We start from the raw sequence: 144,179 nt of genomic DNA, 5'->3' as shown, positions 1-144,179 counted from the left end.
CCAGTATCAATGGTTTTTATCTTAGTCCCGTTTGGCATGCCATCCCAATGCAGGAAATTTGGGAACATGGAAGCAGTGGCGATGGAACCGTCCCAGTCCTTGAATCTTGATTCGTAAGCGGAGCCGTCTGATTTTATCTGTAATAGCGTTGATTCCTCGTTTAAACTTCTTGGATTTTGAGAATCTCAGCCATTTCTTGTTCTGCTTTCTACCTATTTTATTTGAAAGGCCAAAAACATTTGTTAGGAAATTGAATAATGTCATTGCACCTGTCAGGTTTCATACTGTTGTTGGCTTGTTGCTTACTTGCTCGGTACCGAAATTTTTATTTATACCATATTCAAAAAAATAAAAAAATAAAAAAACCAAAAAATCATACTTTGAGGGAATTTTGCATACTACCAGGGCCGTCAAACTAATCTGCGGCTCCATTCTTGAGGGGTCGCAGATTAGCTTGGCAGCCCCCCAAAAACTCAAAAATGCACTATAATATTAAATATATTTAGGTTTTTGAGGGGCCTTCAAATCAATGTGCAGCTCTCTAAGAATGGAGCCGCAGGTTGACTTAGAAGCCCTGATATTTTTTGGAGTCCCCATAATTTGAGGTGTTTTTTTTTAATATGGTATAAATAAAAATTTCGGTGCTTAGTAAGACAAAACAGGGAGCAAAACAGAAGGATTAATTTGTAAATAGAGGCTAACAGAGGGAATTTTTGTAAGAAAATGCTGAATTAACTGGGACTAGCTTGCATTATTATTAATTTGTCACATGACTTGTTATTAAAGTTTGGTTGGGGAAAATTTTATATATACTCCTCATAAATCTCGAAATTAAGTATTTCCTCTCTAAAATTCATATATATGCTTCTAAATTTCAAAAACTTAAAATTTACCCAATTTATGAAATTTTCATTAAAACTCATTTCAAGTTTATAAAGTACACATTACCGAGAACCAGCCTTTGATCTAGTGGCAAAGGCACATGATCTCCATGTGAGAGGTCATGGATTCGAAATCCGAATGGAGAAAATCCTTTCTTGTAATAACAAGAGTATTAAATAGTTGGGTGGCTTGATCTCCAACCTTTACTCAAAAAAAGTACACATTATCTTTATGAAAAAATAAAAATATGCAACCTGTTTAAGAAAAATGTTCGGTCTTTTTTCGATGACAAATTAAATGGTTAATTTCATTAGTTATAACGCATACACAAGCATATGCCTAAATGTCACTGTATATTCGTCACACGAAAATGAATCATTTACTCTCAAAACTGACCAATTAGAAGACTAAATATTTCTCTTAAACAGACTACATATTTTTTTAACAAAGAATAAATTTGTACTTTACCAATTTGGTGTGAGTTCTAATTAGAAAATTCGGTAAGTTTGTGAGTTTTTAAAATTTAGAAGGGTAAATATGATATTATGATTTTCCCCCTAATTAGTTTATTACATCAATTTGATATTCTTGAAATTATTCTTCAAGCCCTAGTTGTGAAAATTAAAATAATAAAATCATAGAAGGTCTCTTCATTGTCAGAAAGTTTGCATTTGTGCCATATGTATTACAACATATTAGAATAATTTACATGAATTATTTACCTTCTTCTCTGCTTTTGGTTTCTCCTCCTATTCTTGCTCGCTCAATTGCCTGAAATTTGAATCATTTCAACAACACAAAGCATATTAGTCAACAACAATTATAAATCTTATCATGACAGAACATTTAATCTCAGATTGGTTACCTCTGACAAGACCTCTAGGCGGTGCCTCATTCTTCTTTGTATAGAACCTCTGGTACACTGTTTATAATAGTTATAAATCAGTTACAATTAGGGGTGTACAAAAAGCTCGTAGTTCGTGATTCGGTTGAGATCGATTCGAAACAAATTAAACCAGCTCGGTTCTGAAACAAATCAAACCCAGCTCGGTTCGAAATTGGTTCAAATCGAACTCGAACTTAGTCTGACTCGGTTTGAAACTCTTCTTTTTAGTTCTAAACCCTACTTCAGTTTCGAACCAGTTCAGTTCGAAACTGATTCGAATCGCACCGAATCAAACTCGAACTCTTCTTTTCAGTTCGAAACCCTACTTCAATTTGGAACCAATTCAGTTTGAATTGGTTCGAACTCGAACTGGGTTAAGTTCGATTCGGTTCAATTCGTTTGTAACTCTAGTTACATTGTCTTATTACTCCAATCAAAATATATATATATATAGAGAGAGAGAGAGAGAGAGAGAGATAGAGAGAGGCTAATGTGCTTCCATAAGCACTTGGCCCGAAGTGCTGCCACCCCATTTTTGATTTTTCAAAATTCAAAAAGTCGATCCGAACCGTTCATCTTGTTCTCCATATTAATATCTGCTTGGAGACCAAATTTTACATTTTTTGGAATTTTTTTGCTATTTATTAAGCCACTTTGAAAATCGCTGATCCAACGGTGGCTTGCCAAACAGTAAAATCAGGGGTTCACCGTTGGATCAGCGATTTTCAAAGTGGCTTAATAAATAGCAAAAAAATTCCAAAAAATGTAAAATTTGGTTTCCAAGCAGATATTAATATGGAGAACAAGATAAACGGTTCGGATCGACTGTTTGGATTTTGAAAAATCGAAAATGGAGTGGCAGCACTTCGGGCCAAGTGCTTATGGAAGCACATTAGCCTATCTATATATATATATATACACACACACACACACAATGTCTTATTACCAGTACTTAAACTAAGAATTTTACTTCAACTTACTTTTACATGATATCTGACATATTGCTGGAAGTTTAGAAGGATCCATGCAGTTTTATCAGCTTTTTTTCCTTTTACATGTCGTCTTAATATGTCTGCATAAGTGCATTTCATCTTAGACTTCAAAACCAAGTCTCTGTTTTTATTGCACATTTGCCTTTAGAGTTGAAGTTTTGTACAAGAATATATATGGATTAGAACTAGAGTGTTCGTAAGCTTACCAAGTTCTTTGGTGAGCTTAACTTTAAAACTTATCGGATTAACTTCAAACAATGAATTCAACCCGTTGAAAACGATTTACTTCATGAGTGATGTGTTTACAATTCAAATTTTATAATTTTTCGAATTAATTTAGTCAAGGTGGGAACTAGAAAATCTTAATAGGGAGCTAGAATTTAAAATGAACAATATGTGTTAAGTGAGATTTGAACTCAAGTCCTTACACCAACAAAATAAAGCTCTAACCACTGAACTATAAGTAAATAATTAATATTTTATGAGAGAGGGCTAGACTATATAAAAAATTTTAAAAAAAATGCAACTAAATTTCAATATACATAACTAAAATTTTGAAAGCATACTGGGTGGCTAAGCTTTAGATCTGCCCATGAATTTAGTCTAAAGTTAAGAGATCAAAAAATGATGAAAAATGAACATATTAAAATTAACTAATAAACCTTATTCTTTTTTACTTGACTTCATATTAAATTAATTTGAAAATTATAAATTTGACATGTAAACGCATCACTCGCGCGTGAAGTAGATCGGTTTCAACTATTTGGATATTATTTGAAGTCATTCCGATAAATTTTGAAGCCAAATATTTGGTGAGCTTAAGAATACCTTAGTTATACTCGTATATATATATATGATCATTATCCACATACCAAAGGAGACAAAACCTCCATTAGTAGATAAATGCTCGAAAGGTTCTCCTCTCAACTCCTGAGGTGGAATTGGGGACCACTCGCAGCGTGGTGCCTTCGGAAATTTACTGCCTAGATCGGCCAACTCCTGTAACAGAGTTGGTCTAATTTGTGAATGGATTAATTTCTCCTAAAAAATAAACATTTAATGCAGGTTTGCACTAATCAACATGTATAAGACCAGAAACAATTAAGTGCATGATTAAGGTATAAAATTAATTAGCTAAATCATTAATTAATACATAACTGATGAAATCTACCTGGATAAATGAAGTTGCAATAGTGACATCAGAGTCATCTTTGAACCGCATCGGAAAGATAACAGTTACTTTCTTTGGCTGAACAAATAAAAAACTGCTATAAAGCACCAAAAGAAATTACAATGGAAACTTTTTTTTTCTGAAATTCTTGCATAATTTGATGCATCCCAAAAATGTACCGTAAGAACCAGATTGCGCATTTTGTTTTGTTTGTTTGTGCATGGTATAATCAAGGCAATATGAGGCTCAAACATCATGCCAAAGGAGTACACCATGAAACCTAATAATAAATAGAGCATACGTGTGTGTATACCGCACGGAAAATGAAGAACGGCTCTTGTTTGTAATTCACCAATTTAAGTGGCACAGTGCTCCCTTGAATTATGTCTCCCATCCAAAGATTTTTCAATGTATCTTTCAGTTGTGAATTCAGAATCATCACTTGCAGTGAAGAAACCATGTTGATAGCTTTGGTATATTCTAATAAGAAATTCAAAATTCATTAAAATTTCAGCTTACTTGAACCATTACCAGTCATTAATTGTTTGTCAGAAACTGGTGGCAGGTCTTTGCTGGTAAAGTTATGATTGAGAAATAGTACTCCAGGATACTTATGTTACCCTGGTAATGAAAATAATTAGGAATTTGACTTTCAAATATTCAAATTTAGCTACCAAATTCTTAATTGATTTAAATCATACAAAAACCCACATAATTCTACCTTTGGTACGAGTGAGTCTGCTGAAGTTTAGTTTCAAAGTAAGTGTATATCCTTCTTTGGGAGGTTCAATAATGTCAGCAAAATTTGAGTAGTTTGTTCTGATATCTTGTAATATGCAATGATCCAACCCATTTGGATTTGGTTCTTCTTGAGAAAGAACTGGAGTTGATATGGAGAAAAATATATTTTCCTGATCAGATACTGAGGCCTAAAATGTGAAGAACATATAGCATTAGTACAGTGTTTTTTACTTTGCCATCAATTGTCATATGACTATTTGGTCAGATTAAGTACATAGATTTCAGTTTAATTGAATTTCACCTGGATATGATAACGAATTGATCCCAGCTCACAGAAACTGTGATCAACAGGAAGTACTGGTTTTTCGGCACTGCACAATCATTACCAGAAACTTGCTTGTTACAGGTGAATCAATGTAAACATAATATAAACAATAAAGGCTTGGGAATTATGTAAACATAATATAAACAATAAAGGCTTGGGAATTATGTAAACAAATTCAAACTTAACAAAGAACTCTTACCTGCGTAACTTACTAAGAATATTGACAACTGCTTGAGACCCCCCACTGAAATACGCCATCGATCCTTCGTCAGGGTTTAATGCACACCAGGAGAGGTAGATAAAAGGTTTAGAGGAGAACTGTCAATTTTTCTTCTTTTCAACCTTTTGATTTTTTATATTTGGAAAGAGACAAGACCTTGGAATCCTTTTATATTCTTAATTTTTAAGCCAACTCTTTAGCTCTCTTTCCATCATATGTTGCTTTGTTTTGAATTCACTCCACAATGATTTCTCCTATTTATATTATTATTATTGTTTGCTCCTAGGTACTAAATAGGTAAATATCTTTGTTAGAGTTCTATTTGGCCCCCTGTTGAAATTGATATATGTGATTGAGACAAAAGGTTGATAGGTGAGATTTGACAAGATAACAAACACATTTTATTGCCTATCATCTATAAAATATTGTTTGAACGCAAGTGATCTCTACGAGTCCAACTTAAGAGAGAGTGTTGAAGATTAACAAACAAAACAATCAAATTGATGATGATATGTTGAGTACACCAAGCATAACTCAAAAAGTAAAATTTTACAAAAATACCCTATAACTTTTTCCTTTTCCCCTTCTTCCAAAATTTGCCATTTATGAATGTTTTTTCCCACAGCTATTGGCTATTTTGCGTTGTACACTCAACTTTCTATTTGTATTTCTTCACCGTAACGGCTACAGGTCCTTGTATCGTTATATATAGGCTGATAAGCTCTTGCAAGAAGGAAGAACTATCAATTAATAATTTCCTCGTCAAATTCTATCTCAACATGCGTCTCAAATTCTAATATTTTTTTCTTCTACTTTTTTTTAGTTCTCCCCTCATGAATCTCTTGCACTGGTATCATACAATACATGAAAAGGTTGTAAAATATAATAGCATCTTCTTACCTCCTGGAATTCAAATGATACGTTTCAAAAACAGTGAGAAATGGTAAGATTTTAATTATGAGTCATGGTCTCAGACCAGTTAAGCAAGATATGGACCGTTTGTCAAGAAAAACTAGAAACAACTCAGAAACAGAACAGCTTTCCTTTCTTTGTGATAATCCATTTTGCCATCAAAAAAAGGCGCTTTTCTTCAATTCAAATAAAGCTTACCGTGATACCTTTTTTCCCTCTGATAGGACCAGCTGTGAGACATCATCTTCCCTTTGAAGTCAATAAATTAAAACTCCATGTTTATAAAAATCTCCGTTTTACAAATGAAGAGATAAATTAATAATTACATAGCTACACCTCTCCAGTCCAGTATAAGTCATACGGCCAATCACATCAACTCAAATGCCAAAGGTTCACTAGAGATACAATAACACCCAAACATAGTTTTATTTCTCTGATGAAAAATTAATAAAGGGACCCTTGAGCAACTCTTCCTCCTTTTATCTCATTATTTCTCCACAATGTTTTATTTCCAAAGTTTAACGGTTCTGTCATGACTTGCAGAGGCAACAAGGCCAGTAACAGGTGACTGTGCTAAAGCCGCAATCTGTCCCTCATGAGCTTGCACAGTCATTCTTTGGTTGTCGGTGACACTCCATAGCTCCATCGACTATATGTAAGAAGTTAAGTTCCCAAATTAAACAACTTATCTCATCATGAAGAAATTATGTCAAAACAACACAGTAAAATATTTACGTATATGGTCCATGTCCTGTGGACCAAAATGTCATAATACTTGCTACCTTAATGCAGTCAAGATACCAGAAATAAGGGCCTGAGCAAATAAAAACCAAAAGATTCTAAAGCTGAATTGAATAAAGTAAAAGTTCAGGGTCCTTGTTGAAGAAAATAACAATCTGAAATATGCATGTTTCTGCAAAGATCTAAGCGGAAAAAAACAGCAATTGACTATTCCATCATTTTGTCAGTATACTTTTGAAAGCATGAAATATAGCCTTATTGAAAGTTCACGCAAGTTCAGCACTCTATCTTATGAGCAAAATAACAAATTACCTGGTAACCACAACAACAAAGCCTCAAGTCCCAAACAATTTGGGGTAGGCTAGAAATGAAACCCAACCAGAGTCACATTACCGAGGTAGATAGCAACAAAAATAATAATAATAATAATATAATTACCTGGTAACCACCCACGATTAAAATCTTCGGGTACCTCGGATGGAATACACAAGAATTAAACTTGTTACCATTAGAGCTTAGCTCATGAACACACTCCATCGAGGCCATTGACCACACTTTCACTGTATCTTGGCTCACAGACGCCAAGAAATCACCGTTCTCATCCCAGCACACTGACTGCACCTCAGTGTTATGTCCCTGCATTTACCAGAGTAAAGCATAAGTAGGAAAAAATAAAAATAATAATTTTGACCAAATAATGAATATTAATGAATTTAATAAAATTGAACCTTCAGATGGCGCATCTGTGTATCCGCATCTATGTCAATGATGTTAACTGTGTTCTCGGCTGCAGCAGCAAGGAGGCGTCCAACTCGTGGCTGGAACCTCACCTTTCCAGTACCCCCCTGATTTCATAACAAATGGATCGTATTTAAGCCATATCACATGTGATAGGAATAAAAAGGCAATTCAGGAAAGGTTTCTGAGTCAAACCCTAGAAACACGAGAAGGTGCATTTTGACCGACAAGCCAGAAGCGGATCTCGCCGTTGTCATCACTCGAGCAAAGCAACTCAGTTCTCTTGGGGTGGAAATCCAATGAGGTGACTTGAGAGCCGTGACCTACAAAAGTTTGTATACAGCCACCCCTCTACAAATTCAAAACAAATAAATGAATGAATAACTAAAATAATCAGTTGATTACTGGTAAAGAGCACAGAACACCATTTGGTATTTGCTGTTGGCCTTTTGGTTTTTCTTTAATTTTTTCTTTACTATTGTTGTAATGGAGTTGGTCAAGTCTCATCTTTCAAAAAGGATAAACCCTAAAGAAAAGATCATTACCTCGGCAGCATTCCAAAGCCGAACAGTTCCATCAGAAGAGGAGGTGGCGAGCTGGGCAGCACCCACTCTAAAACGAATGTCAGTGATGAAATTATTATGCTCTTCGGCCCTGTGTTCAATCTGTTGAGTCTCCATGTTCCACAAATTTACCTGAAATTTATTTAATTTTAGGTGCTATATCCAACCACAAATTTACCTTTTGAAGAGTACAGTTTTGCACAATGCAGATTTTTTTGGCAACCTTAAAGAAATAGCATAAGTAAAAGGCTAAAAGAAAGCTATGGTATGAAAACAAATTGCAGTGTCAAATACCCTCTTATCATGTCCAGCACTAGCTAGAAATTTCCCGTCTGAAGAGAAGTGACAGCAAACAACTTTGCCTGTGCTGCTACGGTTAACTCCAGCCTCAGTAAATGCAAAACCTATGCAAAAAATTTGAAAATATAAGTGATAAGATAAAAAACTACTTAACAGTTGTACTTCAATGGTCATAATAATAGGTTCACTGTTTCTCTAGTCTTCAAAAAAAATCATAGAAAATTGAGAAATTAAACGTTTGCAGGCACTGGAAAACACCTTTTTTTTTTCTCTAGCACCTATAACACTTGTACCTTTAAGGGAATCTGAATTGTCAGCAGGGCTTCTTTTTAGAGCAGCAAAAATTTCTCGTGGGTCTGTGTCATCATTTGAAAGAAATGACTCCACATTATCATCAAAAAAACCAATATCTCCACAATGATCAAGAATATCCTGTTATCAGGAAAAAAAAAATAGATTCTCTTATCAAGTATGCAGGCGATTCCATTTTAACTAACATGGTCAAAGTTGCACATTTCAAATGGCAGGTCCTCATAAGTTTACTTGCTACCCTCTATGCCCAGTGTTTTTTTTTTAATTCCATAGAATATTTAGGAAAATGAGCAAGGGTATTATACTATTATTACACAGAGAGGTAGAGAGATGTGAGGAAAGAAATTAGTTGCCAATAGGAGCACTCTGGTCCTTAAAAGACCAATACACAGATATAACTCATTTCTACTTAGCTTTAAATGTCTTAAACTTCATTGAATTCACATCTATTCATTCCTCGTTTGAGAAGGAACTAGGTCAGATTACAAGCCCGGCTGCTTTACCAAAGGTCAAATACGTCAAATAAAAAATAAATGGCTTCAAAAGGGAAGAACCATACCATCTGGTTAGAAGAGGAAGCGAAGCCACCCATGGTTTCAGAGCTGTACATCATGGGGTTCTTTTGCATCACCCCCATCTGCTGTTGCAAATTTCCAGCCCCACCAGCAGTTGCCATAGCTACACCAGCATCACCCGGAGTGTGGGTTGATGGGGTTGATGGTGGAGATGGACCTGCATGGTTCCCAGTGCCAGTGCTGTTTGCCGGGCCTGATGAGGTTGGCTTTCTCTTCCTGTTGTTCTGCTATAAATAAAATTTCACATCACATGTTTAGTCACGATTTGAATATTTAGTAAGCTTACCAGCTCATATTGTCAATACCATCTCATGACATTTCATTGTTGTTAAATTGAATGCTAGCAAGTACTGTACTAGAGCTGATATTGGCTATCATTATGCTCCTTTTTTATTTTTCCAATAATCTCGTTTTATATTTCTTTCTTGTTTAATGATCATTTCGAGTTTACGAATTAGAAGGACTTATTGGAAACTCAAAATTAAAAAGTAAATGAAGGTGGCTTCTTCCAATAAGATTACTTCATATACATATAAATGGGACGGCACTGCAAAGAACCAATAAGGTTATCAACCTCTAATTAGTGGATAATAAGCTAACAAGTTAGAAAACTAATATGATACACATTTTAAACTAGGCGAACAAATTATTCTCATTGATTCGGCAGTACCTGTTGCATCTGTTGATGTTGTTGCATTTCCTGTGGCTGTTGGGTAGATGACTGCTGCATCTGCGCCACATTCATCTAAAGTTATTGTTAGTATCTAAGCCAATATGCAACTAAGATTATAACATCACTTAAAGCATGACTCACTGAAACATCTAAATATTTCCTGCTTATTCTATAACTCACAAGCACCATGAGAATGTGCAAGTGAAATCATAACGACAGTGAGGAGCATTAGCAGGTGAAGAAACATGATATATTCATATTAAAAAAGCTTGAACATCCAAATGAAAAGTTTTGAATTAACTTCCAAATGTTGTCTTCAAGTTCATTTGTAATTTACTAATTTAGGATACAGAAAATACTTTTGCGGCATATCTTCCATATTTAGCCACTAAAATTTACAACTAAAAGCATATCACACGGTTTAATAGGCCATAAACAAGGTCTCCATACTTCTAGCCATATTGGATTTCAAATAGCTTTATTTCTACTTTTGGATTTCAAATGGCTTTTCTGGTCAATTTTCCTTGCCAGTGATCTTTCCTTAAAACTCGGTCTTCATAAGCCCCAAAATCTTGAGGAGACAAAAAGTTATGTACTTTGCTTTTTCAGTAAACACCAATATTGGACACCTTTTTTCTTATTTTCAAGGAAAATCTGTATATCAACGCCTCACCTTAGATGAGCTTGATTGGACAGGTGAGCCAATTGACCCGTCATTTCCATTGGGTTGGGCATCTTTACCGGTGAATCCACCCCCAGGTAATGCCCTAAATCCTTGTGGACCCATTTCTCCAGAGTTTGTCAGACCCTGTGCCTGAGCCTGAGCAAGGAATTGCTGTCGTGGCGACATGAGCTGAACCTGACTCTGAGAGGTGACAAACTGCTTCTGCATGCCTAGGTTAGGGCGCAGCTGATCAATTCCCTGAATAAAATTATAACAAGTTGTAAATGCAAAAACCAAGAATTGCATAGAAGTAGGAAGAAAAAGGCTGCAAAAATAAACTATTTGGTAGATGTACTTACTGTCAGAGGCCAGCCTTTCAATGGTAAGCCACTCACGCCTTGGTTCAGGCCTAGAAAGTTGGCACAGGAAGTATGCAAATCATATATCCAGAATGTAAATATTAACAAAACTAAAATGGGGTGCCTTTTCACAGCTTTATTGGAGAATTTGGTTCTGTACTTTGAGACAAGAAAAATATTCTTCACAAGTAGTTCTTCAAGTACAGAACAAGAACCAACACCATTTACAATTGACGATTTTGAGTTTGAAAATGGATAGCAACCAAACCATTTTGAAACAAGTTAATACTTCTCATAGTGAACAACAAGGAATATGCACGATACCATACACTATTGAATTCCTTCGACCCAATTTGAACATGAGCTTTTTAAAAAGATGGTAATATAATGCCATCCATAAATTATTGATTTTCTTCAGGAAATGATGCTTACCAACACCACTCAGCCCCGGCTTTGCTTGCATTATATTCTGGCCATATAAAGAAGGATCAACCGGTAAAGACCTTTGAAGTATGCTAAGATCGCCTTTCATGTCCTAAGTAATTTTCCATAAAGATATCATCAGAATTTTATACGTTATCAATTTATATTCAAAAGAAAATTGAAGGGATAGAAAAATAATTACATTCTGCTGGTTCCGAGCCTGCATCTGCTGCATCTGCTGAATTGTCGAAACATTCACTGAATTGCCCTGGACTAGTTGTCTGTCATAATAAATGCAACTAGAAAATTATAAAAATTCAAAGGGCGGAAAAAAAAAAATTTCTTTCACATGTAAGTTGAGTTTACAAAGCAGAACGGATCTAAATTTTCATAGTTACCTTGTATTAAAAAATAGGAAAATATTTAATTATTTGGATAGGAAACTCAAAACTAGTACACAGCAAATCTGATGTGATCAATTAGCAACTTACCCAGAGCGATTAGCCACACCAGATTTAAGAAGTGCCATACGGCTCTCAAGCAGCTGAGGCGACGGCTCAGATCCCATTGAATTTGGATTCTTCATCCGTTCCTCTATTATCTTTGCGGCCAACACTGTGGCCGAAGGACCCAAAACCGGATCTGAGTTCATAGTGTTCATTGTCCCGTTAAATGCCGATGCACCCGGATGGCCTGGGTCCCGCAGTGGCTGCTGCATCACATGTTGCCGCTGCATTAATTGCAGTTGTTGCATCTGTTGCTGTTGCTGCTGCTCCCTTGCCTTCATTTGTTGAGTCTGGAAAATTTAATGCAATACAGTAGAGAAGGCAAACATCAGAGCATGATAAATTTGAAGTGATGAAGATTTTGCGATCATTGGTACATTAACAGTGTATAGAAATAGGGTATCATGAATCTAATCTGAACCGAACTGATTTCTCTTATGGATTCTTTCTCCCATTAATGTCTATCAATGCACATGCTCCAATCAGGGATTATTAAGAGTATTATGTAAAACAAATAACCTTTATGAATTTATCTTATTTTCTAGAGAATAAAAGAGGGCCAGACTGGATACTTTCTTGAAAGGCCAGTTGATATATAAAATGATTTTGATTAGCAAGTTTAACCAACATAGTTTCAGTATTTCATTACTCTTACCTCGATGAATTGAGCAGCAACGTCAGAATGTTTCGGGTTTGTTCTCGCAATAAATATATCCCAAAACACTGACCACCATTCAAAGAGAAACCCTCCAGGAGCATCAATTGCTGAAAAATCAAAACTGTAGTCAAATTCTGTCTTTAATGTCATGTATATTATTGGTTATCTGATTCTTTTTAAAAGTCGCCAAGAACAATTTGAATTAAGTCCACCTGCGTCAACAGATTCTGTGGTTACCCTTCAGACAAGAGTATATTGAACAATAAATTTGTCTTTACTGCCATAAATACTACTGGTTATTTAATTCTTTTTAACGCTGAATTGTAACTTCATCATCTGTACAGTGTTACTTTAGATCTAAAAGTAAAGAGTATGTTGTTTACAGAAAGTCCAAGATAAGTTATTACCTACTGGATCTGTTGCAACATTCCCTTCAGACAAGAAAGCTTTAGCCGTTGCTTGAAGATTTCTCTTCATAAGGTAATCATATATGTACACATCAAGCCTATTATAATGAGAAATATTAGAGGTCAGAAAAAAGAAAAAAAAAACTTAGTACTGTAATTTTCGTGAAGAAATACACCACTTCTTTCCATAAATAAGAACTATCCAATTATGCCAAAAGAATGTACTTTTTTTTTGTTATTTCATGATTATGCATGTGTTTCCTGAATCCAGTTCCAGAAACCACAGCAGAATCTGTAACACCGTGAAAAATTAAGCAGCCAGACGAAATTTTCTCGGAGAAAGGAAAATTAACTAAATACTTACATCTTATCCGCTTCCCATTTACTCTGTGCCATGCTCGCTTTATTCAATCGTCACAATTATTCGCTGAATAACTTATTTTAGTTCTCTTTACCAGCCAATACAAAGTGAATCTCTGAAATAAAACAAAAATTAATTAAATCAGATTCCAAATTCAGTACTTCAAAATTAATTTATACACCGAATTGCACGAAAGCTAGTAATTAAGCAGCGGATCTAACAAAAGAGAAGATAAAAGTGAGGATCAATCAGTACCTTCAGGTTTCAACGCTCAGTGTAGTAAATTAAACTTTTTCCAGAATTAGAGATCGATCAGTGTTCTCGGCTAAACGTTTCGATGGTAGTAAAAGTAAGAAGTTGTGAAGAAGAAGAAGGAAAGAGCGAGAGTTAGGGTTTGAAATTGAGGAGCTAACGAGGAGAGCGAAAGAGAGACTTGCTCGCATCCTCTGCAATCCATCCTCTCAAATTTTGGCAGAGTTGAATTGGTCTGGGCGCAACTAGGATGAGCCTGCATTAACTCAAAAGAGCATCTTTTGAGTTAACGCATCTTGTCCGTCTGATTTTAAACGGATCCAATCCGACCACAGTCTATAATTCAGAGACTTTTAATATTTGTGTGGATCTCGTCAGTACGGATATTAAAGCATATCGGATGGTCCATATTCATTAATTCAAAAGATTCCTTTTTGAGTTAATGCAGAGGATACGAATTCGCGCTAGGATAGGGCGGTTGGGTAATAAATTTAACAGAGTAATTATGACTTCATGCAGCGCACGAACCATAAGCAGTGCTGTTCTGATTCTATAGTCCGTGCGCTGCATGAAGCCAAAACTACTCTGTTAAAATATTTACCCGAGTGGTTCACTGTCAATGGGATTGTATGATAATTTTATTGTAGAGTAAATTAATTGTGTCCTGTCATCTATAGCACTAAATTTATTTTATAATCAAAATACTATATTTTTAATAAATACTTGTATTAATGCTTAAAAATAAAGCAAGTAAAATTGACGTGGTTGGTTTCAATTATTCATTGCTGAATAAATATATATTAAAATTATTTATAGTAATTAATCGTTATTTCTGTGTTTAATGCAGGTGGTTGGGTACTTTGTACGGATAAGCTGACCTATTTGGAATTTGCCAATTTCCAAAAAAAATAAAGCTCCATTATTTATGTGTTGGCTTAGAGAATATCAGGAATATTTTATAATTTATTTGTTTATAATATTGAATTTTTTTTCAAATAAAGACTTGTTTAAGAAGTTCAATTTTATAAAAAATATAGTGTGCATTTGGATGGAGCAAGAATAGCACTAATCCAAAAATAGCACTACTTTTTTGGATACGTTTGAATGAGAGCTAGAATATCTAAATTTAAAAATAGTAAATGAGAATAGAGGAAAAATAGTAATTTTCATATTAATGTAAAAATAGTGTTATTCATATTAGTAAAAATATTGTTTGGATTGTACATATAGAATAATGAATAGATGTAACAAATAAAAAATAGTGTTAATAAAATACTAATTAAGAAGAAAGATAGAAGAATAGGATCTCAAATGAATTGTCACAACATAAAAATAAAAGAAGTGATGTCAAATTTATATTACATGAGCATTATATCTTTTATTATCTTTATAAATTTATTAATTCATCGTAGAATCGTAGCCACAAAGATATCTCCCTCCAGTCAATTAACAAGCTGTATTTTATCTATTGCAGTTTAAATGATTGAAGAGAATAAAAAAAATAACATGGGACCGTGGACAGATAAAGGGTGCGTTTCTATAAACAAATTATGAGATGCGCTTGGATTACGAGACCGTTATCCTCTCTGGTGTGCTTTTATTGACTCTTTGACCGGGCTGTAAATGAGGCAAGTTTGAGCGAGTTATTTTCAACTCGTGCTCAGCTCATTTAATAAATAAGCGAGTCAACTCGAATTGAAATGTCAATAACAAGCTGTAAAGCTAACTTGAACAAAACAATTCAAAAATAATTTAGTAAGAATTTATCTAAATACAAACAATTTACAAATAATTAACAAGATAACTAACAAAAACAAAAAATCAAAACAACAGCTTTGTAGTCATTTAAAATGACTAGTTAAGTGTCTGTGTGTTGCAATGGAAATTGAAATATTGTTATGATTGTTTTATTTAGATGTGGTTAATTTTTTTTTTCATTATGCATTAGTCAATAATGAAAGAAAACAATAGCTTTAGAGTTGATAATATTATTTGCCTTCATTGTCAGCAATTAATTTTAGTGAAAATAATTAATTGTAAATAACTCTAAAATAAATATCAAATCTCTCTTACTGCATTGATGATGTATTAGTTAACAGTGAAAGCAAACAAGAAGTGTTTGGTTCTAAAAATATGTAAAAATAATTGATTACACATTTTTAAACTAATTATGATAATTTTTGTAGTAGTAGAAAGAGTATTGAAATTAATTACAAAACACAAAAAATTGCTGAAAATGGAGGCAACTAATTCACTCAGCAAATGGAGAAGAAATGGACAGCCCATAATATAAAAAGAGGCCGAGGAAGAAATCAAGACGCGCAGAAAAAGAGGAGTCTCAAATGAAACAATTTCTATGTAGATCTTTATGTGGCGAGTATATGGTAACTAAATTTCGATTTCTACACAATTGACAACATGAAACCAATGCATACAATCGAAATTACAATTAATGGCTCAGATTGAGATACACTTTTGATGAGGGGTTGAGATTTATTAAACGAATGTCTGATATTTTGTTTGGGTGAATAAAGCTTTGATCATAAATTTTTCAACGTGCTATTTAGTAGTGAGAATATGAGATAAACTGTGATGAATTTTGTGTGACTCGAGTTGTTAATAAGCGGTGTGCTCAGACTCTTCTCATTTATTAAACGAGTCAGCCAACTCGAATTGTAAATGAGCAAGTTAAAGCAAGAAGTTAGCAAGTGAGTTATGAGTTTGAGCGATTTTATATAGCCCTACTCTTTAGTGTGCTTTTATTGAGTACGTGTATTTACCAAATCGGCTTGATCATTGTAAAACACACAGCATGTGACCAACAAAGTGTAAACTGATGCCAATGCCACCGTTTATTTTAAACAATAATCTAAATTTCGAACCATATATAAATATATATTTGTATGAGGAGGGTTCAAATGCCTTCATTTTTTGTGCCTCCATCATGCCTCCATTTTTAAAAACTTAAATAACTCAAAATTTAAAACTTAAACGTCAAAATAAAACCGTTAGATGTGATCTATGTTATTTTCTCTATGTGCCCATAAAAAATTATCACATTTTGATTTTGCTTTTATATGAATCAATAAGTTGAAAAATCAACGTCTATAAATTATCCACATTTGTATACATTTTTACAAGCTCAAGATGACAATCAAAACAAAGTTGAAATGCCATAATTTTTTACATGTGCATAGATAAAATGATATAGTTCATATCCAACGGTTTTATTTTGAATTTTAAGATTTAAATTTTAAGTTATTAAAGTTTTTAAAAATGGAGGCATGATGGAGGCACAAAAAATGGAGGCATTTGAACCCTCCTCTATTTGTATAATTTATTTCTTTTAATATTTCGTTTCTTTATATTTTGATCATTTAATGTGGTTTTGTGTTGGGATGTAATGTGACTGCTTTTATTTTGGATATTGCTGTGTAGACGTTGTAAGACTGGTACGTAAATTTTGATCATTTATAACAATTTCATATCTACAATATTTTTTTCTTCATTAAACATTAAAAAAAATATGACTAAACCTGACCAATTATAATCAAACATAACCAATTTATTATGTCTGGTCACAATCTGACTAATGTACGGTTACCACTTACCACTCTTCGCAATTTTAATAATGGGAAAGTCATAGTTAATATATTCCTCGCTCCGGAAAAGTTATACATTGGAGTATGCATCGCTGGGTGAACCAGGAGCACGCATGTTATAGTTGAAACTGAGCTGGAGCTGGGGGATTTTATTTTATTTCAGGATCAACAGTTTCAGACCAGAATAGCGAGCGTTACTGTTTATGGATGAATATGTGAAGTTAAGTGGGCTTATTATCTAAGCCGAAAACTAACAGGCCGGGCTAAAATGAAATTGGGCCTCCTTATAAGTTCATTGTATTTTTTTTAAAGCCCAAAGAGGTATCATGCACTTAAACATAGGCTTCCATATTTCTTGGTAGAACATCAATGACAATCAATTTTTTTTAATAGTATTAGGATTGTATTTCCTGCTCTGTTCTGAAATAGAAATAAGTACTGAACAAACTTGTAATTAAACAACCTATTATTAAGTTTTATAGATGATTTTATTCTTGTTATTTTATATTGGTGACATAGGTTGTCCAACAGAGTTAAAATGTTCAATTATTTCCGTGTTCTTATCACGCCTCACATATTTTTGTTTTTTGTTTATAAAGTTCAAACGATCCATTCGAATTGCTCAACATAATCTTCTTTTTAAAGATGTTCCTCAGGACCAAATTTTATGTTTGTTGGAAATTGTTTTTCAATTTTTTATATGTACAAAATCATTATATTTGAATGATCTAAAATATTCATGGTAGAAAAATTGGCATAGTATAAAAATGTTGGTGCAATTTTTCTGTGTTGTGAGGGGCGATTGGAATTTGCAGAGAAGAGGATATAATTCGTTCTGTTTACTGTCAGGTAATACCATGTGTTTCCAGTTAAAACATGAGGATTTATCTGTAAAATCTGAAAAATAGAGGTACAATATTATCCTGACAAATTTTCATTGCTTATTAACCCTTAACTGTTTTGATGTACATCTGCTAAGACTATTATTGGATACCCAGGCACTGTTGCTCCTATTATTTTAATATATTCTTTATTGATTGTTCCTTGTATAAATCTGTTTATAAAAATTACCTAAATTTAAAAAAAAAATCTGCTAAAAAAATAATAAACCAAAAGACTATTAAAAACTGGAAATTTCATATTTAGCACGCCTGTTATTTGAAATTACGAACAAACAAAAAATTTAAAATTCCTATTTAAACAGCTAAAATGAATTTATTTGTTTACTAATTTTCAAAAATAGAAAACACAGCTTATAATTTGAATATGTTAGAAGGAACATCAAACAAAATAGATAAAGTGTCTTATAATTTAGATATAATAGAAGCACTATGAAACATTATTCAGGTAAGATTTTTTATGGTTGTAAAAAAAAAATTATTTGTTGGTGTCTTATTGGAAAAAATTAAAAACGTTTTGGATCGGAGTAATTGATCTCAGTTCAAGAACCACTTATGGGTATATCAAAAAAGTATTGTCCTTTTCTAATTCATTAAATTCTAAAGTACTTCATTTATTTCCCTAAAAGAAATTTTAGAAATATATTAAAATACAAATCAGGGCCTACAAAATACTAAAACCAACACATCGATTTATAGATCCAGAGGGCCTACAAAATACTTTTTAAATGGAAAAGAGGGTGTAATTTATTTATATTTTTTTTTTCATTTATTTGAATTTTCTAGCTTTTGCTTTCTGGCTTTGATTCCGGGGTCCAGCTTAAAATCCCCATACGGATAAACCAATCAAACGGAGTCGTTGTCAGCAAATAGGAGATTGCACAAAAAATTGAAAAGGCACAATTTGGAAAAAAAAAAAAAAAAAAAGCAAAAGTTAGAACATCCAAATAAAGAAGAGGACGGTTTAAATGCCTCCGTTTTTTGTCTCCACCATATTTCCGGTTTTTAAAACTTTAATAACTCAAAAATTTAAAATTTAAAAGTCAAAATAAAACTGTTAGATGTGATCTATGTTATTTTCTTCATGAGCTTATAAAAAATCATCACATTACAATTTTGTTTTTACGTGAATCAATAGGTTCAAAAATCAATGTCTATAAATTATTCACATTAGTGCGTTTTTTACAAGCTCTTGATGACAATCAAAATAAAATTAATATGTCATAATTTTTTACACGTATATAGATAAAATGATGTAGATCATATCCAATGGTTTTATTTCGACTTTTAAGTTTTAAATTTTAAATTATTAAAGTTTAAAAAAATAAAGACATAATAAAAACACCAAAAATGAGATACTTGAACCCTTCACAATAAAGAAAATATAATCCAAACCCTAATTTATGATCAATATTCCGCATGGGGATTTGTGCAATAGGTAAAGACATTTTACCTGGCCGAGCACGGGGATCCAATGTTTTATAGTTTATAACGTTTTTGAATTTAATTCTTCTACGGCAAAGACGTTGGTTGTAAACTGTGTAGCGGGTTGTGAACTGTTATAGTATGTAGCATAGTCACACAACTCGCGTTTAATTCCCGAACTATTTGTGTCTTATTCATTTTTTTGACGTTTTCGAACCGAACTCGAAATTAAACGCAAAAAACGTATAATACATTTTATTCGCGAATAAAACGCCAGTCATGAATTATTCGCGAGAAAAACGTGAAAAATAAATAAATTTTTTTAAAAAGTTTTCTTTTTGAGTTTTTTTTTGGGATTTTTGGTTTTTTTTTTTTTTTGCTTCTCTATTGTACGAATCATTCTCAAATTATATCCGAATCACAAATTTTTGATCCCGCCGAACCGACCTTGAACTATTCGTTTGTCACTATGTTATGTAGTATGTACTGACTATACAAACCAAAAATATAATTCTACCGGTGATTACAAAAAGTATGCCATGAATTACAATTCTAAATATAACTTGTCATTTAATATAAAAAAAAAATTGTCATAAATATCAGTATATCACTGTGTAACATCAAAGTCATCATATCATATTTTATTTTAAATATAATAATAATGTATTTTATTTCTTTACTATTCATCTATCATCTTGTGCATATTTTTGTTATATATATATAAATTAAAAAAAAAAAAAATTTAAATTGGGAAAGTAGATTGAAAAGGAGATGCGGAACTCTAATTCTCCCTGGTACCGTCAAAGAGAATCTTTTAGAATTAGTAGATCATGACTCTTCTTTTAACTTTGCTACGATAGTAATATAGAAACTATTTTTCACACATGAATAGACAAAACATGATAGAAGTATATTTAGTTCACATACTTCATGAAGAATATTACAGATATGTACTCAGATTGTAGATCGAAATATATACACAGATAGCTCTTTAGGTGAACAGAGGTTTTTTTTTTTAGCAAGACTAAAGTTTAATTTACAAAAATAAATTTAGCATGCATGTTCCATGATATTTACTGGGTTATATCTAAAAATCTCTATAGTGTATATTAACTGTTAAGTCACAAAATTATATGTGATCCCATATGGCTAGTTTGTTTGATCGTTGTGTTAAATAAGTGGTGCTAGATTATCATGAGTGGCTATAATAGTTTTATTGCTTTTAAGTCTAAACATAATTTTTATTTTATTTAGTTACACGTTACTAGCAGGGGTGATAAAAAATCTCGTGGTTCGATCGTGACTCGCTTGCTAATAGCTCATTCTTTACTGGACTGAGCTGTTAACGAGCCAGCTTGCCACTAGCTCGGTCTAGAACTAACGAGTTTAAGATAAGGCTTAACTTGCTCGTCAGCTAGTGAGCTAGCTTGGTTAGGCATTAATTTGTGAATTTGTATGAATGTGTGTATTTTACACTGCCCAGCTCAGTCTAGCTTGGTTCAGTTCGGTCCAAAAAATTTGTATAATTTATTTTCTTCGTAAAATAAGATCCAGCCAGACCTGCGAGCCAGCTCAATCCAATTCGTGAAGATTTCAAATTGAGATTTCAGTTCGGACCTCTATAATCAGCTCGGTCGTGATGAGTTCAAGCTGAACGCAGCTCGTTGCCATCCCTAATTACTAGCCGTAACTAAATATTTTTTCAAGACGCAACGACTCGTTACAGGGATTGAAGCGTGAAGAAATCAAATGAACAGAAATATAATTGATTTAGCGTGATATACTTTTGTGAGTGTGTATTTAGCATGATTAGCAACATGGAGATCGTCCTCAGAACTCAGGAAATGCACGTACGGGGGAGACAGCTACCCCAGAAATCGAGGCTCCTTTTCGCCATATTTAGGGTTTCTGGAAATTCGTGCCCAACTGCTTGTTTTAAAGTCATTCCTTTTTAATTTTTCTCTCTTTCTTTTTGTATTTTGTTTTTTATGCGCAAGCAACTTATGACTTTATTTATCATAATTAGCTCTAATAGAGTGCTAACTTTTTACAAAAAAAGTGTTTTGTTTGACATTGGAGGACGGATAAATAGCGCTCTGTAATTTTAGTCGATAAGAACTAATAGTACAACTTTGTACAATAAAATATAGAATTTTCAAGGAATAAAATTTATAATTCATATTTTATAGCAGGGTAAAAGGCCCCCTGTAATTTATAATTTTCAAAGGATAAAAAGTGCTCTGTAATTTTATTTGATAAGAACTACGTTTTTGAAGAATTTCAAAAATATCCGGGTCGCCAATTCAATCTGCGGTCCAATTTTTTGAGAGCTGCAGATTGAATTGGAGACCCCCCCCGCCGCCCCCAAAAAAAAAATCCAAAAATGCACTGTAATATACTGATATTTAGGTTTTTGAGGACCTCCAGTTCAATCTGCAGCCCTCCAGGAATGGATTCGCAGATTTAATTGGCAACCCTGGTATTTTTGGAATTCTCCAATTTCAAGAGTGTTTTGGTTTATTTTTTAAAATGGTAATAATAAAAATTTCGGTCATGTAGCGTGTATTTAAAAATTCTAAGGTTTTGATAAATTTTCATTGCAAAATGTTTTTGGTATTACAGTAATGCTAATATATTAGATTGGATTCACTTGCAAACTAACAATAAATAATAATAAGTATCAAATCATGAATTTAAATTATAAATATGTCATTTGTTGTTTATATAGACTGTGCATTAAATTTAGTGTAATTTAAAAAATATTTTTCTCAATAATCAAATGCAACCAAAATCGAACCGTTAATTATTCATCATAAGATATTGGCGGGAAATTGCACAGGAGTTGGATATAGAGCGGGCAATTAGCGCGGGAAATCACGCGCGAAAGCCTGTTAGCACATCTTATTAAGATATTGGCGGGAAGAGAACATCCAGTGCGCCGGATTCTTTCCTTTTTATAGTTAACAAATTTGGTTTCGGCCCATACCGGGTATCAGGTATTTTGCCCGAATATTATAATTAGATCCGAATCGACCTTACACCGAAGGCAATAAGGCATTGTACATCAAATCTGCATCCCTCATGTTGCTTGAGGATAGAATTATTAAATTCAGATTGTTATTTAAAATCGCATAAATTTTAAAGCGGATCATCTATCATATCATTATAATAATCAATAAACACTTGTTTTTTCTTCGGCCCAACTCGATTTGAATCGGGAATTCGTATCCTCTGCATTAACTCAAAATTGAATCTTTTGAGTTACTATTACTGGATAGGAAACCAGTTAAGCAGTCTGATTTTAAAAAATCTGACACGCACAGGTATAGATATGCTTGAGAAACCAATAGAATCAACGGTAACATGAATTTGTGAAAGGAACAGAAATGCAATACAAGACATAGATAATAACAAAATAAAAAGTATGGTCCTTAAAAGTATCATTTTAGTCCCACTTGGGCCAGCAAAACTTTCTCAATTTCCATTTTAGTCCTTATAAGTTTTCAATTTGTATCAAATTGGTGTTACCACAATCAGTGGTCAAAACAACAAGACTAAAATCCACACTGGAATCCATGTATTTAGGATATTTATATGGTAAAATGAATGTAACAATATTTATATGGTAAAACGAGAAAGTTTGTAACTTAAGGCAAAGAAGTGGAGGGACGGGAAGGCAAGACAGTGGAGAGGCGAAGAAGTGGCAGGACGGAGGTGCGGCAGCGAGACGGAGGAGAGGCGGCGGCGGTGCGTGAGAGACAGAGGGTGGCAAGGTGAGAGAGGGCTCAGAGGGGAAGAGATCGCTAAGTTTCTTTGAACCGTAAGCAATCGATCTGATCCATTGGACAAACATGAGCTTTTCAACGAACCGTCCAGGTTTGTCCAAACTCAGCTCATTTCAAAAATATCAACTGATCTGAACCGAATTTTGGACCGTGTTCAGATATAAATTCGTTCATTATTTGTTCAGTTTTTGTCCAATCCGTTTGTCCATGGACAAAGCTGCTCAATTAGCAGCCATACATGGTGACAAATAAATAGTTCGGGTTCTGTTCGACGGGGTCAAATATTCGTGATTCTGAATTAATTTGGGTATTAAATCGGCAATGATTCGATACTATAAGGAAGCAAAAAAATACCAAAAAATCCTAATTTTTTTTTTAAAAAAAATCGCATATCGCATTTTTTTCGTGAATAATTTGTGATTTGCATTTTGTACGCATTTTATTCGCGAATAAAACATGTTATACGTTTTTTTTTTTAAGTTTTATTCGATGTTCGGTTCAAAAATATCGAATTAAACGTGAAAAATACGTTACTATGCTCAAAACAATACATGTCATACTTCAACCATTTCACGCATGCGCATATAGCATATATGTCGCATATTTGTGTTTATTGTACTGTTTAAAAAAGCTTGAGAAGCTGTATACATGTAGACAACAAGACTAAGAACATAACATGTGTCGTTTATGACATGTGGGGACGTTCTGGAATATCATTTATTATCTATGATATGGATCTCTTGAAAGGTTGAAATTTTAAAAAATATATATCATACCTTGAGAGGAATTCGCATCCTCTGAGATATCTCATATTTGGATTTTTTTTTTTTAAATAGAACCAAATTTAAATATTTCAATGAAACAAACAAGTTAAATTTGATTTTTATGAAAAACAACTCCATTCATTCTATGGATCAGTAGCGGCAGTTTACTATGCTTACTTTGTATGCAGTGGAGCAAAAATATTTTTTTGTCTCCACCGATCGGTGGAGCTGTTTTTCATAAAAACAAAATTCAGCATGTTTGTTTCGTTGAAATATTTAAATTTGGTTCTATTTAAAAAAAAAATTCATATTTTGAGTGATTTTTGGAATATCTCAACCGTTCAAATATATTCTGCACGAATTTTAAAGCTAAAATAATACTGCCCCTAAGCTATTTCCGAAGAGGAGGGTTCAAATGCCTCCATGTTTTTGTGCCTCCATCTTTCTCCATCATTTTCAAAGTTCAAACAGTCGATCTGAACCGCTCAACCTAACCTCCATAGTAAACTATGTTTGGAGACCAAATTTTATATTTTTAGAAATTTTTTTACTATTTTTTTAGATAGGTACAAAAATACTGTTTTTAGATGGTTCAGATTTACTGATTTTGTACCTATCTAAAAAAATAGTAAAAAAATTCCTAAAAATATAAAATTTGGTCTCCAAACATATTTTAGTATGGAGGTTAGATTGAGCGGTTCAGATCGACTGTTTGAACTTTGAAAATGATGGAGAGAGATGGAGGCATGATGGAGGCACAAAAAAATGGAGGCATTTGAACCCTCCTCATTTCCGAATAGTTTAAGCATCGGACATGTCGGTCACGCAAAATATGAGATATCTCAGAGGATACGCACTCCTAAGAGAGCAGCAGGAGAGGCACTTTAAGGTTGCGTTTGGATGAGGCAAAGAATAGTGCTAACCCGGGTTAGCTACTATTTCGAACTACTGTTTTATGTTTGGATGTGTTTGGGTTAGCAAAAAGGAACTATTATTTGTTTGTTTTTAGTAGGTTAGCATGTTATTCTACTAACTCAACTAAAAATTGAGTTAGCTCACTATTCTTACTAACTCAAGCCTTCATCCAAACACATCAGAGAATAACTTCTTATAAAACATTTTTGTAAGACGAAATTTTTAAAAACACTTTTCCTTTCATATTAGTTTATTTTTCACAACATGAAAAAATTAGTAAAATTACGAATTAAGAAGACATAAAAGTCTTAAAAAAAAACTGAAATAAAATATTTACGCATGTTTCAAACGTGCCATGTGCATGTTTCAAAGGTATCGTATCCTTCTGGGTTGGCCTAAAATGAGGAACAAAGACAAACTTTCAAATGATGAGGTCAAATATATCATATATGAATTGACAAATAAATAATTACTGCTCAAAACCACAGTGACAAATAAATAATTCGGATTTGTTTTGATGGAGTCAAAAATTCGTGATACTAGAATAATTCGGGTATAATTCGGAAATGTTTCGGTAACACAAGGAAGCAAAAAAAAAACCCTAAAAAAATATTAAAAAAATCATTTTTTTGTGAATAATTCGTGATTTGCATTTTGTACGCATTTTATTCGCAAATAAAACATATCATACGTTTTTTTTGCATTTTATTCGATGTTCGGTTCGAAAATACCGAAAAAACGAATTAAATGTGAATAATTCGCGAATTAATTAAGTATCTAGTTACTGTGCTCAAAACAAATACATGTCATACTTCAACGATTTCATGCATGCGCATATAGCATACGTTACATATTTGTGTTTACTGTACTCAGTGGCGGAACTAGGTACAAGCAAAGGCAGGCTAGGCACCCTCCAACTTATCGGAAATTGCTTACCGGGGTGGTTATTTTCATATATTTTTTTACAGATGCATACCGATTGACACCCTCCATGCGGTTGTTCTCTCGTCTTTCAGCGGCCCCCCCCCAAATTCAAATACTGGTTCCGCCCCTGATTGTACTGTTTAAAAAAACTTGAGAAGCTGTATATATGTAGACAACATGACTAACAACATATATAACATGTGGCCATGTCAGAAATATCATTTATTATCTATGATATAGATCTCTTAAAAGGTTGAAATTAAAAAATAAAAAATTCGAAGAGAGGAATTCGCATCCTCTGAGATATCTCATATCTTGCAATTTTTTCTTTCAAAATAGAATCAGATTTAAATATTTCAACGAAACAAACAAGTTAAACTTAGTTTTTATAAAAAATAGCTCCACTGATCATGTGGATCGGTGAAGACAGTTTACTATGCTTACTTTGTATGCAGTGGAGCTCTTTTTCATAAGAACAAAATTCAACGTCTTTGTTTCATTGAAATATTTAAATTTTGTTCTATTTAAAACAAATCCATATTTTGCGTGATTTTTTGGAATATCTCAACCGTTCAAATATATTATGCACGAATTTTAAAGCTAAAATAATACTGCCCCTAAGCTATTACCGAATTGGCACCGAACACGTCGATCACGCAAATATAAGATATCTCAGAGGATACGCACTCCTAAGAGAGAGCAGGAGAAACACTTCAAAAGAATAACTTCTTATAAAACATCTTTGTAAGATGAAATCTTTAAAGATACTTTTTCTTCCATATTATTTTATTTTTCACAGCATGAAAAAATTAGTAAAATTACGAATTAAGAGGACATAAAACTCTAAAAAAGCTGAAATAAAAATTTTACGCATGTTTCGAACGTGCCATGTGCATGTTTCAAAGGTATCATGTCGTTCTAAGTCGGCTTAAAATCAGAAACAACGACAAACTTTCAAATTATGAGATCAGGACCATCAGGTACATGAATTGAATGTCAATCATATAAAATTTTCACTAAAAATAAGAAAATAAAATTTATATGATCCATAACATTTTACTATAAACCAGTGATGTAGTTAGAATTTGATTCAGTGAACAAAATATTATCAAATATATTAAAGTGCAAATTCGAAAACTACAAATTTCATTCATATTTTAAAGTGCAAATTTCACCAATATTTTAAAGTGCAAATTCAAAAACTACAAATTTCATCCAAAAAACAATAAATCAAATATTATAAATTTTCAAAATTAGAGACTACATTACAAACATATTGTTAATTTCTAAAGTAGTCTACATTACTAATATATTGGTAATTACTAATTAATTAATTAAATACTAAATTACTAATAGACAACTTCGAATTAAATTTAGCATTATGATTAATAACTTTATAATTCATATATATTAAGTCATACAAATCTTGATGTGAACAAGACAACTTCGATCCGACATCAAACCAAATTTGATCCAATTATATCCATGGCTAGGGGTGTTCAAACGGTCGGTTTAGTTAAAATCGAACTAAAATTACCAAACCAAACCGATTAAATTTATGAACCAATTAAGAACCGAATTGAACCGAACAAACTATAGTAAATTTCAATTTACTCGGTTCAAACTAAAATAAATCTATTAATGAAAATTACATATGTAGATATTTTAAAATATTTAAACTAAAATAAAAAAGGAAGCACTGATTGAACCAAACGTAATATAAACCATACTTAAACAATATAGTTCGGTCGGTTTGATTTAATCGGTTTTAAAATGTTTTAACTGAACTGATCCATTTAAACCAAAATAATTCAATAATTCAAACGAATCGATCCATTTGAACCGAAAAAATCGAACCATTTAAACCGAAATTTTTGGTTCAATTGAAAAACGAACAAACCGAACTATTTGAACACCCCTATCCTCTACATTAACTCAAAAGGGAATCTTCTGAGTTAATGAATCTTGACCATCCAATCTATTTAAAATTAGTGCAGACTAGATACACACTAATATTAAAGGGCCCCTGTATCATAAGGAGTGGTCGAATTAACTCCGTTTAATTTGAAACGGTTGAGATCCATTAACTCAAAAGATTCCTTTTTGAGTTGGATACGCATTCCCTATCCATGCCCCCCTCTCGTCGCAGTTGGCCTCCGGTGGGTTATTTACAAACGGACACAAAGTCAACTAAGATACAGTTTGACTGAAACCTTGCTCCGTATAGAAAACTTGCACAGAGTAGGCGTAACAAAAGCTTTTTCTTACTTTTTGTGTATCTGCAATAAAAGTAAGAATGTAAAAAATAAACAGGAGTATAGAACCCTGAGTTATGGGCAGTAATGATGACGTTACAGGACAGAATCTACAGTGAACCGTGACTAGTGAGGAAATATGAAAAATTTTGAAAATCAAAACCTATCAGAGCATCAGGTACCAGTTATCCCTGGCAACCTGAACCTGTACCTGGCATTGGATTCCTTGATTCCTTGGATACCAGCACTGTGTAACAGGGTTGAAACATCGCAGTAAAAGTTAATTAAAACGACGGAAACGGTTAATGTTTCATTGGGAAACGCAGATAATCTTTTCTCTCCATTTGAGGGGAACTGGAGACACCTTTTGCTCTGTTGTATGTGTTATATTGGAGGCAAAAAGTGTTCAGTGAATGGAGAGAATCTGGCAAGGGCTGTTAAAACTGTGTCAAAGCGGTCTTAATGGCGGTTTTAATGTTATTAAGTTGCGTAATAAATGATGCGCACGGTTCCTGATGTTCATTTTCGTTCTAGTCCTCGATAAATACCGATATTATTATCATTTTTAAGTCTACAAAATTACATACCCTTCTAGGTCCTTTTTAACTTTTTTTTTTTAGTTGAAGAAATTGATAAAAAGCGCAATCAATTTGGGACACGGGAGTACGGGACTTTCAGCCATGATGTTTAGAACCGAAATGAATATTTCATGCAAATGCCAACTTAAAATGTGATTGTTGACAAAATTTTATATTTTTTGAAATTTTTTTTACTATTTATTGAGCCGCTTTGAAAATCGTTGATCCAATGGTGGCTTAACAAAACAGTAAAACTAAACTGGACCATTAGATAACGATTTTCAATATGACTTAATAAATAGTAAACAAATTAAAAAATATAAAATTTTATATTCAAGCACATTTTAATATGAAAATCACATCTAGCTGTTTAGATCGACTTCTTGGTATTTGAAAATTAAAAAATGACTTACTTACACGAGACCTGAGGACCAATCGATTTGATATTAGCCAACCTCTATATATATAGAGAGAGAGAAGAGAGATCAAGTTACAACAATTTTTGAGTTACAACAAGTTACCACAACCATTTTCTACATTTTCAAAGTCCAAATTGTCGATCCAAACCGTTAGATGCGATCTCTACAATAAAATGTGCTTGGAGACCTAATTTTACATTTTTAGGAATTTTTTTACTATTTATTAAAATGGGTACAAAATTCAATGGTCTGAATTTGACTAGTTTTTGTACCCATCTTAATAAATAGCAAAAAAATTTTAAAAAATGTAAAATTTGGTCTCCAAGCACATTTTATTGTAGAGATCACTTCTAACGGTTTGGATCGACGATTTGGATTTTGTAAATTTAGAAAATGATTGTGGTAACTTGTTGTAACTCAAAAATTGTTGTAACTCAGTCCCTCATATATATATATATATCTCCATTTTATTATTAAGCATGTTGGGTGTCCGATCCGCCAACTGCTATGATTGAAAGATGAAACTTCGGATTTGATCTTAGACCTCCAATTACATAATTTGTATTTTTTTGATTAAATGCATCTGTTTTATGTATAGAAGTCTAAATTTAGTTAAAAACATACTCACCACATGTGCTCTCACACGATATATTTTCATATTTATCCTCTTCAATTGAGAAGACTCCACTTTCCACTTTCTTATTTCTTTGTTTCCTTACTTCTTATTTGTTTCTATACGAATCACAATGGAAATCAATTTTTATTTTATTTTCTTATTTCTCTTTCTTTGTTTCTATACATATTGTTGTGAGCAATTTAAAATATATTTCCAATATATAATATATCAATGTGTGTGTGTATATATTATAAATTGGAAACAAAGAAGAAGAATAATATAAATTGAAAACAAAGAAGAATATAAATTGGAACGCGTGGGAATATATATTTCTCTTACAATATGTGTGTGTGTATCATATACATACACACGATAACACTTTTTATTTATGTTATTTGATATCATATTATATGTCGATATTGCAATTGTTGTACGATATTTGATATTAGATTCGAATCAAGCTATTATTTGATATCATTGGTACTTAAAAATAAAGAATCATCACATCATCAAATTGTTATCAAAGATCACGATTAAAGTTAATTAAAAATACAGAATCATATAAATTTTCTATTAACATGTGTCTTAATTTTTGGATAATTATTATTTTCATTGATATATTTTTTTCTTATAATATGTCCCCATTGCAACGAACGGGTATGATACTAGTATATTCATATTGACGATAAAAAGGATAAAAACGCAAAAATTATTGTAAATGCAACGGACATTCGAATATTCCAAGGATCAAAATGAAAAATACAAATATTGAAGAAGCCTTATGCGTAATATACAACGTATCATTTTTTTTATAAAAAAATGTCATAAAGCGGAGGCATCTCTAGATTTGGGATCACAAGCCCCGAAATAATAAAAATTAAGAAATAGGCAGTGGTGTACAGGCAAAATTCCAAAGAAGAATTAGTTCAGATTTGAAAAAGAGACCGATGGTATCTCGTCTAATTTCTTATCCAGTAACCTGTAAAAAGGTCAAAGTGTAAGTGTGAAACCGGTTCTTATCCAGTAACCAGTTATCCGACCAAAAGACACCATTTTAAGTGAGTATATGGTACTATATATATCACGGGTTGTTACCGTGCTACGGCTCTATATTCGAGTTTTCCAATCTTAACGATCGATCCGAACCGTTCATTTTGTTCTCCATATTAATATGTGTTTGGAGACCAGATTTTACATTTTTTGAAAGTTTTTTACTATTTTTTTAGATATTTAGAAAATCAATTGATCTGAAAATTCTGGACCATCCAAAAACAGTGATTTTTAATAAATCTAAAAAAATAGTAAATTTTTTTCAAAAAATGTAAAATTTGGTCTCCAAATATATATTAATACGGAGAACAAGATGAACGGTTCGGATCGACCATTAGGATTTGAAAACTCGAATATAGAGCCGTAGCACGGTGCCAGATCGTAATATGCATAGTACCATAGACTCACTCCACAACTTTTCTCTCCTTTATTTCAATACTAGTTCGTAATAATTGAACTCATGTTTTAATTGAGATTTGAGAATGGGTATATGACCATATTGGATCTGATATTCGGTTAAAACTTTTTGATTTTTTTTTTTATATGGACAGTTTTGTATTTCGTGCGAATTAAGTGCACACAGATTGTAAGGTAAATCAACGATTCTGATTGGACATCGAATTCAATTCTGATTGTAAAAGATTATAAGAGAATCTTTTACAATTACTAGATCTGGACCGTTCTTTTTAACTTGGCGTGAATCTCAAAGCCCAATAATAATGTCCCCTACGATGACCCAAATCCCAAACCAATTGAATCATATAGAATCAATTCAGTCTAATGTGATTTACATTAAAATTTGTGTCAAAATAGAAATTATAAACTCGTTGTGAATTTAAATTGGTTTGCAAAATGTCGACACCAATCAAACGGATACAATGTAAAATGGATACCAGTACTAAGAGATTTTTTTGTTTTGTTTAGAACAAAACAAAATGAATCAGACGAAAGAATCATTGTGTGGTGTGAATTTAGAAAAATGAATTCGAAGATGAAAGACGCAAATTTTAAAAATTGAAATATATTTGAAAGTTTTTTTTTTTTGCTTCAAGTATATTTGAAAGTTTGATGGCACGGGATCGGGGTGTCAGGTACGATATAAATCGGGAAAAGACATTCGTACATGTCCTCTACATATTTTATTATTGTCAGATAAGTTCAATGAGTAATGAATAGCCAACGAATAATTATCCAGCAAAATGTGAATTTCAAGTCCAGTAAATATAAAAAACACAGCACTTCAAACACAATATGTGCATAAATTTATAAGATAACAAATATACAAACATTCGTTCCTTGCTTGTCAAAGCGGTTTGTGAGCGGTAAAATTTTAAAGAAGGAACAAACTTTAATTCAATTAGCTCATTTAAGCTAAATCTATATGATCATTAACATGATAATCTGTAATAAATGGTGGTAACACAGTTGGTTAGAAAAAAAATATATAACCCGTTGTTTGTTTAAAGGTTGAGAGTTCGATTCTCTTTTACGATTCTGTAGTCTCTGTGAAAATTTTCTAGAAGAAAAAAAAACACATGATAATTTGTATACACAAGTATAATATTACAGCATTAATGCAATATCTACTAATAATTTTGGTTCATTTTTTTTTAAATTATCAAAATTGAACTGTTGTGACTATTTAATCAAATCAAATAAACCAAACAAACCGAACCATGTCGATTTAAAAGCTATTTCAATATATAAGAGCTGATCACAGGAATTACCGAAATTTTTAAAAATACCATATTAAAAAAAATAACCACAAAATCCTGAAAATTCGAAAAATACCCTGGCCGCATCCCCTAAATGCAGCCGTGTCAAAATTCGAATTTTTTAGAAAAAGTGGTTATTTGGTTTATTTTTTATTTTTTGGAGTATGTGTATATCGTAGTAATCTTAAGTCCACGCTAGTTTATACCAATTATATAAATAAATATACTATAATATTTAATAGAATTATTTTTTTTCGTTATTAAACACTGTGTAAGTAAATAAATAATTAAAAATCATCGAGTATAACTAGGGTGTTCTTAAGTCACTTTGTGAATTCAAGTCTAAAATCCATCGAATCAGTTTCAAATAATGAATTCGAACCGTTGAAATTCGTCTACCTTGTGAGTGATGCGTCTACATGTGAAAATTTTAAACTTTCGAACTAATTTAGTATAAAGTCAAGCGGTCCAAAAAATCAAAAAATGAATGTATTAAAATTAATTTATTAACCTTCTAATTTTGACTACTTGACTTTATGCTAAATTAATTCGAAAATTCAAAATTTTCACATGTAGATGCATCACTCGTAAGGTAGGCAGGTTCCAACGGTTCAGATTCATCATTTGAAGCTAATTTAATGGGATTTAAACTTGAGTTCACCAAAGAGTAGGGGAGTCAATGACACCCGTTTACCCGTTTACCCTATCCGCATCGTATTCGATAAGACGAGTACGAGTAAGATTTTTTTTTTCGTTAACTTATTGGTATGGGTATGGGCATGGGTAAGAATTTTTTGTTCGTTAGATAAACGGGTACGGGTAAAGGTTATTTTGTACCCTTTGAGTAACGGGTAATTATATAAAATAAATTATATCATAAGAAGAATATTTTGTTAAACATTTTACTTTTTTATTCGAATGTTAATTTATTATTTAGTTAAGGAATCGAATTTGTTAGAAGAGATATTTGTGATTTTATTTTTTTTGCTTAATAAAAAACTATTACTTAGATTAATTGCATATTTATATTTGAGGAGGGATCGGATGACACCCTTTTTTGGTGACATCGAATAACATCGTGCATTTTCAAAGTTTTCAAAGTCCAAATAGTCGATCCAAACCGTTCAACATAATGGATATGTTAAAATGTGCTTGCAGATCAAATTTTATATTTTTTGGAATTTTTTTACTATTTATTAAGTATTTAACAAAATCGCTATATTCAGTCCGTTAAATTTTTGTACCCATCTTAATAAATAGTAAAAAAATTCAGAAAAATGCAAAATTTAATCTGCAAGCACATTTTAACATATCCATTAAGTTGAATGGTTTGGATCGATTGTTTAGACTTTGAAAATGCATGGTGTCATCCGATGTCACCAAAAAAAGGTGTCATCCAATCCCTCCTCTTTATATTTTAACTTTATATTATTAATTTTGATTGCATATGCATGACATAATAAATTTTAATGATTTATTTATAAAAATAATAAACTATTATATTTGCATTATTCGTTATTCGCCCACTACCATTTTGTTACCCGCTAATTTTAACGGATATGGATAGAGTAGAGTAGAATAAGAAAAATTATTAACAGGATATGAGTAGGATATAAATAAAATTAATTTTTAGTGAATATGAGTAGAGGTTTGCTAAACCCCTAACGGGTTGAGCCCGTTTTGCCCGACCCGTACCCGTTACCCGTGGTACCCGTACCCGTTGCCCGGGTACAGACGGGTAGACGGGTAGACGGGTACGGGTAATAAACGGACCGGACACCCCTATTTTGAAAAAAACCCATTGTACCCGTACCCGTCTACCCGCCAACCCGTACCCGCCTACCCGTACCCCTATACCCGCCTACCCGTACCCGTCTACCCGTACCCGTTACAAAATTTGAATTTCAAAATTTTTTTGGCGGCACCCCTATAGAATTCAGATCCAGTGCAATACCTGACTTAGTAGAATGAGATCTGAGGCATCAATTTTAATTTGGCATGAATCTCAAAACGGACCCCTATATCTAAACTCCATCCATCCATGTCCTTTAACTTGGCACGAATCTCAAAGCATAAAAATTCAGAAAAAAACAGAAAAGAAAAAAAAAAAAAAAAAAAAACCCGCCCGTACCCGGGGTACCCGTACCCGTCAACCCGCAACGGGTACGGGTAATAAACGGGTAGGGTAGAGGTTTTGGGAAAACTACCCGTTGCGGGTTGTACCCGTACCCGTCCTACCCGTCTACCCGCCCTACCCGTTACCCCTAACGGGTTACCCGGAACGGGTCACGGGTAACCCGTTAGCAAACCACTAAATATGAGTATGAAAATCGTTACACTGTACTTGTATCGTATCCATTAATACTCCTACCAAAGAGCTTTAAAAACACCTCAGTTCTGCTAAAAAATCATCATATATGATTTAACCAGTGTGCGGTAGATTCTTCCTCTTTCCTTGCTGTTGTCCATATATACTGACAAACAACAGGAAAGAAATATAATTTTATTTGCCTTTCTGAAATACGTACGAACTAGATAACTAGATAAATGATTTCCATTCACATCCTGACAGAACATCATTGGCGTTATTGTTTTTTCTATGTTGTATTTCTCAATAATAAAAAAAACAATATTTTGAAAAACCAAGATAATTTTTTTTTTCATAAAAATTCTCGACCATCAAATCTACTGTTGTAGATGCATTATGGCAATTCATCCACTTCTAATTTACTCAAAATTCCACAAATAATCTTGTAGTGACACTTGATTTTGAACGTTCGGTTTTTGATACAGAAGACCAGGGACGGATTCACTCACATTCAGAGGAGAGCAGCTGTTTTTCTCTGGATTTTGAAATTAAGTGCAAAAATATGAATTCAGTATCAGTGTATCACTTTGCCATTTTTTGGAAATTGTTTCTATAGAAATTTACGAATTCATACCAACTTTGTTGTTTTTTAATATGTAAAATAATTTTATCTTGTTGTTTTTTTATTATGCAAGAGTATATTATTTTTATTGTTTCTTATTATGTTGATTGTTTTTTTATCTAGTATTTCATTAGTTAATGAGTTTGAATTCGATAAGTTATTTTAATTTGATTCCAGCCCCTCCTTGACAGAAATTATGTGTCCGCCCTTGCAAAATACCATGTTGTAGTGTGTACACACACTTATCCATGATTAAGTCGGTCAAAATATAAATAACCTGTATTTTTTGAGTACTTTTTTACGAGTCCTTCATAATTTGTGTACCTTTTTAATTATCTTTAAAAATTTAAATTTATTTTTATTTACCTTTCAACTCTTACAACTTTTTCTTATTTACCTCTCGTATAATTAATTTCATGTTAACTCTAATTAAATTATTTAAAAGACCTTAGTATATCTCTAATTAATAATTTGAAGGTTAAACTACTCTTGACTTTGAACTGAAAATTATGATCATCAGTTCCTTGTCGAATGAAAATCTAATATTTTAAATGTCAATATTTATAAAGGACTTTTTTAAGGAAATAATATTATATATATAGCAAGGCTACCGTACATTGCAATGCATAAGCATTTTTGTGCATTGGACTATAATCACCGGATTCAAAGTCGAAATAACCGATCCAAACCGTTCATCTTGTTCTCCATATTAATATGTGCTTCGAGACCAAATTTTATATTTTTTGGAATTTTGTTACTATTTATTAAGCCACTTTGAAAATCGTTGATCCAACGGTGCCTTTTGATTTTATTGTTACCGTTGGATCAGCGATTTTCAAAGTGTCTTAATAAATAGTAACAAAATTCCAAAAAATATAAAATTTGGTCTCAAAGCACATATTAATATGGAAAACAAGATGAACGGTTTGGATCGGTTATTTCGACTTTGAATCCAGTGATTATAGTCCAATGCACAAAAATGCTTATGCATTGCAATGTACGGTAGCCTTACTCTCTCTCTCTATATATATATATTCTCTCTCTCTCTATATATATATATATTTGGGTTAGGCTAAGGTGCTATGGGTTGCATAGCAACCTACGGTGCTACGGCTCAATATTCGAGTTTTCAAAATCCAAACGGTCGATCCGAACCATTAATCTTGTTCTCCATATTAATATGTGATTGGAGACCAAATTTTACATTTTTTGGAAATTTTTTACTATTTTTTTAGATAGGTAGAAAATCAAATATCTGAATGGTGCAGAATTTTTTAGATCAACTGATATTTTACCTATCTAAAAAAATAGTAAAATTTGTTCAAAAAATATAAAATTTGGTATCCAAACACATATTAATATGAATAACAGGATAAACGATTCGGATCGACTGTTTGAATTTTAAAAACTCGAATATTGAGCCGTAGCACCGTAGGTCTCTATGCAACCCATAGCACCTTAGCCTTACCCTGTATATTTATATACACATATACATATCCAAAATCCAATAAAGTGTTTAAGAACGATCAGAATTCAGAGATGCATGCACCAATGCAATGGTAATCATTAAGCGTCAAAATTATGACCCGAAGAGTTCAGTACTTTAATCATTTCAACTAGGTCCTTGTACTTCTTTTAATTCAATCACAAGCTTAAATTAATTGTCACATGAGTTTAATACTTTAAAGGGATGTAGTTTCTGTTGTATATATATAAATTTAGAGCAGGGTTAAAATGCACCATTGGTTTTGTGTCCCAACCATACTCCATATCTCTAATTTTGTTTACAAAATTCAAACAGTCGATCCGAACCGTTAATCTTGTTCTACATATTAAAATATACTTAGAGACCAAATTTTATATTTTTTTGGAATTTTTTTACTATATTTTTAGATAGGTACAAAATCACTGTTTTTAGATGGCCCAGATGCAGTGATTTTGTACCTATCTAAAAAAATAGTAAAAAATTTCCAAAAAAATATAAAATTTCATCTCTGTGCACATTTTAATATGTAAAACAAGATGAACGGTTCGGATCGATTGTTTGAACTTTGTAAGCAGAGATAAAGACGTGAGGTATGGTTGGAGCACAAAATCAATGGTGCATTTTAACCCTACTCATAAATTTAATAAAGTCACATATTCACGATAATTAGTCATAATTTACAATATAGACTCTTGTACTCATGCATGTCTCATTTAAATCTATCTATTAGGGCTCCAAATGAATCGAACCAAATTGAATTTACTCCGGTTTGAGTTGGGTTTGAATTAATTTCGAATCGAATTTTTTACAAACTCAATTTCGAATATTTTACGAATTTTTTTTATGACAAGGAAGAGATCATAGTCGCCGAAAGCGAGAGGTGAAAGTCGTCTTGGATTTTAGAACTGAGAGCAAGGGTTACGACTTACAAGTTACGACCTATAATTGGGCGGCCTTATGTTTTAACTTTTAAGTCATCAGTGAAATCGACGGTTCATGTTACTTTGAGATTCGAACTAAAGTAGTTTGCGAACCTATTTCGAACGAATGAGGTTCAGTTTGAATTTGGTTTGAATTAATTTCGAACTATTTAGAATCAAATTTTTTACAAACTTTTTCGAATCAAACTCGAATCGAATCACGAAGTACGAATTTTTTGTGCAGCCCTAATCTATAGTATCAAGTGAAAATATTACTATGCAATGTAAATACCAATCATATGCAATTTTTCTCAAACTAATTAGTCATTTTCAATGTATGTGGTCATGCATTAGCTATGTTTAAACTTTAAAGCATCAATGAACCATTTTTTATCCATCGTAAATTATATTAATATATCTGTCATATGACAATACAACTATGACTATAAAAGATAATTTTTTTTTCTCAGTGGAGACGTATGAAAATAGAAAGAGTATATCATTTTCAATAAATATAGAGAGATCTGATTTATTGAGTTCAATTCAAATATTATATCAAACTCAATAATTCAGATCCATGTTTTTTTTCTTTTTCTTTTAGTTTGAATCTGTTCCGTTCAATTAGAGAAGAATCAAATTTGGGTCCACAGATAATTTCAGAAAAATATAATATTTGAATCTAGACTCAATTAGTCACATTTTTATGTATTTTTGAAAAGAGGTATTCTTTCTATTTCTTTATTTTTTAATTTAATAATTTTTATGGATAAAAAAATTCCGTATTAAAGTTGTAAGTATATAAGAATGACATTTTAACTGTTCATTGGATTTGACACGCACGCACGCGCAGACACGTGACTCGTCTATTGCTATGAATAATTAGCCGTCATGCTTATCAAATCATTCATCATTTATAAACAAACCTTCAATAATTGGATACGCCAGAAAATTGAATACAACATTATTGTCAGGTCTAGGTCTACAATAATCTTTCCTTAAATGCAGAAGTCGCATAGATTCAGTTGACATTTTGTTTTATAATCCAACACAAATGGAAGAACACACAGGTTTAATGGAAATATAATTAACCTAACCATACAACTTTTTTTTATTAATAAGAGAATTGTTCTGGCAGTGCCAACAATATCACCAATCTAGCTACCACAAGTAGGGGTGTTTATTGGGTCCGGTTTAGTCTGTTTTGATCTAAACCAAATTAGTTTGGATCAATCTGTTCGGTTTTTTCAGTTTAATGGTTCGGTTCGGTTTGGAAAATTTCAAAACCGAATGAACCGAATTGACTAAATTTTTATATATTATGAATTTGGTCATGACCGCCCAAGTTTATTTTTTAATCAATTGCTTTAAATACTTTGGTTTATTTCTTAATAGAGGAGGGATCCAATTACACCTTTTATTGTTGACACTGGATTACACCCTGTGTTTTCAAAGTCCAAACAGTCGATCCAAACCGTTCAACATGATGGATATGTTAAAGTGTGCTTGCAGATCAAATTTTAAATTTTTCTGAATTTTTTTGCTATTTATTCAGATGGGTACAAAAATTCAATGGTCTGAATATAGCGATTTTGTTAAATACTTAATAAATAGTAAAAAAATTCCAAAAAATGTAGAATTTGATCTGTAAGCACATTTTAACATATCCATTACGTTGAACGGTTTGGATCGACTGTTTAAAATTTAAAAACTTTGAAAATGGAGAGTGTAATTTGGTGTCACCAAAAAAGGGTGTAATTCTTAATATCCCAGTTTATTTTTTAATACCCGGTTTAATTCTTAATATGATTCGGTTTATCATAAACCAATTGCTTTAAATAAAAAAATAATATATTTTAATTTGAACCGAACAAACTAAACAAACTGAATAAAACTTTAGTTCGATTCAGTTCGATTGCAAATTTGCAATACTAAATCAATTTTATTTTTAAAACCAAATTATAACTTTAATTTACCTAATTCGATTCGGTTTAAACCGAACCGTACCGATACACCCATAGGTGAACCCGTATCACCCCAGATACCTGAGGTGCAAGTTGAAAATCAAGTCCGTTCATTTCACTTGAAACGAATCTTAAAGCAGCCCTCTACAGTCACAATAGCTACCGAATTAAGTTTGATTTAAATAGAATTAATCTGGACCATTGCTTCTTTTAAATTGCACCTCAGTTACCTGAGCGGATACGCACTCCCATAGGTCCACACTTAGGTTCATTCCATTTAGATTTATTGTTTCTAAATTCATTCCAATTGAATTTATATTGTACATGTCCGGAAATTTGACCCTGTTTAATACAAATTCATTATTCATATAATTTGTACTGCATCCAATGACCTGTCCACCAGTTCAGCTACCAACTAATTTTAAATATAAAAAATTGAAGGGCATGGATATAAAAGTAGCCTTTTTGCGTTGCGGGGCTTCAACCCTAAAAACCCGATTCGCTTTCTACAAATACAAACCCTCTTCAAAGCCGCGCCGTTTCCCTCTCTCTCTTTAAACCTCTCCAAAGCCTCTGTTCCCTCTCCTTCTTCTTCATTTTCCTTTTCACACCAAAACCCTAAAAATTTGCAAAATTCGAGAGCTTTTCTTCTAAATGGGGAGGTACATGCGCAAGGGAAAGCTTTCTGGCGAGGTGGCAGTAATGGAGATCTCTCTTCACACACCTCTTGGCGTGCAAACAAGGTCTCGAACCCTAGCTTTGCAAAAGCAAAACCCTAAGTCGACCTCTATTTCGAATGCCTCTCCTCCCTCTCCCGTTGGTTACTTAGAGCTGAGGAGCCGTCGACTGGAGAAGCACCTTCCATTGGTCAAGGGCAAGGGGAATTTGTGCCGCGAAGAGGGCTCGGTTACACCTGAGAAGAGCTCAGCTGCCAATTCTTGCTCTATTGGGTCGTTCTCACCTAGAGAGAAGAGTGGAAGGTGAGATTAATAATAAAAATTTCGACTTCTATTATATTTATATACTAGATTTTCCCTATTCCAAATTGGTTGGGGGGGGGGGGGGGGGGGGGCTCAATTGATTTTCTAATATTTGATGGAATATTTCTGTTATAGAGGATCAAATTGCATTAGAGGTTACAAAGAGCTAAAAAGCTGCTATCTTTTCAATACAAATTAAAATTACTATCTGCAAAGCTCTGGAAGTTGCTCAAACAAGTTCATCTTTTCTTGCACAAACCTCTTTTAGATATGTCATTTCAAAACTAATAAGCCATTAAGTTCCCAGAATCCAATCACAAATACTTTTGCACTAAAAAAGAATAAATCTTTCATAATGCCCTATAGATTCCATTTATTTACAAAATGACATTCTCAACTTTTTTCAAAATGTCCTTTTGATCCGTTGGCTTTCCAGTCTAATTTTTCTATTGGTGCAAAGTAGCAAAGCAATAGAGAGAAGGTAATCCTCATAGAAACCAGTTCCCTTCAACTTTCAAAAGATTGTGGTTACAGTAAATTTCACCTCAGATATTCTGCCATTATTCTCTCGAGTGGGGTCAATAAGCAGTGATTTCAATTAGTATATTTGGTGGGGCTACTCATGCTACTTGCTACAGAGGTTCTGAACTAATTGCTTGTTGGGTCTTTTATAAAAGGATGTCACAACTAAAAAAGTTAGAAAAGGGAAAGCTAAATGCTTTGATTCATGGTACAAGCGAACTGCTTTATCTCTGTATCATGCTTTCCCCATTAAACAACTTGTATGAAAAGAGTTCTCTGGTTTCATGTTGTGGTTTTGGTGGTTTTGTCATGCAACTTGCATGTTTACCCACAAAAAAATATTGGTTTTTTACTAATTTCTTGTCTCCACTTTAGCAAATTATGACTATTTTATTTTTGAGAAATAAAATAACAAACTCCTGCACAGAGTTATTTGAAAGTAAAATAATATGAAAGGGAACAAGATTGCCCACAAAAGAATGATCATATGTAGTCCTATTTAGATAATCTTACAATACTGGTACATGAAATTACTTGGGATTTACCAGGTTGTTAGTAGGGTTAAAAGTTCTTGTGACAACATGCTTTCTCCTCTAATGAATCAAGTATCTTTTATGTTAAAAGAACTGCTAATGGAAACAATTTGTTTCCTAAACGGTAAAAATAGCATATCTGCTTCTGAGGTAAAGAAATCTATGTAGTTGCTTGGCCTGATGATTAGCAACAAACTCAAATAAATCATGCTGCATCGGTAGAACTCTGAACTTCTATAAAATGCATACGCCACAAGAATGTGCATTGTCTAAAACAAATCTAAACATTTTGCTTATGCAGGAATACAAGGGAGAGTACACCTTGCAGCTGGACCCGAGACGGAGAATCATTCGGGACACCCTGTTCAACCACCCGTTCTCAGTCAGGCTTCAGAGTGGAGAGTTCTGGGCATGGAGTCGATGTTCCTTCTCCCTATGAGGTGGAAGAGTTTTTTGCTCGAGTCGAGCAATACCAATGCCAATCTTTCATGGACAAGTATTAAATTCTTTTTCCCACATCCATTTTTATCCAAGGTTTAAATAGCTTTCATCGTGTCATAGGGAAATGCCTGGCTCTATATCCATATTGCGCTGCTATAACGCTAATAGCGCCATTAACTTTTATGTTTCGAAAATGCTATAAGGTGCTATTTAGAACTTTGATTATTACTATTGCTAAAATTGGTTATAGAGTACTGTAACCATGCTAGTAAAACTGGCTTATTGGTACTGGTACACATAACTTATAAATTAATTTAATATTTTTTAGGTATAACTTTGATCCGGTGAACGAAGCTCCACTGGCTGGGCGCTATGAGTGGGTGAAAGTGGACTCCTAAAAATATTTGCATTTAATGAAAACAGAGAGAGGACTTGTATTGTGCACTGTAAAAAAAAATATGTGGAAGACTGGAAGTTCTCAGCTTATTCTCTCTCAGTACAGTAACTAGTCTAGTTTATCTAACCTCCGTCAACTAATTCTCATTCGTCAGAATCAGAAATAGGCTTTCATTTCAGTATTGCGTTGCCAATCACTAATCAGCTTCCAGTCTTTCCTTCCATTTCAAATTTTATTGGTTATGTTATGGTGCTTGTTGTGGTTGGTGTTCGCTCAATTTTATACTCCCTTGTTGAATCATTGGAGAGAAAATTATAATTTTTAAGAAAAAATACAGTACACTGTCTACAACCCTTTGAAAATTTAATAATTTAGAAAAGTTGCGTTGACGGGACATTACTGCTGCACCTGAATTCAGTGCTTTGTCTCTTTATACAGTGCGTATCTGACAAGTGGGAGCGACACTTGTTGGAGCCTTGGATGGTTTAAAATTGACCCATTTCGGTGCGTCTCGTCTCATCTCTCTAATCTCTACTATCTAGGCTCTGTTTGTCTGTGCTTGCCATAATTACCAAGGAAGAGATTTTAGATTTTGACCGTTCCCTCGTGTCGGTGGGATTCCCTTGTGCAGCATCTCATTGGACTGAAAGGTTTTGTTTCGCTCATATCGTTTTTACTTTTAATCTTTTTACTGCGTTCTCAGTTCCTGTCTTCCTGATGTTACTTTTCAAAGTTTCCTGCGCTACACTAAACTGAAAAGAAATTTCTGTAGAAATTAATAAAAAAAAAAACGGAAGGATTACATTAAATTGTTTATAGATATGAAAGATGGTAATTTCTACCAATTTTAAAAATAAAAATGTTTGGATCGGTAGACTTAGTTATATATTTTTTTACTTTGATGATTAGATGGAGGGAATTTTCTATTAGATGTTTAGTAAAACATAAAAAGTTTTTCAAAAATAGATATAATGTTTTTATTATATCTAAATTTTAAGATAATTTGTCCATTTTTGTAAAATCATTGTACATTTTACTAGAGAAAATTAAAAGAAAAAAAAAGACTGGTTTGGATTGTCAGAATTCCTATCTATTCAAATATTTACATTTTTAAAATCGTTAAAAATCCTACTGATTTTTCTATCAATAAAAAAAATATGATATACTCTTTCTTTTTATTAATTTCTACAGAAAAAGTTCTCCACTAATTTTTTTCTACTAAACTCACTTTCTGAATATTCTGCTTAGTTATATAATTTATATTTATTTAATTGTAATATAAATTTGATTATTTTATAATCAAAGTTATATATTCGCGCACTAATTATATGAGTCACCGTAGAATGTACTCTTAATTATTTTAAAATATTGTAGCTTCTCCAAAGGTTTACAAAAATACACACACATATTTTAAAATGTCAGCTTAGCTACTACTGAATATATTTTTAGAAGGGTTTCAACCGGGCTCTAGGGATTTATATTGCACTACCTTAAAGTTTGTAGTTTTGTCACTTTGTCATTTTCGTTAATTTTAGGTTTCATTTTTATTAAAGAATTTCGGTACTCTACAACATCTTTTAAATAATTCTTAAATTTTTTTTTTTTTAAGAAAATTCTTAAAAAATTAAACATGTTTTTTTCTATAGAGATATAAGAGCTCGTACCCAGCACAAAATTTGCAATTTTATTAATTCTAGATTTTCAAAGAATGTTCTCTTTAGAGCATATTATCTACTCTTCTTTGCAACGGTTACCGTTTTCAAAGTATATCCGTTTTAGTTAAAAAGAATTCCAGAGGTATTCAACTATTCGTAGCAACCTCCGGTCTAAATAAATAAAAGAGATAGAGCTGACCAACTGAGCTGTAAATTTGCAATTGGTTTTTGTGTTAGTCTCGTTTATTCGTTTCGGTGATTTAACAGTTCAAGATTTAGGTTTTAGCGTTATAGGTCTGACAATCTATCCTTCTATAATTGTTTAATCTCTAAAAACTTCCAGCCTATATTTCAAGCATTTTGGGTCTTCGTCAAAGCATTTTGCATCAAATGTCGTTCCGTGGACAGAAAATTTCTACCTCGTCACTGATATGTAAATCTAGGTGTATTTTGATATTTAAATATTGAATATAGTTTTGTCTCAAAATTCACTCTGAATCTATCTGTCAATTACTTTAGAAGTAGGAATTTTTTGTCCACAGAGAAAAAGAAGATTCGGTTCTCTAATGCGAAGATAGCATGGAGACAAAAACAAAAAGGATAGGAATCAAGAAAATTTTCATAGAGAGAAAAAATTGCATAATTATTTTACGCACAATCATATTTGTATAACTTGTTCCTATTGTCGATATGTTGTTTAATTTCTCAAAAATTTGCATAATCTAAAACTTTTAATGGTCATAAATTTACTTTCAGTTCCAAGTATATATATAAATAGATCAATATTGAAACCATGCAACAAATACAATAAAAAGAACTTCTATTGCTACGTGATAATGATATATATATTGATGTACAATTCAAATGGAGAACAGGAAATAAAGAAATTATGAAATTCAAAAAAATGCATTCCAGTTCCATAGACTGAACATTGCATTTCATTAGATCAAATAGAAAACATACACACTTGTAAACATTGCAATGAATGGTAGAATTTTCAGCCATTGCATACCTATTAGAATCGATCTATTCTATATAGTTTCTATAATTATATTATGTATAAGAAAGTATTTCTAATTTTACATGCAACAATTACTGAATAATAACATCAGAATTGAAGATTACGTAGCCAAAGATGTAGATATGTTACAGATCTCTGAAGCAAAATAGTCTGACGATAGATTGCAAAAACAGTACCATTTTTATCGTTGGTATGACTGTGACACAACTGAATAGGAAAATTAAGAGCGCCAAAAAGGGGTAGCTAGACGAGTCTCACGAATATTATTTTTCGAGTGTATTGTATGAAGGGTTATGCGGTGGGTAAGAGCACATATCGCAAATGCCAACTGCAAATGAAATGTCTTTTTAATACTGTACAGAGTTTGTACATTTTGAAACCCCTTTGGATCCTATTCGATCATTCGCTGTTTTTGTGGGAAAAGAAAAATTTACTCAGAGTGATTTTTTTTTTCCAGATGCATAGTGTTTCACCTATTCAAATTGGACCCGTTCCCATTCCCGCCTAGTAGCCGAACATGATCTTAGTTTTTGTGATAGGTACAATGCAAGGGCAGTAAACCGCAAACAAGAAAGTTTCATCAAATTCTGAATATATTGCTGCCTTAAATAAATTTAAATAAAGCTCCTGGAGCTCTTTCGGTTAGAATGTGCCGATTAAATAAGTTGAATAAAACTTAGCGTGTTTTATGCTCATTAAGACAGGTAAGTGAGTGTAATTTTAAAATTTATCGAATTGATTTTAAATAGTAATTTTAAATCTTTTAAACCGATATATTTCGCGAGAAATACATGTACATGTATTGAAAATTTTAAACTTATTTAGTATAAAATCAAGATGTAAAAATAAAAATAAATAAAGTTGAGTGCATTCAATTTTTATTATTATTTGATGTCTGATTTTGTCCTAAATTAGTTTAAAAATTATAAATTTAGCATGTCCATGCATCATATGCATCACTCGTGATCAAATTGGTTTTAATATTTTGACTTCATCATTTAAACAAATCTGATAGATTTTGGAGTTATATTCACCAAATTCTCTTAGTGAGCTTAGCACACACTAATTATGCTCTTAAGTTACACTAAGAAAATCTTGTTCGACAATAAATTTGAAGAGTAATTTTCTTTAAAAGGACTTTAAATTGGACAAAATATCGAACTATATTCGAGCAAGGTTAAGATAAACAGGCAAAAAAATAAGAAGCTAAGAAAGTAGTCTTAGCTTTATAAAGAAATATTTGTTTGATAAATTTAAGAATTCTTAGGCTACTAAGAGCCCTAGATATGGGTGTAAACGGATTAGATATTATCTGATTTTGTCCGAATTCGAATTTAGAAAATTACTTCATTTATCCAGTCCGTATTCGTATTAGAAATTACCTGTATCTGTATCTGAAAATTTATAACGTATAAAAATACATTAAGATTATTAACTATCTACAACTATTCGTATCCGACTATTTACACCCTTAAACCACAATAAAAATACTCAATATTTTTAAATTAATTTATTTAACTGCATATACATACTAATGATTTATTAAACTAGATATGCATATATATTCTGATGAACAATATAACACTATAACATTATTAGTGACTAATATTTTGATAATACGATATATGTTTTATAACCAACAAACATATTATGAAAAATATTATATCTAATTTATGAATGAAAAAATTATATTTAGATGTTATTCTTTACTAAAATGTAAATTAGTAATTTATTTTTAGTTATTCAAATCATTTTCATATCCGTATTAATATTGGTCTTATATCAGTCTGATATCTGATTTGTATCCATATCCGTTTAATATCAAATTATAACAGATAAGGATACGGTTTGATCACTATCTGATCTGTATCCGACCGTTTACACTCTAGCCCAAGAGGCTTAAAATCCAAAATTGCGAACAGCACCAGGGCGAGGTCACGTGTCAGGCAAGCGGAGAAAGCTTTGTATCATCCATGGGCTAAAGAGGAGAGGCGGTGAAAGGTTGGGCTTATTCTGATTCAGCCTTCTTATAGTTGACTAATCCTTTTCATTATTTATTGGGCTTGATTGTGGGCCTCTATATACTATGGGCATGCCGCACGTGACCTACCCCAGTTGCGTTCCTATGGTGGATTAATCATTTCAATATTTATTGGGCTTGATTGTGGGCCTTTATATATTATGGGCACGTGACCTATCCCTAGTCAATACAAGTGGCACGTGCACGGATGAGGAATTCATCGTGTGACCACACGCGTGAAAATTTGGAAGCTCCCGCGCTACAAGTACGATTTGGCGCGTCTCCATTTCGCAAGCAGCCCAATATTAACTGGCGCCATTATTGTTTCAATGAATCGACTAAAATTTTCGTGTCAATCCCGCCGCTTCCCGCGCAGGTGAGCATATATCATTTTGCAATAAAGCCGTCCAAAGAAGCTGCCATTTTGTAAAGAGAGATAGAGAGAGGTTTCAAAGAGAAAGAGCAAGAGGGAGAGAAAACGGAAGACATGGAGAACTTGAGAAGGTCGCTGAATCCTCTGGTGCTCAATCTACAGAAAATGGAGCTTGAGCTCACTTGCCCCATGTGGTACTTTTCTATTTTCTCTGCGTGCGCTAGTTCTTTAGTTTGGTTGTTTTAGTTTCCTGGATAAATTGCTCGTATCTAAGCTCTAATTGCTTTTTGTCAGTCATACCAGATGTAACCTATATGTAGAGCAATTTGTTTACAGGTTATCTGAAATCGATCCGAGCAAATTTTCCCTAAATTTGAGTCTGAATGCAGTTGGATTTAATCAATTATCATTTCTTTTCTCCTCTTTGGCTCAAAATATTCTACGGTGTTGCTTGAATATGAAGTGTTTGATGATATGAATGTCTCCTTAGACTTGTACTTGGATCGTCTTGTCTAGTGCCAACGATTTGTAAAAGATGACAAGATGTAATGATCTAGTAAAGTTTTGTTTAGATTGATTATAGTTTGTTGATTCCGTAAATACAGCTGCTTGTAAGTTTCATTTAGTGGTAGAACTGTAAAATTTGGGAACTTTTAGTTTTTTGCACTAATATCTCAGCTCTCCAATTAATTGCATCACTAAACATTTTCCTTCCTGCAGCTTAAAGCTTCTGAGCCTCCCCACCTTCTTGCCATGCAATCATGTATCATGCAGGTGATTTGCTTAAACTGACATAAAGACCTGTTTATCCATTATCTCTTGTTACAGAATTTCTTCCTGATTTCGATTCTGGTTTTTGAATTTTAACTGCAGTCATTGTGCTGCGGCTTCAGTTAATGGTTATGGTTGTCCGCTTTGTAAAGTTACATTCCGGTATCAAGGTAATTCTGTCTACGTAACTACACTGGGTGCATTAATATTGCTCCAGCAACTTTACTTGATAAAGAACTCGGCCAATTAAAAAGTTATTGGGGAATTTTTTGCAGATCTTAAACCGGCCACTCAGATCGAGGCAGTGGTTACTATCTACAGAAGTCTTAGTTCTACTGTCAGCAGTATTCTCATACCAAGAGAGCAGCAAGTGGACATTTCTGGTATGTAAACATACATATAAGGTGGCATGAACAACATTTATCCACTTATGTTATAATTATAATGTTTATTTTATAATTCAGATACAAAGACACCTTCAGGTGGAAGTGGAAGCCCAGACACATTGGGAAATGAAAATAAGATGGATAATTTTGAATGTGAGCAGCAGCGATTATATAGCATAACTGGGTCAAAGTTAGGGTTTCGAGATGCACGTGCCAATGCAATTGTATCAAATAAGTTTGATAAATCCAACCTAGATGCAGAGGTTTGCAAGAAGGGAGCCTCCAGGGCTGATATGACTACATGTGTTGAGCAGAAGGGGCATTGTGGGCCCCCATTATCAGATGACGCAAGGAACATTGATAGTGACAGCTATGATGTGCATAGCGCACCAGTAAGTCTGATTCTAACTAGTAAAACAATTGCGGGAATTAATTTTTATAATTTGAAGCATCTTTTGGTGAGGAAATACCTTCCATAAGATCAATCCTGATAAGAATAGGTCCATCATACTAGATGGTACATATCTGTATATTGGAAACACAAGGATATAATGATTGGTACTGCTGTACATGAATACATAATACAAACACTGTTTACTGCTCTGATGATGCCAACAAAAGTTACATTTCCCAAAAATAATATGCTTTGAATACTGCAATCTCGTTTGTATTGTTGTTGAATGACTTCTCTTATCAATCTGTTATTGTAATCAATTAGGTACTGAAAGGATCAACAAAGAGAGATGCAAAAACTGGAGCAGTCCAAAATAACGATAATAGTATCAGAGAGCCAAAGAAACTAAAGATGACTGAGAATCCCTACAATGAAAAAAGTAATGGTAATGTGCTATTATATACTCTATTTGCATTCTATTCACAAAAACAATATACTGGTTATAGTTCATAAGATTTATTGATTTAAATCAATTGGATGCAGGCAATCAAGTCAACCCTAGTATTGCTGCATGTGGATTTTGCCATTCATTCAAGTCTAGCGAGGTACAATACTCCATTAAAGCACTTTTCTTTTTATTTGGATTATTATGTTTAAAACGTATAGATATTTACCATAATGGAATATGTCAGGTTACTGGCCCAGTATCACATTATCTTGATGGAGCGCCAGTAAATGATAACAGAGCCTTGCTTCCTAGTACCCTCCATGCTCATGATAAATGCATTGAATGGTAAGCTATCTTATATAGTACATGCAAATTATACTTCTAGCTATTGTGTAATTTTTATTAAAGGCAAGCTTTTTCCTAAAACAGGGCTCCTCAAGCGTATTTTGAGGGTGATAATGCAATGAATGTAGAGGAGGAGATGATGCGAGCTTCCAAAATTAAATGTATTAAATGCGGGTTGAAAGGTGCTGCACTTGGCTGCTACTCCCAGAGTTGTAGAAGGAGCTATCATTTCCTGTGTGCCCATGAAACACCTGGCTGCCGCTGGGACATGGTACAATTAAGTTTTGTTATTGTTGTTTTGTATTGATGGAATCTAGCTCCGGAATTTCTTAAGCTGATGTCACTATTTTTTTTTGTCCTTTTTTCAAGGTAAACTTTCTTCTACTTTGCCCCGTGCATTCCTCTAAGAAGCTGCCATGTGATAGATCCAAGTCAAAAGCCAAAAAGGCAAAGCATGCTGGGTGTGTTTCTTGCAACCTAAAGCATTTGAGCTGTGCCTGTTTAATGTATTATTTATTGATAATGTCTTAATTTATCAGATCTCCCAGTTCTTTGACCGGTGACTTAACATCATCCGTGATGAATCAAAGAGGTGAGCGCTGGATAACCTCACATGCTGTGACAAGAGAATGGTTGTTCTGCGGGTCTGCTCTCTCCGACAAACAGAAGGTAGTTTATATTGCAATATCATATCAACCTCAGTTCACATTATTCAGATTAGTTAAGTTTTGGTCTTTTGTTCACAGGAAATATTAGAGGAGTTCGGTAATATTACTGGTGTGGAGGTGACAAACAACTGGAAATCAAATGTGACACATGTAATTTCTGCTACGGATGAGCAGGGTGGGTGTGGAAGATCACTTAAGGTGCTCATGGCAATTTTGGGTGGGAAGTGGATAGTTGGTGTGGATTGTAAGTGCCATTTCCTAGTGCCTTTTGCAATAGTTTGTTGAATTTATTTTGATTCGTTGTTTTATAAATTGAAGGGCTGAAAGCGTGTGTGGAGGCTGGGCATCCTGTTTCTGAAGAGCCTTTTGAGATCAGCCATGATGTCTATGGAGCCTTTGATGGGCCTAAGACCGGTAGACTTAGAGCCATGCAAAAGGTCTGTCTCTCTTTCTCTCTTTGCCAGATAAAAAATAAAGAAAACATGGACCGATAAATGTTTTGTGCCATTGAGAAATAACAAGCAGAAAATACTTTTTTCTTATTTAAAAGAAAACCTGTTTTAGGCTTCTAGCTCAATTGGTTAGTTAATCTCGAAAACATTGATTGCGAAAGCAATTCTGAAAAAGAAAAGATTTAGAGTCCATCTGATTTGATTCGTTTTCAATAGCCACTAGATGGTCATGAGATGGATTTTCTGTTCAAAAGATTTCATTGAAATTTCCATGTATAAGAGTGGAATTGTGAAACTATATTTGTAGCCAGTGGTTGAATTATGAATTAGCTTTGCTTTTGGAAAGTTTCAGTGTCATGCATAACCCTGAATATGTAATCATGGAGTGCCTGTTTGGGTGTGTGCCGAGACCACTTAATGGCATCAGGGTTTTCTATTATAGGGTAGCTTTTTAATTTCTTTTTGTAAATAACTTCTCTTTTATTCAATAGAAGGGCTTGTGTCTATTTTTCAAAAAAAAAAATCATGGAGTGCCTGTTAAAAGAAACAATTTTCCATACTCAACAAAACAAAGGAAGCACCTCATTTGTCACACACAATGAAAAGAAAAAAAATACATTTATACCTTACTATATTATTGCTATGCTCGAATATTCTATAACTGGCCCTTATTATTTCATCTGGATTTAAATAGGCAGAAAGAGGGGTATTTTGGGTATCTTAAAAGAAATCAGCACTAACAGAACTGGCATATGCAACTTTCCATGTTTTAGAGTCGCATTGAATATTGTACCCTTTCTAGGATGTATTTCAAAGCTGGAAAGTTATTCATTTTATTTTTTAACTATGCAACAGGCACCGAAGCTGTTTGCAGAGTTATCTTTCCATTTCAGTGGACGCTTCTTGCCATATTACAAAGGCTACCTAGAAGACCTGATTGTAGCTGCTGGTGGTACCATCATTGATAAATCAAACCTCTCAAGCTCATCTTTTGTCGTCTATAGCACCGAGCCTCCACAGGGAAGCAACCGAGAAGACCTGAATGAAGCAATTAATAAGAGAAAGATTGAGGCTGAAGAATTAGCAGTTGCCACCGGTTCAAGAGCTGTAGCCCATACTTGGCTTCTTGATTCAATTGCAGCTTGCAGTTTGCAACAGGCTGCTTGAGTTTTTTTTTTTCTTTTCCAATTTTTATTGAGATTTAAATTTGGTTGTTTATTAGTACAATTTTCTGCTGTGTGATTGTAACATTAATATAGTTTAATTAATTGCGTGGAATATCTTCTGATGTGCATCATATATTGGCTGTGGCATTGCTGGCAAGATGCTGCAATCCTATTTTGTCAGACTTAATTGTTTGCAATTGTAGAATTGGATGGATAATCTTAAGATACTAATTTTTTAGATGGGTAGAAAATTACTGTTCTGATTTTCTACCGATCTAAAAAAATAATAAATAGTTTCCAAAAAAAAATATAAAATTTAGTTTACAATTACATATTTTTATGGAAATTATGTTGAACGGTTTGAATTGATTGTGATGACTTTTTTTTTTTGAAAAATAGTGGTATTTTACCACTGATTTCATTGAAATCAAGAATCATAGCATATTTGACCTAGTACTTAAAAGTAGTACCAATATCAAATATGTCAAGTCTTTACAACTGTTCAAAACATAAGCAAAAATAATAGAAAAAAACCAAACATAAGCAAAAATAATAAAATTTGAGTCCATAGCGTATAAAAATAGTAAGCTAACCCAACCCTTGGTTAGATGAGTGAAATAGCATGGTAACCTATAAAAAACAAAGTATAGTCCCTTTTTTCTAACTTAACACATCCAAACATAAAATAATAGTTTGAAATAGTCAACTTGGATTAGCACTATTTTTTGCTTCATCCAAACGTACCATAACACCTTGTTTGGAGGGAAAGTAGAGAAAGGGATGGAATGGAAAGAAAAGAATTGATTTCACTCCCGATTTGAGGTGCAACGGATAGAAAAAAATTATTGCAAATATTTTCAAAGAAAACACCACAAACGTCCAATCCTATATTTTACCTATAAAATTTTCATAAATTTTCATTAAAATTTATTTGTCACAAACCTATAGCAGCTACCGAATTTTTCATCAACCTCATAAATTAAATTAACCAAATTAAAAATAAGACAAAAATAAAAATTAAATTTATTTTTTCTCATTAATCATCAAACACAAAGAGATGAAATATATTAGTCTTTCTACCTATTCCATTATATTCTCTTCTATTCTTCACCTCCTCTCCCTTATACTCTCCATCCAAACAAGTGTAAAAAAATATAATGGCTCAAAGTGAGGCTAATCAAAATTTGAGTTGCGAACTAAAATCGGCTTGGACCTTCGTAAAGATTCCAATCTCGGCCGAAAATTGACATCAACTAGTTTTTATCTCTCAAATTTAAGAGTGATAAAAAAACTCATAACTCGTGGTTCAATCGTAACTCGCACCTAACTCATTCGTTAACAACTCGTAACAAAAAAGGACAAGGAAACAAGTTTCTTTAAAAAGTTCCCAAATTTTACAGTTCTACTACTAAATAAAACTTACAAACAGCTGTATTTACGGAATCAACAAACTATAATTAGTCTAAATGAAACTTTCCTAGATCATTACATCTTGTCATCTTTTACAGATCGTCGGTACTAGACAAAATGGATAAGTACAATCTAAGGAGACATCCATATCATCAAACACATTATATTCAAGCAACACCGTAGAATATTTTGAGCCAAAGAGGAGAAAAGAAATGATAATTGATTAAATCCAACTGCATTCAAACTCAAATTTAGGAAAAAAATGAGTTAATTTGTGTGTATTTTATACTGTCTAATTCGGTTCAACTCGGTTAAGTCCAGTTCAAAAAGTCTGTAAATTTTATTTTATTTTCTTAAAAAAAAAAATTTCAATTAGACTCAGCGGACCAGCTCGTGATGACCTTGAACTGAGATTTCAGCTCGATTATCTAAAGTCAGTTCACTTGTGACTCGGATGAGTCAGCTCGTTGCCACCACTGCTCGAACTGGAGGCCTCCCATTAGTTACGACTCTAGAGACCAGAGGTCACGCGATCAATGCATTGATCCGGTCTTTCGGGCACATTCTATTGACCGTCTGATGGTAGCATTTGACTAGATCTCTAACTGCCACATCATATCAGCGCCATGGAGATCGACATTGGTTGAATCCTGTGTCGTGGAAGAGATCCATCCAGTAATAGCATTCCTATTTCTATTCTTCTCCACAATATTTATTGATCGCAACAAAGCGTATCAGAGTCGTCAAATTAAGCTTATCATGATTGATCTCAGGTGTTGTTGCCTGTTCCTTTTCTTTTTTGGCTGAATTTACATCCCTGAGATATCTCAAAAATTTAAGTTGATTTCTGAAAAATTCAAATCGTTCAGATTTTTAAAGCACGAATTAATTATAAAGTCACACATTTTGTATTAATATTATCCCGTAAATCTAAAATTTAGACAACGTAAAATATAGTGACATCGATTTTGAGATAAACTAATTTTTTTTTGACTAAATAAACTAAAAGATTTAGTTATCAGAATACACACTCCAATGCCAAAGCACTTTAGATAATATATGCAAGGTCATCAGGGCGGACTCAAAATTTTAGTTAGGGGACAAAAAAAATATCAAATTGGGATTAAATAACTAATCGCGTTTAAACTCATTAACTAATTAAGTACTCGATAAAAAAAACAAACAATGCTTTAACTTATGCTTTCTGATACTCTGACTTGCAATTTCTGATTCTCTAACCTATAATTCTAGTTACGAATCATAATTGAAGAAATTTATTTTAATTTTAACTCTATATTTAACTAATTACAAATCAAACACTCAGAGAATGACAAAATTATTTTAAAGGGGGCAAATTGATCGGAACGTTCTGACATCCACTAAAATTCAAAATTCAGAAAAAAATAGTTGCCCTATATGGGTCCGCCTCCGAAGATCTTTGCGTTCTTTTGGAGAAAATAATTCAAATGAATTGGCGAAGGTGCTTTCGTCCTTTTATTTTATTTTTTCTTTTCTTTAAATTACAATTTTTGTGTCTGTTTAGATATTTTTATAGGTAATTTTATACTGATACAAATGTTTTGATAGGTATTGCGACGTAACCCTCCTAATTTTTAAATTAATAATAATAGAAAAAAGAATAGAGTAAAGATGTTGTTCCCCTTAAGTCTGTTCTCTAAATATCTCTCTAACTAACTGATGCATAAAGTACGATGGGGACAACTAATTACATGGGAGAGGCTACTAACTACTTAGGGGACCACTTATATTTGAAAAAATTTACAACTGGTGCGCGCATGTATGGATACTTATACGCGCAAGTATTACCATATAATATATTAAATATTCATATCTAAGACATTAAGTATTAAAAAAAAACTGGACATCAACTTTCTTTTACAAATCCATCTTTTATACGTTTTTAGAAGTAAGTTTTTTTTTTCCGTTTAATCTCGTCAATATTTCTAATAATCTGTGAGCAATTTTGCGAATCTAAAACCACAAACATCTTTTATGTAATTTGCTCTTTCAAATGAGATTCATGAAGAAGTACTTTCGGGTTCTTCGTCGTTCAAGTATTAATATCTCAGTGTGCAAATATTCATATTTTTTTTTTTTGTCCCTCCCCCCTCCCCCCTCCCCCGATCCAACGAAAATCCTAGATACGCCCCTGAATCTAGATACTAGTTAATACAATTATTGGACTCAAATAGATATTATAATTATATATATACTAATAACAACTCATGTTCATAAAAAGTATCTATCATGAAAATAAAGATATTTATGTATATACGAAGATGTATTAGTGTCACAAAACAAATTGTTAAAAGAAATCCGAATAATTAAATGTCACTCGGAACATAGTTTGCATGATTAAGATTAAAAATTTAATGCCTGCTAAGAAATTTGCAATCTTAAGAACCACACTACCATAATTAGATAAGAAATTATCTTTTTCCAGGTTCATTTGAGAATTTAGAGTTTATGTAAAGATCCAGTGTCTTAATTTGCATAGTCGGATTAATTAAGTAATTTAATCACAATTATACTAATCATATAGTTACAGTAACGATATTCTTATGTTAACTAATCAAAATATATTTAACTTAAAGATTATAATATAATCACAAATATAAATATACTATGTAGTGATACAAATAAAATTAATTAAATAGTAAGAGAATGTACCTCAACCAATAAAAAATTAGATATACGTAGATTCATTATTTAGCAGCAATTAATTGAAAATAATAACAAGAAACATAAGTGGACAAGAGCACCACGTCTAATATTATTTGCCATGGTAATGAATTGTATAGATTTGAAATCTAACACCAGAAGAAAATAATGAAAGTAAAGGAAAAAAAACAGAGAGAGAGAGAGAATTAACTAATTAAGCCTCCTTGGTTAAGGAGGCCATAGTAGTTAATTTATGAGGTATGGATTAACACAGATGGTTAAGTGTCTTGTTATGTCCTAAGATATGCACATTTGGCAGATTTAAGATAAATTACACAATATTTAATTAAGATGATTTGTGTCGTCGGACAGTTCGAGTAGCTAAAGGACTCTTTTTCGGATTCGTATTACCTCCGTTTCTCTCGTTTACATGAGGTGCAATATATATAAACAGATGACCCAGATTCAGGGGCGGATCTAGAATTTTAGATAATGGGGCCAAAAACATAAAAAAAAAATCAATCGCATAATTTTTTTTTAGTAAAGTAAATATTAATAATTTCAACTTTTACATCTTTGAAGTATAAAAGTTTTGATAGTCCAAACATGTTCCATCTCCAACAGAAGAATAATACAGTAACTATTGATAAACAACAAAAAGGGACCTAATACGTTTTCACATTCATTATCACTCAATTGTATTCTTTGAGTTCTCATTTTCTAAAAACGAATTAAGATGACACTATCACTAACCTTCTCAAACAATCATTTCTCAACATATGTTATTAAGCAATCATTCATCCGTTGATGACACATTTTATTTCGCAAATTGTCTTTAATGAATTTCATTGCGGAAAATATTCTATATACAAACGACAACAATACTTTAGTTGCAGGTGTTGTGGAAAAATTGCGGTCAATTTCGGGACACAAGTGTTAAATTTCATTGGACGTTAAAAATCAATTTTAGAATTTTTTTTCAATAAGTAAAGTTATTTGGAGAGGTGCTGAAAAATTTCGGTTATGAACCGGTACTTCTTGACTTGGTACAATGTGTAGAAGCAATATGTTGATTTTTAGAAATTCTTACTATGATGTGAAATTTCAATTAGAATCTTAACCACTTTAAAGAAAGTTCAAGTTGAAAAATGGAGAAAATACCTCTCTTTCGGTGCCCTTCAGAGACGAGAGTTTGCTTCCTAAAAAAATTCATTAAAGCAAGAGAATTGAACTTAGACATTTTGATTTTGGAGGTAATATTCGATGGGAGACTGGGACTCGAAGAGTGTTGGGTTGGGGAGAGAGTATGAGAGAGACATGCAAAGCTTCTCATCTTTTGAAAAAAAAAAATACATATAAAATGCTACAAGTCCTCAAGTTGTATACATTTTAATAATCTATTTTTTCTTAAAAAATGAATTGGAGTCAACTATATAAAATTTTCAAAAAATTTATGGGAGTCATTTTTTAAGGTATCCTTAACATTTAACTGTAAAATATACAAAAGTAGGATATATAATAATTAGTTTTTGAAAATGAATGGGTCAATTAACCCCCATTTGATGTAAATGAATTCGCCTCCAAAATTCCAAATTCATCAGCTAAGATAATAGAATATTTATGTTTGAATTTGGACCGTTCAATCAGAATCTACACGACTGTTAAAGTGGCTCCATACATTCCACTTTGAATTAGATTGGTCCGGATTCTAATTAGACATCTGTAATCCAAACTGAAATATTTTGTTACCACAGAGAATATGGATTTCTCTTTTTCGGGTATGAAGATGCCTATTTTACATGACATCATATGATGCATTATTTTTAATTTAAACTTTGTAAAAGCATGAATATTGATGTCGTATCAGGCACGAATATGCAAACCACCATGATTTGCTATTCCCATCCCATCTCAAATCACGTAACAGAATATTTCTGTTCAGATCTGATGATTTACGAATTCATATCACCTCAAATTACCGAATATTTATGTTCAGATTCGGACAGTCCGATCAAAATATGTATGAATATTAAAGGAGCCGAAATTTTTTTTATATCATAATACAAAAAAAACCAAAACACTTTGATTTTGAGCGATTTTCAAAACTATTCAGGCTGCCAAGTCAATATGCAGCCTCAAAAATAGAGGACCGCTAAGTGAAACAGTAGACTCAGACAAAATAAATTAACACACAAACTTTGATTGATTCAGTCGGATTTTATAATAACTTTTAATAATTTTTAAAATTAGAAATAACACAATAATTTCTATATTTACTAGAAGTTATTTTTGAACCAGAATCAATAATTCAGATACAAAGTATTTTTATTTTTTCTTTAGTAAGACATCGAGAAATAGTTTAATTTTTTTATAACTGGACAAAATCGTGTCTGAAAAATGTTTCGGAGTTCTTTTAGTACATCTAAATTATAAAATATTTTATCTATTTTATTTAAATTTTTTCTAACAGATTTAAATTATTAATTATTCTTTCTACTTTTGAAAATTATTAAACAATTATTATAAAATCCTGTCGAATCAATCAAAGTTTGTTGTGTTAATTTGTTTTGTCTGGATGCGTTGTTTTATTTGACTTGGAGCTGCAAATTGGCTTAACGGTCTGAGTATTTTTGAAATTTTTTTTAAAATCATGATTATTTTGATTTATTTTTCTTGAAATATATATGGTATAAGTAACAATTTCGGAGAAAAAAGTAACATACCTTTCATGTCCAACTGAATTAATATGAATTCTGATCGGACGGTCCGGATCTAAATTCTGTTACATCAGGTGATATATGGACTCGTGATTTATTATCCGACTAGAAAGTCAAGATTCTCATTGCTCTGTGTGGTGCGCTCTTTGCCTCTTTCTTGTTGTGACGCGCACTTTTTATCTACGACTATATATAAGATGGATACGAATAAGCATCTCCAACTATACATGTGTAACACAAAAGAACTAGCAGGCGTCACATTTCATAGTTTTATTCTTTTGGGATCGACTAACAATCTCTTTACTTAGTCTCCTAAACATCTTTCTAACTAACTAATGCATAAAGTATGATAGAGATCACTAACTACTTAAGGAACTACTTATATTTGAAAAAATTTACAATTAGAGCGCGCATATATGAATACTTATACGCACAAGTATTATCATATAATATATTAAGTATTCATATCTAAGACAATAAGTATTAAAAAAAAAAATAGACATCAACTTTATTTTACACACTCATCTTTTATACGTTTTTAGAAGTAGATTTTTTTTGTCCATTTAATCTCGTCAATATTTCTTACAATCTGTGAAATTTTTTGCAAATTTAAAACTACAAACATCTTCAACGTAATTTTCTCTTTCAAATGAGATCCATGATGAAATACTTTCGGGTTCTTCGTAGTTCAAGTATTCATACCTTATCAAGTATTCTTCTCTAAAATGTCGAGTATTAATATTTACTCAGTAAAGTATTAATATTTATATTGTAAAATATTTTTGAGAAATCCACAGACGTGTCTTTGGCATTAACTACCTAGGGGATGACTACCGATTTTGGGGGCCGCAAACGTCACTTGAAAGCGACTATGATAGGGACCACACGCAGAAAATCAAGGACAAGCAGATGTGTAATGACCATCTCAAGTGTCAGCGTTGTAATTGTTGTAAACGTTCATTTTTAAAGTATCAAGTATTAATACTTACACATTAAAGTGTGAATTTTTATACTATAAAATATTTCTGAAAAATTTCTAAGAATATCGTTACTGTAACTATATGATTAGTATAATTGTGATTAAATTACTTAATTAATCCGACTATGCAAATTAAGACACCGGATCTTTATATAAACTCTAAATTCTCAAATGAACCCGGAAAAAGATAATTTCTTATCTAATTATGGTAGTGTGGTTCTTAAGATTGCAAATTTCTTAGCAGACATTAAATTTTTAATCTTAATCATGCAAACTATGTTCCGAGTGCCATTTAATTATTCGGATTTCTTTTAACAATTTGTTTTGTGACACTAATACATCTTCGTATATACATAAATATCTTTATTTTCATGATAGATACTTTTTATGAACATGAGTTGTTATTAGTATATATATAATTATAATATCTATCTGAGTCCAAAAAAAAAGCAAATTGGACTTAAATAACTAACTGGTTCAAACTCATTAGCTAATTAGATATTAAATAAAAAACAATACTCTGACTTCTAATTTCTAATGTTCTAACTTTTAATTCTCATTATCAATCAGAATTCAAAAAAATATTATAATTTTAACTCTAAATTTAATTCAAATTATAAATTATAAATTCAGAGTAAGGCAAATAAAAAGACATTAGTCCGAGTCTTTAAATCTGTACAGAATTTAAAAATTCAGAGAAAACAATTATCCCCGGCTCTTATTGAATCCGCTCTCCGTCTAGATCAACGTGAATAGGTTGAGTACTCTCATTTACTTGTGTGAAATCTGACTGAACGACTTTTGCAGCGCATGACAGCCAATTTCATATTAGACTTATCGTACAGTAAGGCCTCAATTAATGAGTATAATAACTTCTTTAGGCTGAGAGTTGCTGTCTAAGCAGGAAGGATGGGGATGGCCTTTTGGCTCAGATGTTGAGAGTTCTATATCAACGTCTCACATATTTTAATGCGCCTAAGGGCATTTAGATGGAAAAAAAAAAGTGCCGTTCCGTGCCATGTTGTGACTAATATGGTGTGACTTTGGTTTCGTACCGTGCCATGTTATGACTAAGTTAATTTTTCATGTGCCGTGATATGCTATGATCAAAATATCAAGATAGTCACGGTACATAAATAGTCATGTTACTTGAGTCACGCTGTGTCTAAACGTGACATGCGTGACTCACATGACTATTTAATCATCATTTAGGTTAGTTTATTCAAGATTCAATATTTGTTCAAGATCTAACGGTCCTAATTACACGTAACTTGTGTTATCACTTGTCGTGCTGTGCTATGATAGATATTTTGCGTGATGTGCCGTGCTGTATCAAAATTTCAAAAGATATTCATGGTACGCGAATAATTATGACATGGTTACGCGAGTTACGATACATAACTGATATGCATATCGTGCCACTTAGTATTGTAACTGTGTCAAACTGTGACAGAGCCGATTTCGCCGTGGCATCTTTTCCACCGGACATTAGAAAAGAAAATATTAACTATTTTTGCAATTTTTATTAAAAAGCTACCTTTTGCAGAAAATATATGCAGCTGGAACTATGTGACAATCTATGCAAAGAGTTATAAGGAAAGGCCAATGGGAGAAGTGAACCAGAGAAGACAACTTCAAAATTTGCGCACAAGAACCGCAAAGAATCAGGCTAAACTATGGTAGACCGCACGTGTTGGGGCCCACACACACCACTCACCTCATCATCACGTGGCAAGGAACTAGATGATATGGCGAAATCTCACTTATTGATTTCATGTGGTCTTAGTGTGACAACTGACAAAGCCAGATGTATGATGATAAGCTCATAATTGAAGATGCCATGCCCGACACAATTGCTAGCTCGTCATTCGAATTCTCATAGCAGGATTTGATCACTGGTAAAATTGTTGTGCGCAAGTCACGCCACAGCTACGATTGGGAGGAGATCCAGGATCCGTATCCTCCCAGGTACCTGACTCAACACAATTGAAACGGACGGCTCAGATTTACTCTCAGCCGGTTGGGATTCGGGATGACAGAGGGGGCAGGATTATTTGTGTTTTGAGATTCGCACGTGCCAATCCATTTTAGGACCGTCCGATTCAATTCTACTCAATCAGGTAACCTGAGGGGATACGAATTCAGAGATCCATTGATGGGCAACGCCTTAGAGCCAGAGAAGCTGTGCAGTGCAGGTGTTATCATAGAAATGTCAACAAGTAGCGTTGTTATGTCTACTGTTAAGCGTATCTGATTAAAAGATCATCTCAGTCAGGTAAGGAAGTTGATTAAGCTGATAATTTGATGATTTTGAGAAAGATTTACTTGATTTTCTATTTTATAGTGGGACAAGGACTAAATGGCAAAAGAGGCAGCTGCTTAATTACCATGGATCTGTGATCTTCTCATTGATTTTGCTTGTGTTTGCTGATTTTAAGATCTTGTCAGTAAACTGGCCTGGCTTGGATATTTAAAAAAATAAATAAACTAATAAAAACTACAGAAAATTGTTTAGATGCATATATGTACAATTTGGGGCTGTTACTAGTATCTATTTAGTGATATACTGTCAATCAGTGCTCTTTGCAAACATATTGGTCATATTAGAAATATGTTAGCATTGGAGCAAATAAGTCCGATGTTTGATTGAATTCGTCCGATCCGTATTAAGATTTGTGCGCACTAGATCTGTATAATCTTAGAATTCTCTATGCAAATCGTGATACAGATTGGGCTATTATGATTTGCCTTGAGACTGAATTTAGTCTGATGCCCTCGCCACAAAGACAAACATCGTCTGAAAGAGAATAAGAAATTTTGTAGGTTTTTTTTATTAGAATAAGATGTTATGTTTTGTTAAACGTGTTTTGTGGAATTTATGGTATAATTTACTTGCTAAATAGATATCACGTAAATAGTGTGGTTGCATGTGTGGAGAAAAATCTTACTTATAAAATCAATTGTCCATCCATTCATGATTTGGATGGTCATAATTTAAGTATGAATTATATTTTTTTAAATCTAATACAATCTCTATTTAAATAACAACCGTTCAGATTATAGAGGAATGAACAAATTGATTATACTGGTAAATTTTTTCTGTCCGCATGTGAGAAGGAGATTCGGTTCTAATACCTATTTACAATATATTAATGAGAAATAAAAACATAGTGTTCTTAACTTTCTTGTAAGTATTAATGTAGAGAGTGGTTATATTTTTTGAAGCATTCATACTTGGCACAGGTTGACATCTTTATGATACACATCTACATAACAAATTTATTAAAAGCCACTCTTTATGAACTTTATGTTGTATTTATTTGAATGATATATTACCAACCGTTTGTTTCCATGATAATAATAATGGTAGCAACGAATGAATTACATTCAATGACAAAGATATATTTTATGTGTGTGATGGGTCGTATGATTAAACAATCAGATGGATTGTTTCCAACCTGTTCTGAAAAATACGAGCCACTGAACATTCCCTTTTTGATATCGTGAGCTTAGTTATCTACGCACTAGGCAATTAGATCTGAAATTTTTATTTATACCTTGTAAAAAAGAAAAAAACACTCAAATTATGAGAAATTTTACGTCTACCAGGTCCCTCAAACTAATATGTGGCTTCATTCTTGAAAGGTTGCAGATTAGTTTGGAGGCTCCTCAAAACCTAAATATATTTAATATTATAATGCATTTTTTGTTTTTAGGAGCTGTCAAGCCAATCTATACCCCCTCTTCCTCAATAATCTGACTGTAAATTAGCTTGGTGGTTGGGGTAGATGTAGAATTCTCTCAAAATCAAAGTGTTTTGGTTTATTTTTTTATTTTAGTACAAGTAAAAATTTCGATAATTAGATACATGCTAACTAACAAATCAATGTGACCCCTCTTTGGAGAAAAACTAGTGTGTTATTTTCAACTATATATCTATTAATAGTAACAAAGTTGCCGTAGTGCGTGAATTCTCAAGTAATGTAAGAAAATATGAAAGGGAAGAGATTAATTAATGTTATCTTTCTTTTTAGATAACCGTCCAAGTTTCCATCTGATAAGGCCTTTAACTGTTGATGATTAAATAGGGTTGCAAGGTGATATCATATGTCCAATCTAAGCAGAAAACAAAAAAAAATCCCTCCTTTTTATTTTATTTTAACAAATATATACAATTTTTTTAAGAGGAGAGTTCAAATGTCTTTTTTTTTTTTTATCTCCATTATGTCTCCATTTTTAAAAACATTAATAAATTAAAATTTAAATCATAAACGTTAAAAAAAAAACAGTTAGATGTGATCTATGTTATCCCTCTCTGTGCTTATAAAAAATATTACATTTCAATTTTTTTTTCCTGTTAATCAATCATTTGAAAAATCAACGTCTAGAAATTATCCACATAATTACGTTTTTACAAACTCTTGATGATAACTAAAATAAAGTTAAAATGTCACAATTTTTTACATGTGCAAAGATAAAATAATATATATCATATCCAACAGTTTTAGCTTGACTTTTAATTTAAATTTTGAATTATTAAAGTTTTTAAAAATAAAAGCATGATGGAGACACAAACAATTAAAGACATTTAAATCCTCCCCTTTTTCTAAACACTATGGGCTTAGACGACGAATGTTCAACTATCATGAATGACATCTAAAAGATACTAGAATGTATTGAGCCTTTTAATTGAAAAATAAAAATAATAAGCATACAGTTCTTTTGAATTTGGTTGCTATTCTAACATAGGTTTTAAACTATTTATTTGAAATGCATCTTTTATGTCACGTCCTACTAAATTGATAAAAAAAAAATCGAGATCTTAATGTTTGGTGTATTTAATGGAGACATGATTTGAATTTGTGTCGATCAAGATCGATTTTGGATGAAAATTGATTAAAACTTTAAAATCAACAAGTAAAGCAACACAGATTTCTACATGAAACGTGCTTCAGAAAACCAGATCAGGGAAGAGTACATGCACAAAAAACGTTCCTCCTCCTTAGCAGACTCCCGTCATCGAACGGCTGATAATTCGACACGTGGAGATGTCATCGGCGTTAACTCTGCTAGATCACAATAAGATACAGCATTCCGCTACAGTTTCGGTCATTTGTTTTGAGTGCTTATCCTCTGAGATATCTCAACTTTTGCGGGACCGACGTGTCCGGTGCCTATTCGGGAGTGATGTAGGGGGTCAGTATTATGTGTGCTCTGAGATTCGTGCAGTAAGTATTTAAACAGTTGGGATTTTCCATAAAGTCACGCAAAGTTTGAGATATCTCAGACGATACATATTCATTTAGTTTTGCTCCCCCAGACACGCATCAAGCAAAGTTACCATTTCGCCCCTGGGATTTTATCGATTTTGAATCCTCAATTCACATGTCTACAGGAATTATTACCGCTCTTTGTCCCGGTTGATGACGAAACTACCCCCGGCTCTTGAAGGGTATTTAATTAATTAATATTAATATTTAAAAAATATTGTAACTGTATCTTAATTTAGTTAATACAGCGATTCTGTCCTTATTATTGAAAAAAATAGATTTAAACAATGTAATTAACAAGGTTTCGATTAGTTTGCGTGATACGAATTTAATTCATAATTATCTATAACTTATTCTTTTTAGTTAAATAAAGTTGCATATCCCGTGGGCCCGAGATGGAAAATAGACGATTGGGTCATTTGAAAGTCTCCTCTGATGGCAGTCTCGTTATTTCGGTATAAAATAAGGGCATACTTGGTCAGGCTAGGTGTATATAAACAACCCATATCTTTTAGTATTTCTTCGCCTTTAAATTCCGCAAATCTCACAATTCCTTTCGCCCCTCCCCTTCTCTCTCCGATTTTTATCTCTTTCGTCTCCTCTCTTCTGAAATTTCCGGTCTGAGTTCGACGGTGTCGTCTCCGATCACCACCACTTTCTAATTTAGGCTCTCGTCTATTCTTTTTAGGAAATTTCTATTTCCCCCCTGAAATTTTTTTATTTACCACTGTAGTCCATATATTTTTTTTATTTTCTTCTCGAAGAAAGAGTCTTTCTTTATAAAAATAATTATTCGCTTTTCCTTCTTTCGGCGTTTTTCTATTTCTCGCCAACGCCTCAGTGGAGCCCACCGTCAGGAGCGGTTGAGATGTCTTCGATCTACACGCGACCAGATGGGACACGTGGTGCGATCAGGAAGCGTAAAGAGCCACCACAGCCGTGGGATCCTCCTCTCAACCAGATCCCAATTAAACCCGGCTCGGTTAAGTTGGCTCAGCCGGCTCATTCGGCTCAAGTGGCTAAACCAACTAAACCGGTTGAACCGAACAACAAGCTGCTAGCTGGCTACTTGGCTCACGAGTTCCTCACCAATGGAACTCTCCTGGGGAAGCGGTTCGAGCAGGGAAAAATGGATGTAGACCCGGCTCATGCCGGCCCGTCTAAGCCGGGAAATCTATACAAGGAGGTCTCGTATTTGCTGAAGGCTGATGGGGTCCACTTAGCAGGTATAGTTAATCCGACCCAGCTAAGGAGTTGGCTCCAAAAGTAGAATGCCACGTGGCATGTGATGTGGATGTGGATCTTGACTGTTTTAGATGTTTTCTTTGGTCAGAAAGAAAGGATCTTTCATCTTTCTCTCTTCTCTTCTCTTCTCGGCAAGCTTTGATTATCAAGGTGGCGAATTTTTATTTCTCGTAAAGAGTAGAACAATCATTCTAGCTTTGTATGTTTTGCATTTTCCCTAGCTTAGATTGTAGAGTCTGATTTAATTAGCATATTATATACGCTTGGTGTGTACGGACACAGTGCCATTAACTGTTCTTGCTGTTGCTGATATCAGATGCTTAATTGTTTTTCTCTATCAATCATAGCATGCATGCTCTCTTTTTTGCTTTTTACAAAGCTTTTTTGTTTCATTAAGTATGTCTAATTGTTTTCTGCTTGCTCACTTTTAAAAGTGGTAATTAGAAAGTTATGCTGCTGTTTATTTGCTTAAAAGTAATTAATACTACATTTTAGAAAGATTATGGTATTTTTAGATTTTTAGCATTGTTTTCTTATGAAATATGGCCTCTGAAATGTGCCAAAGCATGGTGGTGGTTAACAATCAGGGGAAATTATGGGAAATAAAAAAAGAAGAAGAAAAACAATAGAAATATATACCAGTTAGATGACTCCTTAGTTGGAACTGAAACCATCTTATTATTCTATAAATATCGGGTTAATTAAGAAAAAAAAGCCGATTTCTTTATGATATATATCTTGTTGCTCTGTGTCATGAATTGATATTATAATTCTTTTGACTTTAATGTCCTTTTTGAAACTGGTATAAAGCTCTTTGAGTTTGGCGTAGCACAATTTCATTTCACAGGTTGAAGTGAACTTACTATCGGGTTCGCTTTGATTATAAGATTATGAATTCGCTTTGATTATAAGATTATGCACATATAAAACCTGTCTGCAGTAAGATTTTCTATGTTCTCGAATTTTAAATAATTCATGCGAGCTCGAGTATATAGTGCTGAAAATACATGTTTTTTGTGTTATTTGTCAGTTCCATTTAATATGTTAGTTCTGCGGAGGTCAAATAGTAGATTATATAGGTTTTTTATTTTTGGTGTTCAATTGTCCCATGCAAGATGCAACTATATCAAATAAGTAACAGCCTGTCAGTATATTTGAACTGTACTGTGATATACTGTCATTTCTCAGAATTATTTGTGATGTTAGTAGTACTGTTACTGTAATCATATTCTGTTCTAGATTTGTAATTAGTATGTTTGCATGCTACTCTGTTTAAAACATAACTGGAGCCAAACCTACTCTGTTTTAAAATAAAATTAAGTTCCTTAATTTAGTTCCATATTTGCTACAAAATTAAACAGTTACAGATCACTCGAGTTTACAGGTGTGTTCTTCAAACGGCATGTTAAACGAATCGATGTCATTTTTCAAGTGACACAAGCTCTGTAGAACTAGAACCAATGTTGGATAAATGTTAATAAGTTTGATCTTAGCGTAAATAATTCTCCTCTGTACTGTAATGCAGTTAAGGTTGTATGTATTTTCTTTCTATATGAAAATGAAATGAAACTTTGGTTTCAGCTTAATTAGGAGCCCTTTAGTTGGTATTTATCACAAACCATCGATCTACTTCAAAGTGATATGTTTGCATATCAAATTTATAAAATTTTGAATTAATTTAGTATGAATTCAAGCGATAAAAAAATTATGAAATATGAACACATTAAAATTAATGAGGACGGGCTAGTATGACATTGGTTTCATATGACACTAATTCCAAAATTTATTGAATAGATTTCAAATGATAAATCTAAACCGTTCAAACCAATTTACTATATAAATGATGTGTTTACATGCCAATTTTATATAATTTCGAGTTATTTTAGTATCAAATCAAGCAGTAAAAAATGTTCAAAAATGAATGCGTTAAAATTAGCTTAAAAACTCTCACATTTGACTGCTTGACTTGATACTAAATAAACTCCAAACATTATAAATTTTGCATGTAAATGCACAACTAATGAAGTAGGTCGGTTTGAACAGTTTGAATTTTCGTTTGAAGTTGATTTAATAGGTTTTAGAGTTAGTGTTATATAGACTGAAATAACATTACTAGCTAGACTCAAAATTAATTCATATTATTTTTATCATTTGAATTTATAAAGTAAATTTTTTTATAAATTTGACATGTAATCTCATTACTGGTGAAGTAGATTGGTTAGATTGGTTTCTACTTTTTTGAATTAGTCATTTGAAGTTAATTTAATAGGTTTTGGAGCAAATTAATCTCATAGCACCCTAATTTTTACTCTATTCATCGTTTTGACATTTTCTTTATCATAAGCTTTGCGCTTCTTTCGGAGAAATTGGTGAAGTCCTGATTAGTTCGTTACACGCATTAATCATGCTTCGTTTTTTTTATATAGTTACAACTACTTTTCTGTACAGAAATATTGTTTTCAACTGTTCGTTAGTCGTTACACGCATTAATCAACTTTAATGTACTATTGAAAGATCTCCAATTTATTATCACCACCATATTGTAAGACCGGGTTTTTTTCTAATTAAATTAAAGCCACTGAATTAATTAAATTGATCTAAAAGCTTTGACCTATATACACCGCACCACTAAGTACACGATAGTGATATATACACTAAAGTGAAAAGATAATTTCTAATATTTTTATGGATTTCATCAAAAGATAAAAAGTTACAAACCGTTGACCTATGCGCCACTTATTAGTTAGTTATTACTTATTAATGCATGCACGACAGTAATATTAAGTTAAAAATTTAAGGTAGCTAGCTCCTAATTAACAGAACAGCAAATCTTTTGGTTGAATCATAAAGTGGAAGTAACATTAACTCAAAACTTAAGTTAAAGATGCAACTAACTTTAAGGCCACAGCAGCCTTTTTTGCTCATAACCAAAACAAATGAACAACTCTTTCTTTCTTATAACCAAAACAAATGGACCTAGTTACTGGTTATGCTAGCTGCTTTTGACCCCCCCAAAAAAAAAATCAACAACATCAACAAAAAGAAGAAGAATAAAAGGTTCCACGCTGATGACATATATGGTTTCCGAATCTGCTCCCATCCTTTTCTCAAGAATAGGAGCAGATTTGAATCCACATATATGGATCTGAATCTGCTCCCATCCTTCATATGTGAACAGTACTTTGAAATTCTTACTTTATCAAATACTGTTATCAAATTGTTTCGAGATGTGTGCATAGAAAAATCAATTGTTTTGAGATATGTGCATATAAAAAGTTGGACGGTTGGATTTAGAAAAACAGAAATTTCAGAGTTATTGTTCCCGAACTTCAGATTATAGCAGATTTATTTTCAGATATATGAAGTGTACTCTCAGGTTTCTGATAGACTAGCTACATGGATGATAAATAGGCAGGATCCGCAGTGGCATAGCCAGGATTTGAGTTAAGGGTGGGCAAAAATCAAATTTGGGTATTTTTTCTGAACGGATTCGGATTCGAATCGCCTCGATAATTCTCTTCCCGTCTCCGCCTGCCTACCAAATTACATCTCTGCCTATCGAATCGGTTGTAATTTTTAATAAATTACTAATTGATACCAAAACTACTAAAACAACTAAGATTTAAAATTACATTTCTTTTCTAATTAGATTAAACGAGTCACAAACCATCTCTGAAATCTGAACTGACAATCGCTATTCCAAATTGAATTCAGAGGTAAGCAAGACCCATTGAAAAATCTAGTTAAAAGAAGAAGAAAAAATTCCAGAAGTAGGCAGCTTGGAGCACTGTGGCTCCGTCACTGAGGATCCGTATCCTCCCAAGTACCTGATTGAAACTGATCGAAACGGACAGTCCATATATTCTCTTAGCCGGTGATTACTCGGGATGACGTAGGGGGCAGTATTATTTATGCTTTGAGATTCGTGCCAATTTAAAAATTTGAACTGAAAACAAATCTGGACTGTCCGTTTCGGTTAGGTTCAATCAGGTACCTGGGAGGATGTGAATTCAAATAGGCAGAAAGTTTTTGACAGTTTGCTAAATGACAGGGTGCGAGCCGGTTAATTAATTCGCTATTTCGCTTAATTATATTTTTAGCTTTTCCTGATAAGTTAAAAGCAGGGAATTAATAAAGTTGTAATTCATTCAAGATTACTATAGCCTAGTCCAACGGCTTTTAAACGTGTTGTGTTCAGAATTCGTACGATTTATTATATAATACAGTACGACGTGACATAAAATTGGAAGCTATCAGTACGTACTACGTAGCAGCTCTATCTTAGTTTAGAAAATTTGTCCTGTTGTCAATTTCATCACGACATATTACTGTAGCAGTAGATAGCAGCTCTAGCTTAAGAAAATTTGTCTTGTTATCAATTTTATCACGACATATTACTGTGTGCCCATACGATACTTCACATCAGCTATTTTAAACGGACGACTCAGGATCTCATTCTACACATTCAGCTATTTTACTGATCATCTGAATTCAAAAAAATCAAGACAAGGAGAGCACTGTTAGGCCTGACGGCCCAAGCAAGGGTTTTCAAGTCCAACATCAATTATATACATGACAGACTCATGAAAGGCTCTGATGTGTGATGTAGGCGTGGGACAAGATGGAGGAGGCTTCTTGTTCTTGTCCCGACCTTGGTGGCTTTTCTTCGAGACATTTATTGGGAGGGGCATGGTCCGCATGGACGCATGGTGTCTATTTTATTGAAAAAGCACTTTGCAATTTACTGGGAGGGGCAGACTCTTGTCCCCGTATCTGGAATGGACACGTCCGGAGTATCTTTCAATTTTTCTCCGATTTTGGAACATCTGCATTCACAAATTACAGACTGAAATTAATTTTAAAATATTGTGCTCATGTAATTTAATTTGATTGTTTGTCGCGTTGAAAATTTTAAAAATAAATTCTCATACACCTTCATTTTTGAGATGAACAAGCAAATATAAATTAATAATTTTGTTAACATGTTATTCTATAAGTAATTTTATTAAGGGAAAATTTCTAGTGTACTCATACAAATTTCTAAAATAGCCAATATCTCCATCAGAACATCATAATATCCCATATCCCATAAAAACTTAATAAAATTTCTTCTATACCCTTTTACTCATTTAACTTTTATTTTTAGAGTGAGAATGGGTCTAAATTACCTAAATGGAATATGTAGTTGCTAAGTAGAATGAAACTGAACTACTTACGTCATGCTTTGTTCCCCGCCATTGAATTTTGCCAATAGCCGCTAAGTAGAATGAAATTGTATCATTTACTAGTTACCATGAGTTCTCTTACACAATTCATTTCTTTGTTAAAATTATTGTTTCACACCTTGAGCTAACAACCTTCTTTTCGGGTTTCATTTTGCTCCTGCTCGCAACAAATTGGGCTAAAATTTTACCCTTCTTTCATTAATTTTTTTGCCGTAGTACCACCATTTTGATTGAGAGGAAAACGACGCTGATCAACTGCTCGGATTAGTTTCCTCTTCCATAACAGTTTCTCTCTCGCTCTCTATCTAGCTAATCATTGTCTCCCCTCTTCTTTGAGGTTTTGCTACAGGTAGACCTCTCTCTCTCTCTCTCTCTCTCTCTGGACAAGGCAATTTTCCTCATCCCTTTTCTTCATTGAATAAGCAATTTTCAACATTTTGTTTTGACAGCTAAAATACCTTTAGTGGTTTCTCTTTGCTCTTTTTCACGTGGTTCTTTACTCTGTTTTTTATTCCTTAATATTAATTCAATCCTTCTCAATTCCAGAACATGGTGATCAATCATGTGATTATTGATTTTCTAAGCTGGGTGCAGATTGCATCCGATTTTCTCTAGCCGGAAGTGAGGTTTCAATTTCGTTTACAGAGCTAAAAATTAACGATGCAATAGAGGTTTAAAAAGTACCATTAACTAATAGTTCACTTGTCAAGCTCGGTGTAAAAATTTAAGGGACATCTCCATTCAAACTAAAGGATATATTTGTCAGTTTAAATTTTAAAATAATTATATAAAAACTTAAATAAATAAATGGGTATAGAAGATTTTTTTTAAAGTTTTTATGGGATATAGAATATTATGATGTTTTGATGAGATATTGGCTATTTTAGAAGTTTGTATAGTACACTATAAATTTTCTCTTTTATTAATAATTTTTTTACATTTATAAATTCACAAGTTCCTAAAATTACATGGTAAATTATTTGAAAATTTGAAATAATTAATGTAGATGCACATTTCGAGGAATTCGCATCCCTTGAGGTATATCAAATTTTGAGTTGATACGTGGAAAATCTGGATCATCCAAATTCTTTTGCACGAATCTCAAAGCACACTAATATTGTCTCTTTTCAAAATCACCCCAGCGTAAGTCACTTTTCAAAATCATCCTTTTCTTATTCGTTTCTTTTTACAGTTTAACCCCTTTCATTTTTCATATTTTTTAAGAAAAACTTGAGTGATGCTTTGTGGTTTTTGAGGGGCCAAGAAAGTGACGGTAGTTGTGGATTTATGCAGTGGCGGGATAAGGTAGAGAACACCATCATTTCTCCTCTTCCTCCTACTCCTCTTGGACCGAGTCCACTCAAAATTCGCAAAATTCTCCTCAGAAGATGTGCCCCTGCGGTGCGGGTCCCTTCATTGTTGACGCTGACAGAGATGGCCAAAAATTCTACTCTTGCTTGGTACATCTCATTCTTCTTCGTTTTTGTAGTTTGTCATTGCAGACACTGTAATTTTATGGTCAGGAATTACGTAGTTGTAATCGTTCTCGTAGATGATTTGATTAGTATGTAGCAGATATAAGTTCAAAAAATAAATCTAGATATTTAAATTCTAATGTTAAAAACCTTTTTGAACTTTTTATTTTTTGTTACTAAATCAGAAACTGATTCATCCATGATAATAACTAACCAGGAGTTATCAAATTACTTGCTACAATATAGTCTTGTTCTTTTTAGTCAACAAATAATTAGAAGGTTAGCTTTGGTTAAAGAGGAAACATAAAGTTCCTGACACGAGCCGTAAAGTAATGTTTTCCAAATCAATTCTCGTTAAATCTATTATTTTTTCACGAAAATTCATTGGAGCTAAAATTTTTCTTCAAATCTTCTCAAACGAAATCAATCCTCTTTTTGCCGTGTGAGTTTTCATGTTTTTTTTTTCTTTAAAAAAATATTAGCATATATTGAAAAATTGAGCAATTCTATTTCAAAAAAGAAGGAAACACGGATAAATTCTTATATTGATGTACAATATTGATAGGAAATTATTTTGTTTATATTGATTAATAAGTAAACTTTTTTTATTAAAACACTATTTTGATCTGAAGTGCCTACTTTATTCAATTACATTACAATTTAAGTGTTATTTGATATTTTGTTAAATATCGTTGAATACATTGTAAATTTCAACTCATTCGACAAAAAGTACCAAAATTTACATTAAAGTATAAATTAAGTGGAAATGCCGGATTAAAAAATTATAAGTTATTTCTAACGGTTGTTGAAGTTATCAATTATTGTTAATGAATTCTCACTCTTCGTGTAATATGTTATTAGTTACTTTTTATCGGTTTAAAATTTCAATTACTGAAAATTTCGCCTACCTTCACCAAAAACAGCGACTCCGCATCGTCTGCATTAACACAATAGAGCATCCTTTGATTTGAGTTAATACATATTGACCGTCCAATTGTAAACGGATTCCATTCGTCTTTGCCTAAAACATGAGGCTAAAATGTTAGATTGAATCTAGTTCGCACGAATCTTTAAGCAGATCGGACGGTAGATAATGATTAACTCAAAAGATTCTTTTTGAGTTAATGCAGAGGATACGAGCTTAAAAAGAGCGTGCCTTATTTCGCGATTTGAGAATTCTCTACATCAGAAACTCCAAAGTCCGAGATGTTGTCATAAAAGAAAAGCTGAAATGCATCCCCAAGCAACCCGCAACACTAAATGGAATGCTTCCCGCCTCTACAGCCCACAGAATAACAAGTCAACCAAGAAGTCTCCCTTGCTATCTCGATATCTCTTTTTGCTCCATTACTCAGTTCCCACTTTCCACTCGATCTCGCACACTCTCCTCCCTCAACAATCTCTCACTTCTCCTTCCCCGATTATTCTACGCCATGGTTGATAAAGAAGCAGTCCTGAAAACTCTGAGGCAAGCCTTGGTTTCCTTCCGAGTTACGGGCAAGAGGCTGATCGCTCCCCTCAGCTCGCAATTCGGGCATGGCTCCCAGCCCTCTTCTGTCAAAGAAGAAGATTTGGAAAAACTCAGATGTAAGCTCGATCGAGTCAGATCTGCTCTCAAATCAGCCGACGACCTACCCATCTTTGATGCGTTCGACCAGCACTGGATGGGAGAACTCAGAGACCTACAGCGTCGTGCTGAGGATGTACTGGAGGAGATCGAGTTTGCCTCCTTCAGAGCGAGCCAACTTGAGGACTTCAGTTTTGAACTAACGGGATCTAAAGATGGCAAGAGGAAGCGCCAAGAGGTTTGCCTTCTGTTCTCCTCTTTTCCATCAGAGTGTTTCGATTTAAAAATTGAGAGGATGATGGAGAGGTATGATGAGATTGCTGCTGACCGGAGGGACCTACGGTTGAGTGAGGAGGATGGGCCGCGGCGTCGCTGTTCTGGAAAGCTGGTTGCGTCCACCTCTCTTAATACGGGAGAAGAACCCTATGGCAGACAGGGGGATTTGAAGGATGTTCGTGAGTGGTTGCTACGTGACGATTCTAGCAACCGGTCTATTGGTTCTATCTGTATTGTCGGTATGCCTGGAGTCGGGAAAACGGCTCTGGTACAGCATTTGTACAATGATAAGACAGTTCAAAACCATTTTAACAATCGTTCTTGGATATGTGCTTCTCAGGATTTTGATGCTGAGAATATAACACGGACAATTATTCAGGGTTTTGTTGAAGATACTCGTGATCTGAGAGAATTTCATTTGCTACAGGACATGCTCGTAAGGCTTCTAACAGGGAAGCGAGTTTTGCTTGTCCTTGATGATGTCTGGGTGAGTGATGAAAATCGGGATTGGGTTAAATCAAATTGGGAAAGCCTGGAGGCATCTCTTAATCACTCTGCCAAAGGGAGCAAAGTAATTTTTACAACCCAGAATATGAACGTGAGTACCATTGTTAAATCTACTCATGTTCATGATCTAATTTGCCTGCCTGATGAGGATTGCTGGTCGATCAGCAAGAGAAGGGCATTTGAAGGCCGTAATACCAGTATTTGTTCCTCTTTGGAACAAATAGGTCGAGAGATTGTGAAGAAGAGTAAAGGTTTACCTTTAGCAGCAAAAGTAATTGGGGATTTTCTTCACTCAGCTGTTGATAAAGAGAAGTGGCTTCATGTTTTGGATAGCGAATTGGGCAGTAATGACGAGCTTGTAAGTGAGATTTTTTCACATTTACAAGTTGCTTATAATCGTCTTCCGCCTTATTTAAAACGCTGTTATGCTTATTGCTCTCTGTTTCCAAAGGGATATGTGTTTGAGAAAGAGCAATTAATCCGGGTATGGATTGGACAAGAATTTGTTGAGGCACATAGACATCTGCAGCGTGAAGAGGTTGGAGGAAAATACTTCGATGAGTTGGTATCGAGATGTTTCTTCCAAATGGATGGTGCTGGTGTCGAGAGGTATGTGATGCATGATCTGTTTCATGAGTTGATACATTCTGTTGCGCACGAGTGTTACAGAATAGAAGGTCACAAACTGTGTGATTATGATGAAAAGGCTAGGCACTTATCACTGGTTCCTCTGTGCTTGCATTTGAAGAACACTATAGAATTCCAACTCCAAAACGAGAAAGACCTTCAAAGCCTTTTGCTTATCAGTAGGACTGAGTGCAAGTCTAGTAGGACTGAGTGCAAGTCTGAACGTGAAAGCTTCAGAATTAATGTGTCCACTGACATGTTTTCCTTTGTTAAATGCTTGAGAGCACTTGATTTAAGTCACACTAACATTGAGGAACTACCTAGGTCAGTCAACCACTTAATACACTTGCGCTATCTTGTGCTCAAGAAAACCAAACTACAAAGGTTGCCAGAGTCCATCTGTGGTCTCTTCAAGTTGCAAACATTAGATCTGAAGGATTGTGACTCTCTAAATGAGCTTCCCTGGGGTATAAAGCATCTTTTCAATTTGCGGCATCTAGAATTACCTGTGCCGAAGTGTTCCAGTGTCTGCATCCCGCCTGGCATTGGGAAGTTATTTAATCTTGTAGAGTTGCCAATATTTTTCGTGACAAGTGACTCACAGAGTTGCAGAATTGGAGAATTAAATAATTTGGTAAATTTGGAAAGTGAATTGCAGATCTTGGGGTTGCAAAATATATGTGATAAAGAAGAAGCCGAGAAGGCTGACCTTGTTAATAAGAAAAAGCTAAAAGGATTGACTCTGCAATGGTCAGGTTCTCCTTGTAGTTCAGAAATGGTACCTTTAAAATCCTCTTATATGGTACTCGAAGGGCTCCAGCCTAATGAGAACCTACAACATTTGACAATAAGAGGTTTTTATGGTTCTAAACTCCCCAAATGGGTAGGGGACCGGTGCTTCACGAAATTAGTTAGAATAACTCTGGAAGATTGCCAGAATTGTGATGAACTGCCGCCCCTTGGCCAGCTCCAGGTTCTTAAGCACCTTCTGATACAAAACCTGCCCAAACTGAAAAATGTGGGCCCCGAGTTTTGTGGAGGTACTGAGCAAGAACTTGATCATACTTTTCCAGTCTTGGAGACTTTAGGGTTCAAAATGATGGTAGCTTTGGAGAAATGGGATGGGGTCAAGGAGGATGATCTGCCTCGTTTACATACACTTACTATCATGCAATGTAACAAACTGAAAACTTTACCACAACTAAGGTCAGTAAGAAAAGTGCATGTAAAGCACAGTCCACAGCTACATGAACTTCCACTCTTACCATCACTTCAACACATGCACATTTGTTCTGGCTGCCCTTTGCTTTTTCGGAGTTGCCAGCTCCACTGCTTCAACAAGGAGAAGAGTTGTGAAAAGGTATGGGTACTATACTATTCCTTCAAATCAGTTAGGCCCAAGTTGAACCTGGAATGTAACCAGAGATTCTGATCTCAGATCTTGGTATCTCTGATCTCAGGTCATATTAAGTTTTTTGTTTGTTATATTTTGGTTATTTGAAAAATAAATCATGTTCTGTGATTGTTGTGTATGTTTTAGATTTGTTATCACCTTAAATGTTTAATTTATTTGAATTAATTATGGCTCTAAAACTAAATTTTGCCGGTAAGGGCAGTCAAAGCCACATAGAAGGCCATTCCTTTTTAATAAGCAATACCAAATGCCATACAGTACTGGATGAACCAGCAGCTATTGTAATATCTGGAAGTAATATATCTTCTTTTTCAAACCTATTGCAATAATAAGTTAAAGCGAAGTAGTTGACTGAGCAATACTACCTGTTCAGTTTTTCCACAAACCTTGCTGTCAAGAAACTTATGGTACTACATAAAGCATCATATTATTTTGCTAATGGAAGGCATCTTCATATGCCTATGTTTTCTCAAATACTTACCTTTATTATCATTTCTAGTCCTCTCAAAAAATTAGTGATGTCAGACTTTTCAGGTTAGCATATCTGATGCATTTTTGTCTCTCTTATAGGAATGCCTGAACTTGGTCAAGAGGAACCAAATCACTTTTGAACTTCAACGTCCCTTGCTGGTTTCTAGTGATCTCAATTCCACACGCAGAGAAAAGGGACTATTATGCGAGTTAACAAATGATGGGTCTTCTCTACTCACTTAAGGTATGTGCTTCTTTTTCCTTTCATGAAACTGTGATGCATTTATGACTAGTAGTCGTATACAAGAATCATATAGTGAATCGAACAAGAATCTAGCTTTAGGAACTTGTAGAAATCATGTGGAGGGTTGGAACAGGTCCAATTGGAAGGGGGTGAGTTGGAAAGGCCTCTTTAGATAGCAATAATTTGGACAAATGAATAAGTTATGAAAAAGCCTCTTTAGATAGGAATAATCAGGCTTATCTTCATATCTTAGTGACCGATAATAAATATATTGCATGGATTTTATACTTCCACTGATAACAGTAAAAAACTTAGACGAAAGGTATTCTTTGGACATTAGATGCCAAATACAAGAATTTATTTTGGTTTTATCTAAATTTGTATAATGTTGACTTGCATATTTGTAATCTCATTTGCATATCAGATAAAGTATGGATTATAATTTGCAAAATATCCCAAATAATACTAAAATATTATAATAAAGAGTGAGGCTACGGTACTATGCATAGCACATATTTGTCTGTACTATGGATCAATATCTCGATTTTCAAAGTCCAAACAATCGATCTGAACCGTTCAACGTGATTTCCATATGAAAATGTACTTGTAGATCAAATTTTACATTTTTTATCATATGACAAAGGGCAATTTAGGAAATTTCTGAGTATGCATGCTTATTCTTTATGTGACTCATCTGGTTTCTGACATGAGGCCTTTTGGAGTTTTAGTATACTAGTAACACATGCATATGAGCAATGTTTAACCAATGTTTCCAGGCATCTGTATTTATGTTCCTTGTGGACGCATTCCAGCATCTGAATTTGTTTACCTAATTATCCAAGAAGTCGTAGCCAGATGAGTCACTAGGTCACTAGGAGCAGGTAGCACCTGAAACATTTACAAGTTAGAAGTTACTACAAATCTGAGTAAAGGAATAATTCGTAGTATCATAGTCTGGTTGAAGGAAAAATTCAACCATATATGTTTTCTGTTATTCATTTTTAAGCCACAATCTCTCCTCAAATCTGAGCTCATGATGAAAGAATGTTTTTTTTTAGACTTAAATTCAGATAATCAAGTATTACTGTTGATTGTCACTTAAATTTGACAATAAGTCCATATATGGTTTTTATTCGGAGTAAAAAGTTTTTACTTAAAAAGAGGTATTACTATTACTGTTGAATATCAAGTTAGAAGTCAGTGGAAATCAGGTACTAACATGCACAAAAAGGACGAACCACAATTCTTTAATAAAAAAAAAGAATTATATAAATTTTTATGGCAAGGACGAAAGAGGGATTTTTTTTAATTTTTTTATAAGCCGTATCGAAAACACAAAGGTCTCCGAGAACATTCAAATTTTTGATGGCGTCTATCTAGCGGCTTCTCTCCACTGTGATCTTTCTTTTTTGTATTACTTAATTCTTGAGCATTTGCATCTAGATTAAATTATCTTTGGCTCAGATATTTTTAAATCTCACCTGCCTTACCTGTTGATTAGAGAACCTTTCTGAGTTGGGGTTGATAAACGTAATCAGTATAGCAAGTGATTATTTCCTGTATAATTCCTTTTGCAAGTGGTAATTGGATAAGGTCTGTTTGCTTATTTATATGATTGATAGGTCTTCTCCATTCGCTTCTGGCATGGAGGAATATTTTGTCAATATTAGTTGTACTGTTTCTGGTAAATAAGTGTTGAACTCTGATCCTTAACGAACTTGCATGTAATTTTCATGCTTGTTCTGATTCCAATTTTTCCATTACATGACTTGCATCACTTGATATATGACTTGACAGACCAATTCTCTATGCTGTGATTTTTGTAGGTCGTGTCTATTAGCTATTATGCTATCTTCTAATTAGAAATTTAAATTCATGGCAGAAATTTTCTATATTTTTAATAAATTTCATTGTCACTGATTTTGTCTCTGAGTATACTGCACTTAAAGCGGTAGTTTCCTCTCCACCTAGAAATTGATTTAGCAACTGTCAGTCTGAGGATTCATAATTCCAGTGTAGACATATTAATTTAATTTTCCTTAACTTGTACAGACCCATTCCAAGAAGGGGTGCAAGATGGAAGGGCAACATCTTAATGATATTGTTTTTGTTCATTTTCAATGTGTGCAAAAGAAGAAGAGCAAGATGACCCATGTGAGGGATTGGACAGGGGGCAAGCCTTAGATTGGTTTAGCTTCAAGTTCAACTTCTTCGTCTACACTGATGGCAGGATATACAGACGAGATGGGCATTGATTTAGATTGGTTTAGCTTCAAGTTCAACTTCTTCCTCTACATTGATGGCAGGATATACAGACGAGATGAGCATTGATGACATAGGCGGCAATGATGATGAAGAACCTAATCTATATGTATCAGTGGAGGAAGAAGGGTAATCTTGCACTTTTAACTTATGTTTCATTTATGGAGAAGGATATTGTAGTACTTTTAACTTATGTTTCATTTATGTTTATTTGTACTGTTGGCTTGTTGTCATCAACTTTGTATGAATTTTTTTATATTTATGTCATGGAGTTTATAGTACATTGGTGAATTTGTTTGTACTTGATTAATTTAATAATTTGGTTGTGTTTTAATTATAATTCATGTTTGAATTTATCTGGAAATTTATATGGGAATTTCTTGAATGGGTGTTGTTTGTATGATACAAGTGTAGTCGACGTTTATGCCGATTCTTTACTGAATACTTCAGAGTTGCCAACTGCCAAGTTGTGATAAAATTAGTGATCATGCCTATTTTCAAAAGTTTCACAAAAGTATTAAATTTTTTTTTCAAAAAATGTAAATTTAGTTTCCAAGTACATTTTAATATGAAGATTTTATTGGAAGGTTTGAATCAACTATTTGAACTATAAAAATGAAGATATAAGCGGGAAGTAAAACATCTTTAATTCTCAAAGCAAGTTAGTCCATCTCTCTTTATATGCAGGGTCCGTTCGATAAGAATGGAATAGAGCAATATAGTAGAAAAAAAAAGGGTTCTATTTCTGTTGAACAAGAGAAGTTAGTAGAATTGAGTTTGAACTTTTGTAATTAAATTCTTATTTTTGTATATTTGGATTTCTTCTCTATTCCTCCATGAGTCAATTTTTTATTTCATATAAAAAATGAAATAGAAGAATTTGCATTCTTTAAGAAATTAATTTGACTTATTTACCTACACTTTTTCACTATTCTACTCTTCCATCATCAACCGAATGTTCAAACACAACCAAAATAGTAAAAAATTAAAGCCTATTCCAAATTCCAAATTCCACTTTTCCTCACTTTTTTTTATCTATTTCTAATGGTTTTCCTCACTTTCTCCCCTTTACTATGATATTGCTGCTCAAAGTTCGGTGAATTTTGATTCGTTGAAGAAAAAGCTTGGTTTTGAATTTGTACCAAATTATATGAGCTGAAATAGTTAAGTCAAACATACAATCAAGGGCAAAGTTGTTCTTTAATATATTTTATCAATATTTTTACTTTTTATTGATTAAATTAAAAAATGAGTATATTAATAAAATGAGTAAGATTAGATGGTAAATTAATTAATTTTGAAGTTTTGACGAAAAAATATCTAAATTAAGAAGTTATAATGGGAATATATCTAAATTTCTCAATACCAAATGCCTTTTCTACCTGACATTTTTATTAATATCCAACTTTAAATATAAATTATCAAATTTGATCCTCTTTTCTAGCTTTTATTAAAAGGGAGCATCTAGCTATCCCAGTAACAATCCCCCATTTCATCACCAGTCATTAATTACTTCAATAACTACTAACTATCTAGGGGGACCACATAATATTTGAAAGATTTTACACCTGGCGCGCGCAAATATTCATCTATAATGCATCAAGTATTTATCTATAACACATCAAGTATTCATACTTAATATATCAAGTATTTTTAAAAAAAAACTGGACACGTTTTCAGAGGTGTGATTTTTTTTTCTTCGTTCAATCTAATCAATATTTCTGATGATCGGTGAGGAATTTTGCAAATCTAAAACCACGAATGTTTTTGACATAATTTTATCTTTAAAATGAGATCAATGATGATATAGTTTCGAGTTGTCCGTTGTACAAGTATTCATCCTTATCGAGAAAGTATTCATCCTCGTCGTGCAAGTGCAAATATAGAAACTTGACACATCACTCATCCATCTTTTACACGTTTTTAGATGTGGTTTTTTTTCTCCGTTCAATATAACCAATATTTCTGACAATCTATGAGGAATTTTGCAAATCTAAAACCACGAACGTTTTCTACACAATTTTATCTTTCAAATGAGATCCATGATGACATATTTTCGAGTTGTCCGTTGCACAAGTATTCATCTCTTATCGAGAAAGTATTAATCCTCATCGTGTAAGTGTAAATATAAAAACTGGACACATCACTCATCCATTTTTTACATGTTTTTAGAGGTGAGTTTTTTTTTCTCCGTTCAATTTAACCAATATTTCTGACGATCTGGGAAGAATTTTGCAAATCTAAAACCACGAACGTTTTCTACACAATTTTATCTTTCAAATGAGATCCATGATGACATACTTTCGAGTTGTCCGTTGCACAAGTATTAATATCTTGTCACTCAAGTATTCATACATAAGATATTAAGTATTCATTTATACACATTGAAGTATTCATATCTAAGACATCAAGTATTCATTCATATATCTCTATTTTTTTTCAAAATTTTTTTTTATGTCATTTATTTAATACGCAGCGGCCTAATTCACCATTAATAAAGCTTTGTTCTTTGCAAAACTCGCTACTTCATGACGAAAGGGAACATAAACATGAAAAAGATTAATTGCATATACATATACAAAATTATTTTGATACGATCGACAGTGACGGATCTGACCCGGTAGAGACGTGCTCTAGTATTCATTCAAACACATTGAAGTATTCATTCATACACATTGAAGTATTCATTCATACACATTGAAGTATTCATTCCTAGCAGAGGCGTGCTTGATTGGGATGGAGTGACGGATGATCTCCGGCAAAACGTTCGCTAGAGTAGGAGCAGCAGGCATAGAGGGAAAAAACCGAGGCGAAAGTGTAAGAGGGAGGGAGCTTATTGTATTTATCATTTCGAGGTGGGAGAGGGAGGGGAGCTTATCAATGTAAAAATGGAGGTGGAGGAGGAGGTGGGATGTGGAGGTGGGAGAGGGAGGTAGAGGCGGAGGTGAGGTGAGGTGAAGGTGAGAGAGGGAGGTGGGAGACGGAGGTGGGAGAGGGAGGCGGAGGCGGAGGTGAGAGACGGAGATGGAGGTGAAAGAGAAAAATAGAGGTGGAAGAGAAAGGGAGAAAGAGGAAAGAAATAAAGGTTGTTAGAAATAGTAGTTATAGTTATAGTTAAATAGAAAGTTAGTTGGGGGATGAAATTGGGGATGGATAGGTGGGGGATATTATAATTATCCTTATTAAAAATACCCAAACCGGCTACTAAGTGACCGGTTTGGGATTTAAAAAAAAAAATTAGTCAGATAGTGTGATTAAATAATATACTTTATAATTATTTTGAACAAAAATACGACTAAATGATGTTAGAGTTTGATTTACTATTTTTGTTGGAAAAATAATTAGTATATAAACAGAGGGATAATTTTATAGGACCCCCTGTAATTTTTCTTGTATTTGTTTTTGGTACTTAAAAGTACGATTCGTTAGTTTCTAATTACCAAATTTTAATATTATTCACATCGGTTTCTAATTACCAAAATTTCGAAAAGCATGCATCGGTGCGTCATTGATGTTTTATTCTCCTTAGTATCGGCAATAAAACCCCTAATATGGTAATGTCAATAAAGAAAGCATGGGTGCATCATCGATGTTTTTAGAATGAAACATCGATGCATTTATGCCGTCGTTAAGCCGGACATAAAGCATCGGTACGTTATCAATGTTTTTACATTGAAGCATTGCTATTTTTTTAAAAATTTTAAACGGCCATAACATTGGTTAGGAAAGTCAGATTTGCTCGTACAACCCCAATTTGAAAAAAGGTGGGGATGAGACGGTGCTTAAGGGATCATTTCCAGAGAGCCAACGAAATTAGAATTGCAAAAAAAAAACATCGTTTAGTGCTTCAAAAATTCAGTTTAAATTTTTTATTATCGGTAGACATACAACAACTCATATACAGCTAGTCATAGTGTCCTACGCAGCATAATAAAAGTCACCTTAATCACATTAAAACAACTGGATCAATTAGTACCTCAAAGAAAATATCATTTCGTGTCTCAAAAATCCAGTTCAATTTTTTTTTTATCATCGATAATATTTTTCTTTTTATTTAAACATTAGCGACCCATCTGAGAGAATTTAATCCGACAATAACCCGCATCCTAAAATTGAGTATTTGTCATTTTGCATGTTCAAAAAAGAATTTTGCATGTTGAAACTTTTCTTACTTTTAACTTTTAAAGTTCTCTTCTTAATTCAACTTTCAACTTTACATGGAAAATTTAAATATTATTTATTTTTGACTAGATCTCTATTTTTTTTTTCTAAATTTTTTTTTGGAAAATAATTATTTGTCTCAAACTACATGATTTTAGAATCTTGTTCTAAATAAAAAAAAAAAAATTCTCAAACTGGCTACTAGGTGAGCCGGTTTGGATATTTTTCATAAAAACCATAAAAGAGAGTCAGATTTAGGGGTGTAAACGGTTGGATACGGATTGGATAGTGGTCTTACCGTATCAGTATATGTTATAATTTTTCGGATACGAATACGGATAGTCTCGGATATGAATACGGATCGGATATTAGACAGATATGAATATTTTTCATAATTAGCTTGTTGGTTACAAAACATCTATTATATTATTAAAATATTAGTCACTAATTATGTCATAGTATTATATTGTTCATTAAAATATATATCTATATGCAATTTAATAAATTATTGGTACAATATGCAATTTAATAAATTAATTTGAGAACATATAACCAATGGCGTAGCCAGGATTTTCATTAGGGGTAGGCAACATAAATTATTATTATTTTATTTAAATAATTAAATTATAAAATATTATAAAATAATTTTCATTGGAAGCGGAATCGGTAATTAACAATGAATTAAAATCGAGAAAATGAGTAAAAATTCACCGAATTAGATCGAAAACTCGATTTTTTTGAAAGTTTACTTTGAAGCATAGTTCACAAGACTCTTCTATTAAAATTCAGCTCATTTTGAATAGTTAAACATAATAAAAATATTTTAATGCATTATATTAAATTTCAATATATTACTTTATAAAACATTTTAGTTTATTCATTTCACAAAAAATAACAAATTTATTGTGGTCTCACTATCATACCATTCTTATTAACCTTTTTCTTGTCAGAATATTTCAAAATAGATTGATGAAAGACTATCAAAATTGTAATGACTCGGCCAATTTTACTAATCGAGAGTTTTGACTCAGTCAGGAGTAGGCAACACTCAAATCTAGAGGTAGACAAAACCAAAATCCAAACCAACTATATACGAACTTAGTACCGTATTTCAAAATCTAGGTGGCTCCCCCACTGCATATAACACATTTGTTGTGATTTAAAAGTGTAAACGGTCGGATACAGATAGTTAAAAAGTCTCGTATACGGATACATATACGAATACAGATACGAATACGGATACGAATAGTCTCGTATACGGATACAGATACAGATACAGATACAGATACAGATACAGATACAGATACAGATACAGATTGAATAATATATGTAATTTTCCGAATACGGATCCAGATAAAATCGGATAATATTTGATTCATTTACACCCCTAGTCAGATTTAATAATTTATATTGAAAGTTGAATATTAAAAAAAATGTCAGCTTTTCTAGGGTCCGGATCCCTAAATAACTCAATCTTTGAGTTTTGGATCGGGACCATCCGATTCGAATCCTTTGTTCAGAATTGCTTCGAGATTTGAACTTACCAGAGCCGTTGACTCTATTAACTCAATCTTCGAGATTCGAGATTGGATCTCGACTCGCTTTTCTACGTACTGCTTTTGACTCGACCCTCTTTCTCATCAGAGCTATTGCATTGCTCCTGGTTCACTATGGACCAAATGCTTTTCTATTTATCTAGTGTGATGGATCACTACACCATGTCTATTATAAGAAGTATTTCTTTGTCAACCCTTCTCCACAGATCGCTTCCTTCTCTTTTTCCCCTCACAATCGTCAGAGTCGGACTGATTCGAAAAAAAAAAAAAATCGGTCAAATCGGTCTAGTCACCCGATTTTGTTGTGAAAAATCGCATCAATGGCATACACAAAATTCTAAATTGAAAACACATCTTGCAATGAGATGAGCTTCCCTTCAAGATCCTTTCCGGTACCCCCAAAAAAGTACTCGGTCGTCCCCTCTCCTTCTTCCTCATCACCTGCCTCTGGCTTACCAGCTACAGATGCAATTTTTGTTGAAAAAGAGCACATGTTTGATAAAGTTGTCACACAGAGCGATGTAGGCAAGCCCAGTCGCCTTCTCATACCGAAGCAACACGCAGAGAAGTACTTCCCCCTTGACATGACTGCGAAGGAAAAAGGGCTTCTGTTGAGCTTCGAGGACCGTACTGGAAAGCCATGGGAGTTTCGGTACTCATACTGGAATACAACCCAAACCTATGTCATCACCAAGGGTTGGAGCTGCTTTGTCAAGGAGAAGCGGCTTGTTGCTGGTGACACGGTATCCTTCTGCCGTGGAGTTGGTGAGGCTGGAAGGGGCCGATTATTCATCGATTGGCGACGTTGTCCCGACCCACCTCTCCAACAGCAGCCACCTCTCCAACAGCACCTACCTCTCCAACAGTACCCACCTCTCATGTTTACTCATCATAATATGAGCACTAATAAGTCCAAGGCCAAGCAGCTAGAGAGATACTTTGATACTCTTGAGAATGAGGCTCTAGTTGCTCACAACAAGAAGCTCCAATCTGAGGTAATTATATATATTTTTTCTTCCTTTCTGTTGCTTTTCTCGCCTTTGATATAAGCAACAACAAAAAGTCATTTTTCCATATAAATAGTTGATTCTTTGTGTTAGAACACAGGAATATCTGCAGTACCAGCATTAGTGATTTTGAGCTGTTTTTCTTTTTGTGTGTTTTCTTCTGACAATCACTGTTACTCTACTTATACTTATTTTTTTCTCCTTTTAAGCTTGTTGAAACAATAGAGTCATCCCAAAGGAGTTCCCGTGTTGGTGATTCACCAGTTTACGGCAGAGAGAATGAAAAGAACTCGATCATTGAATTCCTATTGGCAGATGATTTCAACAGAAACAATCTCACTGTAGTTTGCATAGTTGGTGAAAGCGGTATTGGCAAGACCAGTATAGTTCAACTTATTTACAGCGAAGAAAGAGTATTAGATTCCTTTGATGCTCGTATGTTAATTACCATGCCTGAGAAGTCTGATGAAACAAGACTAATAAAGAAACTCATTGAGTCTGTTACGAGCTCTCCTTATCCCATGACAGAGGCAGATTTACTTGAGGAATTGTTGATAGATGAATTGTCAGGTACAAAAGTTTTTGTTGTATTGGATGATGCTGACAATAAAAACCCATGTTTTTGGAATAAAATAGTAACCATATTAAACCATAGTACCAGAGGAAGCGTACTGCTGGTCACTACTAAGAGCAAGGATGTAGCTGAGGTCATTGGTGCAATGCAAACTTTTAATTTGGATCCTTTATCTGATAATTACTGCTGGAAAATTTTCTGGCAACATATATTCACTGGTCTTAATACAAATGCCAATACTGAGTTAGTAGAGACAGGCAAGCAACTTGTTTCAAAGTGCCAGCACAACCCCCTCTGTATAAAGGTTCTCGCTGGACTCCTTGTGTGTTTAAAAAATGAAAAATCTTGGGTTGAAATTTTGAAAACTGATCTGTGGAATATGGATGGGTTTGATGGGGATACATTGCCAACTCTAAGAGTGGGTTATGAACTAATGCCAAACGACCTAAAGAAGTGTCTTCATTATTGTTCCTTGTTTCCAAAGGATTATTCCTTTGCGAAACAGCAGATTGTTCGTATGTGGATGTCACAAGGTTTCATAATCTCCATGGAAGGAAGACAACCTGAAGATGTTGGTCTTCAGTATTTTGATGAGTTGCTGTTGAGAGGGTTCTTTCAACACTCACCTATCCATGATGTAGAAGAAGATAAATTTATCATGCATGATCTTATTCGTGCTTTGGCAACTAACTTATCCCGAAAAAAAGGCCCTCCAGATGAAGATGCTCTAGAGAGGATATTTGAGAATTGCTTTCATTTCTTCCTCAACCCCTCAAAGATCCAAATGGACGAAATGAAGCCTCTGATAAACTCAGATTTGCAATCTTTCTTGGCCCTCACTAGATTTTCTTTACAAACAAGGACAAACATGTCTATTCTGGATATTACTAGCTTAAGTGATCTATTCACAAAATGCATAAACATAAGAACCTTGGATTTAAGTTGTACTGATATTGTGGAGTTGCCGAGCTCAGTTGGGATCTTAAAACAACTGAGGTACTTGGGTGTCAATAACACAAAAATCAGGAGCATACCAAGAGAATTATGTAGCTTGGTTAGTCTCCAGACTCTAGAGGCCAAAGATTGCCAACACTTGGTTGAATTACCTGAAAGTATGATGGAACTAACGAACCTTCGCCACCTTGATGTGAGCAAAAAATCAGGTTGTGTGAAAATGATGATTGGTATTGGGCTGCTGACAAATCTCCAGTCATTAGCAGTCTTTTGTGTAGGTTGTGAAATGCCATATTGCAGCATCCGAGAGTTAAAGGATTTGAACTGTCTTAGTAGTTGTCTTCAGATTGCAGGGCTTGAGAATATTAGACATGGTTTAGATGCTAAAGAGGCTGCTTTGCACAAGAAAGTGCATCTTAATACCTTGTGGCTGCACTGGAATGATAATACAACATGTATAGAATCTGCAGAAAGTGTTACAATTTCTGAAGAAGTTTTGAAAAATCTGAAACCAAATCCAAACATTGGGGAGCTGATTATTAGGAACTACAGAGGCAATTTGTTTCCAACTTGGATGGGAGATCCTTCATTTTCAAAATTAGTCTCGATTATTCTGGATAAATGCCTCAACTGTAGCCAGTTTCCGGCACTTGGTGGCTTGTCATCTCTAAGGCATCTCAGTGTGCAAAAGTTATACCATCTGGTAAGGTTGGAGAACACAGATAGCCAATTTGTTTCGAAGAATACTCCCAAGTTTCCATCCTTGGAAACACTGAATCTGTGGGAGATGTACGATTTGGAAGAACTATTTGAGACAAGTGATTGTGATTTTCCCTGCCTTCGCACTCTTTCAATAAGTAGGTGCCCCATGTTGAAGAGCATACCTTGTTTTTCTTACCTTCTGAATTTGTCTCTTTATTGCTGTGTGAAACTACCTTACCTCCCGGATTTTCCTTCACTCAAGTCATTTAGGATTGATGGCTTTAAAAAAATAAAGTCACTCGAGTTGCCAAAAGATCTTCCTGCATTAAAGGAACTGGATATTAGACACTGTAACGAGCTTCTTTTAGTGGAGGGGTTACCAAAACTTCCTTCTCTTGAGAAGCTGAATGTTGTTCATTGCCCAAAATTGGATCCTTTCAAAAGCTGGAAACCGTGTCATTCAAAATCAATAAGCACTACCAGGTATCTACTTTGTAGACTTAACAAGAACTTTTAACTTTTTTCTTTTCTCCTTTCCTATCTTTGGCAAATAATTTTAAATAATTTTTGTAGTGATGCATCATGATCTTAAGCTCTGAGAACGCTTTGTTGGTTCTACTATCATATTTTATTTTTTTAATCCTGTGCTAGCAACTTGGAGCTACCTGCTTACATGATTTGCTGCTAACAAATATAGCAGCTTATTTATCTTTATAATGATTGTGGACTTGTTATTTTGAGCAGGTGGTTTTTTCCAAAAGAGGAGCCAACAACCCAGGTGGAAAATGAAGAGACTTTAAATCTTGCAGAGGTATTAGTAAAATTGTTTCTTTTAATTTCTCTTTTCAGATCTTATTTGATATCATTGAAAGACTATGCCCAAAAATTTCGATTGGCTTTTCATAATTATACTTTGATTGATAATTGCACCCCCTTAAATTATTTATACCTTGCATTACTAAAAAGCTTCAAATTTGTATATTTAGTTATTCAGAAAAAGTGTCTAACTTACATTTTCTTAATAATCATTTAGAAAAAGAAAAATGGTGAACACTTTTCACAGCAGGTATATAAATACATGTAAACAACTTGCATGCTTGGTATAAACATTTTTAGGATATAGATCAAGGGTGCAAGAATTATTTTCTACAGTTTTTTGTGTCTGATATGTATGCTTTGCCATGTAGATGCAAATCGCTGACGATACATACAAAGGGATTGAGACACATGTATGCCTTCCAAATAGGAACAACCCTGATTATTTATTTGCTCCTGAAGTGATCGACTCATCGAGAACGAGTTGTTTGTCTGATTTATCTAGAACGGATGAGAGTATGTTGGGTCATTCTGTTTCTAAAAGAGAGAGAGAACCTAGTGATGAAGACACAAATGATAAGCGACCAAAGGTGGATAAAGTAGATTTCTTCACGAAAAGGTGGTTATATCTTCTCAGTTCTTTGTGTGATATGTTTATAAAGCTTAAAGAACTTGTCAGCACTGTAGTTGAGCTGCAATATGGCATTTTCTTTGTTACCATTTACTTTCCTTCAGTTAAAAGGAACAGATCTCTACGTAATGTCTGCTGTAGTTACTTTTAGGCAATTCCGGTAGGGTTTATAGGATTACAATTTAGTTCAGTTCCTATCCGAACTAGGATCCATGTGTAAAATTAAATCCAAGATAGAAGTTACCACTATAAGCATAGTAGGAAATATCGGCCGATACCGATACAGATTGGCCGATATGTATCAGTATTAGCCTACCCCGATCCGATTCTGAGCCGATCCTCACGTAGCAAATTATAAAGAAAAAGAAAAAAAAACCCCGATCTTGAGCCGATCCCGATCTGATACCCCGATCCCGTATCGGTATCGGCCGGGATCGATCCCGATTCCGATACTGATAATTCCTACCATGACTATAAGTGCATCGGAAGCTCTTCAAATTCAAGCTGTAATCTTCCTCCTCACTTGCTTGTCAGATGTGAGCAACAATAGTAACCACGCCTCTATTGGTATCCACACGAACAAGTTGGAAAACAACCGTTAGTCAGTGTGCTAGCATCGAACAAACAACCCCTTTTTGTCACTTTCTCTCTGTTTGTGGGAATATGTGTTTATATTCTTTTTCTTGTAAATAATGTTTGGCACCCTGTTTCATTGTTGCTATGGAACTGATAGTTTTTTGTGCACCCCAGCCCTCCATCAGCCTACATAACTGCCATACATCATAACATCGTTTTGAAACACAAAAAACTGTCTTTTGGAGCCAATAGACTAACTATATAAACAAGCAATAGTCATGAGAAAATGCTACTTAAGTTCTAAAGTAACTATCAAGCCCTTCATTGTCTTCTCCATCTTCTTCATCTGCCCCAGTGAACAACATCACTTGTGAATTTCTAGGGTCGCACACCCTCAAAGGGTTTGCTTCAATTACCTCTGGCATCCAGTCTGTTGTAGAGTCTTTGGTCCTCATTTTTTGTATTTCCTATCCAAAAAGTCACCGAGGAGATAATTAGTAAATGTGGTAGTTGTAAAAGATTTTTTCAGTGCAGCTTGGAAGCATATCTCATTTCTCATTTTCCAGATTGTCCAATAGATAGAACTGAAAACAATCAAGAAAGCTTTGTCTTGTTCTCATTTTGGAGCCTTATACTCCCTCTCTCTCTTTCTCTTTTTCTCTCTTGTTTTATTTTAAGTTATTCTTTATTACCATACCACATCACTTGCTAAAGCGGCAGAGAAACAAATACTTAGGCTTGGAATATGTTACAGGATGTTGAGATTTATGTATGTTTATTGCATTAATAGGAACTATAGGGTTATATTGGTAAGAAAAGAATTATAGAGAATTGTAGGGTTACGGATGTAATTTGTAACGCTTATATAGGCCCAAAGTGAACAAGGAATAAACAATTCATTTTGAACCACTTTTTCTATTTGGTATCAGAACTAAACAAAACTCTAGCAGCAACTCCTCTCTTTTTTTTCTGTTTTTTACTGTAGCGCTACAGTACTCGGCTAAGGCAGAAGCTGCTCCTCCCCAGCACCAGTATAGTCGCCCCGCGTCGTTGAATCCTGATTTGACCTCCACCTGGCCTGCTGACCTCCGCCCTGACAGCTGCAGCTCAGCTTTGATCGGCCAACCGCCAAGGAGAGGACACGGGGATGACCTAAGTCGCCGCCCAGATCTACTCTGCCTAGCACCAGCTCTGCTCCGCCCTCCTTTTGCCTAGTAGCCAGCATCCTTGGTCTGATCAGCAGTCGCCTTGGTCCGATCAACCACCGCCTTGGTCCGACCAGCAGCCGCCTCTTCCTTTCTTTGGCCGAGCTTCTCTCTAGACCGGCCAAGCTGCTAGATAAGGGTTGGGTGTTGATTTGGCCTGCGTGGGGGGCCTCTACCCCACGATACCTGAGAAGCGAATTTGGATCGGGTTGTCGATCAGGATTGATCGGGTTTGAGCTTGAATCTTGATGCGATAGATCAAGATCGGGTCAAGAAGAAGAAGAAGAGGGGGAGATGATCTAGATCCGTCTTGAGGGTGTAAGATCTTTACGAGAGCAATTCAGATTTGGATCAATACGTGAGACGTAGATCTGAGTCGGATCAATGTCAGAGGAGGAGATTGGGAATGCGTTCACGAAGGCTTGCGCGAAGCTGACCCCTGATGAGATGGCTGTCATGGTGCGATGAGCGTTGGCCGTGTGTCAAGCTCCTGTTAAGAGAAAGCCGAAGGTGTAGAAGGTTGAGATGCCACCTATCGACATGAGACTTGAAGGGCCAGCTACGTACTTGACTCGAAGGGCAGCAGGACTTCCAGGAGTGAAGTCAGCACTAGCGGTCTTCAATTCAGATCACATAGGTAACACATGGTTCAGAGGTGAGCCTCGACGGTGTTACATATGCGGTGAGATAGGTCACCTGAAACATACTTGTCTTAAGTCACCTAAGAAGCGAGATACAGGTGAGAGAGGGCAATCTGGAGGCCGTAGTTGTGGCTGGGGTGGTATGAGAGGTGGAAGATGAGACTACCAGGCAAATCTGATGGTAGCAGAGGGCGAGAGTGAGGAGATACTGAAGAGGAAGCAGAAAGTAGCAGGTAATGGAAAGAGTGTGGTAGAGGATGCATCTACCTCATCTTTACCCAAGGGTAACTTTGCTTGTTTTGCTCAATCAGCCACAGGTGCTTGTGATGCACTTGCTCTTCACTCTATACCCACTACTAGATCATCAGATTAGATAGTCGACTTTGGTGCATCTCACCATATGACTGGTGTTGCTGGGAAGTTTTCTTCTTATACTCACCTAGCAGTCCTAAAGAGCATTCAGACAGCAGATGGTACGACCCAGCCCGTGGTTGGTAAGGACACAATGAAATGTACCAACACTTTGATTCAAATAACTAAAATATGTAGTTTTGTTTGATATTCCCAAAGTGATCTTCCAAGAGAAGGGGACATGCAGGTTACTTAGGACGGGTACATGGTACAACGGCTTGTGGTACATAGATAGGAAGGGTATGGATTTTGCCCTTTCATCAATTATAGAGGGAGCTGGAGGAGTGGAGAGGAGTGTGGAGGACTTGTTGCTGCTCCATCATAGGCGCTTGGGTCATCCTTCCTTTCCGGTATTGAGTATGCTATATCTGCATCTGTTTGAAAAGGTGAACAAGGAAAAACTGGTGTGTGATGCGTGTGAGTTAGGCAAGCATACCAGAAGCTCTTATGCTAGTTCTGGTGGTATGAGTCATGGGAGCTTTGATTTGGTTCATTCAGACGTATGAGGGCCTTGTTCTACAACTACTGTGAATGGGTTCATATATTTTGTCTCCTTCATCGATTATTTTTCTTGTGTGACTTGGATTTATCTAATGAAGAACAAGAGTGATGTGTTTGCTTGCTTCAAAGACTTTCACAAAGGGGTTCAGACTCAATACAGTACAGTTGTGAAGGTATTGAGATCTGACAATAGAACAGAGTACACAAACATAGCGTTTGGAGAGTACTTGTCATCCCAGGGAATACATCATCAAATCACGTGTCCGTACACACCAGAGCAGAATGGAAGTACATGTATCTCCTTGAGTTAACTCGGAGTATGATGATTTCGATGAAAGTCTCAAAGTACTTATGGGGGCAAGCAGTTCTGACAGCAGCCTACTTGATCAATAGGGTGCCCTTGTAGGTGCTGGATTGGAAGTCCCCGATGGAGATGCTGAAAGGTAAGAATGGAGATATTCTTCCTCTCAAAATCTTTGGCTGTGTGTGCTTCGTGCAGGACAACAGATCAAATGTGAGAAAATTGGATCCAAGGGCTGTGAAGTGTATCTTTGTTGGATACTCGGGTACTCAAAAGGGGTATGTGTGCCGGAGCCTGAAAGAGAGGAGATTGTTTGTAAGTATGGATGTTACATTCTGAGAGCTCGAACCATACTATTCCTTAGATGTGACGTCACCCTTTGGAGACTCGCTCGATACAGGGGGTATGAGGCAAGAGGGAGAGAGTAGTAGTGATGGTGAGAGGATGATGGTGAGTGTGGGTGGTATTCCTTGCCCAATGGTGAATTCGGCTAGGGTTGAGCCGAAAAAGGAGGATTCGGCTGTAGTTGAGCCATGAATGGAGGATTTAATTGTGGTTGAGTCGAAAGTTGAGAGAAATGGGCCCGAAGGTGGTAGAACTCAGCGCAAGGGGAGTCGAGATACCGTGAGGTGTATATGAGAATAAATAAGCAGAGTGAGGGAGCTGTGCCTTTAGTACCACCTGTGCCGAGTCGACTGTCCCTGCCTACTTCCACTCTTGAGACACTTACACCATCCACCTCAGATTCAGAATACATAGGTGCTATGATTTCTCTTGCTACTCCTCCCACTCCCCTACCGGTAAGGATTCCTTGCGAAAATGCGGGCATTCCTCCCGACCGGTATTGTTTTCCATATGAGATTTGCCTAGTTTGTCTCTTACTCACACATATCACCTGTGCATAGAGCGTTCATTGCATCATTAGACTGTCTCTATCCCTAAGTACTGGCAAGTTGCTAAGGGAGATCCGAAATGGAAAGCAGCCATGCTAGAAGAGCTTAGGGCCCTTGAAAAGAACAAAACCTGGGAGCTTGTGTCACTACTACCACGCAAGAAGGCTGTTGGATGCAAGTGGGTCTTCACAGTGAAGCATAATTCAGAGAGGGTTTAATTGAGCGCTACTAGGCTCGGTTGGTAGCGAAGGGGTATAGTCAGATTTATGGCATTGACTATGATGAGACCTTTGCACCCGTGGTAAAGATGAGCACAGTGAGGACACTAGTTTCCATGGCAGCGAATGAGGGATGAAAGTTACACCAACACGATGTGAAGAATGCCTCTCTTCATGGTGATTTGTTGGAGGAGTTGTATATGGAGGTTCCACTAGGGTTTGGCACAAACCAGACGGTGGGTAAGGTGTGCAGGCTCAATAAGTCACTTTATGGGTTGAAACAGTCTCCTCGAGCCTGGTTTGATAGATTCAGGAAGGCTATGGTAGGCATGGGCTATCAGCAGATCAATGCTGACCACACGGTGTTCTTTTGACAACATGGTGGTTACATTACTATGTTGGCGGTATATGTCAATGATATGATCATTATCGGGGATGATTAGGGGGAGATTGCACAGTTGAAGGCAAGATTGGGGAAGGAATTCGAGGTAAAGGATCTGGGACAACTTAGGTACTTCCTTGGAATTGAGGTGGCTCGTGGAACAGAGGGGATTTTTCTATCCCAAAGGAAGTATGTCCTAGACTTGCTCACTGAGATAGGCATGTTGAGGTGCAAGCTTGCAGTTTCTCCAATTGTTGTGAAGGCCAAGATGAGTGCAGAGGCAGGAGAACTGGTTGATTGTGAGAGGTACCAGAGACTGGTAGACAGATTGATCTATTTAGTCATACACGTTCCGATATCTCATTTGCAGTGAGCGTGGTGAGCCGCTACATGCATGACCCTAGGAAGGGCCATATGGACGTAGTGTATCACATTCTGAAGTACCTGAAGAGTGCATCAGGGAAGGGCTTGATTTTCAGGCAGAATGAACACATGAACATTGAGGGCTATTGTGACTCTGACTGGGCCAGTTGCCAAGATGTCAGGAGGTCCACAACTGGCTACTGCATGTTTGTAGGGGGCAACTTGGTCTCTTGGAAGAGCAAGAAGCAGCCGGTGGTTTCAAAATCGATGGCAGAAGCTGAGTACAGGGTTATGGCATTAGGAGTTGCTGGGATGCTGTGGCTGAAGAGGTTATTGGAAGAGCTCAATGTGAATTACGGAGCTCAAATAAAGTTGTAGTGCGATAGCAAGTCAGCGATCAGCATTGCCAATAATCCTGTACAGCATGACAAAACCAAGCATATGGAGATCGATAGGTTCTTCATAAAGGAAAAACTGGAAAGTGAGCTATTGGAGCTGAGTAATGTAGCTATTGGAGATCAAGTAGTTGACTGCCTCACCAAAGGACTTAGCTCAATGGATCTAGTTAGGTTATGTGACGAGATGGATTTGATGAATATCTTTTGCCCATCTTGAGGGGGAGTGTTGAGATTTATGTATGTTTATTGTATTAATAGGAACTATAGGGTTATATTGGTAAGAAATGAATTATAGAGAATTGTAGGGTTACAGATATAATTTGTAACTCCTACATAGACGCAAAGTGAACAAGGAATAAACAATTCATTTTGAACCACTTTTTCTATTAAAACTAATGCTCACTAACTGCTCGTAGTTATTCAATATTACAATAGTTTTACTGTTTGGTTTGAAAAAAAAAAAATGGAAAGCCAACATGCAGTATTTTTGGTAAAATTTGAGCTTTGTTTGGCCTGGGGTGGCTAGGGGTAAATTTGACAATCATAACTCTTCCCTTCCACTAACTTGATGGTGGGTCCAAACTGGCATCTAGATGTCTAAGAGTTTGGGCCTTTATTAAGTCTTTACTCTTTAATCAATTTGATCCTGAACTGATGGTAGGTCCAAATTTGCATTTATATGTCTAAGAGTTATGGCCTTTAGTTAATCTTTAGTCTATAATCAACTTGATCCTAAACAAGTGTAATAGAAGGGGAAACTGTTGAAACTGTAGCAGATGCATGCTATGTACCACCAAGTTCAAAATTCTGTAGAGCAGGCAATATTTGATCGTTACACTGCTTTAGCCTATTGTGTTCAAGTCCATATCTCATTAAATTATATACATCCAGAATTTGTGCTGGGTGTAAAACCTCAATCGGGACTGGCCGGTTCCTAAGTTGCATGGATTCAGTGTGGCACCCGGATTGCTTCTGTTGTGATGCCTGTGACAAACCAATATCTGACTTCGAGGTAAAGTAAAAATAAGAAAGACATTATATTACCCTTGATGTTATTTCTCAAATGAATAGAGTCTAACTATCATGCACAGTTTTCAATGCATGGAGACCATCCTTACCACAAGAATTGCTACCGGGAGCTCTACTGCCCAAAATGTGAAGTGTGCAAGGACTTTGTATGTAATCTCTGTTAACTTTATGTTTGTTCTCTTATTTATCGTATATGATAGCTGTTATAAATTTTCATACAAGTACCATATGGGCATCACAAAATAGTCCCAAAATGGTTTTGTACCATTCTTTTGGTACTGGGATATGACCAGAATGGTAACATAATTGACGACCATATTAACAGTTGCAACATGGATATTGCTACATAAAATTGACTTCTCGGCAACAGAAAAACGGTACATAATGAATGTAACGTGAAAACAGTAGTGATTTATGACCACTTTATCAATATGCAAGGATATTAGTTGTGATAGATACTTCTTGTCATGCAGATACCAACAAATAAAAATGGGTTTATAGAATACCGTGCACACACATTTTGGATGCAGAAATACTGTCCATCTCATGAGGATGATGATACTCCCAGGTGTTGTAGCTGTGAGCGACTGGAGGTTGACTTCTTTAATTATTCTTTTTATAGGGAGAGTGTTTGTGTTTGTGTCTTCAAGATAAAAGAAATCTTTTTAAATGCTTCTCCTTTTCTAATTTCTTCTATAAAAGTCCAGATGATTCCTTCCCTCGTTTTAGGGTATCTTGGGATAAGTGAACGCCAGGGATAAGCAAGGGTTTAGGAGATATTTTTCATAATATTTTTGGGATAGATGCTAATTTTCATATGTTTCTGGGTAATGCATGGTAAGATATTGCAAAATCATATCAACAGTACTTACTAGTATCTGAGATCCTCCATTTGTGTCAAATTGGTACTAGCCACCTCTTGCATTGTTTTTTTTCTGTAGTGCTTCTGACATCTAATTGTAACATTTGACAAGGATCAGAACATTAGTTGGCACCAAGACATCCCGACATTTGTATGCCATTATAGCAGGGACCAGACTGGTCTAGGGATGACAATGGGCTAGGTTGGGTTGTATTTGAGTGATGCCCGGGCTGGGCTGGACTACGGCAAGCCTAGGGTTAACTGCTGTCCCTAGATCATATTGGTCTCATTAAGCCCCTCTCTGGCCATAAAATCCACATAAGCCAATAACAGTACAAAATGCAGAACTTGTTATATTTCCTGACTCCTTGTTTTTTCTTATGTATAACAAAAAAAATGAAATATAAACAAAATAGCCAAAGGATGTAAAGTATATAACATTGGATGATGAGAGGAAGCTTTGTCTAGAATGCCTTAACTCTGCAATTATAGACAATAGTGAATGCCAGACACTATACATAGACATTCAGGGGTTCTACGAGGGATTGAATATGGAGGTCGAGCAGCAAGTGCCCTTGCTTCTTGTAGAGAGACAAGCCCTTAATGAAGCCATAAAAGGAGAAAAAATGGTAGTACTCTATTTATTCATTTATTCTTTTGTTATATTTCTCAATATATATATACTGTACTTTCTGTTGATCCCTTTGGTTGTTTGTTCAGTTTATTAAATACAATTGGGCAAACAGAAATTCAATAGACCACCTTTTGTACATAATCAGTATAGAGTGTGGCTATGGTACTATGCATAGCGCACTTTGGTCCGTACTGCAGATCCATATCTCCATTCTCAAGTCCAAATTTTACATTTTTTTACTAGGTACAAAATCGCTTGATCTAAAGATTCTAGACCATTCAAAAGTAGTGAATTTCTACTTATCTAAAAACATAATTCAATTTTTTTTTTAAATGTAAAATTTGGTACATTTTCATAAGAAGATCGTGATGTACAGTTTGAATCGAGTATTCAGACTTTGAAATATAGTATATAGATCCATAGCACGGATCAAAGTGCAGTATGCATAGACCATAGTACCGTAGCCTCACTCATCAGTCTATATCATCTTTTTTTGCCGCTATAGTTCTATTGTTATATTTAGTTTAAATTAGTTTTGCTTATGTATTTAAGTTTTTGTATAAAGCTTCTAATGAAACCTGTCATGATCACACAACATAGTTGCAAGATGGAAGGACTTAGAGCTAAATCATATAGTAGAAAGTTTAATTTCTCATATAAGCTCGTAATCAAATGATGCACTTTTATGAACTTCATTACTGAAGAAAAAGTTTGAGCAATAAATTTTGTATGGGAAAAAAGAGCGTCGGTATTGTTAAATTGGATTTTATCTGATTCTTGGCCTATTACAATGACCTTCTTCTGGAGGAATGATACCATGGAAATCTTTTCGTAATGAAATTTTTTTACTTTGAAGAATATATAATATTATTAACTTTAATTTCAGGGGCATCACCACCTTCCTAAGACAAGAGGTCTTTGCCTCTCCGAAGAGCAAATTGTTCGAACGGTAAGTTCACTTTTTACCCCTTGTGGAATATTTGTTTAAATTTGAAAGTACATCTAAAATAGTTATATCAATACAATGTTCAGATTTTGCGGAGACCAGTTATTGGGCCTGGAAATAAAATCATAGATATGGTGACAGGCAATCACAGACTTGTGCGTCGTTGTGAAGTTACTGCTATCCTGATACTCTTTGGGCTACCAAGGTAAATTTTACAGCTTTAGTTGCAATCTATTGCACCTGATGTTACCAACTACCACTAAATAGCACTACAGAATTGTAGTTCCAGGTGTACTAGTTGCCCTACTTGTTTGACCATATTTGTTTGTATTTGGTATTATCACCTTTTCCATTTATTTGGCATATTTATTAGGAATAGGAGGTTATAAATCAAATCAGGTTGAGTTGAGGCTATATGAATCTAAATCCGTGATCACCCAACCGGTAGCAGTATGTGATCATGATATTGTATTCATGTTATTGGCATATATATATTTATTGTTTTAATATTGTAGATTACTGACTGGTTCAATATTGGCTCATGAAATGATGCATGCATGGCTCCGTCTTAAGGGTGATTTGTCTTTTTAACATTATTGTTTCTGTTTTATTTACCTTCCATTATTCCATTTACAATGAAGTAATTAAAGCTGTTATCTTTTGTGCTAAAGTTGCATTGGACGATCACCCACAAATCTCCTATGCCTATCAGATACCATAATTCTGTATTATATGGATACCATTTTATATTAAATTAGACAACCCGAGTAGTACTATATTTTGAGTACATAACTTCATACTTTATGCAATTAATCATTTTTTGGTATACTGTATAAAACCATTGCTCTATGCCCAATAATTGGATGATTGTTATTGGATCTCAAAGCTTGCAGGGAATAAACACTGTTTTCTTTTTTTCCTATCTATCCAGGTTTTAGATCTCTTAATCCCGAGGTCGAAGAAGGCATTTGCCAAGTTCTGGCCCACATGTGGCTTGAGTCGGAAATTACATCAGGTTCAAGCTCAACCACCATTACACACACTGAATCGACATCAGCATCAGCATCAGCATCAGCATCAGCATTGACTTCTTCATCGTCAACATCTTCAAAGAAAGGGCCCAAATCTGATTTCGAAAAGAAACTCGGTGAATTTTTCAAGAATAAGATCGAAACTGATACTTTTGCTGCTTATGGGGAAGGTTTTCGGGTTGGTAATAAGGCAGTTACGAAATATGGTCTTCGGACCACCCTTGAACATATTAAGTTCTCTGGTTCTTTTCCTTATTAGAAGGACCAAATATTCATATATATCCCTGCAAATGCATATAAGAGGATGGATTTGGAAAATATCACCAAGCCATATCTCTCTCTCTTTCCAAAAGGTTACTGAAATTGCCCTCTTCTTGACTCTTTTTGAAGAAAAAAGGCGGAAAAGGGGGCTGTAAGCAATTTTCAGGTGTTTGTGGTATTGGATTTATTGTTAACTTCATTGGATTTAATGCCAATATTAAGTATATATGTAATTTAATTATGAATTGTTTACTGTCATATATGGTTATCAATTAAAGTGATCAAATAAGATAATAGACAATTAATATATTCATTAGAATGTGGTTTATAAATGTGTAGAACAATTTAGGCAAAGATCAAATCATTGATGGACTGATTTAGAAATTTGCAATTAAGAAATTTGCCTTTATGGAGGGTTGTGCTGTCCACACGGATATCGATGCAGTCGCACAGCTTTTAATGCACCAGCACGGTTTTTGATGCACAAGTTAATTGTCTAAATTTGGCAGATAACCAAAAAAAATTTGTCCAAAAGGTTATTGTACCTTTTTCAATTTGGCAGATAACCAAAAAAATTATTATATATAAGAATTGGTCTCCAAAGCACAATGTAACAAAAAAAACACAGAAACTGAACATACATTTTTCTCTTAAGAAAAATATATTTCTGTGTGCCTTCTCTTCTTCTTTCACCATCAAAGAATAGAGAGAGAAATCCATTAGGAAATATGGAGATGATTTCTCAATGGCCACACCTTACTGTATTGGAAGACTTATTCCTCGTCCTAATGACAAAAGACGATAATAACTTCTTGCCATTGAAGATTTATCTCGTACTCACGGAGACGGCTTGCTCTACTATGGCTTTGGTTATTCCATGACAAACGATATGTAATCAAGTATTATGTTCCGCATTTATAATTTATGTTTTGGGTCTCTTTGGCATATGACGATCCTTAGGTTAAGGTGGGGAATTGTTTCTCCTTTCCCGGGGTGTAAGTGTTTGACCCTTAGATGAGATATAATTGTTTGATCTCTAGATAAGGCGTAATTGTTTGGCCTTTATGACTTCCCAACAAGTGGTATAAGAGCCGTCCTATGCCGAATGATTAAGTCTTTTCGGATCTAGAGAGAATAAGAAATTTTTGATGAATTTTTTAGTGGTTTTGTTGAAGTTTTCTTGATTATTTTAGAGATGAAAATTTTGGTTTGAAGAGCACAAAACTTGTAAAAATTTGCTGCCAAAATTGCCTATTTTTCAGTTATTAAATTGGTTAAAATTTGCTTGGAGATTTACATTTGCAATTGCAAAATTGTAATCAAATTCGAGCCTGACAAAATTTTGTACAACCCTTCGTGTGGATGCACAGAGGCTACACAAAATTCCGCATAGCCATTATTGGCAATTTTTTTTAATAGGCAGTCATGGAACTTTGGATTTTGGTGAAATTTATTTTTGATAAATTTCATAAAACAAAATATACAGATTTGGAATTAAATTTCTAAATTTGAAAGATTACTTAAGGTGCTTCCAAAATTATGAAATCTCTCTAGATCATGGGTCAATTTCAACATAATAAATGCAGTTTTATAGCTATTAAGAAAACAGATTCGGCAGCACAGATTTTGATGCAACAACACGGTTTTTGATGCAAATACACAAAATACTTTTTTCAAATTGGCAGATCGCACTAAAATTCGTGAGGGCCATAGAACTCTCTGGAAAATTATAGTATATTTTCTGAAATTAAAATTGCAGTTATTATGATGCAATTATATCTATTTATTTACTTGCACTTTTGTTTTATGGCTAAAGTATAAATTATAATTCTTATAAAGGCATTAAAGTTGTATGTATCTTGAATTGAATTAATTGAGTCCTAATTTTACCCAAAGGTACATCTTTTGACAAGTTTAATTTAAATTTATTTTACAAAAGAAAGTTAAGGTGTAATAAATGAATGTAATCATTATCAGCCCAAAGGAAGGTAATGGTTACAAAAATTATTTGTGCAAGTGAGCTATAATAAAGTATAGTGATGACAAAATTTTTTACACATATGTCAACGTTGTCGACCCAAAAGAAGGCATGTTATTTGGTATGTTCTAGGCTATTAGTACTTAATTTTACACCAAAGTATCATAAGAAATTGACCCGTTACCTAAAGGTAGTCGCTTAATGGAAACTGATACTTTGGTTTTAAGATGGTTTTTTAAGTCTCATAAAATGTGATGATTTATTAAGATAAGTTACGATACTATGAATGTAACAATATCGAGGAAAGTTCTGTCTAGGCAAGTCGGAATTCAAAGTATATCCTTAGGGATTCCTGACTTACTGAAAACTTACCTGGTTGTGAAATTTGTGTGTATAGTAACAAAATGGAAAATCATCTCATATATTTTGAGCAAGTTGGGTCTTTATTTAAATGTAATTTATAAATTCAGATTTTTTATTTGTGTTGTTCTTTGTGATTTTTTGTTCGCGATTTTTCAGTTAGCATTGTTAAAGGCCTAAACAACATTTTTTTTTATGTTGAATGAAATCAAGTTCAAATTTTGACATGAGAACATAGTAATAGTTCTCGGTGTCATGGATCTGGATCTTGTGTTTAGAGAAACTTGTCTCATTATTACGAATACAAGTATTTCTGATCAAAAAAAGAAAAAAAAGAAAAATTGAATAGGTCTAATCGCATGTGTCTTATGATAATGAAAAAATTCATGAAGAGGCATTAAGGGGCACGATTTCAGATTTAATTATTACCATTAAGGAATTTTTGGAGGACATTGAGAAGAAATTCGTTGAAAATGAAAACAAATTTCAGACAAAAATGACCCATGTTGGTACAACCTCTAAAATTAAGGTTTTAAAAAGAGGAAACAATCGAATAACATAAGGGATAATAAAGAAGCTGCAGCGTACACTCAAAAGAAACTGGAAAAAGGGTAAGATAATTGCCATGTCGGATGATACCGATTATTTATTTTGTTGTGGAGTTGGACACATGAAAGAACATAGCCATAATTTCATGTTTGGTGTGTTGAGAATGGTATGTCTTTTCTTTTAGTTTGTAAGGAGATAAATCAACTTCTATATCTGTATACAATTGGTGGATAGATTGAAACTATTCACATAAGTGTATTTTTTTGCAAAGCTGCATAAACCATCAAAGCCAAGTGATGATGAAAGACTCATCTTTGTGGGCAATCGTAATAAAATTAAGGTGAGAGCTATTGACAATTATATAGATTATTTTTGGGAAAACTAGATTTTTAATTGAATTTATATGAAATATTTATGATATTGTCTTTTAGACAATAAAATTTATTTTTTAAACAAATATGAACTTATGATAAATTAGTTTATGTAATTTTATTTACAAAAATTTGGTTTATTTCAAAATTCAAAACAAGTTAATTCTGGTTTTCATTTGGATTATAATAATATATATTTTTTGGATATAATAACTCTTATTTAGAAGCCTTGCATATAGATAAAAAAGAAGTATTTGGTAAAATTGACAAATGAGAATTCGGTCACATTATGACACAAGACATTAAGTAATTCTAGACGTAGAATTGAACATCTTGTATCTAATGAAATTCTGATAAGCCAAAATTATATATGTTGAAACCTAGGGTTGGGTATGAAAAATAAACCAAGTTTTGATTAGATTAGGTTTAATTAGGTTAGAAATGTCCAAAAGTTCAAGTTACTGCCCTAGTTATGTTTGTTCTACAGGTAATCAAGTTTATGGAGCTTAACGACTCAAAACGGGTGAGTTAGCACAAAGAATGGAGCTTCTGCCACACCCATTGCGGCCCGCAACCAGGCAAGCCAGAACCAAGAACACCAGACGATTTCAGCACATGCATTGCGGCCCGTAATGGGATGGTTGCGGCCCGCAATAGCCTTCAGAATTCTGCGCAGTCTGATTAAAAACCTCCATGCTCTGCGGCCCGCAATGAGTCTATTGCGGCCCGCAATTAAGTCGGTTCAGAGTCCTAATTAGTTATTTTTGATTGGTTATTTCTGGATTTTTGAGTGGGGTATATATAGGAACCTATAGAACAGATGTAGGACGGTTTTTTGAGGCAGAATTTCTAGATTTAACAAGGAAAAGGAAAAGGAAAAGCAAGAAGAGAGAAGAAGGAAGAAGAGATCATTGATCATTTGGTTTTATTATTTTCTTTCCTTTAGAACTCTTTTATTCTTTTGATTTGATTTGTATCTTAGCCATGGCTGGCTAAGGGCTTTTCTAGGGTTAATTAGGGTTGTACTTGAAACTTTTGTTATGATTTAGTTGGTTTTACTTGATATATGCTTGTTCTTTCATTATGATCTATTCTTTATTTGAATTGCTTGTGAGGACTTAATCGAAATTACATGAAACCCTAGGATTTGGTATTTACAATTGAGAAATTGAATATTAGGTCCAGACCATAAGGAATAGGGTATTTGATAGGCTAAGTACCGAGAGGTGACGCTTGTCTTATACGGGCTTTACCTAATAGGTTAGAAAATTGTGCCAAGTACCGAGAGGTGAAAGACAGTTTTCTGAATTAATTGGGACAGTAAGAACTTAATGACTTTAGATTAGAGTAGCCAAGTACTGAGAGGTGACGCTTATTCTAATTTAAAGATGGTATTAATATAGAAATATCACTTTGTACCTACAACACCAAACTGTGCCTTCATAAACATAAGAACAGAAATTTATAAACCAATTAGTCGTGACATTAGTGGATAGGAACCCTAAGCAAACCCTAATTTCTCATACTTGTTAAAAATCAGAATTTGCTTTAAAGACTTTAGTTTAATCACAATCAAAACAAACCACTTGAAGAAACACAGAACCTTTTTACTTTCTTTTACTAAATTAAATTGTTAGGATAGGTTTAATATTCCAAATTGTCCCTGTGGAGACGATCCCTAAGTACTCTTCGATAAGGTTGTACACTTGCAACCAAATTGAGTGCAATTTAGGATTTATTACTTGTGTAGTAAAAAGCACATCAAGTTTTTGGCGCCGTTGCCGGGGACAACGGTGAATTTTAGATCAAACCTAAGTAATTTAGTTAGTAATTGTTTTTAATTTTCTTTTGCCTTCTTTCCCTCTCATTTTTTTTTTCAGGTTGAAATCTGGCAGAGGAACCTCCAACTCCGGACGCCACAGATTTGGTTGAGTGGTTTTCGAGGAGAGGATCAACTCATCTTTTCTACGAGAGAAGAAACAAGCACCCAACAAGGGGACCTTTCTTACCCTTGAATCCACGCCGGTTAGACATGTCGACCGGAAATGATGATGTTAGGTTTCAAAACCTTCAAAGAGAAAGGGATCGGATGGCCAATGAACTTCAACGTTTGAGGGCAGCTAATGTAGAAAGAGAAAATCATGAAGCAGCCGATGCCAACTGCCCTTTGAGAGACTTTACGGCACCTAGGGCTGAGGAAATCCACCTTGGGTACACGGCACCTACTATCAATGCTGAGGGATACCAAATTCCTCCTGCATGGGTTAACATGGTGCAGCGTAATCTTTTCCATGGTCTGCCTCATGAAGATGCCACACAACACTTAGCCAACTTTGAAGAAATCTGCAGTACAATCAAGGTACAAACTGTTTCTCCTGATGATCTTAAAGTGATGACTTTCACTTTTTCTCTTGCAGACAAGGCTAAAGGTTGGATAAGGGGACAACGGCTCGAGAACATGAATACCTGGCCTAAGGTGGCGAATGCCTTTCTCAACAAGTTCTTTCAACCATCCAAAACAAACTCCTTGCGCCATCAAATCCATAATTTCCGACAAAAAGGAGATGAAACCATGAGCGAGGCGTGGGAGAGGTTTCAAGAACTGCAAAGGTGTTGTCCACATCATGGTATCGAATGGTGGAATTTATTGCAAATTTTCTACAACAGCCTCATGCCACACGACAAAGGTATGTTAGATGCAGCTGCTGGAGGTAGTCTCATGAATAAAGGGGCAGTGGACGGATACAAATTGGTGGATGACATGGCTCTCAACCAAAGCCAATGGCACAACCCAAGGGAGACACCGATCATCCTGCAGCGGGGAATGAAGGAGGTGAATTCAAACTCAAACTTGGCTGCAGAAATTGCCGCCTTGAATCGCAAAATTGATCAAATGAGCGTAAATTCGGTAAACAATTCTTCTCCTCTCCCTTGTTCAATTTGTGGTAGTACCGACCATCTAGCAATTAATTGTGGTGTAAGTAATGAGGTTAGTTATGAGGAAGTTAATGCAATTAACCAAGGCAATTTCAAACCAAATAACAATCCTTACTCCAACACTTACAACCCCGGTTGGAGAAATCACCCAAACTTTGCGTGGAGACAAAATGACCAAAATACCCAAGGTAACTCAAACTTTAATAGACCAAATCAAGGTTATGGTAATCAAGGGTATAGTTCTAATGCACAACCAAAATCCAATCTTGAATTGATGATGGAAGCATTCATGACAAGTCAAAACCAAAAGTTTGATGAATTGACCAAAAAGGTAGACATGTTGGCAACCCAAAACAAAATTCTTGAAAACCAAGTTGCACAACAAGCTACCCAATTCTCTCACCAACCGAGCACCCTTCCACCAAAACCTGAGAACAATCCCAGGGATGTCAAGGCAGTTAGGCACATGCTTCGCAGCGGTACGCAGTACGAGGATCCACCCATGCCAAAGGATGCCTATGTACAGCCGCGAGGTGAAGAGACACGAAGCAATGATGAGCACATCTCCACACATGAGGATTCTGCCTCAAAGGAAGCAACACCAATTGTACCGAGTGACCATACCAATCAAGCAAAACCATCTCAAGATGAGCCGCCAAAGGTAAGTGCACATGTACCTCTCTATATCCCTCCTCACAAATATGCACCTTTTCCTGGTAGACTTAAGAATGAGAAGACCGACAAACAATTTGCCAAATTCCTTGAATTGATGAAACAATTGCATGTGAACCTACCATTGACTGAGGTAATGACCCAAATGCCGGTTTACACCAAATTTTTCAAGGACATTCTTTCAAATAGGCGTAAGCTTGAGGAAGTACAAATAGTATCCTTAGACACAAACTGTAGTGCCATGGTGATGAATGAATTGCCCAAAAAGTTGGATGATCCGGGTAAATTTTCCATACCATGTTCTATCGGAAATGTCCAATTCAAACGTGCACTATGTGATCTAGGAGCTAGTGTAAGTCTTATGCCCAAGTCGGTCTATGATAGGTTAGGTGTAGGGGAACTAAAGCCAACCAGAATTTCTCTTCAATTAGCAGACCAATCGGTTAAGTTACTCCTAGGAGTGGTAGAGGACTTGCCAATTCAAATTGGTAAATTCTTTGTTCCAATAGATTTTGTTGTGGTTGATATGGATGATGACACTCATACACCACTCTTGTTAGGTAGACCATTTCTCAATACGGCAAAAGCTGTGATTTATGTTCATGATGAAATTATAACAATGAACATTGGTGAAGAAAAATTGACATTCGATATCAAAAGATCCATGAGATACCCATCTAATGATCAAAGTGTCTTTAGTGTTGAGATCCTTGACAGGTTGATAGATGAAGAACTCATAAACAACTTGGAGAAGGGTTCCTTTGAGCATTGGATGGAACAGGAGAGCGAAAAAACCAACAAAACGCATTCTGCAGATCCCATTGCGGCCCGCAATGACACTCATTGCGGTCCGCAGCACCTTCAGACAGAACTGCAGAAACCAGAACTCATTGCGGCCCACAATGAATCTACTGCGGCCCGCAATGAACCCTTCCCAGATGACTTAATCCCTGTTCTGAGCCCAATTTTTCAGGTTTCAACAGCTGAGATCCTTCCAAACTTTGCCGAAACCTCGGAGAATTCACCCAAAGTAGAACTAAAGCCATTGCCTTTGACTTTACGCTACGAATACCTTGGCCCGAACCAAACCTACCCTGTTATTGTTAATGCATCCCTGAACCAAGACCAAACCGACCAACTCTTGACAATTTTGAGGAAGCACAAGAAGGCCATTGGTTACACCATCGATGACCTCAAAGGAATAAACCCTTCCATCTGCATGCACCGCATTCTCATGGAGGAAGGACACAAGCCAACCATTGAAGGGCAGCGAAGATTGAACCCAAACCTTAGTGAGGTGGTGCGAAAGGAGATCCAAAAGCTTCTTGATGCTGGCATCATCTACTCAATCTCCGACAGCAAATGGGTGAGCCCAATCCATGTGGTGCTAAAGAAGGGAGGAACAACAGTGATAGAAGGGGAGAATGGCGAGCCAATTGCAACACGACTCGTGACGGGATGGCGCATGTGCATCGACTATCGAAAGCTCAATACCGGCACGCGCAAGGATCACTTTCCTCTCCCGTTCATTGATCAAATGCTTGAACGGCTAGCTAAGCACTCTTTCTTTTGTTATCTTGATGGTTACAGTGGTTTCTTTCAAATACCAATACATCCTGATAACCAAGAAAAGACCACTTTTACTTGTCCATATGGTACCTTTGCATATCGTAGGATGCCCTTCGGGTTGTGTAATGCCCCTGCCACTTTTCAAAGGGTAATGATGGGAATATTTTCAGACCTTATTGAAAAATCCATGGAAGTCTTTATGGATGACTTTTCAGTTTATGGTACAACCTTTAATGATTGTTTGACCAACCTGACCAAAGTCCTACAAAGATGTGAAGAGGTTAGTCTTGTTTTGAATTGGGAAAAGTGTCATTTTATGGTACAAGAGGGTGTTGTGTTGGGCCATGTTGTTTCTGAAAAAGGTCTAGAAGTTGACCGTGCCAAGGTAGAGGTAATTGAAAAGCTACCTCCACCTATTAATGTGAAAGGTGTTAGAAGCATTTTAGGGCATGCAGGTTTTTATCGAAGGTTCATTAAAGATTTTTCTAAAATTGCCAAACCTTTGACTAATCTATTGCTTAAAGATGCCCCTTTTGATTTTAATGCGGATTGTCTAGATGCTTTTAATAGGTTGAAAGAAGCTTTGATTTCAGCGCCTATCTTGCAACCCCCGAATTGGAGTGAGCCATTTGAGATTATGTGTGACGCGAGCGATTATGCTGTTGGAGCAGTTTTGGGGCAGCGAGTCGACAAGAAGCCGTATGCAATCTACTACTCAAGCAAGGTGCTAGATGAGGCCCAAGTCAACTACACCACAACTGAAAAGGAGTTGCTTGCGGTGGTCTTCGCCATCAACAAGTTCCGCCCTTACTTGGTGGGTTCTAAGGTCATTGTCTACACTGATCACGTGGCAATCCGTTACCTCCTTACCAAAAAAGATGCAAAACCGCGCCTCATCCGATGGATCCTTCTCCTTCAAGAGTTTGACCTTGAGATAAGGGACAAGAAGGGCACCGAAAACCTAGTAGCTGATCACCTTTCACGCATTGTGGCTGAACCTTCAAGCCAAGAAGTGCCGATAGATGACTCTTTTGTTGATGAACAGCTCTATCAAGTCAACAAAGTCGAATACCCTTGGTTTGCTGATATCGCCAACTTTCTTGCATGCAGAGTTCTACCACCCTACCTCACATACCAACAACGGAAGAGATTCTATGCGGATACCAAGCATTATTTCTGGGATGATCCATATCTTTTCAAGCTTGGTGTTGATGGGATTCACAGGCGTTGCATTCCACAGAATGAGGTTCAATCAATTCTCTACCATTGTCATTCATCACCATACAGAGGACATGCTTCAACCAACAAGACCGCTGCTAAAGTCTTGCAAGCCGGTTTCTTTTGGCCAACTCTTTTTAAAGATACAAGACAATTTGTTGTCTCTTGTGACAAGTGCCAAAGGTTGGGAAGCATCACTAGGAGACATGAGATGCCTCAGCAAGGTATTCTAGAAGTCGAATTATTTGATGTATGGGGCATTGACTTTATGGGGCCCTTTCCAAGTTCATGCAACAACAAATACATCCTTGTAGCAGTGGATTATGTCTCCAAATGGGTAGAAGCGATACCAACCCAGAAGCTGACTCAAAAACTGTGAAGCGCCTTTTACAGAAGGTAATTTTCCAAGATTTGGTGTTCCGAGGGTGGTGATTAGCGATGGAGGCTCTCACTTCATAAACCGCTCCTTTGAAAGCTTAATGGAGAAGTATGGTGTCAAACACAAGGTGGCCACTCCATACCATCCGCAAACAAGTGGCCAAGTTGAAGTGTCAAACTGTGAGATCAAGCACATCCTCCAAACTGCTGTAGGCTTGACCCGAAAAGACTGGAGCTTGAGACTAGATGACGCACTTTGGGCATACTGCACGGCCTACAAAACGCCAATTGGCATGACCCCTTTTAAGCTTGTCTATGGAAAGCCATGACATTTGCCGGTCGAATTGGAGCATAGGGCATTTTGGGCTATCAAGTCTCTTAACTTCGACATGCACCAGGCCGGACGAAAATGCATCCTCGACTTGCATGAACTTGAGGAGATCCGTCTCAACGCGTATGAGAATGCCAAAATCTACAAGGAGAAGACGAAACAATGGCATGACAAGCACATTATACGAAGGGAGTTTAATATTGGTGATTATGTTTTATTGTTCAATTCACGTTTTAAACTCTTTGCAGGAAAACTCAAGTCCAAGTGGAGTGGCCCGTTTCAGGTGAAACGCGTGTTTGAATATGGGGCGGTAGAAATTTGGAGCGAGCGAACTGGATCATGTAAAGTTAATGGGCAGCGACTCAAGGTGTACAATTATGGAGAACCGGTTGAAGGGAAGATTAACATCTCCCTTACCGATGCACAACCGAACTAGAAAAGGAGAATGGTCAAGCTCGAGACGATAAACAAGCGCTTCTTGGGAGGCAACCCAAGCAATTTACTTTTCTGCACATTTAAATTTCGTAATTTAGTTTGTTTTGCACTTAGAAAAGTTAATTTAGGATTTAGGGTTGTTTAAAATTTAGTTTAGGCAAAAGTTCGACTTTATTGCGGGCCGGGACCACTCTTATTACGGTCCGCAGTAAGTCAGTAGGTCAGCAAAAAAAAAAAAAAAAAAGAGTTGACTGCGGACCGCAACCAATTTCATTGCGGTCCGTAATGGAGCCCAACAGGCGCGATTTTGTGTTAAATAGGGGGGTTTTCGCAAATTTCTCTCCCTCTCTCTCACAATCCGCCCCCAATCTTTTTCTCTCTTCTCCCCTGCCTAAACCCTCTCTTTCTCTCCCTCTTCCATCTCAATCCCTCATCTCTTTCTCAATTTCTTTTTACTTTTTACTTTTTCTTTTTCTTTTCTCAATCTCTCTTTATTTCTCATTTTATTTTTCTTTCTTTTTCCTTCTTTCTTCTTTTTCCTCTTTCTTTTTCACCAACCTTCACCGATCCGCAGCCATCTTTCCACCGCACCTCTTGCGGCCCGCAACACCAGCCCTTGCGGCCCGCAACGAGTAGTCAGAGCCGCCTTCATCTCCACCTTCAACCACGAGCATTGCGGCCCGCAGCGAAGCAGTCAGAGGTGCTTTCGACATCCAACACATCTTCTTGCGGCCCGTAGCCCTCTCCTTTGCGGTCCGCAATACAGCACGCAGAAACCCTCTTGGCTGATTTTGCTGGAATTTGGGCGCATCGACTCGGCACTTGGACTTCTCGGCTACATCTCCACTTCAAATTGATTTGATTGCACACATTTGGTTGTATCTCTAACTCTCTTTAGTTTCAATTGCTTGAATTGAATCAAATTGGATATTGTAATTGTGAATTGTGCTTCAATTGCTTCAATTGAACAAAATTGTGAATTGTGATTCAACCGAACAAATTGTACTTGAATTGAACCAACTGAACAACAACCATGCCACCAAAGACTAGGGGAAAGGGTAAGGCAGTAGCAGAAGATGATTTCATCCCCCCAAAACGTTCCAAACAGTATAGGGGAGGAGCAGGTACCACCAGTGGTCCTTTTGACACTGAAATGTCTGACCAACCCGATTGGACCGCTTTACCTGAAAAAGAGTGGCCTGAGAACAAAGACACTGACTTTGGTCTTAGGTTTAAGACAAGGAAGGCACGAGAGACCTTTTGGTCTCTTAAGTCCAGGAAGGTTGTCCAGCCCAAGTATATCCATATACCTACCCTCCAGTCATTAGGTATTTTGGATGAGGTCCAGTCTCTCATGTCTACCCTTGGCATTTGGACTTATTGCACCATAGCAATGCTAGCTTACCGGACCTTGACCTTTGAATTTTTGTCCACTCTTGAGATGGAGGATGAGCATCTGGCAACCTACTGCTTGGATGGTGAGCAGTACTCCATCAACATGTAAGAAGTCAACCGCATCATGGGATTCTCCAACAGACCTGACGCAGTGGAGGCCCCTGCTTGGGACGAGAACACGAATTTCTATGACTTCTCTTGTCAGTTGATTGGTGGCCCCAGGAGGACTTACAAGGCCAGTCAGATCAGCCATCCCGTCTTCCGCTACATCCAGCGTGCTTTAGCCTTCACCATCTTTGCACGCGGTGAGACGGTGGACAGTATGGGGGAAAATGAGTTCTTCTTTATGTATGCCATGCTCAATGCCCAAACCAGACCTGAAATTCTTCCAAATATCGGTGTATTCATGTTTGAACACATCTTGGGTGTGCGCGACAATGCCAGTCAGGGTGGTATGATATCTATTGGTGGATTTGTGACCCGGCTTGCCATCTACCACCGTGTGCTTCCTGTAGAGGGTCCTATCTATCGAGTTCTTGCCACGCGCCTCCAGAAGCAAACTGAGTTCATTGATATGACATACCTACAGACGGCCGGTATGTTTTCTAGGGTTGGCGACTAGTATTTCTTCCTCTCTCGTGGTGGCCAGCAGATTCCTCTACCCTTACTACTTCCGATCGATCGGGCAGATCCTACCACTTGGATTCTGCCCCTCAATGTGGGTCCACCATTGCAGCCTCAGCATCAGCCAGGAGCCGAGCCAGCCGCACATCCACCTATTGATCCATTTGGGGGGCCTCCGCCTTACTGGGCTCCCGGTCCCGGTCAGCCGACCCCGCAGCAAATGTTCGAGCTGATGCAAACAATGAACACCAACATCACCAATCTGGCAACTCAGAGTGCTACACAGTATACGGAGCTGCGTGATTATGTCAATGAGCGGTTCACTGCTTTCGATCAACAAATTGCAGACCTCCGCACATACATTGGTGAATAGGGGAGTCAGAGTCAGACCTACATGGCAGACCAGTTCGGCACATGTCATTCCGACATGACTCAGCTCACCACGCAGATGGGGCGCATGCAGGTTCAGTACTCTGATCTTGCAGGTGACATTGATGAGATGGCAGACCAGCAGCATGGCACTTACCACCGGACGGACCGCATCTATACACACATGGCGAGCTCTGGATTTGTCACAGCTGATCCGATACCGAGGCGCAGGCGACAGAGGTGCACATCACCTCAGCAGAGTGATGCACCACCTCAGCAGAGTGATGCACCACCTCAGCAGAAAGGCACATCGCCTCAGCAAGGCGGCGCACCTCCTCAGTAGCTTACTCTGTGAGTTCTCTTATTCCTAATTTTTCCTTTCTTGAGTTTGTTTGTGGCACTGGGACGATGCCAATGGATAGGCTTGGGGGGGAATTGTCAGGAATTGTATCCAATTTGTATCTTTGTTTACTTTGCTTTTGTTTTTAGTGAGTTTTGTGCATTTTAGGGGAAAACAATATAAATTGAGGGCATATTTTTAAAATTTTTGTTTGGTGATTTCAATGACATCAGGTATTACGAGTTTTGTGGATATAGATTCGAGTTTTACTCAAAAATTCAGAGACGGGTGCAGGCCACTCAGGGCCGCACCAAGTTTTGGAAGATATTGTTGTAGGCCAAATTCTTTCAGACAATACTGAAAGCCATCAAGAAAATTCAGAATTGCCAATTAAGAAATATAAAGCTCGTCTTGTCGCTAAAGATTTAAGAAACATTCTATTTGATTTTATTTAATAATTGCAAGCATTAATCGGCCCAAAGAAAGATTAATGATTGTTAAAATTATATGCACATAGAGTATAGTGATGATTATTACCTTTCAGTATTGTCAATTAAGAAATATAAGCTCGTCTTGTCGCTAAAGATTTAAGAAACATTCTATTTGATTTTATTTAATAATTGCAAGCATTAATCGGCCCAAAGGAAGATTAATGATTGTTAAAATTATATGCACATAGAGTATAGTGATGATTATTATGTTTACATATAATCAATATTGTCGATCCAAAGGAAGGCATATTGATTGATATGTTGTTTGAATCATCAATACTCTATTTTTGAAAGTCCATTTAAAGATCATAATGACATTGGTTATGCATTTTGTTATCACATTATTAGACCTATCATTTCGACTTGTTTCCATACGAAAATCTATGTTTTGAACCAACAAAGGGTGCCTTTTACATTGAACATCCATAGAATGTGGTACTGCTAAGTTTTGGTTCTTACTTTGCAGGAATCAGGCGAAATTGGGCAAAATCAGGCAATTGGCAGACTTCAGGAAGCTCTGATGCGAGTCGCATTCATCTGGTGCGAGTCGCATCCAAGCCCAAAGCGACCTGCGATGCGACCCTCACTGCTCTCTCTTGAAGACCATCTGATGCGAGTCGCATCCACCTGATGCGAGTCGCATCCACCTGATGCGAGTCGCATCAATTGTTGCCGCCCAGTTCAAATTAAATCTGACAAGCCCAAAGTCAACTCTGTTGCCTATATAAGGAGGTCCTATGCCAGAATTCGGGGAGCTTTTTCCCCCTCTACATTCCAGAACACAAAAAGAGCGAAGATCAAGAGAGAAGAAGGAGATTGGAGCTTGATTGAAGAAGAAGAGAAGGGAAGATTTCAAGATCCTCTCCAATCTACTTTGGATCTTCGAGCTCCATCATGATCTGCCTATTCTCTCTCTCTTTTATGCTTTCTTTTGCTATGCTTGAGTAGATCTCTAGTTCTTAGGGTTAAGATGTAATCTCCAAACCTTTTCTTTGAATTCAATGATGTTTTGATCTAATGTTGAACTTGTGTGATTGTTGTTTGAGTATTCATTGTTTGCTTGATTGTGATTTCTTGATTGATTCTTGATTGTCTACTGTTAGATGTCTATAGCATCTCTTCTAGTAATTAGGCCTTGATGTATCTTGTAATTGTAATTGAGCATTTGAAGTAGATCTAAGATCAATAGTAACCGAGAGGTGAAATTTCTATTATCGAGAGGTTATAGATACTTCTAGTTAACCAGACAATCAATCTAGGTTAGATACCAGTAGGCGAAAGCCACAGGTCGAAGCCTCGCACAAGAAATCAACTTAGATACGAACTCATGTCAGCTCTGCTCGAGGGCCATGCGACCCGCATCAGAGATGATGCGAGTCGCATCACACAGGTCGCATCAGAGATGATGCGAGTTGTATGATAGGTCCAGAGAAGGAAAAGTTTGGAGATGAAGTCTGAAACCCTAAGAACACCTTTTATAATTGATTCAAAACCAAACCTTTTAATCACTTTCATTTACCTTTAATTGAATTGTCTTTTGAAATTTAGAAATTGAAACAAATCAAACCCAATTCTTCAAACTTCTAGTACCTAACTTGGATTTGTGAAAGTCTAGAATTGAGTTTAACCGTCCCTGAGGATCGATACCTTATTTTACTACACGGATAGGATTGTACACTTGCAATCCTAGACGTGAGTGGATTCAAGGTTTAAAACAAGTACAATTAGTTGTATTTGGAACTTTGTAAGCACACTCTGAGAAGCGAACACATTTTAATTTGGAGCTTTAGTAGATGGATATTAAGACAACGTTTCTAAATGGTGACATTAATGAAAGAATCTATATGGTACAACTAGAAAACTATATGCCAGGAGACGCAAAGTCTATGGTGTGCAAACTTAAGAAATCCATCTATGAACTAAAGAAAATGTCTCAACAATGGTATTGCAAAATCATAGTGAGATTATCTCGTTTAGTTTTGAGATAAATTTATTGAATGATTTTGTATACCTTAAATTATGTGGGAGTGAGTTTCTATTTCTGGTTTTATATGTGGATATCATATTGCTTGTCAATATCGATATAAATATGTTGCAAGTAACTAAGAACTTTCTAATAAATAATTCAGAGATGGAAGATGTTAGTGATGCATCATTTAGCCTAGGGATTGAGATACTAAGGGAGAAGATCCAAAAGTATTCTAAGTATAACCCAAAGGAATTATATCGATGAGGTTCTTTTTAAGTATGATAAGCGAAACAATAAACCAGAAAATAAATCTCAATAGCAAAAGGAGACAAATCTAGTCTCAACAAATGCCCCATGTATTATTTAGTTAATTGAACAATGCTAAAGTAAAGTAAAATAAAGTAAAGGAAAGAGTACAGAATGGTGAATTGAAAATAGAACATATATGAATAGACTCTATGTTAGCAGGTCATCTTACTAAGGGATTGACACCAGCTAAGTTTGAAGTGCATGTTGCTCATATGGGTGTAATATCTATTGAGAATATTCAGTTTTAGTGGGAGTCTATTATTTGTAATTTAATGTTCTATTTTTCATTGTAATTTTTGATATATAACTTGTGACATGTAACAAGTGTTATATATATTATGAAGTTCTGACCTTCTGTTTCTCGCTCATGTTTGAATATTCAGTTTCAAGATTTAAGTGGGAGACCAAGTTAGAAATAGGCATGTGAAGATCATAATTGCATGTAATTTCTATGCTACACATCCACATCATGATTCATGTCATTCGGCTGTATTAGTGATGTGATTATTGAGGGTCTAGTTGAGAATAAATGCGACGAATGCTGCTTTAGTCCTTTATTGATATAGTTGATGGACCGAATTGGTTTGGAATATATAAGAAATACAGTAAAGAAATGTGCGCACATAAGGAACATAATGCATAATTAAAAAGTTATAACATATTACTCAAGTGGGAGATTGTTGGATTTATTGCCAACCTCGTTGGATTTAATGCCAACATTAAGCATATATGTAATATAATTATGGATTGTTTACTGTCGTAAATGGTTGTCAATTAAAGTGATCAAATAAGGTAATAGACAAATAATATATTCATTAGAATGTAGTTCATAAATGTATAGAACAATTTAGGCAAATTTCAAATCATTGATGGACTGATTTAGAAATCTGCCTTTATGGAGGGTTGTGCTATATGCACGGATATCGATGCAGTCGCACAGCTTTTGATGTGCCAGCACGGTTTTTGATGCACAACACATTATACCTTTTTCAATTTGGAAAATAACTAAAAATGTTATTATATATAAGGATTGGTCCTCAAGGCACAATGTAACAAAGAAAAACACAGAAATTGAACATACATTTTTCTCTTAAGAAAAATATAGTTCTGTGTGCCTCCTCTTCTTCTTCCACCATCAAATAATAGAGAAGATAAATCCAGTAGGAAATATGAAGATGATTTCTCAAGGGCCACACTTTGCTGTCTTGGAAGACTTATTCCTCGACCCAACGACAAAAGTTGAGAATGACTTCTTGCCATTGAAGACTTGTCTCGTGCTCACAGAGACGACTTGCTCTACTATGGCTTTGGTTATTCCATGACAAACGATATGTAATCAGGTATTATGTTCCGCATTTATAATTTATGTTTTGGGTCTCTTTGACATAGGACGGTCCTTAGATTAAGGTGGGCAACTGTTTCTCATTTCCCGGGGTATAAGTGTTTGACCCCTAGATGAGATGTAATTGTTTGATCTCTAGATAAGACGTAATTGTTTTGCCTTTATGATTCCCTAACATGCGGGGGTCGCACATAATATTTTCGGATTCCTTCATTGGGTACCTTTGTCTGTGTGTGTGTGTTTGGGAGAAGGCGGGGGATGCACTAGTGGAGAACTTGGAATTAGTGTCGGCTGTTTATGGGTATTAGTGTCGGACATTAGGCGACACTAATCGGGCTGATACTAATACTTTGTAAATAGCCGACACTAAAAGTAAGCCATTAGTGTCGGCTATTTATTAAATGGCCGACACTAATACTAACTTTTAGTGTCGGCTATTTATTAAAAAGCCGACACTAATAAGTATTAGTGTCGGCCATTTAATAAATAGCCGACACCAATACTTATTAGTGTCGGCTTTTTAATAAATAGCCGACACTAATGTTTTTTTTAAAATTTTTTTTTTTTTTCAAAAATTCACTATAAATCATAGAAAATTCTAAAAATGAAAATTTTTGTTCTGGAATGCTCATATATTTTTGCTGAACTATATATAAAACAAAGATATCAAATAATTCATCATAATTTACAAATAACACTCACTAAATAAAATATCATCCAAATTGCTCATTTATTGTTATCATACAAACCCTAAAACAGAAAATACATAAAAGATACATAAAAGACCCTAAATAAAATAACATACAAACCCTAAAACAGAAAATACATAAAAGATACATAAAAGACCCTAAAAACTCTAAAATTTTAAAGACTATACCAAAAGTCCATGAAGGAAGACTCGGATCGCGAATCTGAGCCCGCAAAATGGTGAAACGAATCATAGATTGGTTTCTGATCCGGTTTTGGGCTGTGGAGTTCTTGTCAAAATTTCAGCCCGATCCGACGGACGGATCAAAAGTTACGCCCCTTTTCGTGAAGCATGCGCAGGACCATATTGCATTACATGTTCTGGTATTCGCCTAGAAGCAGCTCGGTTTGAGAAAATCAGATGGGAGAGAAGCGTGAAGCGAAGTGAAAGAGATGTTTTAAACCCTAGGCATGCGTTTGAAAGAGGTGCGCGGGACTTAAAATGAAATTTTTTTAGCTTTAGTGTCGGCTGTTTATAAAAACACCGAATTCGGTTGGTGAAAGACCACACATGGTCTCCTATCCTTGCTCCGCTAACAAAATCTAACCCACCAATGCACTTTGATACCAGCATTATTTACTAGTATAACCATTAGATGCATTTTATCTCTGAATTCAGCAGCCGCATCATCCGACGACTGTAGCCGAATCTGATCGAGAGGAGTCTTCCTTGCACTCTCTGTAGCGCACAATGCCTCTTCGATCTGCCACTCTCTCTCTCTCTCTCTCTAATGCTGACAGCAACTGTCAAGCCATATATTGAAAAATATAAAAACAATCCTTACATCATGCTTAAACACCACGCACTACTATAAAAAATCTAGTACCAGTAATTGGTACCAGCACACAAAACAATCTCATCTCTGTAAACAACATCTACACTAGACTGGCACTAGCACTACCCAAGCCGTACCAGCAGCCACCTCCCGTATCAGTCCACTGTACCAGAAACTGATTCACATCAGATGTGTATTAGAATCGGTACCGTGTGCTTACCTTGTATCTCTCTCTCTACGTCTCTCTCACCTCTCCTCAACTCTAGGTATATAACCGCCACGCTCCCCTCTCCTTCCTCTCACCATCCTCTCTGCTCTAACGTACGACACGAGAAAGGAGAAGGGGTTGGAGACAAGCGAGAGAGGAGAGGGGCGGGAGGAAGTGAACAGGGGGTGGCGGCTCAGATCTAGGGTTTTGCCTCTCTATCGCCAAGAGTCGCCTCTCTTTTTGTCCCTCAGACTTTTACCTTTTAGAGTTAGAACTTTGAAATGTCACAATAGATTTCAGAAAAATCCAAATGACATGAGGTTTGTTTCTAAATATCCATTATAATGTCTAGTTTTTTTTTGTAATAGAAATTGGTTTTTTTTTGGGTCTTGATGTGTTTTTAGGCCTGATTTGCAGACAGTACCAGCAGCACAGTGTTTGGACTTCCTTTGACTTGATTTTCAAGACGACCCTGTTACATGGATGGGCCAAACGAAGCATCTCTGCTAAAAGAGATTTATCGAAGTGAACCAAAAAAGGTTATCAGGATTTAACATATGCTATTAGTATATACTCTATACTCTATACCATTAGTTACACTGTAGTGCCATTAGTATTTAACTTAAGGAATTAGGAGTGACATATATATAATGAGCTTTCAGTCATTGAACATATGCTACAATAAATGTGAAAATAGTTACACTTTTGTATATGATATGATGTGAGACCACCATGATGGACCTTAGATTCGCTTTTTGTCTCGAGATGGTACCATCCTTCCCCCTTTTTTTTAAATATAAAATTGAACTCACACCAGAAGCATGAATATTGACATATGCAGCACTAATCATTGTTTTTTTTTAAAACTAATTTCTTTTAATGTACAGATCATGAGGTAGTGTAGTTCCTGAATATGTATTTTGAACCCATCAAAGACCCAGCAAGTTGAAGGTACATTTTTCTAAAATAAAATTGCAGATCATTGTTCATTACAATCTATTTTATATTACAACTATGTTTAGAGTTAGAAATGTAGGGACAACATGGGACACATCTAATACTTCCAGGTGTACAGTTCTTGTTATGTCCTGTATAACTATTTAATATTTATAAGTTTTGTTCTACCTTTGTACAGATCTTTGATTTACTTAAGATGGTCGGCATGGGAAGGCAGGCGTCAGGTATAAAGCTAGCACCAGAGGAGATTTTTAATTTAGGTGAGATCTATTTGCAGTTTCGGATGTGGCAATGCTAGCACCAGAGGAGATTTTTCAAGGCAAAGGTGATATCAAAGAAGAAAGAGAGCTGAGTCGCTCTGACAGGAAATGCATATTTTGTTACAGTTTATTTCAAATGCATATTTTGTTAATGTGTTATGTAAATTTTGCTATAGTGTGATTTTTTGTAAATCAATATGTTATGTTATTAAATTGCGTTGTCTTTTGATTATGTTGTCTACATTATTTTGCATGATATTTTATTTAATGTCAATGATTGTCGTATAGTAATATATATGGCTAGCAAAAATATGGAGGCTAGCCCAAATTTAAATAGAACCATGCCAAAAATTTTATATCAACACGGACGCTTTGGGAAAGAGTCAGTGTTGGTGCTCAACACTGACTCTTTCCCAAAGCGTCAGTGTTGAGCACCAACACTGACTCTTTCCCAAAGAGTCAGTGTTAATGATCAATACTGACTTTTTTTAAGCGAGTCAGTAAAAGAAACCTTCACTGGCGCCGGTTTTACTGACGCCGCTATAACAGTCGGCATAGGAGTATTTCAACAGTCAGTGAATGTATTTTTTGTACTAGTGAAAATAAAAGGGCGGATGTGGAATTGCAGGGTCCTGCAATCCTAAAGAATCACAGCAGATTTATTTCCCACAAGTTGTACCTTCAAAAAAATAAGAGTGAGTCTATGGTACTATGCATATTACGATTTGTTACTATGCTACGGCTCTATATTTGAGTTTTCAAATTCTAACGGACGATCCGAACCGTTCATCTTGTTCTCCATATTAATATGTATTTAGAGATCAAATTTTACATTTTTTGAAATTTTTTTACTATTTTTTTAGATTTATTGAAAATCACTTTTTTTTGGATGGTCCAGAATTTTCAGATCAAGTGATTTTCTAAATATCTAAAAAAATAGTAAATTTTGGTCTCCAAACACATATTAATATGGAGAACAAGATGAACGGTTCGGATCGACCGTTAGGATTTGAAAACTCGAATATAGAGCCGTAGCACAGTAACAACACGTGATATGCATAGTACCATAGACTCACTCAAAAAATAATTATTGAAAAGTTGGTGCAAAGTGCAATGCTAGTGTTTTCAACTTGGTGAATCGATTCATTCACAATAAATTTTTTAGGTCTCTATTTGATATTCATAAGTAATATTTGGACTATTAATTACTCGTCAGTTGGTTCAGATAAAACTTCACCTAAATCATTTAAAAATCACGGAGTTCACGCAGCCATGAGCCATTCATATCACGTATTATCTAAAGAAAAAAAAGTTAAATGTTCCTAAAATGAACCAATAATTCTTGTCCCGCCTCGGTGGCTTTTCTTCGAGACATTTATTGGGAGGGGCATGGTCCGCATGTCTATTTTATAGAAAAACAATTTGCAATTTATTGGTAGGGGCAGTCTTGTCCCCGTATCTGGAATGGACACGTCCGGAGTATCTTTCAATTCTTCTCCGATTTTGGAACATCTGCAATTCTGCATTCACAAATTAGAGACTGAAATTAATTTAAAATAGAATAATTATTTCAATCCCCACTCCTGTACCCGCATTATACCCCCATCTCTTAAACATATTTTAACTTCCCATAAACTAACTTAACTAACTAATTTAATTAAATTTATTCAAAACACTAGTATAAATACTTGGAAGATAATAAATTAATGCTTGCAAATTAAGATATTAATACTTGCATGTTTAACTATATGGAGAGACCACTCAAACTACATGGGGAGAAGAATCATACACGTTTTTAGAGGTGGATTTTTTTTTTCAATATCTTCCACATTTCTCACGTTCTATGAGGAATTTTGCGAATCTAAAACCACGAATGTATTCTACGCAATTTTATCTTTCAAATGAGATCCATGATGACGTACTTTCAGATTCATCGTCACACAAGTATTTATACCTCATTGTGCAAGTATTTATACAGCATCGTACAAGTATTTATACCTATACTTGTAAGTATTTATCCCCAATCGTGGACCCCGCATCTCCGCATAACATTTCCCTAATCGTCCCTGCGTCAACCTTTCTCTAACAAAAATAGTTGACCACATAGGTATAAATACTTCAGTGCATAGATATAAATACTTGTAATACTTGATATTAATACTTTTAAATGTCAGCAGTGTCATATGTGAAAAATACTATGTATAAATACTTAAATGATGAGGTATAAATACTTGTGTGATGACGAGCTCGAAAGTATGTCATCATGGATCTCATTTGAAAGATAAAATTGTGTAGAAGACGTTCGTAATTTTAGATTCGCAAAATTTCTTATTGATCATGAGAAATGTGAACGAGATTAAACAAATAAAATTGGAGAGATAATGGGGGGATGAGAGTGCGGATACTCATATCATCTCCCTTTAAAATATTACGCTCATGTAATTGAATTTCATTGTTTGTCGCGTTGAAAAATTTAAATATAAATTCTCATACACCTTAATTGTTGCGATGAACAAGCAAATATAAATTAAATTTTTTGTTAACATGTTATTCTAAAAGTAGTTTTGTTCATATTTTTTTATATTTATAAATTCACAAGTTCCTAAAATAACATAGTAAATTATTTGAAAATTTGAAATAATTAATGTAGATGCACATTTTGAGGAATTCACATCCTCTCCAATACCTGATAAGGGAATCATTTAACCATTATTAGATCTGGACCGTTCTTTTTAACTTGGCAAGAATCTCAAAGCCCAAAATACTGCCCCCTACGGTGATCTGAATCTCAAACTATAAAGTGAGAGTGATCCTCTGCAATACCTGAGAGGATACAGATTCCATTTTGAGGAATTCGCATCCCTTGAGATATCTTAAATTTTGAGTTGATAAGTGGAAAATCTGGATCATCCAAATTCTTTTTGCACGAATCTCAAAGCACAATAATATTGTCTCTTTTCAAAATCACCCTAGCGTAAGTCTCTTGTCAAAATCATCCTTTTCTTCTTCGTTTCTTTTTACAGTTTAACCCCTTTCATTTTTCATATTTTAAAAAAATAACTCGAGTGATACTTTGTGGTTTTTGTGGGGCCAAGAAAATGACGGTGGTAGTGGATTAATGCAGTGGCGGGATAAGGTAGAGAACACCATCATTTGAACTCTATGGCCTTCTCCTCTTCCTCCTCCTACTCCTTGGACCGAGTCCACTCAAAATTCGCAAAATTCTCCTCCGAAGATGTGCCCCTGCGGTGTGGGTCTCTTCATTGTTGACACTGACAGACTTGGCCAAACCTACACTTGCTCGGTATATCTCATTCTTCTTCCTTTTTGTATAAATACATCAAGTTTTTTACTAATTCACTTCCTCTTTTTTTAAAACTATATTTTCCTCTTTCTTCAGTTTTTTAGTTCTGAAACCTTCTCATTTATAAGGACACAAAATGTGTCTAAATTACAAAAGTCAACCAAAACAGTAAATTATTTAAAAGAACATTAAATAAAAAAATATTTATAAATCATGAATATTGCATTGTAAAACTGATAGAAAAAAATAGTTGCGTCTCTGTTCAATGTATTAACAAACATACATAAAAATAATTACAAATAAAAAACTACCATTCTTTAAAAAAACAAAAAAAGGAAAGTTATTTAATAAATTACTCAACTCATTTAATAATATACTAGTAATCGTGTCCGTGCACAGCAACGGGAGCAAATTATGTAGTAGAAATCATTAAGCTTCTTAATAAGGATGAGAGATAATTTAAATCAAATTTGTAGTGAAAAATAGTTAAATACTATATTTATCTACAAGATAACACATGTGAACTCTAGTGTAGTGGTAAAAATTTTGGCACTAATAGAACCCAACTGGGTTCGAATTCCGCCTTCAGCAGAAAAAAAGAAAAAGGGTGCGCGGTGCATAAGCTCGTTCCGCAAGTGCCGTGCGTGGTTCAGAGACGCGTTCCACGGGTGCGACGCGACCAGTGCATACTTAAGTGTTGAAGCTCATAGTTTGAAAAATTCATCTATGTGCGATCTAAAAATTCAACGGCTGAGCATCATTCTGAAAAAAAAATTAAATCTAAATCCTTGCAGGATCTAGACATTAAGCTCCTTAATAAGGAGAAGGAGAAGGAGGAGAGATGCTAATCCAAGCTAAAGTAAACAATGAGAAATAATCTAAGCTGATGTATGCATGACACTTCCCACTTTCTTCTTTCAGTGATCCAGAGCAAACAATGTCCTGCGGAATGATATCTTTGAAATATCTTTTGGCACAAGATACTCGCTACAAAACTGAGAGATACATTTAAAAATCCATGAAGTATCACATTACAAATCCTTTCTAACACTGTTAGCCCATTTTTTTACTAATTTGCCAGGGTATAAACAAATTTCGCACAAAATCACTAAATTCTTTGCTACCTCATCGTTAGCTGCAGATAGCTCAACATCCTGCAACTGTACCAGTTGGTTTTGCATTTTATTTCAGCCTCGAACTGACCTAAATTCAATCAAAGTAGCAATATCCAGTAGTATGCTTCTAATCCTTCAAGGGACACCTGACAGCAAAAGCAGTTGCATAAGCTTGACATGATCAAATTGCAATCACAAAAAAAGTATCATATAATCATTCTTTGTAGGGCATGCATACATATACTGACCTTCAATTGTTTTTTTTTGAAATTTGTTGACAGTGGCTGTCAAACTGAATTACATCCTACTAAAGTAAACGAATTTAAACAGCAAACTTTAGCACAGCTTTTCCCATAACCTACTCTCTTGACATATTTTATCTCCTAGCACTTCGGGGGGAACCAGTTCTCCTCTGAAGATGAGGTTGTTCCTCTGCCTCCAGATCCACCAACTGGTACAAAGCAACGTGCATAGCCAAATCTCCCTTGTCATCCTGTTGGTAGGACTGAACTCGGACCAAGAGTAATCCACTATCTGTCTTGCTGAGTTGATACCCGGTACCGTCCCTTGTACCAACCTTGCTGTCAGTAACCGGGTCCGTAACCTCTGATCCATATACCTCCAAACCCGCTTGGCATACTGACAGCGAAACAACAAATGGGCAATCGTTTCCTCATGCCTTTCATTGCACATTGGGCATCCACGCTGGCACGGCACTCCTCGTCTCGTCAGCACGTCCCTCATCAGAAGTCTTCCTTTTAACATCAGATAGCCAAAAATTCTGACAGTGGGAGGCACTTTTGCTTTCCAGACCCCATAGTTTGTGCTATTCACCTTCCCACTTCCCACTAGTACCTTGTAAATAGAATTCGATGAATATTTACCCGTTTTGCCCCACCGCCACCGTATTCTGTCTAGTCCCTCACCGAATTGCACATCAACCCCTGGTGCCACCAATGAGAGGAGGTGTGAGGCTTGCTTGAGCGACATAACCGGACTTTGAGGTCTGAGGACCCGGTCACGAAATCCCAAGATTGGAGTTCCATTCCACGAATCGTACCAGAAATTGATAAACTCTCCATTACCAACCTCCCATTCTGTGCTCCAATCAAAGTAATTTTTGATTCTGCCCAACACATTCCAAAAGAAAGACCCTGTTATGTTCCAGGCCCGCGGTCCACCTTCCTCCCTTCTCTTTGCATACAGCTTGACGCACACCGTTGCCCATAGGGATTGAGTGCCATCATAGAGGCACCACCACCACCTGAGTAATAACGAAATGTTCTGAACTTGGATGTTCATCACCCCCATTCCACCAAAACACTTGGGAAGCCTGACAATGCTCCATCCCACCAACGACATTCCTCTTATGTTGTTGATGCCCTTTCCCCAAAGAAATTCTCGTACTGACCTTCAATTGTTAAGAAGACACATTTAAAAAGACCGATTTGACAAATAGTTCAAACTCTATCAAAAAAAGCACTAAATAAACAGAAAAGATACATAATCATGGGGTAAAAAAAAATTATAAATGAGAGTGAAACTAATCAACAGACACACAATGAAGTTTCAGTTATTTCACAGAATTCACTCCCACGATATTTTTCGGCCCTTGATGCACTAAGTTTGTACGCTATTGCTCACATTATGAACCAGTACTTCCAAATTTGCTGACACGCACATCCAAAGCTTGCTCAATACAAAATTAAGTGTCCTATATGAGTCGACAACCTACAACCTCACGCTTCCCCATTTCTTCCTTTCTATCTTTATTTTCTCCTAATAACTTGTGGCTGAATTAAGCATTGATGTACCAGTGGTTTGCACATACAGTAATTCATTATCAACTCTTCCGTTCATTGATATTGTTTATGTTTCTCATATACTCTAAACTTGCTAACACCAATTAATTCTTTATTTCTGAACATAATATTCATTATTAGTTCAATTCTTATAGAACTACAAGCCCCTTCTATTTAAAAAATGTAAAATACTAATTTCATTGATAAATAATAAGCAAAGAAAAACAATGGCAGAAGAGAGACAAGACAACCATGTCCAGGTAGCGACGGACGGCACCTAGCAGAGAAAAAAAAACCCAAATCTTTAAGTTCTGAAATTGCAATTTCTAAAGCTTAGTGAAAAAAATAACAAAGAGAGAGAGAGAGAGGGCGAGACCTTGAAACCTGAGAAGATTTGATTGAACACACTGCTCCGTCTCTTGACCAGGAATAAGTGCTAGGGTTTACACTTCGGGGTGGCAGAGAGGAGAGAAGCAATCTGACTTGGGGTGGCGGAGTTGGGAAAAGTGCTATTGGTTCTATCTGTATTGTCGGTATGCCTGGAGTTGGGAAAACTGCTCTGGTACAGCATTTGTACCAGGATGAGACAGTTCAAAATCATTTTGACAATTGTTTTTGGATATGTGCTTCTCAGGATTTTGATGCTGAGAATATCACACGGACAATTATTCAGGGTTTTGTTGAAGATATTGGCGATCAAAGAGAATTTAATTTGCTACAGAACACGCTCAGAAGGCTTCTAGCAGGGAAGCGGGTCTTGCTTGTTCTTGATGATGTCTGGGTGAGTGATGAAAATCGGGATTGGGTTAAATCAAATTGGGAGAGCTTGGAGGCATCTCTTAATCGTGCTGCCAAAGGGAGCAAAGTAATTTTTACAACCCAGAATATGAGCGTGAGTACCATTGTTAAATCTACTCATGTTCATAATCTAAATTGCCTGTCTGATGAGATTTGCTGGTTGATCAGCAAGAGAAGGGCATTTGAAGGCTGAAATACCAGTACTTGTTCCTCTTTGGAACCAATAGGTCGAAAGATTGTGAAGAAGAGTAAAGGTTTACCTTTTGCAGCAAAAGTAATTGGGGATTTTCTTCACTCAGCTGCTGATGAAGAGAAGGGGCTTCATGTTTTGGAGAGCGAATTGTGTAGTGATGATCAGCTTCAAAGTGAGATTTTGTCACCTTTACAAGTTGCTTATAATTGCCTTCCGCCTTATTTAAAACGCTGTTATGCTTATTGCTCTCTGTTTCCAAAGGGATATGTGTTTGAGAAAGAGCAATTAATTCGGGTATGGATTGGACAAGTATTTGTTGAGGCACATAGACACATGGTTCCGGAAATCGGCCGATTCCGAGTCAACTCGGAATCGGTCTGGACCGGGCCGAGTTTTACCCGATTCTCGCGCCTGTGCGAGTTTCTCAGAAAAACTCTGATGAACAGTGACGGAATCGGCCGATTTTCCGATTTTCCGGCCGAGTTACACCGAGTCAAGCCGAGTTGAGCCGATTTGAGCCGATTTCATTTCAAAAAATTCCGATTTCTAACTAACCTGGACTGTGCTCTGCCGTAGGAGGAGATGAGTCTCAGTCAAGGCTGAAGACCGGCTGAGGGGAAGTTTCATGGAGATCGCTGAGATCGCTGTGATCGCTGGAGAGAATTTCATGGAGTCGCTCCTGTTTCTTGCGCGAACGGGAGAGAAGGGAAAAAGAGAAGGAAGAGAGGTGCGTGGGGTCCACTGTCAGTGAAACACGGGAAGAGCAAAGGAGATTTTTCATCAAGTTTTGAGCTTTGAGATTCGTGCAGAACTTATTTGAACTGTTTTGATTTTTCAACAAGTCACGCAAAATATGAGATATCTCAGAGGATGAGACGTCGGTGCCGGACCCGAAATTTTTATTCAAATGGGTTTAAATCCCTTCCTTTCATCAATTCAAAAATCAAAGTGTAGGATGAGTTCAAGATTCGTGTTGGGATTAAATCCAATGTTCCAAGCAATCCAGAACTTAATATGTATTCATTTAATTTATTAAAAATCTGTTTTCGTCCAAATTTCAAATCGAAGATTAGTAACAATTTATAATGTCGTATGAGTATTATTACGTGTTTATAATTTAATTTTTAAATCCGACTAATTAAATTTCGAGTAGTATATATATATATATACATATAATTACCAAATCAATTTATAATTCCTAATTTAATTAATCTTAGTTAGAATTCAATTATTTATTTATTTACATGATTTGATTTATTTCCTTTCTTAGTTTCACGATTGCAATGAATTTTAGATTTACCCAATATTTACACTTTATTTATGGTGTTATATTTTATCTTATGTTTTTAACCTCCAATTTTTAATGTACGAATTTGATTCATTTATATTTCTAAATTTTAGATTCATTTTATGTTACTCAGATAAATTTGATCGTTCATTAATCTAATAAAAAATTTAATTAGGCGAAATGATCAACTTAATAATTAAATCATGTTTTAAAATTTTGGAATATAACACTTAATTAACATAGTTTTTTTACAAATTATTTTTATCAATTTTTTCCTATTTTTTGGCTACAAAACAAGGTTTCTGCCAAAAATACCCGAGTTACCGATCCGATTCTTCCGATTCCGGCCGATTCATCCGATTCTGACTCGACGGTCAAAAATCCGATTCCGATTCCGATTCCGATTTCTGGAACCATGGGTCTTCTCCATGCCATTCGCTTCTGACATGGAGTAATATTCTGTCAATATTAGTTGTACTGTTTCTGGTAAATAAGTGTTGAACCCTGATCCTTAACCAACTTGCATGTAATTTTCATGCTTATTCTGATTCCAATTTTTCCATTACATCTTATCTTGCATCACTTGATATATGACTTGACAGACCAATTCTCTATGCTGTGATTTTTGTAGGTTTTGTCTGTTAGCTATTATGCTATCTTCTAATTAGAAATTTAAATTCATGACAGAAATTTTCTATATTTTTAATAAATTTCATTGTCACTTAATTGTCACTGATTTTGTTTCCGAGTATACCTTAAAGCAGTAGTTTCCTCTCCACCTAGAAATTGATTTAGCAACTGTTAGTCTGAGGATTCATAATTCCAGTGTAGACGTATTAATTAATTTTCCTTAACTTGTACAGACCCATTCCAAGAAGGGGGGCAAGATGGAAGTGCAACATCCTAATGATATTGTTTTGGTTCAATTTAATGCATGCATAAATGATCGAAAGATCTTGAGAGAATCTGATCCAATGTGTGCAAGAGAAGAAGAGCAAGATGACCATGGGAGGGATTGGACAGGGGGTTGAGCCTTAGATTTGCTCGAAGAAATTGGTTTATCTTCAACTTTAACTTCTTCCTCTACACTGATGGCAGGATATACAGATGAGATGGGCATTGATATGACATAGGTGGTGATGATGATGAAGAACCTAATCTATATGTATTGGTGGAGGAAGAAGGGTAATCTTGCACTTTTAACTTATGTTTCATTTATGTTTATTTGTACTGTTGGTGGTTGTCATGAACTTTGTATGAATTTTCTTATATTTTTGTCTTGGACTTTATAGTACTTTGGTGAATTTGTTTGTACTTGATTGATTTAATAATTTGGTTGTGTTTTAATTAGAATTCATGTGGAAATTTATATGGGAATTTCTTGAATGGGTGTTGTTTGTATGAAACAAGTGTAATCGAAGTTTATGCTGATTCTTTTCTGAATACTTCAGAGTTGTGCCAAGTAGTAATAAAATTAGTGATTATGCGTTATTTCAAAAATTTCACAAAAGTAGTAAATTTTTTTTTTTAAATATAAAATTTGATTTTCAAGTATATTTTAATATGAAAATTATGTTGGAAGGTTCAAATTTGAACTACGAAAATGAAGACTTAGGTGGTTGGTTTATATTTCGAGTTTCCCTTTTAATTAATTTTTAACACAGTAGCTGATTGGTCTTCTTTAATTACAAAGTCAAGATTACTTTCTTTCTCCCTTTTTTTTTTGTCAACCTTAGTTTTGTTATATTATATTTAACGAATTGCAATATGTAGTTGTTAAACTAATTCCAATTTGTTTTGTTTTTTCTTTATAATTTGATAGCTTGTTGGGTTGTTTATAACTTTATATCTTTCTTTCGATAAACTCACTCGATCATGGGTTTCTTACAAGCACTATATTGCATTTGTTTCTATGTGTGCTTTTTGATCCTCTCCATCTATTTAGCTTCAGTTTCAGTATTGATCAGGAATCATTTGTGTTTGCAAAAGAAAGCAAGAGAAAAACAAAGATGCAAGCAAGTTTTAAGTAAGAAAAAAACAAAATACAGAACAACAATTTAAACCCAAATTTCACCCTCAAGCTCAAGCTCAATTTCTTTAAACAAAAACCCAATTGATTCACCACAAACATAAGGAAACTCCACTTGCAACCCCACCGATGACCACCTTACCACACCTCCATCAACGAAGAAGAGACCATTGATGCAGAGTTGATGCACAGCGCAACTTGTGGGGGCTGACTGAGGTATCTCTTCACCATAAAAGAGGAAACTAGGGGGGACTAATTCGAGTTCGATGACAGCAGGTCGAGAGGTGGGAGTAGGGTTGTACAAAATCCCTCAAACTCGTAACTCGCTCATAACTGGCTTGCTGACTGCTTACTTTAATTCGCTCATTTACAACTCGAGTTGGCTGACTCATTTAATAAATGAGCTGAGTTTGAGTATACCCCAACTCGCTCATTAACAACTCGAGTTACACAAAATTCGTCACAATAAATCCCATGTCCTTCTAAATGACTTCTAAGTTGTTGTTTGAATTTTTTTATTTTTGTTAGTTGTTTTATTATTTATGTTTGGATTGTTTGTGTTTAGATAAACTCTTATTAAATCATTTAAATTGTTTGTGCTTAGATAAATCTTACTAGTATATAACTATAACTAAAAAAATTGACTAGTCAAACGAGTTATAAATGAGTTGTGAGCCAACTCGAGTTGGTAATGAGCTGAACTCAAGTTAGTTTTACAGCTCGTTATTGATATCCCAACTCGAATTGACACGCTCATTTACTAAATGAGTTGTATACGAGTTGGAGGTAACTCGCTCGAACTCAGCTCATTTACAGCCTTACCTAGGTGGGAGGAGCTTGGCATATCTATTGCATTTTCATGACTCAATATTTTTGACGCCTGTCTTCTTCCCCTTTACTTTGATATTGTTGCTCAAAGTTCGGTGAATTTTGATTCGTTGAAGAAAAAGTTTTTTTTTTTTCTTTTTAAGGTTACTAGCTTTAAATGTCAACTAATAATTTCATTGATAAAAATATATTTACAACGAGTCAAATGACTCTAATTTCTAAATCTAAACTCCTTTATTCTCATTAATTTATCTAAACTACTCTCAACATCTAATTCTACTTATTTACACTCTTAAGCACTTTAAAAAAAAAATTCTCTAACCCTCTTCACGATTGAATTCGTTTTCGTCTGATCGCCGCCGCATTCCGACTGTCTGATCTACTCACTGCTGCGCTTTGACACTCACCGCCACACTCAGAAGGTCCGATCTACTTACCGCGGTGCTCCAATGACCGAATCTACTCACTGCCGCGCTCCGACGGTCATATCTATTCACCGACGCGCTTCGACGGTCGAATCTACTCATCGCGGTGCTTCTACAGCTGGATCAATTCATCACCTCGCTCCGATTGAGATGGATAGAGTCCATACGCTCCAAGCTTCGATAATACCGCGTTCTCGGCTTCGGTCGGCTCCACTCCGCTCGATTTGGCTCCCTCTCCTCTTCCTCGTTCTCTTCTTCGCTCAAAGAGATAGAGACGAGAGATGAGAGTATACTAGTGTATTGGATTGAGATCTAGAAAAAATTAAAAAAAAAAAGATAAAATTGAGGAACAGAGGAAGAGGAGCTAGATTGCTCGACCTCTTTTTTTTTTTTTTCCTCTCTGGGCAAAAGATTGAAAGGGGGGCGGCTAGGTCTTTAGAAAAGTTCCAAAAAAATAAAGAAAAAAAAGGAGCTTGGAGCTGCGTGGTGAGCACAAGGCGAACTATTCTTTTGCCTTTTACTAAAAAAAAAAAAGGTTGGTTTTGAATTTGTACCAAATTATATGAGGTGAAACAATCAAGTGAAACATATAATTAAGAGCAAAGTTGTCCTTCAATTTTTTTATCGATATTATTTTTTATTGGTTAAATTAGAAAATGAGTATATTAATAAAATGAATGAGTTTAGATGAAAAAATAATTTATTTTATTTTATTTTGGAAATTTTTGCAGTTTCATATCTCTGGAACTGCAAAAAAAATTGTAGTTTCTCTACCAAAAACCGCCAAAATAATTTGCTGTTTGGATAGATTTGGAAATCCTCCGGAAATGTGGTTACTTTTTGAAATTTTAAATTATTTTTGGATATTAATAAAAATTTCGGGAATATTTGAAAGCGTTTTCCATTAATTAAGGGTTTAATTGTACATTAAACCAGCAGCAACCTATCACTTGTAACTGTTGAATTAAGTTTGTTAAGTTCCTTATAATTATGGCTTCCATGATCTGCACAATTAAGAAAGTTTCTGGAAACAAACAATTAAACATTACTCCTAACAATGTATCCATTTAATTTAGCACGAATAAAATTATAAACATTTAAATGACATTAATAATAGGTTATTTGTCAGTTATGATAATTTTATAATTACAGTCCAAATTAATTAAAAATATTAACTCAAAGTACAAATATTTATAAATGCATTTATGCAAAATATTTATGCATGAGATATGATGTAAATAAATACATCTTAAATGACATTAGATACAAAATAATCTACTACTATAAATATATTTTTCAAAATAGTGTTAGGATTGTCAAAAATTATAGATTGATGATTTTGTCAATATCCTTTACCTAGGTTTATTTCTTTTGACCTAGCAACCTAGGCTGTAATACAGCGAAATAAATATTGCTGGGTCGGCCGCTGACACAAAATAAAAGAATTCCTGAGGGATGTTTGGTTTGTACTTTTAGAAATGATTCCTTGGCATTGTTATTCTCTGGAAAGCGATATCTGCGTTTGGCAAAATCAACAAGGAAATAGTCATGGGAATCGGTGATTCCTTGCTATACCGATGACTTAGTTTGTGGCTATCGCGATAGTAAAAAAAAAAGGCGGAATTTTTCGAAGCCCGCTCGATGAAAATACAACCCAATGCGCAAATTCTTTCTTTTCTTTTGGTGAAACTCTTTTTCTCTTCTTCTTTCTCAGTCTCTCTCCGAGACCTGATGGCATCCCAAGCTCGTCAATGGCGTCGATCTCCGGCACCTTCTCTCCTTTCTCCACTCTATTTCGGCCACACCGCCACCAGTCTGACCTCATCTCCGCCTTTCCTCTTAACTGCTTCCATTCGCCTCAATCCATCACCGATCTGTCAAGTTCCTCCTCTCCTTCTTATCCGTCCTCTTTCAGTAAGAATTTTCTCAAATTGAATCCTGTATTGAGCGAATCAAAACTTGTAATGTTGGATTTGACTATCATTTGTTTATTTTGAGCATATTAAACCATCTTCTTCTCCTGACGGTCATTTTACTCAAATACTCTCTGTGGGAATTAGAGGTTCGGCCTTGGAGCCTCAATTGTTGCAGAGGCACTTACTCCTGATAATCCTCCTTTGTGTTGAAATTATTAACAACACAAAAAATTTTATTACAAAAGAAGGCCCAAAAGGCCCAAATATATTCTATAAAATTCAAGAATTTTCTTTAACCGACTTATATGGTCCGGTGATAAAATGAAGTTACTGGAAATCACTTGTATAGTCTTAGAAGCCTCTAAATATATTGTATCATGTAATTTCTAGAATAGTCAAAGTCGGTAACAATGGTCTTAGAAATAGGAATAATTTAGAAGCTTCTTATAACTGACATATAAGGGTATAAATATGAGAGGGTCACATGTAGTAGGGTGTGTGAAAAATCAAAATATCAAAACATTGTACTCCAATTTTTTGTACTCTTCTTCCAAGTAATAAAACAAAGCTTCTTCCAAGTAATAAAACAAAGTTTAGAAGTATAAACTCCTCTCTAATACTATTTACAATCCATATTCATAATTTCCTACGTTTGGTATCAGAGCCAGGTTCGAGTAAGAAGTTAGCAAAGTAGACAAAGGCATTCGTGAAATATAAGAAGCATCCTAAGTCGATGTCTTCAGGTGGCGCAACCATGGCGCAATCGACGGTTCCCATTTTTGTCAGAGAAAACTACGACATGTGGAAGATCAAGATGCGGACGCTGCTGCTTTCGCAAGGATTGTGGGATATAGTCGCTAAAGGTTCTACTGTGCCAACGATGGGAGAATTGACGCCGGAGCAGAAACAAGAACAAATGAACGATGCCAAGGCCCTATTTTTAACCCAACAGGGTGTTGCCGAAAGCTTATTTCCACGAATAAGTGAAGCAACTACATCCAAAAAGGCATGAGAGACTTTGAGAGATGAGTTTGAAGGCTCCGAAAAGGTCAAAGCGGTGAAGCTACAAACGTTAAGAAGACAATTTCAAAACCTACAAATGAAGAATTCGGAGAAGATCAAGGAGTACTTTTCGCGAGTCATCGAAATTATCAACCAGATGCGGAAGTATGGGAAAGACATCTCTGATCAGAAGGTAGTCGAGAAAATATTAATTAGCCTCACTGACAAGTATGACTATATTATTACCGCGATAGAAAAATCGAAATATCTATCAACTCTTTCGATTCAACAATTGATGAGCTCCTTTGAGTCTCACGAAGAAAGAAAACTCCAACGCGAAGTAAATTTGGTGGAAGACGCATTCCACTCCAAGTTGAGCTTCAGACGTCGATATAACCCCACGAGTCAAGGAAATATCCAAGAAAAGAAGGCGCAAAAGGAGAAATCTCCAGGTACGAGTCATTCGAGGTTCTGGTGCGACATACATAAATGGTCGAATCATAGTACATCCCAATGCTGGTCAAAAAAGACTTGCAACAAATGTAAGATGCTTGGCCACGTCGCAAGAGTATGCAGATCAAGAGTTAGTGACCGAGCAAACTTCATAGAAGAAAAGGAGAGCCACGAAAGTATTTTCTACGCGTGCCACTCAGCCAAAGAAGAGAAGGGCGATATATGGTTCCTTGATAGTGGCTGCATGAACTATATGACCGGCAACCATGAATTATTTCAAGAAATTAATACTTCATATCAGACGAAGGTACGCATGAGAAATGGCACTCTTGTTCAAGCAAAAGGCAAAGGAAGTATTGCCATACAAACCAAGATGGGTTCAAAATTTATTTGAGATGTACTATTGGTTCCATACTTAAAGCAAAATCTGCTAAGTGTTGGGCAACTTGTTCAAAATGGGTACGCAGTTCATTTTGAAGATGGAGGCTGCAAAATTTTCGACTGGAGAAATAAAAATCAAGTACTAGCAAGAATAGAAATGGAAAGATCTAGAAACTTTCCATTACAAATAAGTTACGCTTCGCATTTGGCATTAAGAAATGAGGTAATCGATGACTCCAATCTTTGGCACAAAAGGTTTGGCCATCTTAACTATAGAGCTTTGAAATTATTAAAAGCAAATGACATGGTCCGAGGGCTTCCATTAATAGAGGTCAAGTCCAACACATGTGAAGGGTGTATCTTCGGTAAGCAACACCGAGCAACATTTCCTAGTGGAGAGGCATGGCGAGCACGTGCACCTCTGGAGCTGGTCCACACCAACATATGCGGAAAGATGCAAACCCCATCGCAAGGACAAAGCTGGTACTTTCTACTCTTTGTTGATGATTATACAAGGATGACATGGGTATATTTTCTAAAAGAGAAGTCAGAGGCCTTTGAGGTGTTTAAAAGGTTCAAGGCCATGGTGGAGAACCAGAGCGATCGTAAAATTAAGGTGTTGCGAAGCGACCGAGGTGGAGAATTTACCTCAAAGAAATTCACCAAGTTTTGTGAGGATCATGGCATAAGAAGGCAGTTGACGACACCTTATACTCCTCAACAAAATGGAGTAGCTGAAATAAAAAATCGAACGATTGTGGAGATGGCCTGAGCAATGCTCAAGGAGAAAGGTATGCCTAATACTTTATGGGCTGAAGCCGTGAATACAGCTGTCTATATTCAAAATAGAAGTCCCACAAAGTCTTGTTCGTACAAAAGTATGCTTACAAAGTCTCAGGTACAGCTAGCTGTACCCGTTTAAAAACCTTGAATCAACTCTCGTCTAAGACTGCAAGTGCACAGTCCTAGCCGTATAGTATAATCAGGTATCGATCCTCAGGGACGGTACAAATCTAGTCTAGATCACCACTTATCCTAATTAGGTACTAGAAGTGAAAAATTTGGTTTGAATTCGTTTCAATTTCTCAATTCAATAACAGAAGATTGCAAAAGAAAATAAATGTTTTTGTTTCAATCAATTTTAAGATGATGTTTCCAGGGTTTCAGATTCATCCTCAGCTTTGCCTCTCTGGACCCTCACGCGACTCGCATGCTCTCGCATGCGACCCTAGTGACGCGACCCGCGTGGTCCTCGAGTGAATGCAGCATTGCACCTGTTTCTGAGTTATTCATTTGTGCAAGGTTCTACTAACCCTACCCTAGATTCCTGAGCCTCAACTCTCGTTTATTAGTACCAGAAACCTAGTAAGGAATTGTAATTTCACCATCTTAGATCTACAACTTTCAACTCTCGTTTATTCGTGTTCAATCTAAGTCAATTGATCGGTTTGCTAAAGGTACCACTATATCTCAATAAATGGAAATCTCACCTTTCGGTTCAATTGATCTATCTTTTCAGATTTCTAACCTACCTTAAGTGCTTGATTAAATTGCAAGAAGGATCAAGGTCAAGATATTAGAAGAGATGCAAGAAACATTCAACAATAGACAATCAAGATTCAAATAATCAAAATCAAGCAATGAAAGAATAATACTCAATCAATTGATCACAAGAACAACTCAAATTCAAATGCAATACATACAATCAAAGCTTTAGACTACATCAACCCTAGAAACAAGAAAGATCTACTCAAACAACATCATAAAAGAAGAGAGAAGAAAAAAAATCATGATAGAACCCAATGTAGCAATCTAGCAAGGATCTTCCCTTCTTTCTTCATCAACACTCCAATTCTTGAGGTTTTGAATCTTCAAAATCGGAACTCTCTCCCTAGTAGCAGGGGTGGTCTATTTATAGACATTTCAAAAATAGTGCTTCAATTCTGGGCCTTAATTGGGCCTTTGCTGTCTGCTCTGGAAGCTCGCGATGCGACCAGCGTCAGGTCTGATGCTACCCGCATCGACTCTAATGAGGGTCGCGTCAGATGTGATGAGGGTCGCGTGCAGAGTCTCAGAATTCAGTAACATCCCTGATTTCGCCCGTTTTCTGCAAAATAAGAATGAAATCGCAGCAGTACCACATTCTATGGATATTCAATGTAAAATACGCGATTTGGTGGTTTAAAACGCAGATTTTGGTACAAGAATTGGTCGGAACAATAGATCAAATATGGAGATATCAAGTCTGTTCCAAACCGAACCCCGTGTGAAGCTTGGAGTGGTGTCAAGCCGGAGATTAGTCACATGAAGGTCTTTGGGAGCGTATGTTATGCACATGTACCGGCTGAAAATCGGTCCAAGCTCGATGATAAAAGTGAGAGATGCATATTTGTCGGCTATGCCGATGGCACGAAGGGATACCAGTTATATAGTTTGGAGAAGAAGAAGCTTATAATAAGCAGAGATGTGGTGTTTGACGAGAATGCTTCTTGGAATTGGGAAGAAGAAAAGATTCATAGTAGACAGTCAGTGCCAACTATTATCACACTAGATCAACCGATTATTTCTACAATCGAGCCACAAGATCAAGGTGGTACACAAGGTCAAGACGGGTCAAGTTCAAGTGCTACTTCAAGTCCAGATTCGAGCCCGAGTCCTAGCACAAGACCCGAAGAAGATTCAACTATATCAGAGTCACCTCCTAGGCGAGTAAGATCTTTAACTGAAATTTACGAGTCATGCAATTTCTCAATTGTTGAACCTTAAAGCTTTGAAGAGGCTGAGAAGCATGAAAATTGGATAAAAGCCATGGAGGACAAAATCCACATGATTGAGAAGAATAACACTTGGGAGCTTGTAGATCGACCAAAAGATCGTGAAGTCATTGGAGTTAAATGGATCTACAAGACGAAGTTAAATCCTGACGGCTTGGTTCAAAAGTACAAGACAAAGCTTGTGGCAAAAGGCTTTAAACAAAAGCCATGCATTTACTATTACGAGACATGCTCCAGTGGCAAGGCTAGAGACAATAAAAACAATTATTGCTCTAGCAGCTCAAAAGAAGTGGCGATTATATCAACTCGACGTCAAATCAGCATTTCTGAATGGCTACCTCGAAGAAGAAATCTATGTAGAGCAACCACAAGGATTTTTAGTTCAAGGGGGAGAGAATAAAGTACACAAGTTGAGAAAGGCATTGTACGGACTCAAGCAAAGCACCAAGGGCGTGGTACAGTCAGATCGACAAGTACTTCACGCATAATGGTTTCGAGAAGAGCAAGAGCGAGCCGACCTTATATGTCAAGAAAAGAGGTACTGATATTTTAATTGTTTCATTATATGTTGATGATTTGATCTTTACGGGGAACAATGAGATGATGATGGAGTTCAAGAAAGATATGATGGAGACGTATGAGATGAGCGACCTCGGCTTGCTACATTATTTTCTGGGTATAGAAGTATGCCAAGTTTCTACTAGCATATTTATATTACAGAAAAAGTATGCAGAAAACATTTTGAAGAAATTCAAAATGCAAGATTGCAATCCAGTGGCGACCCCCTTGATGCCGAATGAAAAACTAAAGTTAGATGATGGAGCAAAGAAGGCAGATCCTGCAATCTATAGAAGTTTAGTTGGAAGCTTGCTATATCTCACCGCCACGCGACCCGACATTATGTTTGCTGCAAGTCTGCTATCGAGATACATGAGTAACCTAAGTCAAATAGATCTAGCTGCTGCAAGAAGAGTCTTGAGATATGTTAAAGGCACAAAAGAATATGGAATATGGTACAAGCCCATAGAAGACTCTAGACTAATCGGCTACACAGATAGCGACTGGGCCGGATGCCTCGACGATATGAAGAGCACATCAGGGTACGCATTTTCATTTGGATCTGGTATATGCTCTTGGTCAACAAAGAAGCAAAGTATAGTCGCACTATCATCTGCCGAAGCCGAGTATGTAGCAGCAGCTCGAGCCTGACACAAGCCGTTTGGTTAAAGAGAATCGTTGAAGATATTGGTGAGAAACAAGAAGTGCCGATAACAATATATTGTGATAGCAAGTCAGCAATCACAATTAGCGAAAATCCAATTAGCCACGAAAGGACCAAACACATCGCAATCAAGTATCACTACATCCGAGAAGCAGTTGAGCAACAAGAGTGAAACTGAAATTTTGCCGCACAGATCAGCAACTCGCCGATATCTTCACAAAGGCACTATCAAGAGAGAAGTTTCTGGGCAACTGAGAATTGATCGGCATATCAAAATTTAAAGAAGATCAACTTGGTGCGGGAGTGTTGAAATTATTAACAACACCAAAAATTTTATTACAAAAGAAGGCCCAAAAGGCCCAAATATATTCTATAAAATTCAAGAATTTTCTTTAACCGACTTATATGGTCCGGTGATAAAATGAAGTTACTAGAAATCACTTGTATAGTCTTAGAAGCCTCTAAATATATTGTATCATCTAATTTCTAGAATAGTCAAAGTCGGTAACAATGATCTTAGTAATAGGAATAATTTAGAAGCTTCTTAATTATAACCGACATATAAAGGTATAAATATGAGCCGATTTTTTTAAAAATACCCATTAAAAAAATTAATTTAATAAAAATAACCAGATCGCGGATTTTTTCCGCGCTCCGGAATTTTTATTCCGGGCCGCGGAAAAAATTCGCGCCCCGAAAAAAAAAAAAATTAATTTTTTATTCCGAGCTCGGATATTATCCGCGGGCCGGATTTTAAATTTTTTTTTTTTTTTTTTAGAGTTTGGAGGAAAAAAAATTATTTTTTTGGTCCAACTTTGCACCTCTGGTTAACATATCAAAACACTTTCAAAAATCATGAAAATTTACCGACATGCATTCTTGACTTCATAGAATAAGACTGTAAAGTTTCATACAAAATCTCAAAACAGATTGTGAGATATCGGCTCTCAAAAATTGCCCGAACTGCTGAAGGAGTGCTTCTGACCCCAACTTTGCACCTCTTATTAACATACCAAAACACCTTCAAAAATCATAAAAATTTACCGACATGCATTCTTGACTTCATAAAATAAGACTGTGAAGTTTCATACAAAAGCTCAAAACAGATCGTGAGATATCGGCTCTCAAAAAGTGCCCGAACTGCTGAAGGAGTGCTTCTGACCCCAACTTTGCACCTCTGATTAACATACCAAAACACCTTCAAAAATCATGAAAATTTACCGACATGCATTCTTGACTTCATAAAATAACACTGTGAAGTTTCATACAAAAGCTCAAAACAGACCGTAAGATATCGGCTCTCAAAAATTGCCCGAATTGCTGAAGGAGTGCTTCATGATTGAAGGTGTTTCGATATGTTAATCAGAGATGCAAATTTGGGTTCAGAAGCACTCCTTCAGAGAGAGTTCAGTTTTGTTATGTTTGAGTTTTGATTTGTTATATTCAGTTTTATTATTTTCTTAGTATATGTTTTATTATGTTTCAGTTTTCAGTTTTGTTATGTTTCATTATCTCACGGTCTGTTTTGAGATTTTGTATCAAACTTCACAATATTGTTCTATGAAATCAAGAATACATGTCGGTAAATTTTCATGATTTTTGAAGGTGCTTTGATATGTTAATCAGAGGTGCAAAGTTGGGCTCAGAAGCACTCCTTCAGCAATTCGGGCAATTTTTGAGAGCCGATATCTCACAGTCTGTTTTGAGATTTTGTATCAAACTTCACAATATTGTTCTATGAAATCAAGAATACATGTCGGTAAATTTTCATGATTTTTGAAGGTGCTTTGATATGTTAATCAGGGGTGCAAATTTGGGCTCAGAAGCACTCCTTCAGCAGTTGGGGCAATTTTTGAGAGCCGATATCTCACGATCTGTTTTGAGCTTTTGTATGAAACTTCACAGTCTTATTTTATGAAGTCAAGAATGCATGTCGGTAAATTTTCATGATTTTTGAAGGTGTTTTGGTATGTTAATAAGAGGTGCAAAGTTGGGGTCAGAAGCACTCCTTCAGCAGTTCGGGCAATTTTTGAGAGCCGATATCTCACAATCTGTTTTGAGATTTTGTATGAAACTTTACAGTCTTATTCTATGAAGTCAAGAATGCATGTCGGTAAATTTTCATGATTTTTGAAGGTATTTTGATATGTTAACCAGAGGTGC

The 144,179-nt window shown here is 35.1% G+C and overlaps 9 protein-coding genes, 1 long non-coding RNA gene and 1 other non-coding gene across 19 annotated transcripts in view; 8 read left to right on the top strand and 3 right to left on the bottom strand.

The window, feature by feature from the left end:
• The window catches only part of LOC144561730 (actin-related protein 2/3 complex subunit 2B-like), a 5,576-nt gene extending 151 nt beyond the window's left edge, over positions 1 to 5,425 (bottom strand). The window contains exons 1-10 of one of the 2 annotated variants that reach the window (XM_078310813.1): positions 5,197 to 5,425; positions 4,974 to 5,043; positions 4,653 to 4,860; positions 4,245 to 4,411; positions 3,932 to 4,009; positions 3,633 to 3,759; positions 2,749 to 2,840; positions 1,748 to 1,804; positions 1,605 to 1,653; positions 1 to 212 (exon numbers count right to left, since the gene is read on the bottom strand). The exon at positions 1 to 212 is cut by the window's left edge and continues 151 nt beyond it. In XM_078310813.1, the coding sequence (XP_078166939.1) occupies positions 22 to 212; positions 1,605 to 1,653; positions 1,748 to 1,804; positions 2,749 to 2,840; positions 3,633 to 3,759; positions 3,932 to 4,009; positions 4,245 to 4,411; positions 4,653 to 4,860; positions 4,974 to 5,043; positions 5,197 to 5,255 (1,098 nt within the window). In that variant the 5' untranslated portion in view covers positions 5,256 to 5,425 and the 3' untranslated portion in view covers positions 1 to 21. The remainder of the gene's footprint in view (positions 213 to 1,604; positions 1,654 to 1,747; positions 1,805 to 2,748; positions 2,841 to 3,632; positions 3,760 to 3,931; positions 4,010 to 4,244; positions 4,412 to 4,652; positions 4,861 to 4,973; positions 5,044 to 5,196) is intronic. The other variant, XM_078310814.1, reaches the window with a different exon arrangement.
• A 954-nt stretch (positions 5,426 to 6,379) lies between these two features.
• Positions 6,380 to 13,913, bottom strand: LOC144561729 (transcriptional corepressor LEUNIG_HOMOLOG-like). Of its 4 annotated transcripts, none has more exons than XM_078310809.1 (18): positions 13,665 to 13,913; positions 13,413 to 13,524; positions 13,049 to 13,146; positions 12,639 to 12,748; positions 11,969 to 12,273; positions 11,680 to 11,758; positions 11,487 to 11,589; positions 11,055 to 11,104; positions 10,705 to 10,953; positions 10,029 to 10,103; positions 9,343 to 9,585; positions 8,765 to 8,903; positions 8,466 to 8,575; positions 8,154 to 8,303; positions 7,804 to 7,959; positions 7,599 to 7,715; positions 7,309 to 7,506; positions 6,380 to 6,778 (listed from the first exon to the last, which is right to left on the bottom strand). In XM_078310809.1, the coding sequence occupies exons 2-18, from the start codon at positions 13,442 to 13,444 to the stop codon at positions 6,635 to 6,637; spliced, it is 2,358 nt and encodes a 785-aa protein (XP_078166935.1). In that variant the 5' UTR covers positions 13,445 to 13,524; positions 13,665 to 13,913; the 3' UTR covers positions 6,380 to 6,634. The 4 variants fall into 4 exon arrangements, with proteins under 4 accessions (XP_078166935.1, XP_078166936.1, XP_078166937.1 ...); XM_078310810.1 differs by having other exon boundaries at positions 9,343 to 9,582; XM_078310811.1 differs by having other exon boundaries at positions 10,029 to 10,088.
• Positions 13,914 to 40,454: 26,541 nt separating this feature from the next.
• Positions 40,455 to 43,012, top strand: LOC144562255 (cyclin-dependent kinase inhibitor 4-like). The gene is made up of 3 exons (XM_078311444.1): positions 40,455 to 40,885; positions 42,242 to 42,436; positions 42,710 to 43,012. The coding sequence occupies exons 1-3, from the start codon at positions 40,560 to 40,562 to the stop codon at positions 42,777 to 42,779; spliced, it is 591 nt and encodes a 196-aa protein (XP_078167570.1). The 5' UTR covers positions 40,455 to 40,559; the 3' UTR covers positions 42,780 to 43,012.
• A 4,874-nt stretch (positions 43,013 to 47,886) lies between these two features.
• On the top strand, positions 47,887 to 52,591 carry LOC144561728 (BRCA1-associated RING domain protein 1-like). 2 transcript variants are annotated; one of them, XM_078310807.1, is made up of 14 exons: positions 47,887 to 48,041; positions 48,568 to 48,621; positions 48,721 to 48,788; positions 48,894 to 49,001; positions 49,083 to 49,396; positions 49,723 to 49,843; positions 49,942 to 50,003; positions 50,091 to 50,191; positions 50,276 to 50,462; positions 50,561 to 50,652; positions 50,731 to 50,860; positions 50,938 to 51,103; positions 51,178 to 51,296; positions 52,167 to 52,591. In XM_078310807.1, exons 1-14 carry the CDS (start codon positions 47,962 to 47,964, stop codon positions 52,476 to 52,478), a joined length of 1,914 nt encoding a protein of 637 aa, XP_078166933.1. In that variant the 5' UTR covers positions 47,887 to 47,961; the 3' UTR covers positions 52,479 to 52,591. The 2 variants fall into 2 exon arrangements, with proteins under 2 accessions (XP_078166933.1, XP_078166934.1); XM_078310808.1 differs by having other exon boundaries at positions 47,898 to 48,041; positions 49,723 to 49,837.
• A 9,448-nt stretch (positions 52,592 to 62,039) lies between these two features.
• Positions 62,040 to 63,174, top strand: LOC144562318 (uncharacterized). Its single transcript, XR_013514058.1, has 2 exons — positions 62,040 to 62,540; positions 62,610 to 63,174. It is a non-coding gene; the product is annotated as an uncharacterized LOC144562318 (long non-coding RNA).
• A 3,229-nt stretch (positions 63,175 to 66,403) lies between these two features.
• On the top strand, positions 66,404 to 66,805 carry LOC144561417 (uncharacterized). Its single transcript, XM_078310379.1, has one exon. The coding sequence runs from the start codon at positions 66,404 to 66,406 to the stop codon at positions 66,803 to 66,805; it is 402 nt and encodes a 133-aa protein (XP_078166505.1).
• Positions 66,806 to 74,783: 7,978 nt separating this feature from the next.
• On the top strand, positions 74,784 to 132,347 carry LOC144562485 (putative disease resistance protein RGA3). Of its 4 annotated transcripts, none has more exons than XM_078311725.1 (3): positions 74,784 to 77,817; positions 78,442 to 78,580; positions 131,848 to 132,347. In XM_078311725.1, exons 1-3 carry the CDS (start codon positions 74,914 to 74,916, stop codon positions 132,015 to 132,017), a joined length of 3,213 nt encoding a protein of 1,070 aa, XP_078167851.1. In that variant the 5' UTR covers positions 74,784 to 74,913; the 3' UTR covers positions 132,018 to 132,347. The 4 variants fall into 4 exon arrangements, with proteins under 4 accessions (XP_078167851.1, XP_078167854.1, XP_078167852.1 ...); XM_078311728.1 differs by having other exon boundaries at positions 78,442 to 78,586; positions 131,850 to 131,933; XM_078311726.1 differs by lacking the exon at positions 131,848 to 132,347 and adding an exon at positions 80,637 to 81,188.
• Positions 86,931 to 91,400, top strand: LOC144561874 (disease resistance protein RGA2-like). Its single transcript, XM_078310971.1, has 4 exons — positions 86,931 to 87,560; positions 87,782 to 90,285; positions 90,547 to 90,613; positions 90,990 to 91,400. The coding sequence occupies exons 1-4, from the start codon at positions 86,931 to 86,933 to the stop codon at positions 91,398 to 91,400; spliced, it is 3,612 nt and encodes a 1,203-aa protein (XP_078167097.1).
• LOC144561873 (protein DA1-related 1-like) lies at positions 96,768 to 102,071 on the top strand. The gene is made up of 10 exons (XM_078310970.1): positions 96,768 to 97,088; positions 97,164 to 97,309; positions 98,030 to 98,150; positions 98,230 to 98,313; positions 98,641 to 98,760; positions 99,446 to 99,658; positions 100,550 to 100,612; positions 100,696 to 100,814; positions 101,125 to 101,183; positions 101,541 to 102,071. Exons 1-10 carry the CDS (start codon positions 96,768 to 96,770, stop codon positions 101,897 to 101,899), a joined length of 1,605 nt encoding a protein of 534 aa, XP_078167096.1. The 3' UTR covers positions 101,900 to 102,071.
• Positions 107,680 to 107,790, bottom strand: LOC144562493 (small nucleolar RNA R71). The gene has a single exon (XR_013514110.1). It is a non-coding gene; the product is annotated as a small nucleolar RNA R71 (small nucleolar RNA).
• Positions 132,348 to 137,283: 4,936 nt separating the features above from the next.
• LOC144561415 (uncharacterized) lies at positions 137,284 to 138,033 on the top strand. Its single transcript, XM_078310378.1, has one exon. It carries the CDS (start codon positions 137,284 to 137,286, stop codon positions 138,031 to 138,033), a length of 750 nt encoding a protein of 249 aa, XP_078166504.1.
• The last annotated feature ends 6,146 nt before the right edge of the window (positions 138,034 to 144,179 follow it).

This window comes from Carex rostrata, chromosome 11 (assembly GCF_964058835.1).
Source record: "Carex rostrata chromosome 11, lpCarRost1.2, whole genome shotgun sequence".
Classification (NCBI taxonomy): domain Eukaryota; kingdom Viridiplantae; phylum Streptophyta; class Magnoliopsida; order Poales; family Cyperaceae; genus Carex; species Carex rostrata.
This window is presented reverse-complemented; position numbering and strand designations above follow the sequence as displayed.

Bases quoted from the DNA above. Each gene is read 5' to 3' on its own strand.
- LOC144561873 (XM_078310970.1), top strand. From the start codon at position 96,768: ATGCATGACCCTAGGAAGGGCCATATGGACGTAGTGTATCACATTCTG. The intron at 98,761-99,445 runs GTTGACTTCTTT...TAAACAAAATAG, and splicing joins GTAGCTGTGAGCGACTGGAG to CCAAAGGATGTAAAGTATAT. The intron at 100,613-100,695 runs GTAAGTTCACTT...TACAATGTTCAG, and splicing joins AAGAGCAAATTGTTCGAACG to ATTTTGCGGAGACCAGTTAT.
- LOC144562255 (XM_078311444.1), top strand. From the start codon at position 40,560: ATGGGGAGGTACATGCGCAAGGGAAAGCTTTCTGGCGAGGTGGCAGTA. The intron at 40,886-42,241 runs GTGAGATTAATA...TTGCTTATGCAG, and splicing joins CCTAGAGAGAAGAGTGGAAG to GAATACAAGGGAGAGTACAC. The intron at 42,437-42,709 runs GTATTAAATTCT...AATATTTTTTAG, and splicing joins TGCCAATCTTTCATGGACAA to GTATAACTTTGATCCGGTGA.
- LOC144561728 (XM_078310807.1), top strand. From the start codon at position 47,962: ATGGAGAACTTGAGAAGGTCGCTGAATCCTCTGGTGCTCAATCTACAG. The intron at 49,002-49,082 runs GTATGTAAACAT...TTTATAATTCAG, and splicing joins GCAGCAAGTGGACATTTCTG to ATACAAAGACACCTTCAGGT. The intron at 50,653-50,730 runs GTGTGTTTCTTG...TTAATTTATCAG, and splicing joins AAAAAGGCAAAGCATGCTGG to ATCTCCCAGTTCTTTGACCG.
- LOC144561874 (XM_078310971.1), top strand. From the start codon at position 86,931: ATGAGCTTCCCTTCAAGATCCTTTCCGGTACCCCCAAAAAAGTACTCG. The intron at 87,561-87,781 runs GTAATTATATAT...TCTCCTTTTAAG, and splicing joins ACAAGAAGCTCCAATCTGAG to CTTGTTGAAACAATAGAGTC. The intron at 90,614-90,989 runs GTATTAGTAAAA...TTTGCCATGTAG, and splicing joins AGACTTTAAATCTTGCAGAG to ATGCAAATCGCTGACGATAC.
- LOC144561729 (XM_078310809.1), bottom strand. From the start codon at position 13,444: ATGGCACAGAGTAAATGGGAAGCGGATAAGAT. The intron at 13,147-13,412 runs GTAAGTATTTAG...TCATTATAATAG, and splicing joins AAATGGGAAGCGGATAAGAT to GCTTGATGTGTACATATATG. The intron at 11,590-11,679 runs GTAATTATTTTT...AAAATTACTTAG, and splicing joins AGGCTCGGAACCAGCAGAAT to GACATGAAAGGCGATCTTAG.
- LOC144561415 (XM_078310378.1), top strand. From the start codon at position 137,284: ATGAAGAATTCGGAGAAGATCAAGGAGTACTTTTCGCGAGTCATCGAA.
- LOC144562485 (XM_078311725.1), top strand. From the start codon at position 74,914: ATGGTTGATAAAGAAGCAGTCCTGAAAACTCTGAGGCAAGCCTTGGTT. The intron at 77,818-78,441 runs GTATGGGTACTA...TCTCTCTTATAG, and splicing joins AGGAGAAGAGTTGTGAAAAG to GAATGCCTGAACTTGGTCAA. The intron at 78,581-131,847 runs CTTAAGGTATGT...CTTAACTTGTAC, and splicing joins TGATGGGTCTTCTCTACTCA to AGACCCATTCCAAGAAGGGG.
- LOC144561417 (XM_078310379.1), top strand. From the start codon at position 66,404: ATGTCTTCGATCTACACGCGACCAGATGGGACACGTGGTGCGATCAGG.